The sequence below is a fragment of the Eulemur rufifrons genome, chromosome 30 (assembly GCF_041146395.1).
Source record: "Eulemur rufifrons isolate Redbay chromosome 30, OSU_ERuf_1, whole genome shotgun sequence".
Taxonomy (NCBI): domain Eukaryota; kingdom Metazoa; phylum Chordata; class Mammalia; order Primates; family Lemuridae; genus Eulemur; species Eulemur rufifrons.
In genome coordinates this window covers 88,312,959-88,457,137 of record NC_091012.1, presented here as the reverse complement: position 1 = coordinate 88,457,137, position 144,179 = coordinate 88,312,959, and the positions used below count along the sequence as shown (strand labels likewise).

General features: G+C 42.8%; 1 protein-coding gene across 1 annotated transcript; it reads left to right on the top strand.

Annotated features, from left to right (window-relative positions):
- Nucleotides 1–27,039: 27,039 nt before the first annotated feature.
- Nucleotides 27,040–136,913, top strand: SLC16A2 (solute carrier family 16 member 2). The gene is made up of 6 exons (XM_069462890.1): nt 27,040–27,588; nt 125,565–125,709; nt 128,954–129,404; nt 130,419–130,562; nt 134,338–134,566; nt 136,145–136,913. Exons 1-6 carry the CDS (start codon nt 27,177–27,179, stop codon nt 136,363–136,365), a joined length of 1,602 nt encoding a protein of 533 aa, XP_069318991.1. The 5' UTR covers nt 27,040–27,176; the 3' UTR covers nt 136,366–136,913.
- The last annotated feature ends 7,266 nt before the right edge of the window (nt 136,914–144,179 follow it).

The following is a 144,179-nucleotide window of genomic DNA, read 5'->3' as shown; positions in this document are numbered from 1 at the left end:
CTTGCCTGATTGATCTGTCTAGAACTTCCAGTACAATGTTTAATAAAAGTGATAAAAACAGACATCTATTTTTTTTCCTAATCATAGGTGGAAAGCTTTTAGTCTATTGAGTGTAGCATTAGCTCTGTTTTTTCAATAAATGTCCTTTATCATGTTGAGGAAGTTTCCTTTTATTCCTAGTTTGTTGAATGTTTTATCACAAAATGAAGTTGGACTATGTCAAATGCTTTCTCTGCATAAATTGAGATAATCATGTGTGTGTTTCCTTCAATTTTATTAATGTAGTGTATTGTGTTGATTCATTTTCATGTGTTGAGCCATCCTTGAATTACTCGAATAAATTTCACTTTCTCATAATGTATAATCCTCTTAATATGCTTTGGATTCAGTTTGCTAGTATTTTGTTGAGGATTTTTTAATCTGTATATTAAAGGATGTTGATAGTTCTCTTTTCATGTGATGTCTTTATCTGACTTTGGTTAAGGGTAATTTTGGCCTCATAGAATGAGTTAGGAAGTATTCTCTTCTCTTTTATTTTTGGAAGAATTTGAGAAGTATTGGTGTGAATTCCTCTGAAAAGCAATAAAAATGTTTGGTATAATTCAACAGTGATACCATCTTTGTTGGGAGGTTTTTGATTCAATATCGTTACTTGTTATAGGTCTATTAATATTTTCTATCTCCTATCGAGACAGTTTTGGCAGTTTGTATATTGCCAGGAATTTATCCATTTCATCTAGGTTATCTCATGTATTGGTGTATAGCTATTTATAGTATTATGTTATACATTTTATTTTATTTTATTTTATTCTTGAGACAGGGTCTTGCTCTGTTACCCAGTCTGGAGTGCAGTGGCATGATCATAGCTCACTGCAGCTTCCAACTCCTTGGCTCAAGCAGTTCTCCTGCATCCACCTCCCAAGTAGCTGGGACAACAGGTGTGAGCCACCATGCCCAATCCTATACTTTTTATTTTTGAGAGGTTGTAGGTAATGTCCCCACTTTCATAGGCAATTGTAATAATTTGATTCTTTTTTTCTTGGTCAGTCTAGCTAAAGGTTTATCAATCTTGTTGATATTTTCCAAGGAGGAGCTTTTGGTTTCTTTGATTTTCTTTATTGTTTTTCCATTCTCTATATTATTTATTTTTACTGTAGTCTTTACTATTTCCTTCCTTCTGTTAGCTTTGGGTTTAGTTTGCTCTTATTTCCTAATTCTTTAAGATTTGGAATCTTCCTTTTTTAATATAAGCATTTATAGCTATAAATTCCCCTTTTATCAGTGTTTCACAGCATCCCATAGGTTCTGGTATGTTGTGTTTTTGTTTTCATTTGTTTCAAACTATTTTAAAATTTCACTTGTAATTTCTCCTCTGACCTTTTTACTATTTAAGAATGTGTTATTTCCACATATTTGTGAATTTTCCAGTTTTCATGCTATCATTGATTTCTAGTTTTATTTCATGTATTAGGAAGAGATCATTTGTATTATTTCAATCTTTTAAAATTGTTACCTGTTTAGTGGCCTATCCTATGGTCTATCCTGGAGAATATTCTGTGTGTATGTGAGAATAATGTGTGTGCTGCTGTTTTTTTTTTTTTTTTTTTTTTTTTTTGGTAAAGTTTTCTATATATGTCTTTTAGGTGTAGTTGGTTTAGAGTGTTATTCAAGTTCTCTATTATCTTTTGATCTTCTGCCTAGTTGTTATATCCAATATTGAGAGTGGAATTTTTTTTTTTTTGAGATGGGGGTCTCATTATGTTGCCCAGGCTGGTCTTGAACTCCTGGCTTCAAGGTATCTTCCCATCTCAGCCTCCCAAGTAGCTGGGATTACAAGCATGAGCCACTGCACCCTGTGAGAGTGGAATATTGATGTCTCCAGCTATTATTGTAGAACTGTCTATTTGCTCCTTCAATTCTGTTATTTTTTGCTTCATATATTTTGGGGCTCTGTTTTTAGATGTCTTAATAATTGTTATATTGAAGAGTTTGATGGATTGAGTCTTTAAACAATATATAATGTCCATCTTTGTCTCTCATAACAATTTTTGGCTTAAATTCTATTTTGTCTGATATTAGTTTAACCATCTCATCTCTCTTTTGGTTACTATTTGCATAGAATATCTTTTTCTATCCTTTCATGTTTACTCTGTTTGTGTCTTTGAATATAAAATGAGTCTCTTGTAGACAGCATATATTTGGATGATGTTTTTTTATCCAGTTTTCCAATTCTTCCTTTTTTGTTGGAGAGTCTAAACCATTTATGTTTAAAGTAATTACGGACAAGGAAGAACTTTATTCTGCCATTTTGCTATTGGTTTACTGTCTGTCTTGTTATGGGATGAATTGTGTTCCTTCAACATTTATTTGCTGAAATCTTAACTCCCAGTACCTCAGAATATGACTATATTTGCAACAGGCCTTTCAAAGGGTAATGAAGTGAAAATGAGGCTATTAGGGTGAGTTAGAAAGGCCAGAGGAGTACGATGTTGGGTATTTCTCTCACCCCAGGCCAGTTAAGCTTTTATAAAGTCCCAGCAGGTTAGATTCTGGTAAAATAGTTTCTTTTTAAGGCAGGGCTTATTATGAAGAACATGCTGTGGGCATATTTCAAAATAGCTAATTTCTCCTTCCTATACAGGAAACACAAGTGATTTTTCTCCAATTTTCACTATGAGAACCTGGTAAGGATCCTTGAAGTAAGACTAATAAAAACTCTTTACATGCTGTACTGGAAACTGAAAATATTTTTTTCATTTTTGAAGGATAGTTTTGCTGGATATAAAGCTCTTTGTTGATAAGGTTTTTTTTTGTTTTTTTTTTTTTGTTTTTTCCTTCAGCACTTTAAATATGTAATCTTGCTGCCTTCTGGCCTCTATGATCTCTGATGAGAAATTGGCTGTTAATCTCATGGAAGATTCCTTATACATATTGATTCACTTCTCTTTCAATTTCTTTTTCTTTCACTTCTCTTTGGCTTTCTTTCTCTTTTCTTTTGGCTTTTTAACTACATAAGTAGTGCATTTTTTTTGCAGAAATTTAAAATAACAATCATAAGAAAGAAAATAAAATCTATTACTAATCCCCCTTGAGATAATCCCTGTTAAGATTTTGGTGGTTATTTTCTGAAATATTTTTCTAGACACAACATATACTCACAAATATCCATCCATCATTAAGCACTGGCAGTTTTACTTCTTAAATTTATCTTTGTACCTTATTTCTACTTCTACTATTACTACCATGATCCAAACATCATCTGTCACTTGTAAAACTGCAACAGCTTCCTAACTGAGATCCCTGTTTCCACCCTTGCCTTTCTCCAAACCATTTTCCACCCTGGGGATACTGTACTGTAGCCTGTTTGATATACAAATAAAATGAACTCCTCCCTCCACCTTAAAGCCTTCTAAAGATTCCTGTTGTTGTGAGGATAAAGACAAAACCTCTATGGTTTGTTAAAACCTCATGATCTACCCACTGTCTTCAGCCTTGTCTTCCTGTCATTCCCTACATTCCAGCCACTCTGGCCTACGGTCATTTCCTCAACCTATTTTTCATCTTGGAGCCTTTGTCCTAGAAAATTCCTAGAACACTCTTTTCTGGGCTTTTTGCATGACAGGCTTATTCTTTAGGTCTCCATTTACATGTTGATTCCTCAGAGAGGCCTTCTTGATTATTCTCTCTCTCTCTCTTTTTTTTTTAATTTTTATTTTATTTTATTTTTTTAAATAGAGACGGGGGTCTCGCTCTTGCTCAGGCTGGTCTCGAACTCCTGAGCTCAAACAATCTACCCGCCTTGGCCTCCCAGAGTGCTAGGATTACAGGTGTGAGCCACCGTGCCCGCCCCTCTCTTTTTAAATTTATTTTTTGTTTGTATATATTCATGGGGTACAAGAGCAATTTTGCTACATTGATAGATTGCATTTTGGTGAAGTCAGGGCCTTCAGTGCCTCCATCACTGGAGAAACATATACTCTACCCAGCAAGCAACCTCCCATCATCCACCCCTCCATCTCTTATCCCTCTGAGTCTCCATTGTCCATCATTCCTCACTCTGCTTCCATGTTTACACATTTAGTTCCCACTTATGAGAACATGCAGTATTTGTCTTTCTGTGTCTGACTTGTTTCACTTAAGATAATGGTTTCCAGTTCCATCCATGCTGCTGCAAAAGACATGATTTCCTTCTTTTTTATGGCTGAATAGTATTCCATTGTGTATATATACTACATTTTCTTTATCTAATCCTCCATTGATGGACACTTAGTTTGGTTCCATATCTTTGCTATTGCAAATAATGCAGTGATAAACATACGAGTGCAGGTATCTTTTTTTATATATTAATTTCTTTTCCTTTGAGTAGATACCCAGTAGTGGAATTGCTGGATCATATGGTTGTTCTATTTTTAATTCTTTGAGAAATCTCCATATTGTCTGCCATGGAGGTTGCACTAATTTACATTCCCACCAACAGTGTATAAGAGTTCCCTTTTTTCCACATCCTCACCAACATCTGTTATTTTCTGGTTTTTTTTAAATAATAGCCATCCTGATTGGTGTAAGATAACGTCTCATTGTAGTTTTGATTTGCATTTCTCTGATGATTAGTGATATTCAACATTTTTCCATACGTTTATTGGCCATTTGTTTGGCTTCTTTTGAAAAATATCTATGCATTTCCTTAGACCACTTTTTAATGGGGTTATTTGGTTTTTGTTGTGGTTGTTGTTTTAGTTTCTCCTTGTAGATTCTGGATATTAGTCCCCTGCTGGATATATAGTTTGCAAATATTTTCTCCCATTCTATAGGTTGCCTATTCACTCTATTGATTACTTATTTTGCTGTGCATAATCTTTATAGTATAATTAAGTCCCATTTGTCTATTTTTGTTTTTGTTGCCCTTGCTTTTGAGGTCTTAGTCATAAATTCTTTTCCTAGACCTGCAGTCCCAAATCCCTAGGAATGGGCCACACTGCCACCTGAGTTCGTCCCACACCCATGGTCCATGGAAAAATTGTCTTCCATGAAACTTAGGAACCAGGCTGCACAGCAGGAGGTGAGTGGTGGGCAAGTGAGCAAAGCTTCGAAGCTTCATCTGTATTTATAGCCACTTCCCATAGCTCATATCACCACCTGATCTCCACCTCCCCCCATCAGTCCATGGAAAAATTGTCTTCCATGAAACCAGTCCCTGGTGCCAAAAAGGTTGGGGACTGCTGGTCTAGTCTAATGTCTAGAAGAATTTTCCCTAGGTTTTCTTCTAGTATTTTTTATAGTATCAGGTCTTACATTCGAGTCTTTAATTCATCTTGAGTTGATTTTTGTATATGGTGAGAGATAGGAGTCCAGTTTCATTCTTCTGAATATGGCAATCCAATTTTCCCAGCACCATTTATTGAAAAGGGTGTCCTTGCCCCAGTGCACGTTCTTGTTGACTTTGTCAAAGATTATTTGGCTGTAGGTATGTGGCTATATTTTGGAGTTCTCTATTCTATTCCATTTATCTATTTGTCTATTTTTATACCAGTACCATGCTGTTTTGGTTATATAGCCTTGTAGTATTAATATAATTTGAAATCAGGCAATGGGATGCTTCCAAGTATTGTTCTTTTTAGTCAAGATTGCTTTGGCTATTCAAGCTCTTTTGTGGTTTCATATGAATTTTAGAGTTGTTTTTTCTAATTCTGTGAAAAATGACATTGGTATTTTGATAGGGATTGCATTGAACCTGTAGAATGCTTTAGGTAGTATGATCAATTAAATGATATTAATTCTACCAATCTATGAGCATGGGATGTTTTTCCATTTGTTTGTGTCATCTACAATTTATTCCGTCAGTGTTAGGTATTAAATAGTTTCCTTGTAGAGATCTTTAACTTCCTTGATTAAATATATTCCTAGGTATTTATTTTTTTGGTAGCTATTACAAATGAGATTCTCTTCTTGATTTGATTCTCAGATCATTATTGGTATATAGGAATGCTAATTATTTCTATACATTGATTTTGTATCCTGAGACTTTGCTGAATTCATTTATCAAATCTAAGAGGTTTTTGGTGGAATCTTCAGAGTTTTCTAGATATAAAATCATATCATCAGTGAACAGGGATAGTTTGACTTCCTCTTTTCCAATTTGTATGCCTTTTATTTTTTTCTGTTGCCTGATTGCCCTGATGAGGGCTTCCAGTATTACATTAAATAAAAGTGGTGAAAGTAGTCATCCGTGTCTTGTTCCCGTTTTTAGGGGGAATGCTTTCAATTTTTCCCTGTTAAGTATGATGTTAGCTGGCATTTGTTACATATGGCCTTTATTATTTTGAGGTATATTACTTTTATGCCTAGTTTGTTGAGGATTTTTATCATGAAGGGATGCTGAATTTTATCAAATACTTTTTCTGAGTCTATTGAGATAATCATATGTTTTTTGCCCTTCCTTCTATGTGCTGTATTATATTTATTGATTCACATATGTTGAAACATCCTTGCATCCCTGGTATAAAATAGACTTGATCATGGTGTATTATCTTTTTGATGTGCTGTTGGATTCAATTTGCTAGTATTTTCTTGAGGATTTTTGCATCTATGTTCACCATGGGTATTGGTCTGTAGTATTCTTTATTGTTTTTGTTGCATCCTTGTCTGGTTTTGGTATCCGGGTGATACAGGCCTTGTACAATAAGTTAGGGAGAATTCCCTCCTCTTTAATCATTTGGAACAGTTTCAGGAGGACTGGTATTAGTTATCCTTTGTATGTTTAATAAAATTCACCTGTGAATCCATCTGGTCCTAGGCTTTTTTCATTGGGACATTTTTTATTACTAATTCAATCTCACTACTCATTATTGGTCTGTTCAGGACTTCTATTTCTTCCTGGTTCAATCTCAGGAAGTTGTAAGTTTTCAGGAATTTGTCCACTTCCTCTAGGTTTTCTAGTTTGTGAGTATATAGTTGTTTATAATAGTCTCTGATGAACTTTTGTATTTCTGTGGTATGTTATAATGTCTCCTTTTTCATTTCTGGTTCTGATTATTTGGATCTTCTCTCTTCTTTTCTTGGTTAGTCTAGCTAGTGGTTTGTCCATTTTGTTTATCTTTCTGAGAACCAACTTTTTGTTACATTGATCTTTTATATTGTCTTTTTGTTCTTTATTTTATTTAGTTCCATTCTAATTTTGTTATTTCCTTTCTTCTGCTAACTTTGGGCTTGGTTTGTTTTTGTTTTTTTGGTTCCTCGAGGTGCAATGTTGTGTTGTTAATTAGCGATCTTTCTCCTTTTTGATGTAGGCATTCAATGCCATAAACTTCTCTCTTAGCACCTTTGCTTTGTCCCACAAATTTTGGTATGTTGTGTTTTCATTTTCATTTGTTTCAAATAATTTTTAAATTTCCATCTTAATTTCTTCTTTGACCCAGTGATTGTTCAGGAGCATGTTGTTTAATTTCCATGTATTTGCATAATTTCTGAAGTTTCTCTTTGTATTGATTTCTAGCTTTATTCCACTGTGACCGGAGAAGATACTTGATAGAATTTTAATTTGTTTAAGTTTCTTAAGACTTATTTTGTGGCTTAACTTGTGGTCTGTCTTGGAGAATGTTCCATGTGGTAATGAAAATAATGTATATTCTATAGCTGTTGGTTAAAATGTTCTGTAAATGTCTCTTAAGTCCATTTGGTCTAAAGTCTAATTTAAATCCAATGTTTCTTTGTTGATTTTCTGTCTCAATGATCTGTCTAATGCTGTGAGTGGGGTGTTGAGGTCCTCTACTATTATTGTATTACTGTGTATCTCTTTCTTTAAGTCTAGTAATATTTGCTTTGTAAATCTGGGTGCTCTGATGTTGGATGTTTATATATCTAAGACTGTTATATCCTCTTGCTGAATCGATCACTTTATCATCATATAATGACCTTCTTTGTATTTTCTTTTTACTGTTTTTTACTTAAAATCTTTTTTATCTGATATAAATGTAGCTACTCTTGCTTGCTTATGGTTTCTGTTTTTGAGTGGAATATATTTTCCCATCCCTTTGCATTCAGCCTATGTGTCTCTATGAGTAAGCAGCATACAGTTGGATCATGATTTTATCTTTTTCAGACAGAATCTCACTCTATTGCTGGGCTAGAGTGCCATGGCATCAGCCTAGCTCACAGCAACCTCAAACTCCTGCACTCAAGTGATCCTCTTACCTCAGCCTCCCAAGTAGCTGGGACTAAAGTCATGTGCCACCACACCCAGGTAATTTTTTTTCTATTTTAAGTTGCTCAGCTAATTTTTTTCTATTTTGTTTTAGTAGAGATGGGGTCATACTCTTGCTGAGGCTGGTCTCAAACTTCTGACCTCAAGCGATCCTCCTACATTGGCCTCCCAGAATGCTAGGATTATAGGCATGAGCCACCTTGGCCAGAGAGATCATGATTTTCTTTTATACATTCTGCTAATCTATATTTTTTAAGTGGAGCATTTAACTTATTTACATTCAAATTTAATATTGACATGTGAGGCTTTATTCCTATCATATTGTTGATTGTTTTCTAGCTGTTTTGTAAGTTCTTTGTTTCTTTCTTTTTCTCTGTCTTTGTTTTGATGAAATTCTGTCATGTTGCCATTTGATTCCTTTCTCTCCCTCATTTGTAGGATTGTCTTTATAAGACCTATGAGTTTTATATTTTCATGTGTTTTTGTGATGGTGAGTATCAACCTTTCATTTCTATGTTTGAGACACCTTTGAGATTTTCCTGTAGTGCTGATGTCATGGTGATGAATTCCCTCAGCATTTTCTTGTCTGGGAAAAACTTTATTTCTCTTTCATTTATGAAGCTTATTCTGGCAGGATATAAGATTCTTAGCTACTAGCACTCTGGGAGGCTGAGGCGGGCAGATCATTTGAACTCAGGAGTTCGAGACCAGCCTGAGCAAGAGTGAGACCCCATCTCTACTAAAAAAAATAGAAAGAAATTAGCTGGACAACTAAAAATATATAGAAAAACTTAGCCAGGCATGGTGGCGCATGCCTGTAGTCCCAGCTACTTGGGAGGCTGAAGCAGTAGGATTGCTTGAGCCCAGCAGTTTGAGGTTGCTGTGAGCTAGGCTGACGCCATGACACTCTAGCCTGGGCAACAGAATGAGACTGCGCCTTAAAAAATAATGGTAAAGATTCTTGGCTAACAGTTTTCTCTTTCAGTACCTTGAAAATGTTGTCTCATTCTCTTCTGGCCTGCAAAGTTTCTACTGAGAAATTTATAGTTAGTATGATGAGGCTTCCTTTATAGGTGACTATGCTTCTCTCCTATTAATTTTAAAAATATTCCTTTCACTTTGACTTTAGACATTCTAAACATAATATACTGTGGTGAAGTCCTTTTTTTACAGTGTATTTGCCTGGAGATTGCTGGGCCACTTGTATCTGGATGTCTAACTCTCTTGCTAGACTTGAAAAGTTTTCATTGATTATTTCCTTGAATATGTTTTCTAAAGTTTTTTTAAATTTCTCTTCCCCCTCAGGAATACCAATAATTCATAAGTTCAGTAAGTTTATGTAGTCCCAGATATCTCAAAGTCTTTGTTTATTCTTTTTTTATTCTTTTTTTCTTCTTTTTGTCTGACTGGATTATTTCAAATTCTTGTTTGTTTTTTTTTTCTTGGTCTGGTCTATTATTGGAGTTTTCTAATGTATTTTGTATTTCCTTCAGTGAATTTTTTAGTTCCAGAATTTCTGTTCTTTTTTTTTTTCTTTTTTAAGTTATCAATCTCCTTGGTAAATTTCTCATTCATGTCATGAATTGACTTTCTGATTTCTTTGTATTGGCTTTCAGATTTCTCTTGCATCTTACTGAGCTTCTTTAAAATTAATATTTTGAATTCTTTGTTTGGCATTTCAAGGAGTTCTGTTTGATTGGGATCTGTTGCTGGACAATTGTTATTGTCCTTTGGTGGTGTCATATTGCCTTGCTTTTTCATGTTTTCTGTTTCCTTCTATTGATATCTATGCATCTAGTGTTGCAGTCACTTCTTTCAACTTTTTGAAATTGCTTTTGTAGGGGAGAATTTTTTCCCTGAAAATGTACATATGTTTTTGTTTAAGGGAGACACTTTGGCTTTGGTTTTGGGTACCTGCAGTATTTTGATCTTTCTATGATTTCTTTGGCAGTACACCAAGTCAGTGGTATCTCTGATTTCCTCAGTGGCTTGGGGTACAGTTATTAGTTGAGGCCATGATGAAGTTTTGCTGGGGACTCAGATGCCAACTGAGCCAATCTTCACTCCTGGTGGTGGTGGAAGTGGGCTGAGTGTGCTGTTTTCAGATCCCAGAGCAGCTTATGCTGACACCAGTGTTAGTGGGTCCTGGAGGGCCAATTCTTGGGCCTCCAGGTGACTTGCTGAGAAGCTAGTAGTGGCAGTGGTGGGCTGGGTGTATGGGTGGGTTCCCAGGCCCCTGGGCTAATAGTATAATGTGGGTAATGGTGGTAGCAGTGGTGGAGCAACCCACTGGGACCCAAGCAGTCTCCAATGGTGTTGCTGGTAGCTCCAATGGGTTAATCAAGCTAGTCTCCAGTCCCACAGCCATCGACAGCAGTGAAATGGGTATCAACCTAAGTGTGCTTAGGAGATCTTTGTATCCCCTGTTCCTCCATGGCTAGAGGGTGGCTGCAGCTGTGTCACCTTGAACTAAGCCTGAGGATGGGTGGCTGCCCAGTGTTAAACTTTCAAAATGGTGCTGGGTGTGGGTCTGCAACCAGAGATGGTGGGGACCCTCTCAGGCAAACAGCATGGGCAAGAAGCTGTGGGGTTTATAGTCCACTTGACTCTTAGTCTCACAGTAGCCTATTGCAAGGCAGTGTGTATTGTCCTAGGTATCTGTAGGAGAAACTGGGTTTCACCCAGTTGTAGTAGCTGGGTAGCCGCTACAGCTACATCAGCCCAAATGTGGCCTGAGGGCAAGGTGCAGCCCAGTATTAAATTCTCAAAATGGCACCTTGAGCCTGTGACCAAAGAGGGCAGGGTCCCGCAGGCAAGCAGTGTGGGCAAGAAGCTGTGGGGAGTATGGTCAACTCATCTCAGTCTCAATAGCAGCCCACAGCAGGGCAATGGGGACCTTCTGAGGGTTGTATTGGAATGCCAGTCTCCCTTCTCCCTCCTCAGAGCAGCACAGTGGCAGCATGTGCATCTATAGATCTCTGGTATCTATGCTCTCAGAATGGTGCCCAGCCAAAACTGCTCTATGCTCAGATACCTGTGGGATTCTGTGTAGGTTCCCTTTCTGGAGCAGTGTCTCTGTACAATCTCTAGGCAGCTCCCTATGTCAGGCCCAAGGCCTACATGGTTTGAGGATTTGTCCCATAGCCAGGATTATAAAAGCCCATTTCGTACTGTGGAGCCCTGCGCATTTCTCTCTTACTGTTTCCCTGAATCCAGGAGCTTCTCCTGGTTCTCAGCAAGTCCCTGGCCAGGCAAGCTACCTTAAACCCTCTCCTTACTTCCTTTCGGTACTTCCTATCACTTCTCTGGTGAATCCTAGCATTCTCTCCTAGATGATCTGTTCAAAATGTATCTACTTACTATTCTGATTCCCATTTGTGAAGGAGGCACATAGTACCTGAATCTAGTTGGCCATCTTAGTCCCTCTTTCTATTTGTCCTTTAAGACTCTCTCTTGGCTGGGCGCAGTGGCTCACACCTGTAATCCTAGCACTCTGGGAGGCCGAGGCGGGAGGATAGCTCAAGGTCAGGAGTTCGAGACTAGCCTGAGCAAGAGTGAGACCCCGTCTCTACTAAAAAAATAGAAAAAAATTATATGGATAGCTAAAAATATATATAGAAAAAAATTAGCCGGGCATGGTGGCGCATGCCTGTAGTCCCAGCTACTCAGGAGGCTGAGGCAGAAGGATTGCTTAAGCCCAGGAGTTTGAGGTTGCTGTGAGCTAGGCTGACACCACAGCACTCTAGTCTGGGCAACAGAGTGAGACTCTGTTTCAAAAAATAAAAAATAATAAAAGACTCTCTCTTTGCCTTTGGCTTTTGAACATTTTATTATAATGTGTTTTAATATGGATATTTTTGAGTTTATCCTACTTGAACTTGGTTGAGATTCTTGGGTGTGTAGACTCATGTCTTTCCTCAAATATGGGAAGTTCACAGTCATTATTTCTTCAGAGAGTCTCTCTACCCCTTTCTTGCTCTTCTCTCCTTCTGGGAGATATATATATATATATATATATATATATATCACACATACACACACACACACACACACACACGTATATTTAGCCTTGATGGTATGTTACAGGTCCCTTAGGCTCTATTTATTTTTCTTCATTTTTTCTCTTTCTACTCTCAAAACTAGATAATCTCAATGGATTTATCAATTTAACTGATTCTTCTGCCTGTTCAAATCTGCTGTTTAATCTTTCCAGTAAATTTTTCATTTCAGTGAATGTATTTTTCAGATCCAAAATTTGTATTTGGTTCCTTTTTATAATTTCTCTCTCTTTATTGACATTCTCTATTTGTTGAGATATCAGTCTCCTGGTTTCCTTCAGTTCTTTGTGGTTTCTTTGATCTTTTTGAGGATATTCAGACTGTAGATCTAAAGTCTTTGTCTAGTAAGTCCAGTGCTTAGGCTTCTTCATAGACACTTTCTATTAATTTCTTTTATTCCTTGTGAATGGACCTTATTTTTTTGTTTCTTTGCATGCCTCAATTTTTTTGTAGAAAACTGGACACTTTGAGTATTATAAAGTGGCAATTCTGGAAACCAGATTCTTCCCCCTCCCCAAGATTTGTCTCTGTTGCCTATTGTAGGTTGTCATTGTTTGCTTTTCTAAACTGGTTTTGTGAAGTCTTTATTTTTTGTTGCATGTGACCCCTGAAGTCTGTGTTCTATTAGCCTAGTGTTCAACTAGTGTTTTATCAGAGTTCCCTTACGTGCCTAAAGCCAAGAAATGAAAAAAAGAAGAAAAACAGGAAAAGAAAAAATACTCTCCCAATATTTGTATATTGGCTTTGTGTTGGGGCAGGCTATTGATAACTCTACCTTAGTCACATATATAGAGACTGAAAGAAAGCCAGAGGTGAAAATTTAGAATCTTCTCAGGCCTTTTCAAGCATGTGTCTTGCCCTGGGAATGCATGTGGCTTTATTGATTTCCTGATGTACATAGGAGCTTTTAAAAATCCTTCTTCCCACACATATTTCCTATCCCAATCTCTTCTTTCCCAGGCTTCTAAGGTCTGTCTATTGTTTGTTTCAATTGTTGTCCCTCATCCCAGGCTGCTGTAGCCAATACCGATGCCTTTAACTGCTTTCAGCAGTAGCCTCCCTGGAAGCCACCTGAGCTCTGTAAACACTCTAAGTCAGGTGATACAAAGGAAAACCTTTGTGCCAGTTTTTGAGGGAGCCTCCAGGCATGTTGAAGCCCATACCACAACTCTTTGAGAGCAAGGTCTGTATTACTCCCTCTGGCACTAGCAACTTACACCAGGGGTGCCAGTTACTGTCCTCATAGCCACTGTTGATCTGGGGCATGGGCAATGGTAAGTTTTGTTGATTTAAAATACCACAGCACTCTCTTACCACAAAGCAACATCTTTCTTTACCAAGTCTTCCCCTTGTTGTTGTAAGATTTTGACTAGATTCCAGAGTTCTTCAAAAGCTTATTCTCACAGTTTTTCTACCTCATTGGTTGCTTTTCTGGGAGGAATGTAGACCTAGAGTTTTCTACTCCATTGCTTTCAGTGACTGATGTACCCTAATTTTTAAAGCACTATACTGGCCAAAACAGTTATGAGTGCTGCAAACAGCTTAAAGGCTGAAGTGGCTTCAAAATTTTTAAATAGGTGATTTTTAAAGGTGACGGGAGGACTGACTGGAAGAGGGGACTAGGAAACTATTTTTCAACCTGTGTTTGCACAGCAAATTACATAAATTTGAAGAAAACACCAACTGTCAATATCATAGATGTGTGAGTACTGATGAAAATTATGGGAAGAGGTGTTAAAACCATCCCAGGCCCCTCTTGGTGCTGCTGAAGTAGCAAGTGGTTCTTTGTTTGAGAATCTGCCTCTGAGACTATAGGTCAGGATGGGGATATGAACCTAGTGAACCACCAATAGTCCCTTCTTGAGAGGACTTGGAAGTCAAGCAAACTTGTCTAAATTTTGGGGTAGGCCCAGGACTTACTGAGCCTTTTTTTTTTTTTCATTCTGCTTTAAGGCTGAAGAAGGAATATAGCCTGATCAGGTGTAAAATCCAGAGCTACAAAAGGTTCTTAGGTTCATTCTCCTTTTCCCCACCAACTCACCAAATCCACAGACTCTGAGGTTTGTTGAGAAAAACTATGCTTTGGAACTGGCTCTCCTAATGGATGCCAGTCTAAGTTAAAAGGAACACTCTATCCGTACCCATTGATGTCTATGGCCACCAGGGGGCAGCTGGACTCTAGAGACTATAACCCATAGCGCGCGAACACACACACACACATCTCCCTAAAACTAACTTTGAATGGCGCTTCCTAATTTCTCCCTGTAACTTTGCCCTGGAGCCTGAAGTGGACTGCAGGAAAGTGGGCAATTTTTCAGATCAGCTGACTTAGATAGAGTCATCAAGTTACCCCTAAAGCCAGAAGAATACTCAAGACCGGCTATGGTGATTTAGAGTCTTAGAATGTCAGCACTGGGGGGTCCTTTGGGATTACCTGGCCCAGCGTTTTGGGAGTAATTTTTAGCCACAGATTTCTTTCTTCAAAATAAAAGTGCAACTCTTGGTTAAAAGGTAGTAGTGATGGTGGCAGTGGGAGGCTCTGGTCTCAACTCTGCTCTAAAGCAGGGTTTCAGAATTCTGAGGCAATGTTGCCCAACTGTCAGTCCTACCCAGAGCTCCCACATGATTTTTACTATATCTACCAGCCAGTGTGATCATATTTATTTAATATGTTTCTTTAAATTGACTCCCTTTTTTCTTAAATAAATTCAGCCCCATCCTCTGTAACATCACAGATTTATTGTCCTAGGTATATTTTTTCTAAATCATATTAAAAATATATACACAAATATTGAAATTTAAAATTTGTTTCTGGTAGCACTAATGTCTCATGTCCTGTATCACGCTTTGAGAAAGGATACTCTATGGCACCAAAAAGTACAGTTGGGAAAGTACTCCTCTTCGTTCATTTTATTGTCAGTTGAAGACACAAAATAAGAGACCCAGAAAGAGTAAGGGAGTCACCCGAAGTCACTCAGTCAGTGGCAGTGGCAGTGCTGGAACTTAAATTCAAGTCCAATGACTCCTAGCTTTTTGATCTTTTCACTGTATCAAATTTCAAGGGCATTAAGAAGCCTCTCCACCATCCAGACTCTCCTATAGGAAGAAAGGAAAGAAGGAAGGAAAGAAAGAAGAAAATAACTATTTGTTTACTGAATTGGCACTGGTACAAAAGCTGTAGCTCAGGAAGGCCAGGGCAGATGTGGTGTGGAATGATTTCCCATGTGTCTTTGGGCTAAAGTACGTGTGAGGACCCATCTTTCAAAGGCTGGGCTCATTTTCCCATATAGTCAACATGAATTTATAGCCCCTATCATGTGCCTGGGGACGCAGAAAGAATCTCACAATTCAGTGGGTGAAACAGCTCACCAAACAGCTGATTAGAGTGCTAAGAGAACACAGAGGAAGGATTGTCAGGGGTGGGGAGAAGGAGGAGAGTGGGGCAAAAGTACTGCCCTGTAGTGATTTGATTCAATCCTTCCAGCACAAAATCTGTTTTAGAATTAATTTGACAATATCATCCATTTGCTGAGGCCCTTAGCAAATGGACAGACCCAAAATAATGTATTGGACAGATAAAAAATAATGTATGGTATGTATTCAACAAGCATTTCATTCAGCAAATGTTTATTGATTGCCTACTATATGCGTGTCACTCTGTAAGTGTGGGGATAGTGAGTGGAGGAGGTGCACAGAATTAAACAATATGGAGTTTTGGCCCTTGAAGAGCTCCTAGCCTAGAAAAAGAGATAATTACAAAGAGATATGCCCCATGATACAAAGCTTGAGTTGCTCTAACAAATAGTCTAACCCACTAGTGGGTGAAAATAGATGCCCAGTAAGTGAAATATTATAATTGAGTGCAAAGTGCTATGAGAGTTCTGAGGAAACATTTATGTGGCCTAGAATATGGAGAAAGCTTTACTAACAAGGTGACATTTGAGCTGGACCTTGAAGGTAGAATAGATTTTTAGTAAGTAAAAAGGGAAATGAATCACCCACCAGAATGGGATGACAATTCCAAGAGGATAACTAAATGTTTGATAAACATATGAAAATGTACTAAACTTTTTAAACAGGAAAATGCACTGTCATTTGCCACCAGAATAGATAAAATGAAAAAGACAAACAATACCAAGAATTATCAAGGATGTGGAACAGCTACTAGTAAGAGTGAAATAATCACTTTAGAAAACTATTTGGCAGCTTCTACTAAAATGCAAAGATATACATGCCTATGACTTAGTAGTTCTACTCCTAAATATACAACCAACAGAAATGTCTACATATGTACAACAAACGACATGTTCATAGCAACACCATTTGTTATAATCAAACACTGAAAGCAACCCAAATGTCCACATCCATGCAGTACATTCAGTCCATGAAATAATATGCAGCAATTAAAATCCATGAACTATTGCTACACACAACATGGATGGCTGTCATAAACATAAGATTGATAGAAAGAAGCCAGACACCAAAGTACACAATGTGTGATTACATTTATATAAAGTATACAAATTGACAAAATAATCTATACTATTATGCATCAGGATGGTGGTTACTATTGCAGCAGAAGGAGAATCTGTAACTGTAAGTAGGAACAAAGGGAGCTTCTAGGATGCTGGCAATACTACATTTCTTGATATCTTTGCTGAGATATGGGGGCTGATTAAATGAGAGTGTTTCACTTGTGAAAATTTAAAGAGCTTACACATCCACTTTTTTAAATAAAAGAACTAACAATAAAAATGTAAGAAACCAAAACAATCCAATGGGGAAATTGAAGCCTTTTCAACAAGTGGTACAAGAATACTGGATATCCATATGGAAAAAATAATGAACCTCAACTCTTACCTTATACCATACACAAAAATTAATTTGAGATAGATCATAAGCCCAAACATAAAATATGAAATCATAAATCTTTTAGAGGAAAACATAGGAAAATATGACTTGGGAACAGGTGAAGCTTTCGCAAACAAGTCACAGAAAGCAATACCTGAACAACAACAAAAAGACTAAATTAGACTTCATAAAAAAAATCAAAATTTAAAATTGCTGATCGAAAGGCATTGTCAAGAAAATTACCATTGAACTTGAGAGTTCTTTATGTATTCTAGATGTGACTTTTTGTCAGATACATGGTTTGTAAATACTGTATTATTTCCCACACATATAATTTTATTCATGTATTTGCATAACCTATGTCACTTTCTGGCCTGTATTTTAATATGAAATATGTTTCTTTTTTGAAAAAAAGGAAAATCAATAGGCAAATCATAGACTGGGAGAAAATACACATGTCTGGCAAAGGACTGGTATCCAGGATATGTATAACTCAATAATAAAAAACAAACAGCCCAATTTAAAAATGCACAAAATATTTGAATAGACATTTCACAAAAGATGTATGAATGGCCAAAAAGGACATAAAAGAAATACTTAACATCGTTAGTCACCAGGGAACTGCAAGTTTAAATCAGTTTGCACCCATTAGAATGACAAAGTAAATTCATTTTTAAAAATGAAAATACCAGGCCGGGCACGGTGGCTCATGCCTGTAATCCTAGCACTCTGGGAGGCTGAGGCAGGAGGATCGTTTGAGCTCCGGAGTTTGAAACCAGCCTGAGCAAGAGCCAGATCCCGTCTCTACTAAAAAAATAGAAAGAAATTAGTTGGACAACTAAAAATATATAGAAAAAATTAACTGGGCATGGTGGTGCATGCCTGTAGTCCCAGCTACTCGGGAGGCTGAGGCAGGAGGATTGCTTGAGCCCAGGAGTTTGAGGTTGCTGTGAGCTAGGCTGACGCCATGGCACTCTAGCCCGAGCAACAGAGTGAGACTCTGTCTCAAAAAAAAAAAAAAAAAAGAAAAGAAAAGAAAAAAGAAAATACCAAGCATTCATTGGTGAGGATGTGGAGTAACTGGAACTCTTATATATTGCTTGTGGAAGTGTAAAATGGAACAACTTCTCTTTAAACAGTTCTGGCAATTTCTTATATAGTTAAACATATACCTTACCCTATGACCTGACAGTTCCAGTTTTAGGTATCTGTCCAAAAGAAATGAAAATATGTCCATGAAAAGACTTGCATATTAATGTTCTTAGCAACTTTATTCAAAATAGGCCCAAACTAAAAACAACCCAAATAGCCATCAACTGGTGAATGGATAAACAAATACAATGGAATTCTACTCAGCACAACACGGCTGAATCTCAAAAAAAAAAATTACGCCATGGAAGATGCCAGACTCGAAAGGCTACATATTGTGTGATTCCATCTATAAGAAGCTCTAGAACAGACACAATTTATTCTTGGTGGTTCTCTCTGGAGGATGAGATGGGGGTGAGTTTGACGGAGAAGGGGCATGAGGGAAGTTTCTAGGGATAATGGCAATGTTCTATATCTTGCTGTGAGATTGGGTTACACAGTTGTATGCATTTGTCAAAACTCAGCAAATGTTCAAGATTTTTGTATTTCCTTGTGTGTAAATTGTAACTCAAAAGAAAAAAAACTGCAAAAATTGAATTCTAATTAATAATATCATGCAGAAGTATTGGTGGGGGATATGCATTAATGCCTTCAATTTACTTTGAAATGCATAAAAATAAGATGGATTGATGGAATGATGGAGAGTTGGCTAGGTGGATAGGTATGTGATAAAGAAAATATGGGAAAATGTTAATGGTAGAATCCAGTAGTGGGTATATGGGTGCTCACTATAAAATTCTTTCAATCTGTTGGTGAGTGGGGAAAGTTGAGAAAAAGGAGATAAGGGCATTTTGGGGCAGTGATGTGGAAGAGAGCTCTGTGAGGATTGGGCTTAAATATCATTGTGGGAAGTGGTCCAGGAACCAATTGGAGAGTTTAACAGGGTCAGAATAATGATGGGCCCAAGGTAGCATGCTCAGGAGTTTGGACTTTATTAGTCAGTGAGGAATCATCTCAGATTTGAAGCCATCAAATGGCATAACAGAAGGTAATATGGCATGGAGGAATGTCTGTAGCTAGGAGCTAAGAGACAAGAGTCCTGGTCTCATTCACAGTATGACCTTCAGCAAGTCAATTAACATCTCCAGGTCTCAGAAAGTTTCAACAAAATGAACTCCTTTTCCTTTGTCCCCTCCTCCATCCAAAAAGAGGCCCTGGGAAAACTGAGTTTAATCAGGCACAGAAGGAACTCTGTAAATATGTACTGAAGGAGAAAAATACACTGCCTCCTCCTTGTCTTTACCCTCCACCCAATTCCCTTGCCCCTGCCCCTTGCACCTTTGCCTCTGCTCCATTTGAATGATTTTTCCTGCCCTTTAACTGGCTTTCTTCATCTGCAGGGTCAGCAAGTTGGACTTGAAATTTGGCCCTTGGGCCAGAGCATACTAGTTACTCTCCTCCAGCTCAGCTGCCGATACCTGATCCTGGCCCAAAGGCTCACCACTGTTTCATCCTTCTATCTCTTGCTCTCTAGAAACTTCCTGTGCAAGGGCCTCGGGGTTTCTAAGGCCCTAGGTCTGTGGCTATCTTGGAGTCTGAGAAGTCACCCTCAAAGAGGTAAACCAGGCAATGTCTGAGAACGCAGGCACACCAAGTCCACTTCCGCCTTCCCTTGGCTACCCTGAGCCCCACTCTGCCCCACCGCCAGGTTTCCCTCATCTTGCCCACCTATGGCCTCTTCAGCAGTTGGTGTCTGTCCCAATGACCTAGTGCCAGGGGAGTTATCTTTCTGGATGTATATATGATTGATCTTTTTATCTAGACTGTGAATTCTTAAAGAGCCAAAAGAGAGGAGAACAGGCAAAAGGATATTGTAAGGCCAGAACACTTCCCTAAATTGAACAAAACAAAATAAAACAAAAACCCTACCAAATGCAATACCCCAAAGTCTTTACTAAAAGAATTCTCTCCAGATGGTGAGGAACTCCCAGATCTTATCATGTCTTGGACACTTCACTTTTCCTGCAAAGTTTCTTGCTGATTATTCTCCTTTAACAGCCTGACCCAAGCATGGCCACAGAACCTTATGCCCCATAGAATAGATGAGACTAAGCTAAAATGTTCAACAAGACATTATTAAAGGGAAGGAGATAACAAAAGGAAAATGAGCACCAACAGCACCACAGAGCTAGATATTCCGGCTTCAAGTCTGCTCTTTAGGGCTAGCAAGTCTTGGTATATGATAGTTGCTCAATAAATATTTGTTAAATAAATAAATATCTATCCACGGTGGAAGTCAGACACTATTCCTGCCCTCAAGGAGCTTAAGTTCTAGTGGGGAGACATGTTAAATGGGTCATTTTAATATAATTTCATCAGAGCTGTGATAGAGAAGTGTAGTGGTTAAAATCACAGACTCTGGACTGCCATAGTGTAAATCACAGGTCTTTGGGCAAATTATTTAATCTTTCTCTGTGTCAATTCCCCCATTTGTAAAATGATGTCCCTACCCCATATTATGTATATCATATCACCTTCCACAATGATTTGAGGTAATTAAGAAGAAAAACTTAGATAATTTAAATGTTGCCTTAAGTAAGTCCTTTTCCCTCTTTAGGTTTCAATTTTCCCATTTGTAAAATGAGGAGATTGGATTTTGTGAGAGGTCCCTTCCAGCTCTGACACTCTGTTCTACATTTCAGAATTGAACCAGTGCCACAAAACATAACAGGTTGTCTTTTATTCTTTTTCCAATCAAAGCAATCTTCAAACCATCTTAGCGCTAACATTTATTGAGCACCTACTACATGCCAGGTGCTATGCTAGGTGCCTTCCCTACTTTATTTCCAATCCTTACAACAAACCTGAAAGATGGGCCTTATCTTTATTCTTTATAGATGAAAAAGCCAAGGCTTTGTTACATCAAGTAGCTAAATTTACTAATTTATTAATATTTATCAATTTATTGAGCACCTTCTTTGTATAAGACATTGTGTTAAATGCTAAGAACACAAAAACAAATAATGTTGACCCTGTGCCCAAGGTCAGCCTACAAGAAGAGACTAAGATGTAACAAGGGCAAAGCCCATCCTTATACTATATTATAACCATGTACCTGAGACACCTCTGTTCCAGTCCCACAAGGCTTCTACTTTCAGGATGGGGGACTCCTTAGCCAGGGTCTAGCACAATATTTAGCACATAGTAGACTTTCAATAAACATCTCATAAATGAATAAAAAAATCAATTAATAAAAGACTAAAATAAAACTCATTCCATTTCTCCCTTGGATAGGATCAAGAAACCAATCCATTTCACCCTTTCTCCCACTTCAAGCTTTGCTATTCTATGCCAACCCTGACAGGGTTAAATATTTCCTATCTCTTTCTTTTCCATAATGCTACTGCTGCCTCTGTCATCTTTCCCCTCTCCATACCTGCTCTAATAATAGACTAACTATTGAGCAAACTGGTTCCTTGGCATTCAGGAAGCAGGCTCCATGCATAGGGCCAATTGATTTGTTTTTAATGCACCAATTATTATGAATAGCCCTCTGGCTCAAGCTGAAATCAGGCAATATCCAATATCTTCCCTTCCTTGTTTCCACTTTGGCCATCAGAAGGTGTCAACATTCAAATCCATTTCCCAGTAATGTGGGCTCCCATAAGCACTCTTCTTGATTATGGACAATGAAACAAAAGTCTTCTCTGCCTTTGGACTTCTTTTGCCACTACTAGAGCACCCTGGCTCGTTTTCACAATCAATCCCACTTAGCTCTCAGATCCAAGGTGATGCTGTGTCATTGGAACTCTTATTCTCATAAAGATAAATAAAGAAAAGTGAGTGAAAGAGGGAAAGACTATGCACTCACTTTCTTGAGAACGCTCTCAATACATCATCCATTCCCAGGTAGTTGGGATGATTTTGGCACAGGGCAGAGGAATGATGCAAATGACCTAGTGAATTTAATTCTAACCAGAAAATTGTATTGGAGAATAGGAGAGGTCCACAGCAAAGGTGTGCCTTTGGCCTAAAATAGAGAACTTCAGGGATAGAAGAGGCTTTCAAATGTCATCCAGTCCAGGGAATCCCAAGAAATAATTTGCATATCTGTGTCAGTCTATGACATTTTCATCAGTCTGTTGACACATGAGAAAAATTTTTGCCAACTGACATCTCTTGAGAAAGACTTTCCTTAGTTAAAGACTATGTTCTTTCTACATTTTCTAGAATTTGGTGTTGAAATATCATTTCATTAATGACGCGATAGTGATAACACATGTCTTCATATGACAGCATTAAAAGTTGACATCCTCATGTTGGTCTTCAAAGTTTTAGAAAGGTTTTATAGAAATTTTACTAGTCTTTGAGATTCAAATCTTGGAGAATTATTGTTTGGGTCTAGTGGTTTCCAAGCCTAGAAATGCATTAATATTATTAGTGGCTTTGTTAAAACTATGTATTCATGAGTCCCACTCCCAGATATTCTGATTCAGCAAGTGTGGAGTGGGACCAAGGAGTCAACACTTTTAGAAAATTCTCTAGGGGATTTTGATGTGCAACCAGGTGAGGGAACCACTGCTCTGATTAAATGAATAATCAAGGGCATAAGTAATTGGAATGACTCCACTGTGGGGTCCTTTCTATTAGGGGCAGAAGGAAAGCAGATTCTCTTACTTGTAGTATAAACCAGAGACCTCCACTGGGGTTTTTCCAAGGTCCACAGTCAGATAAGTAAAATAATTTAAAGAGTTACAGGGGCCACACCTCACTTACTTGTTGTGAGCATGAGCTGAATCCACACCTAGTAGGTGGTCTCTACAGATCTGCTGTTGTGGATGATGTTTGTTGATCTCCGAATTTAGAGATTTGTAGAGGAAACTATGCATCTCAAAACCCTAGCCCTATTTCTACCATCTTACTCTCACCCTTGTCTCATGTTTTAACATCCTTCCCTTCTCTTCTATCTCAAAGTGCCTTCACCCAATCTACTGGAGTCAGATTCAATAAATGGTAGTTATAATTATTAATATTTTCCACTAGAATGCAAACTCCATGAGGACAAGGACCATTGTATGTCCATCCCCAGTGCCTAATATAGAAAATGATATACAATAGTTGCTTGATAACTGAGAAACCAGCAAGTGCCCATAAGTCATGAATAGTGAGTAATCCCAGGTGTTTAGAGCCTGGTGTGAATGGGAGAAAAACTGGAGAGAAAATGACAGAGAGTAGTGCTAGAGAGGTTCAATATCAGCGCCTCAGAAACAGGCACCAGGTCTTTTATTTTTGTGTCCTTTATATGTAGTACAGAACCTGGCACATAGAGGCTCTCAGTAAATGTTTGATGAATGAATGAATGAATGAACAGACAAATAAGGCTGGTCCCAAACCATAAAGGACCTTTTATGCCTGGCTGAGGAATTTAAACTTGAGAGTCAAATGAAGAATTGTTGAAGATTCTTAAAGCAGAGGAGTGTCATGATTAAAATAGTATTTCAGAGCTTTAATTGACAGGATTTTTTGGTGGGAGAAGAAACAGGAAATGGCAGGCACCTCAGACCTGATTCAGCTCCTAATTCCTAATCTCCATTAACACTATTACTGTCTTTTCCTTCACTCAAGCAAGAAATGTCTGCTTCTTCCCTTTCCCTCACTACCCAAAACTGTTCTATCAACTCTACCATAACAATGGTTCACAGAGCCATGCCTCTGTCTCCATCCTGATGGTCAGTATCCTATTTCAGATCATCAGCATTGTTTGGTCCATTGCTTGGTTTCCTTACCTCTTACCTTTCCAAACCATTCTCCACATTGTCACCACAGTTTTCTTTCTAAGATGCAGCTCTGATGTTACTCTTCTACTCAAAAATCTTTAGTGGCAATCTTGCATGTCCAAAATAAAACCCATACCTCTCAGCATGGCATTTATTAACTCTGGTAAGTAGGCATTGATTCTGTTTTGCAGATAAATGAACTGAGGCTCAGAAAGGGAAAACTAATTGCTTCAGATCATACAGGCATGCAACAGTAGAACCAAGGTTAGAACCCAGGTCTCCTGATGCCAGTGCTCTGGCCATTATAAAGTACCTTCTAACAAGGGGAGAAATGATAGCTACTGCACACATTGCTAGAATGGTGGGATGGCAGTTACATAATCCTATCCTCTGGGTGGGGCATATACTTTGAAATTCACACAGATGAGCAAAGATCCCTGTTCTCTTACTGGCTTTGTAGGCTTAAACAAATGACAACCTCTTGGAGCCTCTGCTTCCTCATTAATAAAATGGGGAAAATCACCTCAACCTTATAGTGTTGTTATGAAGATTATATGAGATCTTGTCCGTAAAGGGCCTAGCATAGTGCTAGGTTCACAGGAGATTCTCAATGAGTGTCATCACCTGCCCATACCCCCATTCCAGTGATCTAAAAACCCATTTAAACAATAAAGGAAGTAGAATTTAGATAGTAGAGATCTAGATGGGGTGCAAGATTCCAGGGTTTATTTCTAGTTCTAGGGTTGGAAATAATCCTTTTTAGGGTCTCAATCGTGTTCCCTGCAAGTGAATACCAAGCTAGTGCTCCCCTGTGGCAACAGTTGGTCCTGTCTATGGTGAGACCCCTGACTAAAAAGCAAATCTTAAGCCCCAGTGCCCATAGTGTCCGTGGCTGTGTGGCTGAAGCATTATAGATTTTTATTAAAATGCAAACGTTTCCTGGGAGATGCAGCATACATATTAACTTTTTGGCCTGATTAGCTTTCCCTTCCCTTTTTCTATGAGTAGAGTCCTTCTATTTGAGCTCAGGGCATGTTCTGAGGCAGGGGGCCACCCTCCCTAACCCCTAGCCTGTTAAAATCCTACTCAACATTCAAGGCCCATGTTGGACACCACCTCCTCCAGAAACCTACTGTGATAGCTCAGCCAGATCCTGCCTTCCTCCTTGTCCCCCTCCCTGGGGAGCACTAAATCCTAGACTCCTGTTGTGAAGCATCAGAAGAATGAGAGGTTGCTGTATGGAGACCTGCCTTGAATTCTAGCTTGCCCTTGACTTTCCCCATGGCCTTAGGCTAATAAATGCCTTGACCCCATTGAGCCTTAGCTTTCATGCCTGCAAAAAAGCAGGTGATAATACTTAACCTTAGGGCAGTAAGAGACTAGCTCTTTTCGCTTGCACAATGCCTTCCCTGCTGACGGGCACGCCTCGTGATTTGTGAATTTGGCTGGTTCTTCTTATGGCGCCGCAAGCCCATCAGAACGCCTCTATCGTCCCCCTATCCTCCCACCCAGCTCGGCCCGCCCTCGGGTGCTTAATGTCTGTTCGTTGGCATCCAGCACAGCCAGGCAGCCTGGAGTTGCATTTCCACTGGCCCTACAGTCTTTCACCTAGCAGGAGGTTGAGATGCTGGGTAAAAAGGTCCTCGCACTTGCCCGCCGGTTGGTAAGGAACCGAGTAGCTTAGTAACAGTGCCGCGACCTCATGATTAGGGCACTAGACGCAGACCTTTAGTAAGGGAGGCAGAGCTTCCTGGGAACGCCGGCTCGCCCCGAGGGCTGAGGCTGGGCACCGCCGTGCACCCCGGCCTCCCACAGGACAGATCCTCTCTTTCCCTCACCCGGGACCTGCGCGATCCGTGGGGAACAAACTCTCCCTTACCCTCACCAGGGCGGGGGCCTGAGTCTGGGGCATTCAGTGGGTCTCCCACGTCTGCATGACAGAGGTGGGCGGAAGGGGGCGGTGGGTGCTGGGAAGAAGACATCCCTCCGCTTGCGGCTCTTCTGAGTCCAGAGCAACCAAAAACCTGTGGCCAAAGCCCAAGCGACCAGCCCAGCCGGGATGTCGGAGGCGGGGCAGCCCATGCCAAAACCGGCGGTTTGACCCGCCGGACTCCTAGCTCCCCAACCCCGGACCGAGAGCCGGAGGAGCTTGAACTGAGCTCCGACTCCCGCCCCGGCCTGGGCCCAGCCCCCTTTAGTGTCACTGCACCTCCCTCCCTTCCTGGCCCGGCCCCCGGCCCGGCCCCGGCCCAGACTCGGCCCGGCCAGGCCCAGACCCGGCCCTCTGCGGCTCCTCTGGGCTCCAGGTTGGCGCAAACAAAGCCCTGATTGACTGCCCGGAGAGGCGGGCCTCGCAGCTGAGCCGCCTCCTCCCCTCTCAGGCCCGCCAGGGATTTGCCGGGAAGGGCGGGGGCAGGGGGAGAGTGGGGGGGGGGGTGCGCAAGATTGTGGGGGCCCGAGTCCTGGGTCTCGAGAAGATTGCACCCACCCTGTGTCCAAAGCCCAAGCTGTCCCCTCCAGGCCACCCCCCCTCAAGCCCAAGGTGGTGGTGGGGGACATACGGACTCCCGAGGGCAGGGTGGGGGTCCCTCACGGGTCAGCTCTTATCTTGGGGTTCCCCGGGCCATCCCAGTAGCAAGCTGCTTGTGAGGAAGAAGGGAATGGGAGAGAAGAACAGGCGGGGTCTTCTCTGGAGACTTGGGGTTGATCAATGCCGGTTCTGGAGCCTGCCGGGAGGAGAGGGCAGAGGAACAGGATAGTTTGTGCTCTCTCTTTTTTTTCCATTTTAACTCTCCCTGGACTGGACATCTGGACAAGGACAGGATTCAGTAGTTTGGAAAGGGAGTTGGGGGAGGCAGCGGTGGCTAGAGTAGGTAAGCGAATAAGAGGAGGAGGAAGGGCTGGGGAGAAAAGCGAGGCTGTAGCGGCTGCCTGTTGAGGGAGGAAGAGGTGGGAGGGAGGAGGAGGGGGAGGAGAGAGAGATGACATGGGGAGAGGAGGAGGGGGGTTGGACGAGGGAGGAGGAGGAGAGGGCTCGAGGGACCGTCTGTTGCGGGACGGGTTAGCCAGCTGGGGCGCGGAGCCTGGAGGAGGAGGCAGCAGCAGCAGCAGCCCTTGGAGCAGCAGCAGCAGCAGCAGCAGAAACAAGTACCAGCCACACAGCGGCTTCTCCGGCCGAGCAGCCACAGTCCCCCGGCCGCGATGGCGCTGCAAAGCCCGGCGAGCGAGGAAGCCAAGGGGCCCTGTGAGGAGGCAGACCAGGAACAGCAGGAGCCAGTGGGTAGCCCAGAGCCAGAGCTTGAGCCGGAGCCCGTGCCAGTGCCCCCGCCCGAGCCCCAACGGGAGCCCCAGCCCCTACTGGACCCCGCACCCCTGCCGGAGCTGGAGTTTGAGCCCGAGCCGGTGAACGAACCGGAGCCCACGCCCACGGTGGAGACCCGCGGCACCGCGCGCGGCTTCCAGCCTCCGGAAGGTGGCTTTGGCTGGGTGGTGGTGTTCGCCGCCACCTGGTGCAACGGCTCCATCTTCGGCATCCATAACTCTGTCGGGATCCTCTACTCCATGCTGCTAGAGGAGGAAAAAGAGAAAAATCGCCAGGTGGAGTTCCAAGCAGGTGAGTTGCCCCGCGCGCCCCACCTGGCATTCTGGGCAAGGGTGTACGCTCCCCGCTGCCGCCGACCCCATACCTCCTGGTCCGAGGCACCCTTTCAGTGCGCTGCTCCGACTCCTCCCCTTTCCCCTAGCCCATGGCCCTGCTAGGGTGCGGGTTGCGGGGCTCTGAGCGGGCTCGGCTGTGGAGACCAGGCGCAAGACGTGCCGGGGGTGGGAACTGGGACATTCATTGATCTCTGGCAAGCAATGAACTTTTTTGCCCCAGGACAAATCCAGACGCACCTTTCGGATTTGTTTCAAGTACTTTGCCCGTGTGTGCTCGGCGAAAATATTTGCAGAATTGTTTTTTGGCGGAGGTGGGGGAGTCATGAAGAGAGGAGAGAGTTGGGAGGCGGGGCAGGCTCTGAGAGAAGCACGATACCGCCGATCTCTGCAGCAGCCCCGGTTCCTTTGGGGGAGCAGAGGTGTTTTCTGTCAAAAACAGTTTAGGAATCCTGGGGACTCTGAGCGAGGAGTCAAACACATGGCAGGCGTGTGTGTCTGCAGGAGAGAAAGGGAGGAAGGGAGTTCGTGTGGGGGTGTGCGCGCGTCTCTGCCCGCGGTGGTTACGGCCCAGCCGGGCCTGGCCGTCCTCTGCCGCCCTAGGGGAGCGAATGGATCTCTGTGCCCTCTGAGCCGAGCCCCAAAGCAGGCAGGGAGGCGGTCTCCGCCGTCTCCTGCCTGAGCGGCTTGAGGCGGCAGGCAGGTAGGGCCCTGTAGCTAAGTCTGCGCCGCCTCCAACCTCGGCCCGGCCCTCCCTAGCACCCCGCGCCTCTCCGTTATCCGCGGGGTGCCTAGTTCGGCCTTAAGCCGGAATGCCGGCGCCGCCACTCCCGCTTTCGCTTGAGGCTGACTTGGTCTCCTCCCCTAAGACAAACAGGGCTGGTGGCACAGCCTTTGCTCTCCAGGCTGGTGGCCACAAGACCCCAGGCGTGCGCGCTTCTCGCAGCGAGGCCGCCTGTGAGCTCAGAGAAGTCAGAGGAGCCGTCCCGCTTTTCTAGAAAAGCCGGTGGCGAAGCCCCTCAGCATTTCTGGTGAGGGGTCTCGGGAGGGAGCTAGGCAATTGAGATGCCCCCTCCCGCAAGGCTTGCTCCCTCTCGTGGCTTCTCAGGACAGTTCGACTCATGTCACCCGCCCCAAGTTCGCTACTCAGAATATGTGGCTTTTTGCAGTGTTGTCCTAGGAATGAGGGGTTCCCTCCTCTCGCCAACCTCAAACACGTATGCTGCCATCTGTGGGGACGTGGGGATTATTAAATGAACACAGAAACCTCGAATTCTGGGGTGTCCACCTGTGGATTCTCTGGGCCCTTGGAGAGCCTCTCCCATCAATTTCAACCAAGGATTGGGGGTTTTAGTTCGTAGCTTCGCTGGGCTGCCCCGGCAGAAGAGGCTTTGGGGCTCTTGGTGCCTCAGACCTTGTGACCCATTGGTGCAGCCGCTGTGTGCAGGCCCCACTTGAAAAAAACTCAAGTGTGCCTCACTGGTTGTCAAGGGCAGTCTCACGACTACCCAGGCCACCTGATGCTGGAGTGGAGGGGTCCCTGGACTGTGTGGAACAACTTCTGGGGGAAGGTGGCTGCCACCCTCACCTCTGGGACCACCTTTTTCCTGCTTTGATGCAGTTCAGGGGCTCATGGGAAGGCAGCCAGGTTAAGGCCTCAAGCTATTGCCTAGGTTACCTCAAAGAGCACCTGCTGAGCATTGCCCTGTGGTTGAAGGCAGGCTGTTGGCCTTTGGGCTCAGTGAGTGGCAAAGTCTGGGTGAAAGTTAATGGAAAGCAGTGGTGGCTAGGCTGAAGCTAGGCCCCGGCATTTATGTGGTATGAGCAGGCCTAGAGCTGGGGCCTTAAGAGTGTGTAATAAAACTTGGAAAAACCACTATTTTACCAGGAAGAGACTCACTGCTGAGGAACAGACTTCAAAGTAGGTGATCATAGGGGACTCAGGGGGAGGGCTGGCTGGGACTTTCCGGTCAAGACCTCACAGTGCAGCTGAGGGGTGGGGGCGGTGCTGCAGTGGGCTGTGCCAAGGTGGGGCTGGTGTGTACTCTGACATAGACCAGGTCCGCTGAGGGGCTGAGGTTACTGGTTTAAATTATGGTAAGTATAGGTCAGGAAGCGACAGAAAGGAATTTGGTATGTCCCCAGAGTCTCAGAATACTTTGGCTTGGGTTCTTGATGTGGCATATCTTTAACTTACTAAAATGTTTGGTACTGGAGGCTCTCAGGAACACCTCAGTTTTTATTTTGGAAAAGTCGGGAACACCCGACCACATTCTGGAGTGCCTAGAAAATGTCAGCCTCAGCACTACCTTTCTTGAGCCCCTCAGCTTTCCCAAGCAACCATTCATATCCTGAGATTCCAAATGTGTCTGTACCTGCATATGCTTTCTGTAGTTTACTCAAAATTTTCTGGCCACCTGTGTCCCAGCCCTGGTGTCTCAAAGGGACAGAATCTAGTAAAGGTTTACTCTCATCTTTATCAGCCAGCATTTGCCCAATAGCCATTCTGGGAGGCAGGGAACATATACCCCCAAACTCAAGGAGGTTGGTACATTGTCCATTTCTATTATTGTGGTGATTTGTCCATTTCTGTTAATGTCTGACATGACTTGCATCTCTAAAAGCCTATGAATTTAGTATTTGGAGGTACCCTGCAACCCAAATTCTCTTTGGCTAGGCCTAGTATCTTCAGCCCTGAAGCTGTTCTGATTGGCTTAATGGGTTAAATGTTCTTCAGATGATTGGGATTGTTGTGAGGAAGCCCCAGAGGAAGGTAGTTTTGATGTTTGGGAGGGGGGGGGGTAGCTTCACATCAGGGGGCCTCTAGGCATGGGGAAAAGCCACAGGAGGTAGAAGAGAAGTGGAATTCAGGTCATACCAGAGCATACAGTCTTTGTGGACTCTGTGATATGTACAGTTCTGTGGTGTCACCAGCAGTATATCTTGTCCCTTCTCTTCACCTGTTTTGGAGGGAAGCCAACTTTCCTTGGGTCCTAGGCCTGGGGGAACTTGCAGGCAAAAGGTTTCTGAGAGGGAAGCAAGTGACCAAGGTCTGGTTCAGTGAAAAAAGGGAAAAAAATCAGGGGAGAAATTAGCTAAACTTTTTGCAGGTATTGTGAGAAATTTGGGAGTTTCCCAGCCCAGACCAAGCAGCAGACAAGACAGGAGGCAACCAGACAATTCTGTGGAAAGTATAGGCCTAGCATGGTTTCCTGGGATGAGAGGGGAACCTTTTGGAGGAAATAAGGGAATGAGGAGCAAGGTGGCATTGGCTACAGGCTCCAGATCACTATTGGAACCCTAAGTGAGTTGGACCTAGGGTGGGGTTAGGGTTGAGGGATCAGGGGTCAAGACAAAAAAAGCCAGAGTTGCTAACATCAGCTCGAAGCTTAAGTCTTTTTCAAAGTGCTCCAGAGTAAACTTATCACCCCACACTTTCCACCTTGACTGCCAGTATTGCACTGAGACATAAAATATGATGAGAGGCATTTTTACTGGGCAGTTTATAAGCATGGCCTGTGTTGTTTTTTTTTTAATTTCGAAGTATTACAGGTGGTACAAATGTTTCTGGATACATGTATTGTTTTAGTAATGCTTGAGTTGGGGTTTAAAGTGTGCTCATCGCTCAGATAGTGTTCATTGTACCTGTTAGGTAGGTTTTTGCCCATCACCTCCTCCCCCTCCCCTTTGCTTGATTTCCATTGAGTTTTACTTCCCTCTGTGCACATATGTGCTCATGGGTTAGTTCCAATTTAATAGTGAGTGCATGTGGTGTTTGTTTTTCCATTCTTTACATACTTCATTGAGGATAATGGTCTCCAGTTCCATCCAAATTGTTGCAAAAGGCATTAAGTCATCCTTCTTCATGGCCGGGTAGTATGCCATGGTATACATATACCACATTTTGTTAATCTACTCATGAATTGATGGGCATTTGGGTTGATTCCCCATCTTTGCAGTTGTGAATTGTGCTGCAATAAACATTCTAGTGGAAGTGTCTTTTTGATAAAATGACTTCTTTTCCTTTGGGTAAGTACCCAGTAGTGGGATTGCTGGATCAAATAGTATGTTGACTTTTAGTTCTTTGAGGAATCTCCGTACTATTTTCCATAGGGGTTGTAGTACTTTGCAGTCCCAGCAACAGTGATAAGCATTCTTTTCTCTCTGCATCCATACCAGCATCTGTTGTTTTTGGAAGCAAGGCCCTTGCGAGCTCCTGGGGGTGGTGGTGGCTGGAACTCTCACGATCAGGGAAAGAGACAATGGTCAGGAAGTTTCACTACTGTATTTGAGATAGTTCAGGCTGATGGGCCACTCTGGCGGAGACAGAATTTTCTAGGCATGGGGAAGAATGGTACACTTTGCCTTTGAGTGAAACAAGAGTCCCAAGGATGAGTGGGGTCAGGGCAGGGTGGGCTGTCTTTCTCCTCTCCATTTTATGGGCTTTCAATGCCGTGGTTCAGTGTCTCACTGGACTATAACACTAAATTGCTGATTTGGGGAGCAAGGTGTCTTTTGAGCAAATCTGCCAACCTCTTGACTTTGGCTGAAGGCTTTTGCCTACTGTCCAGTAGAGCTAGATCAGGTTGGCTCAGAACCTGTTGTGGAGCTTCAGGCCACAGAGCCATTGGCCTGGCACCTTTCAAGTCATTCCCCTGCCTCCTCTCCAACCAAACTGGATCCCAAACTGTGATGATGATTCATACTGAAAGGGACGAGAATGAGAGGTTGGGGCATTTGGAGGCCACCCAGGGGGGTGCTGGTTTGAGCTGGGGTAGCTAGTTGAGGCTAGATTCCTGGCTCATTGTTCATTGGCCTCATGTCCCCATTCTAAGTCTGAAAAAGCAAGACCCAGGGACACATCTGGACTCCCAAAAGCTGGTGATCTCAGTGATACCAGGTAGGCAGTAACTATGAGGTAGACAGCGTGTGCCCCTAACTTGCTCTGAGGCTTTGAGTAGGCACTTCACCTCCCTATACCTCAGTTTATCTACCTGTAAAATGATATGGTTTGACTACATGAACTTTCTAGCTCTGCCATTCTATCCTTCTAGAATTATGTGCTATCTTATTCTTTACTATTCACTTAGCATAAATTTTAACTCATCCAGGCAAATAAAAATTTGTTAAGCTCTCTGAATCATGGGGTGAGGACAGATTGGGAGGAGATTGAGAAAGCAAAGAAAAGCCATGTAGACATCATTTTCCTAAGTCATTTGTATTTAAAGACTATGGGGCTGCCCATGGGTACAGATGTGGTTAAAAAGACCCACTCCTTTTGACCTAGTATATAAGGACAACTCTGGCTGTACAGCTGCTTCCCTGTGAATGCCCTGCTTGGCATAAAGCTGGGCCTTCCAGAGAACTCCCTGGACTTGGCCTGCTGCAAAGGGTCTATATGCTACTGTTTCCCAGCATTTGTGCCTGTTCCTCAAAAGCATTAAACTATAAGCATTTTCTTAAGCCTCAGTTTGGACCCCTCTCCTGAAATTTAATTTCCCACAGCTCACTTTCATTTCTCAGAAATGCATGGTCAGTGTGACCTTGGTTTGCTGTTACTTCAGGCTAGAAGAGGAAACCAATTCCTAAATGTGATACAGAGGTTCCTTTCAGGGGGCTTCAGACAGGGCATCTTTATAGCTGGCTCAGGGCTGCTGCCCAGATCTCACTGTGCTAGGGTTGGGGAGGGCTGCTGATTGTGATCTTGGGGAGGGCCCTGTTGTGTGTCCACAATCCCTGGCCAACTTCAGCTTCACTCAGGGCTTAGCTGAGAGTGTGCCCAGTGAAGCAGCAGGCACAGAGCTCTCTCTCCTTTTCCTTGGATTTATACTTTCTTGTTTTGGGCAACACTTCCTCCAGTCCCATGAAGAATAGACAAACAGCTAGACTGTCAACATTAGCAGAAATATGTAAAGGATGCCATCTCAACCTTTTGAGCAGGCCAGTTTCCCAGGAGGATGCGCTGCTTTTCCTGCCAGCATCTTTTTTTGTTTGTTTGTTTTGTTACATTTTGAAATGAAAAAAAATCATTTACTCCTTTCAGATTGTGTGAATGATGGAGTGGGATTTTCTTTTCTTTTCTTTTCTTTTTTTTTGAGACAGAGTCTCACTCTGTTGCCCAGACTAGAGTGCCGTGGCATCAGCCCAGCTCACAGCAACCTCAAACTCCTGGGTTCAAGCGATCCTCCTGCCTCAGCCTCCTGGGTAGCGGGGACTACAGGCATGCTCCACCATGCCCGGCTAATTTTTTCTATATATATTTTAAGTTGTCCAACTAATTTCTTTCTATTTTTTTAGTAGAGACAGTGGTCTCTCTCTTGTTCAGGCTGGGTGGAGTGGGATTTTCTGTCTTGAAAGGAACTGTTTCACCTGAGATTGAATGAATAAACCCTAGAGAAAAGCTTCATTCTTAAAACACACACACACACCCCTCCCATCTACATACCAAGTCAGGGATTATGAATATTGCATCTGAAAGAAGTCTTTTCCCGGCTGTCTATGGAATCAGGTTGAATGTACCAGAGGCTGCTGTAGGGGTTATGAGGGACTAGTACAAAGAACCCAGATTGGGAAATTTGCTAAGTGAGGATGATAGAATATGACCAGCCTGGGTTGTACCTCTTGACCTGGACACAATTGCAACTCCTCAACAGTGGGGCTGGGAAACATTACCACAGGTTTTTTTCTGCCTTCATCCTCCTGCATCCCTCCCAGTATTCAAACGTTACTGGAAAGAGAGTTTAGGCCACTTCAGCCCTCTCTGGCTTCAGGGGTGACCAGAGGACTAAGCCTAGGGATATTTAATCACCTGCTATGGGTGGGTGCTATGGTTGCTAATGTAATATCACTTGGCACCTCCTTGTGGGTAGGAAATGTGGCCTGTTTGAGTGGCTTGAGGAAGCGCAGCCTCTTCACCCTGGCAGTCTTTCCCTCTTCTGTCCTCTACTTTGCTCCAGTTTCCTGGGTTGTTAGAAGAGGAAGGGATGAAATTGGCTGTCTCAGCCACATATTTTCTCAGTTCCTCCTATTTTCATGGTGCATTTTTATCACAGTTGCTAGTTGTGCCATCCATTTTCCTCACAGTATTGTTCTTTCTCTTCTCTTTCTCTTTGTTGCTCAGTTAAAGAAGCAACTGGGGCTTAGGAGGTTGTACAGGCCCAACTCCAGCCAGGGTCTCAGGCCCATTCCTACACGTGCCACAGAGGCCTCCCTTCCCACTTTACCTTTCTCTCCTCTCTTATTCTCCGCTTTCTGGGTGAAGGGTGACCTTCCATGGAGCACTCAAGAGTGTGGAAGCCATCACCTCTGGATTTTTTGCAATAAGATAGCTGCTATGAAACTCTTTTTTGTCATTTCCACACCTCCCCTTTTCACAGCCCTAGGGTACTAGCCCAGAAGATAATATTATAACAAGGTCTTAATAGTATTCAACAAATATCCTGGTCACTTGCACCCCTTTCTCTTCAAATCCTCACCATCATTGTTCCCCATCTCCTGGGCTAGCTGAACCTCCAGAGATTTCAGATTGGTTTTTGGTAACTTCAGGGGTTCTGATTCATTCTATTTTGAGCCTCCTAGCATCTTTCTTCTTGCCAGAAATGCTGTACAATTGGTTGTAGAGGGGTCAGAGAAGGGAGAAGACAAGCACTCAACTCCTAACTGGCATTAAAAGTGCCTTTTAGGGAGTGTAGAGTGGGGAGTGAAGCTCCCAGGTTAGTTGCTCTCCTGCTTCTATGTGGCTGAAGGAAAAAAAAGAAGGGAAATGTTGCTAAACAAGCAGTCCCCATGTAGTCTCTTTGCCCGACTTATCCGGTGAATCTGTCCCCCACCCTCTTACCCAGGCTGGAAGGGTATGCACATGCACCCATGTGTCCAGACTTGTGTGTACATGTATGTAGCTGGGTGTGTGATGTCGGTCCAAGCCAATTGGCACAGTTGCTTAGAACATGGTGCCTATGAGACTGAGGTCACAGGTTCAGTCACTTGTTCAGGCCACTGAGCTTCTCACAAAGAAAAGAACTCTTCCTCTGTTCGTGGCCCTTGCCCCTCGTGTGGGGTTGTCACTGATGCCAAGGGGGACTGGGTAGAAAAATGGAGATGACTCCCTATAAGACCTCCCTGCTACTGGGGAAAAAATGTGAAGTGCGCACTAGTGATGGCTGCTCCAGCTGCATTCCACAGTGGGATTCCTTTGACATTTAGCGCCTTACTTTTGCCAAGCACCCCAATAATCGTAGTAGTAGTAATTGCCAACATTTATTTTACATTTAGCAGTTAACTCTGTGCAAGGTACTATACTAAGCACTTTATATGTACCAACTCATTTTAATTCTCAACAACCCTATGAGGTAGGTACCATTATTTTCTCCATTTCACAGATAAAGAGAGCCACAGAAGTTAAGTAACTTGCTCAAGCTCATATAGCAAATAATAACTGAGCCAGGATTTGGACCCAGACAGTCTGAGTCCAGAACTCCTGATTTTAGACATCACCTAATACATAGTACAGATGTGGGGGCAGCTAGCAAGGGAGACTGCCGAGGTTTTTCATTTCTGTAGCCTTTGGGCATCCTTATGACTAAGGGATAAAAAGAGATGACCGAGAAGGAGTTTAGTAAACAAAAGATCAACAGTCTTGTGATATTCTTCTAACTACCTATCTCAGTCTATCCAGAGTCCGTATGCAAAGGGTAATAATGCTTTGAGTCCAAAAAGGGCCATAGAAACTGTCTCTTCTTTAGTTGTTGGGCCCTAAATAAGTCACATAACCTTTCCGGGCTTTAGTATTGTCATCTACAAAATGAAAGCAGTATCTACTTTTATAAGACTATGAAGGATCAAATTAGATTGTGTGTATGTGAAAGATCTTTGTAATTTGTGAAATGGTTGTTGTTATTAGTATTATTAATATTATCCTTTTCTAGCCCCTAGAAATGGAGTCACTATGCCTTTCTGTAAATGTTTCTTTAAATGTTTCCTCCCCACCACCCCACTCCATCTCTTCCCCATCTCCCCTCTGTGTTCTTCTGCAATTTGACCCGGGTGTCCTGTAGCTAAAGACTGGCTGTATTTTCTTTGTTCCTCAGTTCTCTGAGAGCCCAGGGAGAGGAGGGGCCAGATCCCAGGTCATATACATTCAAGGAAACAAGGCATGTTGAAATATTTACAGCCTTGGCAAGAGCTCACAAACCTCCCTACGAGTCAAGGTCTGAGTTTTTTTAGTAAAAGTTGCTAGGGGTGGGGGGCGGATGGTGGGGTGGAGTTAGGGTGTCACTTCCTCCCGAGGGTCTCTCACAGAGCTTCTGTTCTCCTGCAGGTAGTGAGGAAGAAGGAAAGGGATATTTAGGGTCAGAAGGTCTGGGCCAGGGGACATTAAGCATAGAAGGAGACTTGCTCCTTTGTACTCAGCTTTGGAGTGGGTCAGTTTCCTTGTGTTCTAAACAGGATAGCCCCAGAGAACAGAGGCCACAGAATGATTGTGGCCTTCACAAAGGAGGATTGCAATAGCAGTTTTGAGCAAGCATTTCAATGGCCACTTAGGGAGTCTTCATTAAGACCAGCTAGTAGGCAAATAAGAATGGAAATGTTTCTTTTATGTTGTTGTTGCAAAAACAAAACAAAATCCCCAAGCCCTTCTTTGAGATTAAGATTTCAATTATACTAGGACTCACCATCTTGATTTTCAGTTAAATGAGCTAGAAGGCATTTTAGAGATCACCTAATCCTACTCCCTCTGGTTCCCATCTTACTGGTAGAGAACTGAGATTTGAAAAGATGTGACCCTAATCATCATTGCCAGTAGATACTTATAGTGAAGGTTGGTTTGTAAGAGAGTTGGGTATTGGGTACAGAGGTAGGCTTATGGCATGCTAGGTATTCCGCAGCCCAATCACTGGCATACTGCCCTCTTCCTCTCTCCCTGAACTTTTCCAAAGTCAATTTCTAGGTCCTAATTTATAAAAAGAGATGGAAATAAAATTTAAAAGGTATGATGGGGAAAAGTCTCTCTCCCGCTCCTGTCTCCCAGCCACCCCTTTTTCCTCCTTAGAGGCCAACAGTATTATCTGGTGTATGCTTCCGGAGATATTCTGTATATGTATAAACAATTTGTGTGTGTGTGTGGTATACCCTACTTTTAAAGTATAAATGGTAGCCTATCATCCACATTATCTTTCACCTTACCTTTTATACTTCAAAATATATCTTGGTTATTGTTACCTATTAAGTCCTTAAAGTCCTCATTCTTTTTTATAACTATACTATATTCTGTTATATGGGCATATCATAATTTATTTAATCAACACCTTACTGATGGACATTCAAGCTGTTACCAATCTTTGACTATGGGCTTTAGAGTCAAACAGTGCTAGATTCAGATTACTTACCGTATGGCTCCCCTTGACAAGATTTCTAAACTTCTTAGAGTCTGAGTTTTCTCATAGGTAAAATAGGGATAATAATAGCACCTATTATTACTGGTGTGGAAATTAAATGAGATAAGGCATGTAAAACATCTAGCATGCAACCTGGCACATACTAAGTGTTCATTAAGTGTTAGTTCTCTCCCTGCTCACAAGCCCTTATCATACCTTCCACCTCCAATTCAATTAATCTTGGTTCAATTCAAGTCAATAGGTCTTTGTTATGTGCTAGCCTGGACCTTGGATGAGCCAGAGAAGGAAAAGGGTCCCTCAAGAAGTTTATAATTTCTTTGAGAAGATATAAGATACAGATCACTGCTAAGTAGTAAAAAAAAGTGTGAGTATATTAAAGGAATGCAATTTTTGTGCAGTGATGTGGAAAGGGAGAGATGAGCATGAAGGCCAGAGGAATCAAGGAAGGTTTGCTGGGAGAGTAGGAACTTGAAATGGGTTTAGCTAAGTAGAGAATTGGGCAGTGGCGGGGTGGGGGTTGAGAATTGGACAGTTCAGTTGTTGCTCAGATTCTGGATCTTTGCCCTCTGGGAGCCCAGTGAGTCACTGTTCCCCATTAGGCCTTTCCCAGCAGGTGGGGTGGGGTGGAGGGGTTGGCGGAGAGGAAAATACTGAAGACATTTGGAGAGAAGGGCACGGGGAGGGGGGATGTCTGGGCATCAGGCCAAAGAATGAGGTGCCTACAAATGGCTGTGGCCCAGCCCGCCCAGCCCACACCACCTGCTCTTCCATGTCAGCTGCTCAGGCACTTTTTCTAAGAGGTCTGAGGGGAAGAAGAGCATTAGTAGCAGCAGCTCTCAGTCCCTCACCCTAGGTCCTAACCAGGCCTCCAGATTCTGTGAGCCGTAGGAGAGGGAAGGCTATTAAGTGATAATAATCCCTTCTGTGTATGGTGCACTGTAGTTTACATCTTAGTTTATGTTGATCCTTGCAACAGAGGTAGTTGTGAAATAAAATACCCAGTTTAATCTCAACATGTGCCAACATCTTTGGTAACATTAAGTGCCATGTTGGGGGGCTCTAGAAAATAAAAAACCAACATGGTTTGTATTAGGGAAAAGTTCACTACTGGGAAGGACTGCATAGAGATTCATACTCCTATTTTACACTTGCAGAAAATGAGCAGCAGATTGAGGGCAAGTGAGTGGCCTGAGGTCACACATTAATATTTAGCAGAGCTGGGACTGGAACACAGGCCTCCCAATTCCACATTCCATGGGGAAAGAAATGTAGGAGCTCCCTGAAAGCTGGAATAGAATTTTTCCTAAACTTAGTAGCAGCCTGAAGCTTAAATGTGTGGGTAAGAAGCAGTATAGTATAATGAAACAAAGAAGTGGGAGTCAAAAAGTATAGGGGCATGGAAATGGGGGTCATAGAAGGAAGTATCTGGGCATAGCTAAGGTCTGCTGGCTGGGATCAAGAAAGAGCACTGGACTGGGAGTCAGGAGGCCTGGGTTCTGGTTCTGGCTCTGTTACTAGCTGTCTTTGTAACCCTGCCAAGTCCCTTCCCCTTTCTGGACCTCAAATTTCTCCAGTTATGCAATGAGAAATTTGGGCCTCCCAGGGACTTAGTAGTGTTTAGAACCAATGGTTTCTACAAACCAAAGAGGCCTAGGGAACTTCCTGGCCAAGGGGATGAGGGTGATGGGGAGTGATGAGGTGGTGAAAATGGAAAATAGATCCTCCCAAATTTGAGCAAAGATGAGTTTTGGAAAGGATAATTATCCTATAGTTTCTATGCAATCTCCTTGGAGAATTCCATGTGAGAGAGGCAAAAAGAAAGTGTATATATGCAAGTGAGCAAGCACCTCAATGCAAAGCTAAGATTTGGTGGGACAGATTGTGGTATGCTGAGTCAACATCCCTGGAAGTCTCTCTTCAATAATCTCCACCTTAATATCACCTTTCTAAGACCTTGGTTTTATTTTTAAAAAGTGCTTTGTGTCTTATGGTTGGGGTACTATTGAGAATCCTCCTCTCATAGAGCCCACTTGAGTGAGCACTGACCCTGGAGTCAAACTCACTGGATAAATCCTGGCTCCATCATTCACTATCTGTGTGTCCTTGGGCAAAGCACTTAACCTCTCTGTGCCTGTATTCCCTCATTTGTAAAAGGGGGATATTAAGAGTACTTACCACATAAAGTTGTTAAATGGGTAGATGTCTATATCTGTATATCTATTAATATCTCTAGCTAGCTAGCTAGGTTAGAACAGTGTCTGGCACATGGTAAGTACTGTGTAAATGTTTCCTGTTTTTATTATTTACTTAATAGACTATAGCTCATGAGTCTATATAGCTGGGCCTCAGAGAGCAAGTGTAACCCCAAGTGAGCCCTAGGGAGTTCAGCATTACTCAATCAGGAATTCAGAGGAGTAGAGGTGCTTTATCAAGGCACCATCTGTACTATTCTGATGTTGGCCATGCCCAGGACCAGATTAAGAACTTTAGAAGTTCTAAGCACTGTTTTTCCGACTGCCAACTTCTAAAAAAATTCATTAAATCTGTATTTTTCTCATTTTGGGGTGGCCTTGCTTCACTGGTGACCCAAGCTCATGCTTAGTCCACCTGTTGGGTAATCCTGCAATGACCACACCAGCCTGTAAGCTCCTTCCTAAGCTCTGGAGGGAACCAGTGACTGTGAGTGGTCTATATATCCACAAAGAATGGTTTTGAACCCAAGCAGCTCTATCCACAGCAGGGTGCTCTGTGTCCTAGCTCCTGAGAGCTTTCCCTGCCAAGCCCCATGACCTCCTTGCCAGTTGGGACCTCCCATCCTGTTACTTGGAAGGATGGTTTATCTTCTGGGGCCAGGGGAAGGGGAGGACAAATGCCTGGAAGTCCCAATAAAGCCCCCTGAAGGAAGCTGTAAACATTAGCAAGTTAAAGTTCTGGTGACAAGTTGAGATGACTGAACATTGTCATGATAGAGAAGGGGAATGGTGAGGATCTAACGCTTCCAGATGACTAGGAGACCAAGCTCCTTCCTTGATCCCTGACTCCCCTATGGAATTCAAATTAGTGATTCTGGAAAACCTAGAGTGACTATCAGTATCTCCATTACTCTTGCAGCTTGACCAGGTTCTAACCATTTAAAAGATGAACAACAGGATAACTGTATGTTCCAAGAGCCAAAGTGTTCTTTGCCTTAACCAAGATTTTGCCTATGGAAAGACTACTGAAAACCAAGTTTTTCTTAGATCCACTTGCCAAACAGCTGAAGAGACCTGGTGACCTGCGTCAGGAAGGTCAGCAGCACCCCAGATATGTTTATTTGCTGCCTTGCCCAGGGTTGACACCACTCACATTCAGGCCTAGCCATGCCTGTGCTACCTGTCCTCCTCACCAAATATCTCAGACATGGAAGGCTCAGGGGGAACTGGTCAGACCAGATGTTGGGAGCCCGTGGCTTTTCGGAAGTGTAAGATAGATCAACAGACAGCCAGAGGAGAGAATAGGGAGGAAACAAACCTATTGTTCCAGATTCTAACCCCAGGAAACACCCCCAAGGGTTCCAGAGTATCACCTACTCAGTGAGGCAGTGGCTCATCTGTGTCCCATAAGTGGACCTGGCTATTATCTCCAGGCAGGACCAGGAACCTGAAAGCTACTTTCTAGATCATGGCTCAACAGAGACTAGCGCTGGCCTTGAAGCCCTCTTCCTTTTATGGAATTTGTTTTAGGACTAATAGAAAAGATGGCCTTGGAATGGGAGGTCATAAAGAAGACCCCAAAGTTCAGCTCTCCTTTGCCTTACTTCTCCATGTGTTGTGTGGTATATGGTAAGGCACAGGGTCTCACATCAGATAGACCAGTGTTAGAGTCCTAGCTTTGCCATTTACCTTATCTGCAATCTTGGCCAAGTCGGAGCTCACTTTTCCTATCTGTAAAAAAGTGGCAGTGGGAAGGTCATAAACCCTATCTCACAGTCTTGTGATGAGAAGAAGGTTGTGACAGTCCTTTGAAAGTAGCTTTGAGCCTTCCATATGAATTATCATCATGGTTGCCACATACATAAGTTTATCTGAAGTGTGAACTAAAATAAAATCTTAAGGCTCACCCCCCACCTGCTTACTAAATGGACCCCCTTGTAGCCAAAGGAATATCCTAAAACTAAGTTGCCTGCCAAGAGGAGGGAGGTCAGACATGCTTCATCGTGTCCCCTTTTCTTCTTGGGGACATCCTTTGTAGCTCACTAACAGGCCTAAGGGTATGCAAGACAAACCTACAGGTCCTCAATTTACACAACAAATATATATCAGGTGACTTATCTCTGATAAACAACCCCCTGTGTTAAAACATTCCAAGTCTTTAGACAAAACTTCATGTCTTTAACCAATTACAAGTCAAAGAATATTTAAACCCACCTATATCCTGTAAGCCCCCACTTCAAAATGGCCCACTTTTTCAGGTGAAACCAATGTATGCCTCCCATGTATTGATTTATGACTTTACCTATAACCCCTATCTCCCTAAAATGTATAAAACCAAACCATCACCCAACCACAGCAAGTCCACTTGCTCAAGGCTTCTTGAGCGTGGCTCCTGGTCGTGATCCTCATATTTGGCTCAGAGTAAATCTCTTTAAAATTATTTTACAGAGTTTGGTCTTTTTTCTCCATTAACAGAAGACTGCACATGTGTTCATGCATGTATAGCTGGATTGAGACATCACTCATGATGCACACATGCATAAGCAACCACTTGAAATGTACAAAATTCTACACATACATCTGTCCTTAATTGTGCACACCCATACACATTTCTACACATTTCTCTTTCTCTCATACACATACCCACACACAAACAGATGTATATGTATCTATGTGTGTATGTATATGCACATGTGTATATATGTACAGCCTAATAGCTGCACAAAGGAGCATACTATACCCTTCATCTTCTCCCCAGACTATCCAGTTTTCTAAGGGGTATGAGAAGAGGCCCTGTTTGTAAAGGCCCCCACTTCATACTGATAATACCCCTTTTGCCCTGGCTGGGGCTTCTTCCCTGCCTACATCTTGTTTGCAGATTAGCACAGCTGTTGCCAGAATTCAAGCTGCAGTGTGTGTTATCCACATGTCTGGAGAACATAGATCCTTGTCCAGTTGCTCTGTGAATAGCACTACGACTCTATCCTGCACAATATATTTATAGCCACGTTTGTAAAGAGCTGACAGCATTTTCAGATTTTTTTTCAAAACATAATTAATCCAGTCACAAAAATAGTCATTGAGGCCCACATGCCCTGAAGCTAAATAAAATTAGGCAGCAGGCCTAATGAAAATTAGTTACAGAGCCTAAATGAAGTTGAAGTTGAATCTCCCCCCCTCCATCCTTCCTCCCTTTGCCACTCCCTTTTATTACAAGGATCTCTGAGCCTAGGTTGTGGGGCATGGTACCATGGAGTGTGTTTGCTTCAGAGAGAGCCAGGGTCATCAGAGCCTAATGTTTTGGGAGAGAGAGAGGAAGACGAGGAAAAGGAAGAGAAAAGTGAGGGTATTTAGGATTATAAGCAGGAGGAGCATAGCTGGGGAATTAAATGGGGTGAGACCAAAAGGAGGAGGGTTGATGCCCACTTTGAGGCCAACTAGAATTTTGGTGGCTGGATAACTTTTCAAACCAAATGGCAGAGTTCCCTAGCCTCCCCTCAATCACTGGTATGTGGGTAAATTGTTTTGCTTATTTGCAAAAAGAATCCCTAGTAATAGAATAAATAAAAAGAATCCCTGATAATAGAATAAATAAAAAGAATCCCTAGTAATAGAGTTGAAGAGTTGAGCATGGTTAGAGAGCAAGATGGTTTCCTAGGAAGGGAGAAGGCCTGGGCCTAATGTAATGGCCCCATCCTAGGCAGCCTAGCCATGGCCCAGGGTGAGGAGGAGTTTAGGTAGGGGGTAGGGTTGTCACATTTATTATTCAAACTGGGATACTTTTGAGGGTGAAAGGGGGCACTATTAATATAATGCTGAGATAACAGGCATAAACTAGGATTGTCCCAGGCAAACCAAGATATGTGTTCATTCTAGGTTTAGGACATACTGCTCCAGCTTGCTGGAAAAGGGCAAACTGTAAGGGCTCCTCACAAGATGCTTTGAAAAAATGTGTGTGTGTGTGTGTGTGTGTGTGTGTGTCTGTGTTGTGGTTGGGCAGTACAGGGAACATTCAGCCTTTCAGCCTTGGGACTGGAGATTGTTTACTCTGAATATGAATTCATTTTCTTGTTGCTGTCCATAAATATATAATGGAGCCCCTTCCCAAGTGTGTTTATTTCCTGATCAGCTTCAGAAGAGAAGAGATTCTGTGTGTGTATGCATGTGTGTGTAAGTGTGGCTTTGTACATTGTGTGTATGTTTATGTCAAAGTCATGAAAGTGTGTATGACTGTGAATGGGAATGTGAGTATATCCAATTGTGTATAACTATGGGCATGTATGTGTATATATGGATGTGTGTAGGGGAAGTGTGTGTGTGTGTGTGTGTGTGTGTGCATACGTGCTCATGCACACATATGAGCACATGCAGGGTAGAGCCAGGCCTGACCCCTGGTTCATTGAGTTATGAACTACTTAACTTCCAGAGAGCAATCACGTAGACCACCACCTCATTTTACATGTGAGAAAATTGAGGTATGTTTAATGAGACCTACACACTTCTACAATTTGCTTAGCAATGGCTGAGTGTAGACTAGCAACAGTCAAAGGAACCAGCTGCCAATCCATGCATTGGAGTATAAACTCAGCTGTCTTTAAGGTTTCTGCAAACAATGGGTACTTGGCAAGGGTGGGAAGAAGCTGCCTAAGAGTAAGTTTGAGGTGTGGAGGTGTCTGTAAGGCCTAGACTTGAGCGCAAGGGGAAGATTTGACAGACGGCCATTCCCATAGGCCTGTCTGCCTGGAGGCTGTGCCAAGCAGTGGAAACTTTCCAGGGCTTTGAATATCATTCAGCCCCCTTATCCCCACCCCACAACCTACAGATATGGTTTGCCTTGGAGACAAACCTCTTTAGAGATCCACTAGATCTCTAAACCTCTCTCCGTTAGAGATCCACTAGAGGCCTTCACAGGATACAGGCCAGACGTAAGCTGAAAGTGTCTCCAGACTGGGCAATAAGGCACAGGAAGGCCTCCTCCTCACCCCCAAGTCCCTGCTCTTCCTGACACTGCCCTCATCACTTTGGGATCTGGACAAGTGAAATGGCTAGAGATGCCCAAGAAGTGTTAGGGTTGGCTGTTGAAAATGGAATTTGTGCCCCCAGGAGGAGGGTGGATGGCTATCTCATTAGCCTTGGCCTATTTTATCTGAGGCTGAGGAATTGGTTATGCAAGTTAGGATATCCCAGTGCTAATGAAGCCAAAACTCCAAACCATGGCTCAATCCTCATCTGAACAAATACAGATTGTTTGAGCCTCTGTTTAGGCTGTTCCCGTTTGTCTGACCAGTCACACAAAGGATGAGGCAAAAGAGTGTGGGGTGTTGCAGCATAGCTCTGACAAAGCAGTCCAGGTCTCATGATCCTAGTGATATGCCAGTTCAGATTCAGCCAGTATTTATTGAGAATTTACTATGTGCCTAACATCATGCTAGACTTTTACATGTATTAATTATATCATTGAATCTTCACAAGACCTCTGTGAAATAGGATTAGTCCCATTAAGATACTTGAAGAGGTAAAATGGCCTGCTCAATGTAAAACAGCTAGGCTGGGCGCGGTGGCTCACGCCTGTAATCCTAGCACTCTGGGAGGCCGAGGCGGGAGGATCGCTCGAGGTCAGGAGTTTGAGACCAGCCTGAGCAAGAGCGAGACCCTGTCTCTACTAAAAATAGAAAGAAATGATCTGGACAACTAAAAATATATAGAAAAAATTAGCTGGGCATTGTGGGGCATGCCTGTAGTCCCAGCTATTTGAGAGGCTGAGGCAGGAGGATTGCTTGAGCCCAGGAGTTTGAGGTTGCTGCGAGCTAGGCTGACGCCATGGCACTCTAGCCTGGGCAACAGAGTGAGACTCTGTCTCAAAAAAAAAAAAAAAAAAAAAAAAAAAAGAGGTAAAACAGCTAGTAATGGGGGAGTGAGCATTCAGCCACAATTCTGCTTGACTAAAAGAAATTATTGAGAGCCTACTGTATGCCAGGCACTACTGTGCTAGAAGTTTTCCATGGATTCCATTTAATCCTCAAAATAACTCTATGAAAGGATACTCCTCCCCCCCCTTTTTTAAATCACATAATGATATTGAGGAACAGAAATGTTAGGTAACTTATCCAAGGTCAAGTGCCAGCACTCACAATAGATCCAGGATTCAAATACAGGCCTGTGATTCCCAAGTCTAGGCTGGTCTCTTCCCTGCTCCTCTGTGGATATGTGATTCTATATCTAGATGATTCATAAGACCCCTTCCAGGTTTGAAATTCTAGAGGTCAGCAACTCTGTGACAATCCTTTCTCATGTACTCAAGCAGCCTTGGGTCATTTGGCTGAGATCCCCTGTCATTCTCTCCTCCCCGCTAGAGTCTCTCCATGTGTGGTACAGAAGAAGAGTGGGCAAGTAGTCCCCAGTCAGCTCAGGCTGAGTTGGCCTGGGGCTCTGACTCAGCTCCCCCACTCCTGGCCCCCAGGTCCCAGGTGAGGTGCTTTCTGTAACTTCCAGAAACTTCTGTAACATCCAGAAACTTCTCCAGGCTCTAGGCCTGGGCCCTGTAACTCTTTCCCACTGTGAAAAACAGGAACTATCTCCTTAAATTGGCAACAAGAAAGACCTACAAAAGGGGCCTGGGGAAACTGCCTTCATGCCTTGTGTGATTGTACCCATGTCTGTGCTTCTCTGGGTGCTTGGTACAGCCAGGAGGAGTTGCAAACAGAGGTCAACCTTTATTCTGCATTGTCCACAGCCCTCCTTGGTGGGCTCAGATGAATATTTCTTTCCCTGTCAACTCCATCAGACCTTTTCTTCTTGGAAGCTGCTGATGGATTTTCCATCCCTTTCTGTACCTCAAACAAAAGAGGAAGATAGTTTGGCTCACAGAGCAATATTGGTGAGAGTCCGGTACCCAGTGTGTGTGTGTGTGTGTGTGTGTGTGTGTGTGTGTTTGGGGGCAGGGGGAGGTGGTGGTGTTAGTCAGTCCCAGCAGAGTTCTACCCAAGATCTGGAATGAGCCAAGATACTTGTGGAAGTAACATCTGAGGGAGAGGAGTTTGCCTGGGAGAACCCTGAGCAGCAACTGGAAAATTGCTACAGGGAGAGGGGCTGTGGTTCAGATAGTCCCCCTCCCACTCCTCCTTCACCTTCTCTTGTCCTCATGCCCTCTGTCTTTCCCCTCCATACTGCCTCCCTCTTCAATCTTTGTTGTCTTGGCACCATACCCTGACTCTGGCTCCTCCACCCTTGTTACTTTATACAAGAGAGGGAACATGCCACAGAGAATCAGACAACATGGGTTCTACCACTATCTGCAAATTTCACCACTATCTCCCTGTGTGACTCTGGGCAAGGTGCTTTACTGCCCTGAACCTCAGTTCCCTCATTTGTAAAAAAAAAAACAGCTTGTTTTTAAAGGTTTGACACAGGGTTTAAATGAAAAAAATATATATACAAAAACATCTAGGAGATTTCTGTTGCTTGTTTTGAGGATCAAATGAGAGAATGAATTAGAAATAACTTGTTGAGGCCTAAAATACTGTTTACATAGGAGCAGTTGCTATTGTTAATATTCTCTGCTCCCTGACTGCCCTTTCATAGATATAAGAATTCAAATTTACCCAGCTTGGCTGATGTCCTGTCCCCCTTCACTGTTTGGTCATCTGCTTCTGCAACCTCTGTGTCTATGGCAGAGAATCACAGGATTCCCATTGAGTCCTCTTTCCTCTCCGATGGACAAACTTAGCTGGGCTTTTCTGCACAGAAAGGCCTTCTCATCTCACTCACAGGAGCGGTGACAACTTCTAGTCAATGGAAACCAGTAGGAGAGATTTATTTGGAAAGGTGCGACTTGTCTCAGAAGTTATTATTAGCCCATTATTACAGATGAGGAAACCAAAGCTCAGAGAAGTGAAGTAAAGGACACATAGATAATAAATGGCAGATTCTAAGTTGTCTGTGTGTGCGTGTGTGCATGTGTGCATGTTGAGGTGGGTAGGAAGTTTATCTGGAAGCATATGAGAGGTGAGGAATCTGGATTCGCTATTAAGATAAGCATCAGTCTCCAGGAATCAAATAAAACCAGGCAGCAAGCCTAATAAAAATTAGGCAGTGGACCAAAAAGATACTAACCGTGCACTACTTTTCTGTTTCCTTCTCTATTTGGCTTGGGTTCCTGCAGGAAGACTCATTTTGACTCACTATGTATAGCACATTTTGCTAGGTGCTATGATGGGGGAGGGTCAAGGGGAGAGAGAGAACTAAGTTTCATGTCTGTATGTCCCATGTCTGTATGAACAGACATACACACACCGTGCTCGAATCAAGGGAGACCATGACAGATAACAGTAAGAGCTAACAACTGAGTATAATGCTTTATAAGGAGACATATAGTGATTCCAACACCTAACACAACGCACTGTTTGTAGTTAAGTACCCAATAAATGTGTATTGAAATTAAATGAGTGCAAGGGGTGGGAGAACATGGACATATTTGGGGAAAGGCATTGAGGACAAGAAGGGCAGCAGAAGAAAATTAAGCCAGCAGGAAGAACTTTTCAATTTAGATTCTAAGACACCGTGACAGATACAGTTCTCCCCAAGCCTTTGGGCTCAGCCTCCTGCCTCTAGTCATGCTAGAGAGATGAAGGTCTCTGTCTATTTTCTTACTGTCGGAAGTTCAGATTTTGGCCTAAGGCCTGGGTGAAGATGAGGATGACAGAATGACAGAGTTACCTAACTGTTTGCAACAGAGAATGCATTCTTCCCCACCCTGTCCTGCCTCAACATGTAATTGAATACCTCTCCCTTTGCCACCCCTCAATAGGCTTTTGCCCTTGTCCTCCTACATAAGAGTATTAAGTTAGTGACTGACTTACTCAAATAAAAGGTTGTCCAATATTCAAGGAACCTTAGGTATGTCCTTTGGGTCTGAACACGTGGTCAATTTCAATCTTTGTGAGTTTTCAGAGAGGTCCGCTAACTCCCTATGTGAAAGAAATGCCCAGACCTAAGTCATATGAAGGTAGTTACATGATAAAAAGCTTTTTGAATGGTGACATTGATAACCATGATAAAGTACTTGGTCCAAACTTGCCTTAGATTTATAGAAGATCAGAGCTAGAAAGTCCTCAATGGTCATTCAGTCCAGTGGTTCCCAACCCTGGCTATCAAAAATCATCCAGGGAGTGTGTTAAAAATACAGCTTCTCTGGGACTCATGATAAACCTACTGAATCAGACCCCAAAGTCTGTATTTTAAATAATCTAATCAGGTGATTCTGACAATAGGACAGGTTTGAGAACCATTTGTCTAATTGAATCCTTTGATTTTTTTCAGACGACAAAACTGAGGTTCAGAGAGGCAGGGGGAGCCTACATCAAAGCGGCTAGACAGGAAAATAAGGGCAGAGCACCTCTGCCTTACTTCTCACCATCCCCTCTTTGCATAGAACACCCATATTATATTCCCTCATCCTGCTTGATCAATTACTTGTCCTTTCATTTCTCCAGAACTGTGAGTACTATGATGGTGGGACCATGTCAGATCCATCTCTGAGGACTCCAAGTCCTTGAACTTGATCCTTGAAACCACGCTCCGAACTTGTTGGGCAGGTGCACATTCTTAGACCCTATGTCTCTGTTTTTCCAGGGCCAGGGCAGGAGCCATAGTGCCTTCCTTCCTTCAAAAAGCAGGGCAGGCTGCAAAGTTTCAAGTGTATATGCTGGCAGAGATCTGTCCAGAGCCGTGTGGGAGCTGGGAGGCTAGTTCTCGTGCTGAGGGAGCCAGAATGTCTAGTGGTGGCAGGTTACCTGAAGCTTGGGTTGGGGCTGACTGTCTGTTTGTTTATCTCGAAGAATTTTGGACTCATTCCCATCACACTATCACTGGCGGCAGCCTGAAGTGCAGGATAATGACATGCTTTGAAAACTGCCCCAAACGTCAATTACACAGCATTGAGACAACCCCTGGGAGTTGTTCCTTCATGTCTACATCGTTAGCTGGCTTATCACTCTTATAGCACTGTGTTTCACCCTGCCTAAGTCTGTAGGGCTGCCCAGAGCCTCAGCCTGCTGTTCTTGGGGCCAGGATAGGAAGTAGAATAAAAAGATGGCTATTGGAGGCAAGGCAGTGCTGACTGTTTGGTAGTTTGCATTTTTGTACATTCAGATGATCTCAGTGCCAAGCTGGGGAGGGGAGTATGGAAGAAGCACTGACTGTCTACCTAGAACCCTGGGTTCTAACCTCACCACTGCCATGTTAATTTGCTGTGTGACTGTGGACTAGGCTCTTACCTCTCTAAGCCTTAGTTTCCCCACCTGTGCCATGAATAGGTTAGACTCAAAGTCTTTCAGTTCTGGTTGAGGGATACTAATGCAAGAGCCAAGCTGTAGAGTCAGGGGTGGGCATCTAATGGGTGATACTTATTCCCTGCCTTCGTGGTGCCCTATTCATCCTGTATCTTGAGACCACTCCCCAAAGGCTCAAGATATGACTTCCAAAGCAATTTGCATAATATGTTTGCACTCTCCCGTGCTGGCTTAGTACTGGCAATGTCTCAGTGCACCCTGGCTCCCCTGCACTCCAGCTATTTCAGCTTTTCAAAGGCAACCAGATCCAACTGAAGACTACTTTTCCACTGGATGTGGGTGCCTGAAAATGTAGCTAACTCTGCTTTTTAGGATCCCCTCCGTGGTCCTCTCTTGCCTTGCTCTGCAACATCTGTGGGGCTTTTCAGCACATTGACTCCCTTAGCCACACACCCCTCTAACTAGGTCACCTGCTGGCACTGACTCAGTGCCAGCAGCCTGTGGTTTCTCTGACTGGAAAGGCCTTGATTCATCCTGTTGTGAGGAACTCTTAAATTTGGCAGCTGTTTTGCTCTGGGGATTTCTCCCCTGCCTTCTCCTCCCAATAACCCTCCTTCCGTTCTCTTCCCCACCCTCCCCCCACCCTATCCCCTAAGGAAAATGGGATGGTCTTTGTCTTGAAACAGGGCACTATAGACTACCAGGAAGGTCCACCCTTCCTCCACCACTACTGATAGCAACAAAGGCTATCTTGGGGAACCTTAGCATCCCCCAAAGCCATGACTAAGAAATAGATAATCTAGCAAAATCATGCATTTGCTATGCCAGCAGACATCAAGACAAATCCTCTGGTCACCTCCTTCCAACCAAATTGCTTTCCCTTAGCCTTTCCTATTGAGAAACTGTGAACCTTCCCCCCTACTCCCATTATATGCCCCAGGGCCTAGCACAAGGCCTGGCTGGTATATAATAGATACTCAATAAATATTTGTTGAATGAATAATGACTGAACAAGTGAAGACTAAACAGACCTAAAAGCCAAAGGAAATAATGCTAGCTGAGTCAGGAGACCTGGATCAGCCCCTAACCCATCTTGTAACCTTGATCATGTTACTTCCTCTCACTGGGTCTAAGCCTCTCTCTCTGTAGAATTTTGTGCTGAACTCGGTGATCCCTTGGGGATCTTCTATGCCTGGTAGTTCATAACTCTGTAATCTCTACTCCTGTACCAAATACCACTCTGTCACCCTCCTCCCCTCCATGAAGTAAAAGAAACCTCCATCTAGTCATCGGATAGTATTGGGACATGCTGATGGAAAAAAAACAAACATAACTCTGGGTTTTGGACCAAGCCAATTTCAGAGAAGTCATTGTCCCCCACCATGCCAGGAGGGATTGCTGATTGGATTTCACCTTCATGACTCAAATGCACAACATTCAAGGTTCCCTGATCCTTGCCTCCTCTGCCCTGTCTTTGGTGTCCCTTGAGAAGTGTGTTGAGCAAACTGTTTCCTGGGGTCTGGTAGTGGTTGGAGTCAGTAGGCTCCTGGAGATCTGGAAGTCCTGGTCACGACAAAACAAAATCCTTTTCTGCAATTATAAGCACATAGATCTTAATTTCGAAAGTCTCATCCAGCCATAAAAATATACATGGGCAAACCTGCCTGGAATTAAAGGGAACCAGGCAGAAAACCAGAAAAGGTAGAATGTCTCTTAATTGACATTCTTGTCTCTTGGGATTGAGATTCTATGGGGCTCTGTGGGTGAAGCACATGAACTTGAAGTGTTTTTTTTAATTTAAAATGACCTTTAAGAGACCTTCCAATCCTGGAAATCTATTAATATGATTCTCTGATTCCAAATATGTAACCAGTAGAAAGGTGGTTTGTCTTCTGTGTGTTCTTTTAGTGTGAGTAAGGCTGGAGCTGGGATTGGGAAGTGAGTATAAGCATGTGTAGTGACTTTCAGAGGGGAGGTAGAGGCTGCTGTTTCAGGAAAGGCAAAGCATATTTATTTATTTATTTATTTTTATTTATTTATTTTTTTGAGACAGTCTCGCTTTGTTGCCCGAGCTAGAGTAAGTGCCGTGGCATCAGCCTAGCTCACAGAAACCTCAAACCCCTGGGCTCAAGCAATCCTTCTGCCTCAGCCTCCCGAAGTAGCTGGGACTACAGGCATGTGCCACCATGCCCGGCTAATTTTTCTCTCTATATATTTTTAGTTGGCCAGATAATTTCTTTCTATTTTTTCAGTAGAGACGGGGTCTCGCTCTTGCTCAGGCTGGTCTCGAACTCCTGACCTCGAGCGATCCACCCGCCTCGGCCTCCCAGAGTGCTAGGATTACAGATGTGAGCCACCTCGCCCGGCCGGCAAAGCATATTTATGAGACGAAGAATGTACGCAGCCTAAAATATATACTCAATAAATTGAAAATCTGGTCTCCTATACCTCCCTCCCTCACACAAACCATTAGACTCCATGATCAAACATCAGATTTGAGCTAGATAATCTTTGAGGTTTGTTCCAGTTCTGATGTTTTTTCTCTGACTCTATGAGATTATTCAGACTTGTAACGCACTTTTCCAATGACTCCCCTGTGGTTACTTTCAATGTTTTATTCCAGGCAAGGAAAAAATGACTGTAAAGTGGCTAAACGTTGGTAGCCTTGGCTGTAAAGTGACATGGAAGGTTGACAGTGATGATGCATGAATTATGAAGTAGGGAGAACCATTTGGATTCTCTGAGCCCCATAGATCAAGAATGGATCATGAAGAAATGTATAGAAGTATATGAGGGGTACTTGCTTATAGTGATGTGCCTATTGGCATTGAAATGTCATACCATGGGACCCCCCACCTTTCATGGGACAAATGTCTCATAGGAGAATGTGACAGTAAAAGTGCTACACTGATCAAATGCCTTTGGTGTATTTGAGCCTTCCTGGTGTTATAAATAGGAGGGAATGAGCCTAGATTCAAATGTGTCATGCTGTCAGAAAGAGAAGGGATGTGTTACCATTTCTAAGGAGCTTGGAGGATCCCATAGTTGGGAAAAGGGCCAAAGGAGGCCCTCTATTTCAAGAAGAGAAAAGTTTGATGTCCCTTTCCACTGTCAGAGTATAATTTGAGCTAAATGACTATTAACAGGTTGCTCCTTGTCCCCCTTGGATAATGGTGAAATGACCGGAATAGAGTTGGCAAGTCCCTCAGCCACCCTCCAGACTGGACAGGCATGGAGGCTGGGCCAGCCCACCACCATTCCAACTGCCAGTGTGCTCTCTTCCCTGGAGCAATACCACCCATTCTCAGCAGGGTGGATTTGGGAACTGGCCTGGAGGGTGGCAGGCTTTCCCTCTTGTCCTGCTGGGGCCAGTCTTATCAGCTCCCATTCTAGGAAAGAGGAGTACAGACATGCCTGTAGCTCAGGTACCATTTTGAAGCAGGGAGCGAGCAATGAGCAACACAGAAAGGTGAAGGCCTAGAGCATGTGAGAAGCTCAAAGGTTGTCTAGTGCAATGTTTTTCCAAGTGTGCATTGTAACCCATGAAATTAATTTAGAAGGTTACAGTCTGCATTTAAAAAATAAAATGATTAGAAAATGTCAGTCATGTAGAGATCATTATTATTTTGTGAAATTTGTTTGAATTATATATCACACATATATATATCACACATATGGTTTTAAATATATCAGTTATATATACATTTTATATTATATTATGGCACATATGTGATAAATCCATATATATTATTACATACATAAAATATATAGATATATAAATATACACAGGTCTTCCTTTACTAATGCTCACGTGACATGGTTTCAAGTGTCCTCCGCTTACAGTCCACTCTCCTCTGGATACCCTCAAGTTGGTTCTAAAGTGTGGGGCCCCAGAACCACAGCAGTCCCCCAGGTGTAGTCTGCCCAGAGTAGAGGAAAACACAACTGTCTCCTTTGTTCTGACCAGTATATTTTGGACAACTCAGTTTCGAAACCCTATTTCCAATAGGGGAGCACTTCACAACTTGATATCTATTGAACTTACAGTTGCCTAAAACTCCTAGGTATCTCTCATACATGTCTCTGCTAAAGCCTGGCTCCCTTATCCTACTGCTGTGCAGGTTGCTTTTTAATTCTACTATAGAAACTGTCATTTGTCTCTGTTACAGTTTACCTTTCATCTTGACTTACCTTTTTTTAATCCACTTACACATCCCATCTATGACTACCTCATTCACATTTAAATCTGGTTTCATTGGCTCACATAGCCCTTGCTCAGCAGGTCATATTTATTTTTTTCCAGATCATTCCTTTTTTTTTAAAAAAAAACTATTTGTTTATTCATTCATTCATTCATTTAGAGATGGGGTCTCACTTTGTTGCCCAGGCTGGAGTGCAGTGATTATTCACAGGCATGATCATAATGTACTATATCCTCGAACTCTGGTGCTCAAGTGATCCCACCTCAGTCTCCCCAGTAGGTGGGACTACAGGTATGTGCCACTGTGCCCAGCTTTTAACTAATATTTTGCAATTGATACAGAATAATTATACATATTTATGGGGTGCATGTGATATTTTGATACATGCATACAATGTATAATGATCAAATCAGGATAATTAGGATATCCATCATCTCAAATTTTTATCATTTCTTTGTGTTGGGGACAGACCATTCCTTTTATTGCTCATCTATTCTTCCTCTGTCTGACTACCATTATGCTCCCATTCCAGCCAAGCTGATGTCCTCACTATTTTTCTCCCTGTACCCCAAATGTACTTCTGCATCTGGGCTTTTGACTACACTAAGCCCTCACTAATGCTACCCTCCTTGCCATAATCCATATTTCATGGCCCAGTTCAAGTCATTACACCTTCCATGATGCTTTATTCAGCAGCTCTACATCATATTAATCTATCCTCTGAATTTCTAAATTTCTATTGCATTTCTTGTATTTTGCTTCATAATTTTATATGTCTCATTATCTGTATCAGAGGTGGATGGCTGAGTCATACAAGTGGGCACTCCAAAGCTAGACTATCTGGTTTCAAATCCAACTCTACAATTCTATAATTTACTAGTTGTATATCCTTGTGCAAATTACTTAATCTCTCTGCATGTCTTAGTTTCCTCAAAATCAGGATAATAACAGTATGTATTGCATAGCATTGCTTGGTGGTTTAAGTGAATTTATATATATGATGTACTTAACAGTACCTGGCACATATAAGCATTCAATGAATATTAACTTTCGTTATGATTATATACTGTATACTTTCATATATTTCATTTTATTTGATCTGGGAGTCCCTGTTTTATAGATGAGCAGCTACAGCTTAAGAGGTTAAGCAACTTGTCGGCCGGGCGCGGTGGCTCACGCCTGTAATCCTAGCACTCTGGGAGGCCGAGGTGGGCGGATCGTTTGAGCTCAGGAGTTCGAGACCAGCCTGAGCAAGAGCGAGACCCCATCTCTACTAAAAATAGAAAGAAATTATATGGACAGCTAAAAATATATATAGAAAAAAAATTAGCCGGGCATGGTGGTGCATGCCTGTAGTCCCAGCTACTCAGGAGGCTGAGGCAGGAGGATCCCTTGAGCTCAGGAGTTTGAGGTTGCTGTGAGCTAGGCTGACGCCACGGCACTCACTCTAGCCTGGGCAACAGAGTGAGACTCTGTCTCAAAAAAAAAAAAAAAAAAAAAGAGGTTAAGCAACTTGTCATACAATATATATCATATAACAAGTGGGCTGTCTGAGGGTTATTGGAAGATTAACTATAAAGTAGAGTAGAAAATGCCAAGGGCCATGAGAGGGGGAAGCAAAACATCCCTAGGAATTTAAAAGCTCTTCTGGCTGGGGAGAGTAGGGGAAGCTTGCTGATGGTAAGAGGAAGCAATGAGGAAGGGGTAAAATAGGATTGGCCTTGACAAGTGTCTGTCTGGCCATTCCAGGCAGAGGGGTCCAAGTGGGTGAGGGGTGGTGGAAGAGGTGGGGTGTGGCTCCTCCTACATTTTACTTCTGGTATAGAGGACATGGTCAGAAGCAAGAGGAGAAGGGACCTGAAGAGGAGACACCAGGGCATAGCAGCCATGCGGGGAGCAGTCAGAGGTAGTTCTGCAGCATGGGCAGGAGTATAGTATGTATGTGAGAGAGGGAGGAGAAGAGCCTGCAGTGGCAAGACAAGGCTTTGACTTGTGTTCCAAAATACCTACTCACAAAATCCATGAATATTTCACTACTGCATTGGGCTCTTACAATCCTTGATTGATTAGCCCTGGCAGCATTATCAGATAAGCCAGCTGACCTCTTTGGAAAGCACACATTGTCTGCTCAGTTCTGTGTTAGGCTGTGGGGAACTGAAGAGAAGGAAGAAGCAAGGTATCTTCCCCAAGGACCTTCCAATCTATGTAATTTACTATAACTGATTACGTGTCAGTTGTGGTTGTTGCATGGTGAAGTTGTTATTTAATAGATTGTGTCCTGTAATTCATAAGTAGGGCTGTGGGGGAGAGGCAAGAAGTGGATGAAGAAACTGCCAGGTGGTGGGAGGGCAATGGCTGGGGAAGAAAGTGCAGAGAAGGGAGATTAGGAGTTAGATTGGAGGTGAAATAAGGTACTTTTTTTCCTTCCCAACTGGGCAGCAGGCCAGCCTTAGACTTCAGTGTGTGGGCCAAGATTCTTGGCCAGGCCTGAGTTTGGAAGGTGGTGAATTGAAATGTAGTTACCATGTACACTTCTACCTCAGCTCCCTGGGCCTTCATCTGCCCAGGAGGAGAAATAGGAATGAAAGAAAGAGTAGTTGAGATGATTTAAGCTACTTGGGATGCTGCCACAGACACACTTGGATGTCAAATTAAGATAGTTCTCACTGTACTACCACTACCACTACTAAGAAGAAGAAGAAGAAAAAGAACAAGAAAGACGTGTGGTGCTACCAATGCTACCAGCATTCTAAAAAGCCTACAGTTGGGCACTGCCCTTGCCTAGTGGGCTCACAATTGAGGAGAAACTAAAGACTGTTTCCATGCCTTCCAATCTGGGCTGTGGGTAGATAATACCCTGGAGCCGCACCTTCCCAGCGGGCTGGGTTAGCAGTGCTCTTTTGCACTCTCCTGCAGGCCAAACCTTTTCCATGAAATGGCAGCAAAGCCACTGACTCCCTTCTGCCTGGTAAATTTCTAAAATGTTGAAGAATTTGGAAGGACCCTTAGGGACCATCAAGTCTGACTCCTTCATTGTACTGGTAGAAGCATAGGGGCTCAGAGAGAAACAGGGACTTGACCAGAATCACACAGTAAAGCAGTGGCAGAAATGGTCCTAACCCAGGTCTCCTGGCTCATAAGCCAGTGTGCACTTCCCACAGCATCCATCTCTCCCTACTTCCTATCCCTCTACCTCCACCAACTTCCAATCACTTGACCAAGCTGGCATCAGACTGAGCTTATGGACTTCCTCTAGAGCAGTAGTTCTCAACCCCAGCAGCCTATCAAAATACCCTGGGGAGCTTTAAAAAAATACTAATGTCCTGGCCCTACCCTAAAGTAATTGAATCATCATCATCTATAAGGGATGGAGTGATATTTTACAAAGTTCCCTAGGTGATTCTTTTTTTTTTCTTTTTAAATCTTCTATAAAATTTTTTTCTTCTCTTTTTCTTATTCTTTTTTCTTCTTTCCCCTGCTACTATGTGAAGGCATAGGTGATTCTTTTATATATATATTTTTTATTTCTGAATATTATGTGGGGACAAATGTTTAGGTTACATACGTTGCCTTTGCCCCATCCAAGTCAGAGCTATAAGTGTGCCCATCCCCCAGACAGTGCGCATCGCACCCATTAGGTGTGAATATATCCATCCCCCCCTCCTACCTGTCCGAGAATGTACACTTAATATCAAAAATCACTGCTCTGTGGAAAACAAGTCTCCTCTGTGAGGAGACCTGAAGGGCCAAATCCCAATGAAGCAGACTTCCCATCCACTGCTCCACTGACTGTAGGCCACCCTCCACCTCAGCAAGTCCCCCAACCCTGTTATGTGGAAGGCCTAGGAGTCAAAGGGCCTAGGAGTCAAATTATGAGTTTCAGGATCACTGTTATTGTTGTGAGCCACATTGACCCTCTTGTCATTGCCTTTTCCCTCATCCCAGCTCAGTGGTATTTGATTTCCAGGCTTCTTACTCTTTACTTATCACAAAGGCCTCTAAGGAGACCGCCTGCCTCCAGTGGGAATCGATAAACACTTTGCCTCAGTTTCTGATTTTTCTTAGAGGCCTGAACCAAGGCATGTCTATTCTCTGGCTCCTTCCAAGGGGGCTGAGTATCTAGAACCACCTATCAGCTTTCTTCCCATCGGCTTGCCATTCCCACAGAACTTGCTTCCTAAGCACCATAATTTTAGGGAAAGCCAAAACAGAGCAGGGAGAAGGGAGACACAGGGCACTGGGACCCCCAGTACCCATTTAGCTCTTTGCCTGTTGTCTTGCTGGTTCTAGGCCCGTAGTTATGTATAAGCTTGAATCGCCCAAGGATAAGTAAGTAGAGATGTATTTCTTTTTCTACACCACCAAGTGGTCTTTCTTTTTTCAGAAAATAAGATTTATTGAAATATTCAACAAAATTAAACATTAGTAATACTAAATAAAACATCCTTTTTTTTTTGTGGGGAAGAATTTTTATTAAATATAGTGGAGCCAGACATTTAAAAGAAAGGGACTCTGGCCGGGTGCGGTGGCTCACGCCTGTAATCCTAACACTCTGGGAGGCCGAGGTGGGCGGATCGTTTGAGCTCAGGAGTTCGAGACCAGCCTGAGCAAGAGCGAGACCCCATCTCTACTAAAAATAGAAAGAAATTATATGGACAGCTAAAAATATACATAGAAAAAATTAGCCGGGCATGGTGGCGCATGCCTGTAGTCCCACCTACTCGGGAGGCTGAGACAGGAGGATCCCTTGAGCTCAGGAGTTTGAGGTTGCTGTGAGCTAGGCTGACGCCACGGCACTCACTCTAGCCTGGGCAACAAAGTGAGACTCTGTCTCAAAAAAAATAAAATAAAAATAAAAGAAAGGGACTCATAGAATACAGAAAATTAGTGACATACATTGCTTGGCTTACAACATGGCAATTACAATTTGGTAATACAAATTGTAGTATATGGAACATCCTTTTCAACACATTACATAAACCTATCCTCATAATCAGACTGGAAGGGATTATCAGTAATGTTTGGGAACATATAGTCAATTTGTTTTTTTAAGTGGTCTTCTCCCCTCCAGCTTTATTGGGGCCTAATTGACAAATAAAAATTGTATATATTTAAGATGTACAACATGGGTGATTTCATGTATGTATACATTGTAAAATTTACCACAATCAAGTTAATTAACATATCCATTACCTCACGTAGTTACTATGTATTTGCGTGGTGAGAACACTTAAGATCTATACTCCTAGCAAATTTCAAATATAAATTAATAATATAGTATTAACTGTAGTCACCATGCTGTACATTAGATCTGCAGAGTTTATTTCTCTTATAACTGAAAGTTTGTACCCTTTGACCAGTACCTCCCCATTCCCCATAACCCCCAGCCTCCGGTAACCACCATTCTACTCTCTGCTTCTGAGTTCAACTCTTTTAGATTTCACATATAAGTGAGATCGTACAGTATTTGTCTTTCCCTGTCTCACTTATTTCACTTAGCGTAATGTCCTTCAGGTTCATATATGTTGTCACAAATGGTAGGATTTCCTTTGATTTTTAAGGCTGAATAATATTCCATTGTGTGTGTGTGTGTGTGTATCACATTTCCTTATCCATTCATCCAACAGACACTTAGGTTGTTTCCATATCATGGCTATTGTCTGTTTTTTTTTTTTCTCACCACTATACTAATGAGGTCATATGATGGCTATTGTGAATAATGGTTCAATGAACATGGAAGTGCAGATATCTCTCTCTCTTTTTTTTTTTTTTTTTTTTTGAGACAGAGTCTCGCTCTGTTGCCCGGGCTAGAGTGAGTGCCATGGCGTCAGCCTAGCTCACAGCAACCTCAAACTCCTGGGCTTAAGCGATCCCACTGCCTCAGCCTCCTGAGTAGCTGGGACTACAGGCATGTGCCACCATGCCCGGCTAATTTTTTCTATATATATTTTTAGTTGGCCAGATAATTTCTTTCTATTTTTGGTAGAGACGGGGGTCTCACTCTTGCTCAGGCTGGTCTCGAACTCCTGACCTCGAGCGATCCACCCGCCTCGGCCTCCCAGAGTGCTAAGATTACAGGTGTGAGCCACCGCGCCCGGCCCGGCAGATATCTCTTTGAGATACAGATTTCAATTCCTTTGGGTATATACTCAGAAGTGGAATTACTGGATTATATGGTAGTTCTATTATTTTTAATTTTTTGAGGAAGCTCCATATTGTTTTTCATAAAGGCTGTACTAATTTACATTCCCCCCAACAGTGTACAAGGGTTCCCACTTCTCCACAACCTCGCCAATACTTATTATCTCTTGTCTTTTTGATGATAGCCATCTTAACAGGTATGAGGTGATATCTCATTGTGGTTTTAATTTGCATTTCCCTGATGATTAGTGATGTTAAACACCTTTTCATATACCCATTGGCCATTTGTATGTCCTCTTTGGAAATATGTCTATTAAGTTCCTTTGCCCATTTTTTAATTGGGTTATCTGAGGTTTTTTTTTTTTTTTTTTTACTATTAAGTTGTAGGGGTTCCTTATATATTTTGAATATTAACCCTTTCCAGATAAATGGTTTTCAAATATTTTCTCCTACTCCATAGGTTGCCTTATGATTTTGTTGATTGTTTCCTTTGCTGTGCAGAAGCTTTTCAATTTTATGTAGTCTTAAAACTACATGTTTTGGGTAATTGTTTATTTTAGCTTTTGCTGCCTGTGCTTTTGGTGTTATATCCAAAACTCATTGCAAAGACCAATGTCAAGGAGTTTTTTCCCCTATGGTTTCTTCTAGGAGTTTTATGGTTTCAGGTCTTACATTTAAGTCTTTAATCCATTACAAGTTAACTTTTGTGTATGGTGTAAGATAAGGGTCCAATTTCATTGTATTTCATGTGTACATCCAGCTTTTCCAACACCATTTATTGAAGAGAACATCCTTTCCCCATTGTATATTCTTGGCACCCGTGTCAAAGATTAGTTGACCATATATGCTTGGGTTTATTTCTGGGCTCTTTATTCTGCTCTATTGGTCTAAGTGTCTATTTTCATACCAGTGCCATACTGTTTTGAATGCCATACCAATATAATATAATTTAAAATCAGGAAATGTGATGTCTTCAGTTTTGGTCTTTCTCAATAGTGCTTTGGCTATTCGGTCTTTTGTGGTCACATACAAATTTTAGGATTTTTTTCTATTTCTGTGACAAACACCATTGGAATTTTGATAGGGATTGCATTGAATCTGTAGAACACTTTGGGTAGTATGGACATTTTAACAATATTAATTCTTCTGATCCATGAACATGGGGTATCTTTCTATTTATTTGTATCTTCTTCAGTTTCTTTCATCAATGTCTTATAGTTTTCAATGTACAGATCTCTCACCTCCTTGGCTGAATTTATTCCTAAGTATTTTTTTATTTTTGATGCTATTGCAATTTTAGTCTTTTTATGCCCTCCCTTGGTTAGATTTCTGCTCCTTCCTCTACCTCCCTCCACCTATGACTCAGTACCCAGGAATTTGCTTGTTAAATCTCCTGGACTGGTGTTGTGTGGGCTTTTTAAATGTAAAATCAAAGCTAGAGAAATAAAGAAATCTCTTTGGGCCAGTGTTGTGGGAGAATTGCTTATTCTGTTCAGTGCCATTGGTGATGGGTGGACTGGAGTGCCCAGAAAGCTCAGCTGGCTCACCAGAGCCCTGCCTGGGTCTCTTCAAGCCAGTTATAAAATCCTGCTCCGGCTTCTACCTGTAACTAAGCCCTGACCTGGTCTTTTTCTTTTTTATTTCAGCATATTACAGGAGTATAAATGTTTAGGTTACGTATATTGCCCTTGCCCTACCCGAGTCAGAGCTTCAAGAAAGACCATCCTCCAGATGGTGCGCACCACACCCATTAGATGTGTGTATGACCTGGTCTTCATCCAAAGTTTTTCCTGCCTCCTATCAAGGCGAGAATCTCAGAGGTATCCTGGGAAGGAGAGGCTGAGGCAGTGGCCCTGTGGGGCCTGGAGCTGGGTTGAAAGTCATGGAAGTCAGCAGACAGAAATGCTGACTAGTGGTGGCCTCTAGTGGAAACAACTTGCAGAGAGGGCTGCACCCTCTCCAGTCCCTGGGGTTTTGCAAGAGGAAACACTCACTGAAGGGCAAAGTTTGAGTCCCCACCACCACTGGGGCTCTAGGGCATTGTGAATTTTGGGGTTCTGCCACTTAGAGCTGTGTGACTGTGGGCAAGTGGCTTACATGCATTCTCAGTTTTCTCATCTATGAAGCAGGTACACTAAAATATTTGCAAACCATTTATCTGGAAAGGGTTAATATTCAAAATATATAAGGAACCCCTACAACTTAATAGCAAAAAATACCCCTCAAGTAACCCAATTAAAAATGGGCAAAAGAACTTGATAGACATATTTCCAAAGAGGGCATACAAATGGCCAACAGGTATCATTGCAGTTGTGTGGAGTAAAGCAAGTTAAGTATATAAAAGGCGGGGGGAGGTAAAAAAAAAAATGTTAGTTTCCTAACCTTTCCCTATCCTGGTCCCAATAGTCATACCCCTTGTTGGAAGAAAACGATTGTATCTAACACTATCTTTAATTCCCACCCCACCTCCTTGGCCATTCTATGTTTTGTTCTGTGTTCTCCAACTCAGGTGATTAGGAAGATAGGACGGATAAGGAGTGTCTGGAACAGATAAGGGTCTATACATTCAAGGTACCTGGAAGAGCAATTGGAGTTGAATGGCTTTGATTGCAACTAGTGTGGGTGGTATGAGCACATTAGCACACAGCAGAGCAAGCACTGAGATGACAGGGCCATGAAAGGAAAGAGCCAAGACTTCAGAGAGAAGCTTGGTGGTGCCTGTCCTTTTCTGTTTTTTCTCTCTAAAGACTCAGAGCCCCAGCTGGGCCTGTGGGTATGGGGAAAACAGTGGCAGCTGGGCAAAGAAGAGGCATAGTAGGTGGAGTTCTGTGGCACCCATGAGAATGCACCTTGCAGACCTCCAACTATAGGGAGCATAACTGACCAAAGGCCTTGGCTGCTGCACTCTGAAATCTGTCCCAGCATTTGCACCAAGTTGACTCCTGCTACACAGCAGAGATACTAAGATAGGCCCATTCTTGGGAGGCATGGAACTCCTCTTACTGCTGACTGACCTGGGCTTCATGAATCTCTGATGGCCTTGACAAGCCTTCCTTAGAGTGCAGGGCAGACTAGGAAGCTTCCACCCAACCTTCCTCCCTTTCTCCCCCACTCAGAGTCAGATTTACATCACAGTTTCATAGCTCTCCTAACCTTCCCAGATTCCCCCACCACCTGCTCTCATTTCCATTAATAAATCCTTGCACATTTAATCCCATTTTATTGTCAGCTTCTCTGAGGTCCCAGACTAACACAAATTATGACCATTGTGAAATCAAATGTATTGGCCTGGAGTCTGGACCTGTACCCAGGGTCCTGTGTAATAAGAAGCCTCAGGCCACCTTTAGAAAATAGTAAGCAGATTTCTAAACATTGGAGAAGTATCCCGAAGGTTTGGAGAGACTTTATGAATTATCCAAATTTATTGCCCTGCTTTACTCCAAGTCAATATCTCAGACAGATAAGTTTCTTTATTTTTAATATTCCAACTTAGTGTCTTATGTGCCTTTTCATGGAAGGTGATCTTTCCTCAGTCTAATTATACTGTAGTATTGCCTAAGAAGCATTCATTTCCTCCTATTCTCCATTTTGGAACTGAAAGTCAGAGAAATCTAGCTCCAGATTTGCCACTGACAAAGAGAACAAACTATTAGACAAATCCCAATACTCTATATGACCTTCCCTTTCTGAGCCTTAGCTCTTATATTTTGTGACTGTAACTTTTCTCTGTTTTTTTCAGTTCCATTACTCAGAACTTGTAGTGTTCAAGTTCTTCTAAAAGACAATAATGTGTTAGAGAAGGAGTGTGTGTGTGTGTGTGTGTGTGTGCACATGCCTGTTTATGATAAAAAGTGGGAGGAGAGAGGAGAAGTGGGAGAGAGAGATAGAAGGAGAGGGAGAGAGAGCGTGAAAGTGAGACATCTCCGTGTAGCTTGTTTCCAGCTTTGCTTGGCGGTTCCCTCACACGCAGTGCTAGGCAACACACATGGTGACCTACTTTTGCAAGAAGCCTCTTTTGGAGTTACAGTCTTCTTTACCTTGCTTCTTTTCCTGGGATGGGCCTGCTACTAAACAACAGATGCAGAGGAACAGAGGATCTGTGGCTCTGATATCATTACCAAATTAAAGAAATTGTAAGGTTGCAAGGGCATTCCAGCTCTTAGCTTTGTGTTGACAGAAACCACCCCCCGAGATTTGAAACTTAATCACTTATAGTACCTCCTAGGAGGGATTCAGGCTTAATCCCATCTCCAGCCCCATCTGGAGAGGCCAGGATGCTTTGTCTCAAACCCCTGACTCCCCTAAAGCTAACCCTGTCCCCTGCAGTGGCCTCCACTCTCTCCTACTTCAGTGGAATGACTCCTCCTGAGGCTTTCAGCCCAGGCCAGGCCAGCTCCTTTAAAAGCTACCCCTCCCCCCCAACTACCTCTTCCTGCCTTCTCTTCCGTCTAGTGGCAGAAACCCCACCTCGGTTGACCCAGTGTCTTTAAAGAGGGTCCTGAGATGCCCCTCTGGGTTCAGGTGGAGCCCTTGCAGGCATCCAGAGAATGACTGGGAATCAAGCTGTTTGTGCTTTCTCGTTCCCCAGCTCCTTTGGAGGCTTGAGGTTCTCTTCATTTGAAGTAGGTCTTAGGTATTTGCTTCCTTGGTAGCCTCCTGACTGCTAGTGTTTTACCCAGAGTTTTTAGTTCTGTTTTGGTGTTCTTGTCCCACCACCTCACAACTTCTCTGCTGAGCCTGCTATAAATCCGTGGAGAATGAGCTTCTCCAGAAGGAAGGGAAAAGGTTTACAGGCCTGGAAGACCATGACCAAAGAGAAAAAGGACTGAGCAGGGGACAGAGAAGTAGTTGTGCTTAGGACTAGTGTAGCAGGAATTCATTAGGGGCTCAAGACATCTGTGAGGAAACTGAAGCAAAAATCCCATCAAAATAAAAGCCTTTCAAAAACACCACCCACAAGCTCAACAGGATCTGGTCTGGGATGCTCAAAACGCTTGGGCCACCAACTTCTGCTTATGTCTTGTGAGACCACATGCAGGTCCCTTCAACTCTTTGCAACTCAGTTTACCCACCTATAAAATGAGAGATTGGAACTTTTAGGTCCCACCTTTTAGGATATGAGATTCATCTCATGTCTTCTTTCCAGGCCTCCCCAAGGAAATGGCCATACTTTTATTTCACTCTTATTTTATATTTCATTAATAAAATTTAAAATGGTCCCATGGGGCTATCTAGAAACCAAGGGTGACTCTTAGACCATGAGGAGAGTATAACTTGAAGAGATTTTGTCACAGTATGGAAAGGGGCAGCCTGGAATGGGAAATCCAAGCACAAAAACTTTGCCCTGGACTCTGAAGTCCCCGTACATGTCCTTGAGAATGAACTACTGCAGAGAAAGGCAAGAGTAGAACCCTTTGGAAAGCCTTGGCCCCATCAGCTGCTGCAATCCCACATGTTCTTGCTGCCCTTGCCCACCCTTCACACTCTTCCCCTAGGCCTCGAGCCCGGCTTGAACAATATTTTACTTTTCTGGGCTGCCACGAAGGCTGGGGGTGGTGCTCAGCCCATTTTGCAGGTTGGAGACAGCATTTGTGAACATGGGCAATCCCCACTGGAAGGCAGGAAAGGGCTGGAGAGAGTTGGAGGGAGGCCCAGTGAGAAGCACACTGTACTTTTCTTCCCCAGCAACCCTCGTATTGGGGGGATAATTCCAGGGAAGTGGGATGCATTGTTCTTTGCTTACCGCTAGTCTCTAGACAATGAACAAAGTAGTTGAATGGCCATGTGAGGGAGCAGGATAAAGATGGGGAGGGGACAGAGGGAGGAGGTGGTGGAGGATATGGGGACCAGGAGTCCCTGGGGCTCCCAGGCGCTGACTGGTCTGCTCACAAACATCAGAACTTCCCCTCTCTGGCCCTCCCAGCCCCAGGGGAATGTGAACTGTTTTGCTCTCCTAGATCAGGAAGAACAAGATGTCCTTATCTGGTGGAGGAGGGCTGGTGAATACCACCTCCAAGGAGAGAAGAGAAGGGAACCAAGAGAACTGCAAACTCAGCAGGCAGCACCATTCTTGGGGAAAGCCTAGGAATAAGGGGGAATGTTCCATCCAAGGCCCCCCAGGGTTTCAGGAGTCCGGATGGGTGGTGGATTCAGACTCTATACTCTCCCACCAATGCTTCAAAGCCCTGGTTCTTGTGTCTGCTATGAATTTTTTTTTACTGGTATTGTCTTTACAAGCTTTTTCTAGACCTGGCTTCTAAAAAGCTTTGAAAGCCAAGCATCTGATCAGACCACAGCATTCTCCACCCCCTTTCTGGCTCCCTACTCGCTATTCCTCTCACCTGGATGTACATCCATCCCTCTGTATCTGTGGGAAATTAGTTCCAGGACCCCCGTAGATACCGAAATCCACAGATGCTCAATCCCTTATATAAAATGGTGTAGTATTTCCATATAAACTATGTACATCCTCCCATATACTTTAAATCATCTCTAGATTACTTATCGTACCTAATGAATGTGAATGCTATGCAAATAGTTGTTATACTGTATTGTTTAGGGAGTAATGACAAGAAAAACATCGGTACACATTCAGTACAGATGGAACTATCCATTTTTCCCCCAAAACTTTCGTCTGAAGTTGGTTGAATCTACAGATGCAAAACCCACAGATAGGGAAGACCAACAGTATTTTGTCTGGAGTTGGCTGCAAACCCATGCTTCTTTGAGGGATCTCATTCTCAGTGCCTCTCCTTGCCACAGAGCAGTTACCTTCTTGTATGTAGTAAAAATGAGTTGCCCTTCCCTAAATTTATTTACCAAGCTTCACCCCAGCCACAGCTACTCTGAGTACCATTTCAGTAACATTAGGGGCACAATAAAACACTTACCTGGTAAGAGGGATCTGGGAGCTCTGGAACCTGTGGTTTGGGTTGAGACCATGAAGCTGTCCTAATCTAAGGTAGGGTTGCTATGGGTTTAGCATGGTCTGGAAACCCATGACTTTGTCATAATACTCAATACTTAGTGACATGCCCTGGGGAGATTTTAGTCACTTAAGCCCAGGTTCTGTTCTGCCAACTCATATCACTTTATAACTAGGGAACCAGTAGAGCCGGACACTTTCCTGGCAAAACTGGTGAGTTTTGTTCAATTCAATGAACTTTTCCAGAGTCAGGGAACAGGCAGTCCTGGAGTCGAATGGAGTAGAGGAAAAAGGGTTCTGGCTGGTGGTTAAGGGACCTGGGCTTCAGGTCTGATGGGACTACTCCCCATGTGATATCAGACAAGTTACTTCTCCTTCTTGGGTTCAGTTTCCTCATAAGTATTAATAAGATGAAATGTTTGGGTCCCATCAGAAGTTCTCAAATGTTTCACCCTTCAAAATATTTCCCCTTCTGAGCCATGTGTTTTGCAGGATTTTGTTTACTAATAAATACATTGATTGTATGATAATTCATTTCCTCACCTTACTAGCCAAAGGCATAACTGCCAGTCAGAACTTCTGGTTAGTAAAAGATAATATAGCCAAACAGAAACTTTTGCAATTTAGTAAACTTGTGCCACCTTGACCCACCTTATTCTGGGTCAACCTAGAATTTCTTTGAGGGTTTTGGATTCACTCAAAGACTTCTCTCCTTTCCTCTGCTCCCGCTTTACTACATGATACTCCTCTTAGAAGTTGCTAAAGTAGATGGCCATTATGCTACCATCAGCCCTATGGGTGCCCCAGGAAATCCCTCCTCCCTTGGCCAGCTCCACCTCACTTGCTGCCTCAAACCTGGCTTCCCAGTTTCTTTGGCACTGCCATACCTGCCTTTCCAGCCATGGCTCCTTTGTGGAAGTGGTAGGGCTTCTTTTCTGGGTCATTTCTCTCCAGTAGTAGGGCCTCTGTGAAGTATGGATGGGAACCCAAAACTCCCTTAAAGACAGATGAAAAGGACCAAGGCAAGGATCTTCGCTATAGTTCAGTCAAGCCCAAGCTCCAACACCCTTTTGGTCTTCCTGCCATTTTCCAGTAGACTATTCAGGGTGTTAATGAAGGACATGCTTCCTATGGGTTCCTATCTTACTCAAAATGATATGCTCTCCTGGGAAATAATATGCTTTCCTGAGATTTGGGGACACAGAAAACATTGGGAAATATGAAGTGCATTTTGGATTTGAAAGTGGAAATTCCCAGGGTCAGATGCCAGGTTAAGGTGAGCATGTTTGGCTTGGGTACACCCCCTACCTTTCCCAGGCTGAACTAGGTCACCATATACCCAGATAGCTCTCAGCCAGAGAGAGAGGTATAAAGTCCTTTAGGGCCTGCCCCTCTCCTCCATATTCCTTCCTTTCTCCATCTTTCTGCCCCTCCACTGACCACTAAGGCTTAGCTCCATCTAGAGAAAGGTAATCTGGAAAGTGGTAAGGGACCTTAGAGATAATCTTTTCAGAATTCCTCATGATATAGACAAAGAAACCAAGACCCAGAAGAGTAAAAATCTTGACCTAGACCACACAGTGGATTAGTGGTAGAGCTGGGAATTGGGGTCTAGGGCTAAGGATGAACGGGGAGTTTTCAAAACAAAGAGAATATCCTAAGTTAATGTGTGTGTGTGTGTGTGTGTGTGGGAGGGCGAGAGACATGCAGAAAGCACATCAAGATCCATGACCTGGACTTTGTGGCTACATCTAGAGTTGGTCTGAACATTATCTGGTCGGCTCCTGGCACTTGCATTCAAAGTATGTCTCAGAAACAGAAATGCTACCTCTAGGTAATTGTTTTGGAGCTTGAAGGGTATACACATTTAATTTTCCAAAAATAAAATCCTAGTATAGGCAATGCCCTGTGGGAACTAGGCTCAGAACAGGCCCTGAGGGAGGCAACTCAGAAAAGACAATTAAGAAAGCCCCCAGGGACAGCCTTTGTAGACTACATAGTACATGAAAGTCTACCAGTTTACAAAAGGTATTCTTGCTTCCTTCCATATAGTCTACAGACTGATTGTTGTCAAGCATGCTCCATGGAAATCTGACTTTCTCAGTCCCCAGCCCAGAAACCACTCATGAATCCCTGTAGACTCGGTGAGATTACATCCAAACTCCTGAGCATGCCATTCAAGTTCCTAGGTGACTTTCCCAGCTTCTCCTTCTTCCACCCAACCCCCAGATAAACCACTCACACATACTTTCTTCATTCACACCATATCATTCACATTTCAAGACTCCAAACCATTGTTCATGCTGGTCCATCAGCTTGGAATACCTTTCTCTACTTCTTGATCATTTGATTTTCCTTCAGGGCTCAATTCAAAGATCACCTTCTATTCTATTAAGCTTTTTTTTAAATAACAGCCTTATTGAGACAAAATTCATCTGTCATACAATTGATCCATTTAAACTGTACAATTCAATGGTTTTTAGTAAATTCATGGAATTGTGCAACCATCACCACAATCAATTTTAGAACATTGTCATCCCCCAAAATAAACCCATACCCTTTAGCCACCACCACCCCAATCTCCCCATAAGCCCACTCCCAGACCTTAGCAAATTCTAATCTACTTTCTGTCTCTATAAATGTGCATATTCTGGACATTTAATACAAATGGAATCATGCAATATATGGTCTTTATTGACTGGCTTCTTTCACTTAGCAAAATGTTTTCAAGGTTCTTCTATGTCATAGCATGTATTAGTAATTAATTCCTTTTTATGGCTGAATAATGCCCATTATATGGATATACCATACCACATTTTGTTCATCCATTAATCAATTCATGGACATTTGGTTTGTTTCCACTTTTTGGAAAATAATGCTGCTAAACATTCATGTACAAGTTTTTTAATAGATATATATTTTTATTTGTCTTGGGTATATACCTAGGAGTAGAATTGTTGGGTTATATGGTAATTCTATGTTTAGCATTTTAAGGAACTACCAAAATGTTTTCCAAAGTGGCTGAACCATTTTACATTCCTACCAGCAACATATGAGGATTTCAATTTCTGTACCTCCTCACCAACACTTGTTATTTTTTTGTATTTTTTAAATAGCTATTCTAGTGGGGTGTTAAGTGGTATCTCATTTTGGTTTTGATTTGCAGTTCCTTAATGACTAAAGATGTTAGGCATCTTCCCATGTGCTCTTTGGCCATTTGTACATATTCTTTGGAAAAATGTCTATTCAAATCCTTGGCCTATTTTTTTTTGTTTGTTTTTAAAGACTATTTTTGGCCAGGCATGGAGGCTCATGCCTGTAATCCCAGCACTTTGGAAGACTGAGGCAGGAGGATTGCTTGAAGCCAGGAGTTTGAGACCAACCTGGGCAACATAACAAGACTCCCCATCTCTATAAAAATTTTTTTACAAAGACTACTTTTTAGGGCAGTTTTAGGTTCACAGAAAAGTTGAGCAGAAGGTACAGACATCTTCCATATACCCCCTACCCCATGCATACCCATGCCTCACTGTTAACATCCTGCACCAGAGTGGTACATTTGTTACAATTGATAAACCTACATTGACACATCATTATCACCCAAAGTCCATAGTTTACACTGGCGTTCACTCTTGGCATTGTATATTCTATAAATTGTGGCAAATGTATAATGACATGTGTCCACCATTATAGTATCACACAGAATAGTTTCACTGCCCTAAAAATCCCCTGTGCTCTACCTATTCATTTCTACCTCCCCCTGAACCCCTGGCAACCACTTATCGTTTTACTGCCTCTATACTTTTACCTTTTCCAGAATGTTGTATAGTTGGAATCATAGAGTATGTAGCCTTTTCAGATTGATTTCTTTCACTTAGTAATATGCACTTAAGATTCTTCCATGTCTCTTCATGGCCTGATAGCTCATTTCTTTTCAGTGCTGAATAATAATGCATTGTCTGGATGTACTATAATTTATTTATCCATTTGCCTATTGAAGGACATTTTGGTTGTTTCCAAGTTTTGGCAATTATGAATAAAGCAGCTATAAACAATCATGTGCAGGTTTTTGTGTGGACATAGGTTTTCGACTCACTTGGGTAAATACCAAGGAGCATAATTGCTGGATCGTATAGTAATAGTATGTTTAGTTTTTTAAGAAAGTGCCAAACTGTCTTCCAAAGTGGCTGTACCATTTTGCATTCACACCAGCAATGAATGAGAGTTACTGTTGCTTCATATCCCCACCAGCATTTGGTGTTACCAGTGTTTTGGATTTTGGCCATCCTAACAGGTGTGTAGTGGTATCTCTTTGTTTTCATTTGGAATTTTCTAATGACATATGATGTCAAGAATCTTTTCATATGCTTATTTGCCATCTGTATATGTTCTTTGGTGAAGTATTTGTTCAGATATTTTGCCTTTTTAAAAATCCAGTTGTTTCTTTTCTTTTTTCTTGAGTATTAAGAGTTCTTTGCATATTTTAGTTAACAGACCTTTATCAGATATGTCATTTGCAAATATTTTCTCTAAGTCTGTGTCTTCTTTTCTCATTCACTTGATAGTGTTTTTCACAGAGCAAAAGTCCTCAATATTAATGAAGTCCGGTTTACCAATTTTTTTTTTTTATGGATTGTGCCTTTGGTGTTGTATATAAATAGTCATCACACAAGGTCATCTGGATTTTCCCCTATATTATCTTCTAGGAGTTTGAGTTTTATGTTTTACATTGAGGTCTATGATTAATTTTGAGTGAATTTTTGTGAAGGATATAAAGTCTGTGTATAGATTCATTTTTTATTTGCATGTGGATGTCCGGTTGTTCCAGCATCATTTATTGAAAAGACTATCTTTGCTCCATTGTATTGCCTTTGCTTCTTTGTCAAAGATCAGTTGACTATATTTATGTGGGTCTAACTTGGGGCTCTCTATTCTGTTCCATTGATCTATTCTGTTCCATTCAACTATCTGTTTATTCTTTCAACAATACCATACTGTCTTGATTACTATAGCTTAATAGGAAGTCTTAAAGTCAAGTAGTGTCAGTCTTTTAACTTTGTTCTTCTCCTTCGATATCGTGTTGTCTATTATGTGTCTTTTCCATCTCCATATAAACTTTAGAATTAGTTTATCAATATCCACAAAATAACTTCCCGGGACTTTAACTGGGATTGCATTGACGAAGTTAGGAAGAACTGACACCTTGACAACATTGAGTCTTCTTATCTATGAACTTGGAACATCTCTCTATTTATTTAGTTCTTTGATTCTTTCATCAGAGTTTTGTAGTTTTCCTCATAGATCTTGTATATATTTTGATATATTTGCCTAAGTATTTTAGTTTTGGGGGTGTGAATGTAAATGATATTATGTTTTTAATTTTGAATTCCACTTGTTCATTGCCAGTATATAGGAAAACGATTGACTTTTATATATTAACTTTGTATCCTGTAACCTTGCTATAATTGCTTATTAGTTCCAGGAGGGGCTTTTTTTTTTTGGTGTATTCTTTCAGGTATTCTACATAGATAATGCTATCATCTGTGGGAAAAAAGTGACAATTTTGTTTCTTTGTTCTCAATCAGTATACCTTTTATTTTATTTTCTTGCCCTATAGTATTAGTTAGGATTTCCAGAACAATATTAAAAGTGGTGAGAGGGGACATTCTTCCCTTATTCTTGATCTTAGTGAGAAAGCATCTAGTTTTTACCATTAAGTATGATGTTGCTACAGGTTTTCTGGTAGATGTTCTTTATCAAGTAGAGGAAGTTACCTCCTATTCCTAGTTTGCTCACAGTTTTTATCAGGACCGTGGTGTTGAATTTTGTCAAATGCTTGTTCTGTATCTATTGATATATTCATGTCATGTGTTTTTTCTTCTTTAGCCTGTTAATGTAATGGATTACATTAATTGATGTTTGAATGTTGAACCAGCTTCATATACCTGGGATAAACTCCACTTGGTCATGGCATATAATTCTTTTTATGCAATGTTGGATTCAATTTGCCAACATTTTATTGAGGATTTTTGCATGTATGTTAATGAGAGATATTGGACTGTAGTTTTCTTTTCTTCTTATATCCTTGTCTGGTTTTGATATTAGGGTAATGCTGGCCTCATAGAATCAGTTAGGAAGTATTCCCTCTGCTTCCACCTTCTTGAAAAGAGTGTAGAGAACTGGTTTAATTTTTTCCTTAAATGTTTGGTAGGAGGCCAGGTGCAGTGGCTCACGCCTGTAATCCTAGCACTCTGGGAGGCCGAGGCAGGAGGATCACTTGAGGTCAGGAGTTTGAGACCAGCTTGAGCAAAAGTGAGACCCTGTCTCTACCAAAAATAGCAAAAATTAGCTGAGCATGGTGGTGTGTACCTGTAGGCCCAGCTACTCGGGAGGCTGAGGCAGGATCGCTTGAGCCCAGGAGTGTGAGGTTGCTGTGAGCTAGGCTGATGCCCCAGCATTCTAGCCCGGGCAACAGAGTGAGACTCTGTTTTAAAAACAAAAATGTTTGGTAGCATTCACCAGTGAACCCAACTGAGCCAGATGCTGTTTGTTTTAGGTTATTAAGTATTGATTCAATCTCTAATAGATATAAGTCTATCCAGATTATCTATTTCTTCTTGCACGACTTTTGACAGATTGTGTCTTTCAAGGAATTTGTCCATTTCATCTAGGATATTAAATTTATGGGCATTGAGTTCATATTTTTTATTCCTTTTAATGTCCATGGGAGCTGTAGTGATGTCTTCCCTTTCAGTTCTTTTTTTTTTTTTTTTTTTTTTTTTTTTTTTTTTTTTTTTTTTTTTTTACAGAGTCTCACTCTGTTGCCCGGGCTAGAGTGCCGTGGCATCAGCCTAGCTCACAGCAACCTCAAACTCCTGGGCTCAAGAAATCCTACTGCCTCAGCCTCCTGAGTAGCTGGGACTACAGGCATGCACCACCATGCCCAGCTAATTTTTTCTATATATTTTTAGTTGTCTCATTAATTTCTTTCTATTTTTTGGTAGAGACGGGGTCTCGCTCTTGCTCAGGCTGGTCTCAAACTCCTGATCTCAAGTGATCCTCCCACCTTGGCCTCCCAGAGTGCTAGGATTACAGGCGTGAGCCACTGCGCCCAGCCTCCCTTTCAGTTCTAATATTAGTCGTTTGTGTCTTCTCTCTTTTTTTTATAGTTAGCCTCACTAGAGGCTTATTGAATTTATGGATCTTTTCAAAGAACCAGGTTTTGGTTTTGTTGATCTTCTCTATTTCCTGTTTTTAATTTCATTGATTTCTACTCTAATTTTTGTTATTTCTTTTCTTATATTTTCTTTCAATTTAATTTTCACATCTTCTTTCTTATAATTTCTTAAAGTGGAAGCTTAGATTATTGATTTAGATCTTTCTTCTTTTCTAATATATTCAGTCAATGCTTTAAGTTTCTCTGTGTACACTGCTTTCACTGCATTCCACAAATTTTGATAAGCTGTATTTTCATTTTCATTTACTTAAAAATATTTTTACATTTATCTTGAGATTTCTTGTTTGATCCATGTGTGATTTACCAGTGTGTTGTTTAATATCCAAGTATTTTGGGATTTTTCCATCTTTCTGTTGTTGATTTTTAATTTAATTCCATTGTAGTCACAGAGCAGACATTGTATGATTCCTATTTTTAAAAATTTGTTAAGGTGGTACAGAATGTGGTCTATCTATCTTGGTGAATGTCCCATGTGAGCTTGAGAAGAATATTTTTACTGATTTTCTGCCTCCTGGATCTGTCCATTTTTGATAGAAAGGTATTGAAGTCCCCAACTATTACAGTAGATTCATCTATTCCTTCTTGCACTTCTATCAGTTTTTTTCTCATGTATTTTGACACTTTCTCATTAGGTACATACACATTAAAAATTATTATGGCTTCTTGATAAATTGATCCCTTTATCATTATGTAATGCCCCTCTTTAATAACTTCCTTTCCTCCGAAGGCTGCTCTATCTGAAATTAATGTAGTTACTCCAACTGTCTTTTGATTAGTGTTAGTTTGGTATATGTTTTTCATCCCTTTGCTTTTAATCTACACATGCTTTTGTTAAAAGTGAATTTCTTGTAGACAACATATAGTTTAGTCTCGTTTCTTGATCCATGTTGACAATATTTGTCTTTTAATTGGTGTATTTAGATGATTGGTATTTAAAGTGATTATTGGATGTCATTGGACATCTAACATACTTGTTATTATTTTCTATTCATTGTCTTTGTTCTTTGTTTCAATTTTTGTCTTTCATTCTTTTTCTGCTTTTTGTGGTTTTAATTTGGCATTTTATATGATCCCATTTTCTCTCTTTTTGTAGCATATGAATTATATATATTTTTTTACCTTTTTAGTGGCTGCCCTAGAGTTTGCAATATTCATTTACAACTAATCCAGATCCACTTCAAATAATATCATATCATTTCAAGTGCAGTGCAAGTACCTTATATTAATAACAAAATAATCCTAAATCCTTCTCCTGTCCCTTGTATCATTGTCTTTCATTTCATTTCTACATAAGCATATATCAAATACATTGCTGATGTTATCATTTGGACAAATTGTTATCTGTTGGAAAAATTAAGAACAAGAAAAATAAAAGTTTTTATTTTACTTTCTCTTATTCCTTCTCCAATGCTGTTCCCTTATATAGAGCAGAAGTTTTTGGCCTATATCATTTTCCTTCTCTCTGAAGAGCTTTTTTGTGAAGACGTTTTAACATTTCTTTCATGGCAGTTCTACTGGAAACAAATTCCTTCAATTTTTTTTTTTTGCCTGAGAAAGTCTATTTCTCTTTCACTTTTGAAGGATAATTTTGCAGGGTACAGAATTCTAGATTGGTGTTATTTCTCTCAACACTTTGAATATTTCACCCTACTCTCTTCTTGTTTGCATGGCTTCTGAAGAGAAGTCAGGTATAATTATCTTTGTTCCTCTGTAGGTAAGGTGGTTTTTCCTATGGCTTCTTTTTAAAAAATTTTTTTTATTGATACATAATAATTGTACATATTCAAGGAGTACATGTTACATCTTAATACAAGCACACAACATACAATGATCAAATCAGGGTAACTGGGGCATGATTCACCTGAAACATTCATCATTGCTTTATGTTGGGAGCTTTTGAAAACTTCTAGCTGTTCTGAAATACAATAAACTATTGTCAACTATAGTTGTCCCATTGTACCACTGAACATCAGAACTTCTTCCTTCCATTTAACCGAATTACCCCTTCACCAACATCTCTTCATTACCCCATCCCACCACCCTTACCAATCTCTAGTAGCCACCATTCGATTCACTACTTCCTTGAGATCAATTTTTTTTTAGGTCCCATATATGAGTGTGAAAATGAAATATTTGTCTTTCTGTGCCTGGTTTATTTCACTTAAAATAATGTCCTCCAGATCTATCCATGTTTCTGCAAATGACAAAATTTCCTTCTTTTTCATGGCTAAATAATATTCCATCGAGTACATACACCACATCTTTTTTATCCGTTCGTCTCTTGATAAACCCTTAAGATGATTCTATATTTTAGCCATTGTGAATAATGCTGCAATAAACACTGAAGTGCAAATATCTTCTGGTTACATTTTATGTCTTTGCCTCACCCAAGTGAGGTTTAGAGGCATGCCCTTCCCCTCTATAATGCTCATTGTGTCTGTGACCCTTAGTTGTGAGTTTGTCCCCCCCAACCCCCTAATCCCTGGAGAATATTACTACCATGTGAGCACCATAGTGTTGATCAGTTAGTACCAATTTGACGGTGAGTATATGTGTAGATTATTCCTCCGATCTTGTGATACCTCACTGTGGATAATGGGCTCAAGCTCAATCCAGGAAAATATAAGAGGTGCTAGATCACTGTCATTTGTTATAATTGAGTAATATTCCATTGTATACATATACCAAATTTTAGTAATCCACTCATGAATTGATGGGCACTTGGATTGTTTCCACATCCTTGCAATAGTGAATTGTGCTGCCATAAACATTCGGGTGCAGATGTCTTTATTATAGATTGTCTTTTGCTCTTTTGGGTAGATGCCCAACAGTGCTATTGCTGGATCGAATGGTATTTCCACTTCCAGCTGTTTGAGTTATCTCCAGATTCTTTTCCACAGAGGTTGCACCAATCTGCAGTTCCACCAGCAGTGTAAGAGTGTTCCCATCTCTCCACATCCTCGCCAGAATTTGTTGTTTTGGGATTTTTTTTGATAGAGGCCAATCTCACTGGGGTTAGGTGATATCTCATTGTGGTTTTGATTTGCATTTCTCTAATGATTAGAGATGTTGAGCATTTTTTTATATGTTTGCTGGCCATTATTCTGTCTTGTTTTGAAAAGTTTCTGTTCATTTCCTTTGCCCATTTATTGATGGGGTTGTTTGAGTTTTTTCTTGTGGATTGTTTTAAGTTCTAGATAGATTCTTTTTATCAGCCCTTTATCTGATGTGTAGAGAGCAAATATTTTCTCCCATTATGTAGGCTGTCTATTCACTCTAAGGATAGTTTCTTTGGCTGTGCAAAAGCTTTTCAATTTGATCAGATCCCATTTATTTATTTATTTTTGTTGCTGCTGTGATTGCTTTGGGGATCTTCTTCAAAAATTCTTTGCCTAGGCTGATGTCAGAAAGGGTCTTCCCAACATCTTCTTCTAGAATTCTTAAGGTTTCATGCCTTAGGTTTAAGTCTATTATCCATCTTGTATTGATTTTTTTGAGAGGCGAGAGGTGGGGATCCAGTTTCAATCTTCTGCATGTAGCTATCAAGTTTTCCCAGAACCATTTATTGAAAAGAGATTCTTTTCCCTAGTGTATATTTTTGTCTGCTTTGTCAAATATTAGATTACCATATGTGGATGGTTTCATCTCCAGATTCTCAGTCCTGTTCCAAAGGTCTATGTCTCTATTCTTATGCCAATACCATGCTGTTTTAGTTACTATGGCCTTGTAGTACAACTTGAAGTCTCTTTTAAGATTTTTTTTCTTTATCTTTGATTTTCTACAGTTTGTATATATGCCTAAATGTATTTTTTTTGGCATTTTTTTCTGCTTCATGTTCTCTGAGCTTCCTGGATATATGATTTGTTTTTTGACATTAATTTGGGGAAATTCTCAGTTATCATTGCTTCAAATATTTCTTCTGATTCTTTCTCTTTTTCCTTTCCTTCTGCTATTCCCATTACTTGTATGTTACACAATTGGTAGTTGTCCCACTGTGTTTGGATATTCTGCTCCATTTTTTCCTCTTTGCTTTTCCATTTTGGAAGTTTTCATTAACATATCCTCAAGCTCAAATATTCTTTCCTCAGCCATATCTAGTCTACTAATAAACCCATCAAAGGTATTCTTCATTTCTATTACTGTGTTTTTGCCCTTTAGCATTTCTTTTCTAATCTTTCTTAGAATTTCCATCTGTCTGCTTACTTTGCCCATTTGTTTTTGCATGTTATCTATTTTGTCCATTGGTGTCCTTAGCATATTAATCATAGTTGTTTTAAATTCTTGGTATGATATTTCCAACATCTCAGTCATATATGAATGTGGTTCTGATGTTTGCTCTCTCTCTTCAAACTGTGGGGATTTTGTCTTTTAGTATGCCATACAATTTTTTTTGTTGAAAGCTGGACATGATATACTGGGTAAAATGAATTCCAGTATATACTCCTTTAGTGGTGTGGTAGTAGGGGGAGGATGAAAAGCATTCATAGTCTATGATTAGGTCTCAGTCTTTAGTGAGTCTATGTTTCTAGTCTGTGAACCTCACAAGTGCTTCTCAGTCCCTTTTCCTCCACCCCCCATAAGTGGGAAAGGATGGTAAGAGTGGGCTGGAGTTAGGTATTTCTATTCCCTCAGGTTAGTTATGTTCTGATAAAACCCCAATAGTTTAGTTCTGATAAAATAATTTCTCATGAGGGCAGGCCTTGTTGAGAAGAACAGAATGCTCTAATATATTTCAAAATGGTTACTTTCCCCCTTTTCTGCTGGAACAATGAGGGGATTTTCCTTCAATCTTCACTCTAAGAATCTGGTAGGGCTCCTGGAGGTAAAACTCACAAAGGTGTGGAAGCCCCTCTATGACTAGGTGCCCCTGGAGTTTTTAACTCTCTGACTTGTGTACACTAAGCTTCCAGAAATTTTTCAGTTACAGTTTAGATTTTCCTACCCTAGGGGTGGTTCCCATAGAGGTTTCAGCTTGTGGTTTTCTGCTCTGGTAAACTGTGATCCTCTATATTTGCCCGTCTGTCTTTAATTTTTTGGTGCAGTGGTTTGTCCTGTGACCTTATTTCTCTGATGGAACTAATAAGAAGTGTTGATTTTTTTGGCTTGTTTAGCTTTTTGTTTGTTGTTAAAACAGAATGATGGCTTTCAAGCTCCTCACATGCCAGATCAGAAAACTTCTGCCTATTTTTAAATGTTGTTATTTGTCTTTTTATTATTGAATTATAAGAGTTGTTTATATATTCTGTGTACTGAACCTTTATCAGATAAATGATTTGCAAATATTTTCTTCCATTCTATGGATTATCTTTTCATTTTCTTGCTGATGTCCTTTGAAACAGAAGTTTTTCATTGTTTTATTGTGGTAAAATATATATAACATAAAATGTACGGTTTTAACCATTTCAAGGGTACCTTTCAGTGGCATTAAATGCATTCACATTGTTGTACAACCATTACCACCATCCATTTCCAGAACTTTTTAATCTTCCCAAACTGAAACTCTGTATCCATTAAACAATAACTCTCCATTTTTTTCTCTCCTCAACCCCTGGTAACCATCATTCTACTTTCCATCTCTATTAATTTGACTACTCTAGGTACCTCATATAAGTGAAATCATACAATATTTGTCCTTTTTGTGCTTTTTTTTTACTAAGAATAATATCTTCAAGGTTCATCTGTGTTGTAGCATGTGTCAGAATTTCCTTCCTTTTTAAGGCTGAATAATATTTCATCGTATGTATATACCACATTTTTTTTTTTTTTTGAGACAGAGTCTCGCTCTGGTGCCTGGGCTAGAGTGCCGTGGCATCAAGCTCACAGCAACCTCAAACTCCTGGGCTTAAGCAATCCTCTGCCTCAGCCTCCCGAGTAGCTGGGACTACAGGCATGTGCCACCATGCCCAGCTAATTTTTTTCTATATATATTTTTAGCTGTCCAGCTAATTTCTTTCTATTTTTAGTAGAGACGGGGTCTCACTCTTGCTCAGGCTGGTCTCGAACTTCTGACCTGGAGCAATCGTCCCGCCTCGGCCTCCCAGAGTGCTAGGATTACAGGCGTGAGCCACGACACCCGGCCAATGCCACATTTTTTTAATCCATTCATCCATCAATGGACATTTGAGTTGCTTCCATCTTTTGGCTATTGCTGCTCTGAACATAAGTGTACAAATATCTGTTTGAGTCCCTGATTTCAATTCTTTTACGTATATGCCCAAAAAAACATTTTAATTTTTATGAGCTCATGTTGTTTTCTTTTGTTACTTGTGCTTTTGTAATCATATCTAAGAAACCATTGCCTAATCTAAGATTTACTTTTATGCTTTTTTCTAAGAATTCTATGATTTTAATTCTTACACTTAGGTCTATGCTTCATTTTGAGCTAAATTTTGCATATGATATCATGTAGGGGTCCAACTTCATTCTTTTGCATGTGAATATCCAGATGGTCCATTACCATTTGCTGAATAGACTATTTTTCCCACATTGAATTATCTTGGCACAGTGGCTAACAATCAATTCACAGTAAATGTAAAGGGATTTTTTTCATGGACTCTCAATTTGATTCCACTAAGCCATACATCTATTCTTATGCAAATACCACACTATCTTAATGACTGGACCTTTGTAGTAGATTTGAAATCAGGAAGTGTGAGTCTTCCAGCTTTGTTGGGTTTTTTTCAAGATTGTTTTAACTATTCTAGTTCTCTTCCATTTTCATACAAATTTTAGGATCAATGTGTCATTTTCTGAAAAGCAAATGCAGCTAGGATTTTGATAGTGATAATGTTGAATCTGTAAGTAAATTTAGAGAGATTCCATCTTAACAATATTAAGTCTTCCGATCCATGAAGATGATATGTGTTTCCATTTATTTAGATTTTCTTTAATTTCTTTCAATAGTATGTTATAGTTTTCAGAGTATAAGTTTTATATTCTTTTGTGAAATTTATTCCTTAGTAGTTTATACTTTTTGATGCTATTATACTATAAATGGAATTGTTTTCTTAATTTTATCTTCAGATTGTTTATTGCTAGTGTATAGAAATACAATTAATCTTTGCATATTGATCTTGCATCTTGCAACCACACTGAACTAAGTTATTAGTTCTAATAGGTTTTGTTCTTGGAATTTTCTATATGCAATATTATGTCATCTGCAAGTAGAGGTAGTTTTATTTTTTCCTTTCCAATCTAGACGCCTGTTATTTTCTTTCCTTGCCTAATTGGCGTGGCTGGAACATTAAGTACAATGTTGAATAGATATGATGCCAGAAGATATCCTTGTCTTTTTGCTGATCTTAGGGAGAAAGCAGTCTTTCACCAATAATTATGATATTAGCCTTGTGCTTTTCATAGTTGGTCTTTATCACGTTGAAGAAATTCCCTTCTATTCCTAGTTTGTTGAATGTTTTTATCATGAAAGAATGTTATGTTTTGTCAAATGCTCTTTCTGCATTTCTTAAAATGATGATGGGGTTTTTATCTTTTATTTTATTGATATGGTATATTACATTAGTTGATTATCAGATGTTAAGTCAACTTTGCATTCCTGGGATAAATCTCCCTTGGTCATAGTGTATAATCTTTTGTATATGTGACTGGGTTTGATTTACTAGATTTGTTGAAGATTTTTACATCAATTTTCTTTTAAAAAATTTTTTAGAGACAGGGTCTTGCTCTGTTGCCCAGGCTGGAATGCAGTGGTGTGATCATAGCTCACTGCAACTTCAAACTCCTAGGCTCAAGTAATACTCCTGCCTCAGCCTCCTGCGTAGCTGGGACTACAGGTGCATGCCACCATGCCCAGCTAGTTTTTGTTATTACTTTTTGTAGAGACAGGGTCTCGTTATATTGTCTAGGGTAATTTTCTTAAGAGATATTGGTCTGTAGTTTTCTTTTCCTGTAATATCTTTGTCTGGTTTTGGTATCAGGGTAACACTAGTTTCACAGAAATGAGTTGGGAAATGTTCCCTCTTGTTCTGGCAGAGTTTGTGAAAAATTGGTATTAACTCTTTTTTAAATGTTTGGTACAACTCACCAGTGAAGGCATTTGAGTTGGGTAGGGGTGGGGCATAGTGTGTTAATTACTGATTCTATCTTTTTATTGGTTATAATTCTATCCAGGTTTTCTTTTTCTTGTATAAATTTTGGTAGTTTGTGGCTTTATAGAAATTTTTCCTTTTCATCTAAGTAATCTAATTTAGTGGCTTAAAATTGTTCATAGTATTCCCTTATGTTCCTTTTATTTCTGCAAGGTCAGTACTGATGGAATATGTATACCATGGAGTATTACTCACCCATAAAAAAGGTGAACTAATACTTTTTGTAACAACCTGGATGGAACTGGAGACTATCCTCCTAAGTGAAGTATTGCAAGAATAGAAAAACAAACGCTACATGTAATCACTATTAAATTGGAACTAAATGATCAACAGTAATGTGTACATATGGTAGTAAAATTCAATGGAAATCAAACAGGTGAGAGGGGGAGGAGGGAATGGGTAAATTCTTAATTTTACTAATTTGAGTCTTTATTCTTAATTTTACTAATTTGAGTCTTCTCTCTATTTTTCTTGATTCTTGAATAGTTATAGGGTTTTACCCTGAGGGATGCCTATTAAGCCTCTTTACATAATCCCATATTTCTCAAAGATTTTGTTCATTACTCTTGTTTCTCAGTTTTTTCTATTTGACTGACTTGTTTAACTCAAAGGTGTTGTCTTCAAGCTCTGAGATTCTTTCTTCTACCTGAACTAGCCTATTCTTATGGTTTTTCACTGTGTTTTATATTTCCTTGAATGAACTTTTCATTTCCAGAAGTTCTGTTTGATTTTTTTAATAATTCGATTTCCTTATTAAATTTTTCTTTCATTGCCTGCATTGTTTTTGTGGTTTCTTTGTGTTGGGTTTCTGTTTTCTCTTGTGTTTCATTGAGCTTCCTTACAATCCATGTTTGAAATTCTTTATCTGTCATTTCAATCTTTTCATTTTGGCTCATATCTATTGGTAAGGAGTTATTGTGTTCTTTTGGGGGTATCCTTTTGCTCTGATTTTTCATGTTTCTGGATTTCTTTCACTGATTCCTTCTCTCTTGTTTGATACCTGGGGTGCTAGGCCTGGCTTACGGGCCTGTCTCCAAGTCCCTGAAGATCGATCTCTGAGTGTGCCAGGGAGAGAAATGCTGGTCCTGAATTGCCTATGTGGTGTTCTAGCAGATTTGGTGTACCTCTCAGGTTACCTCTGACCCCCTGTCTTCATCTCTTCCGAACAGCCTGTAGTGAGTTAATCCCCCAGCTTACTCTTGGTGATGGTAGGTGGTACTTGTGAGTATGAATCAGCCATATCCTGTTTGCTTGAGTTGGAAGATGCTATGATGAGTTATATGGTTGTCTTCCCTGTCATTGATTGATGTTTGTGTGGTAGAGCCAGCTGCCACAATGTTCTTCTGTGTCCTTGGTAGACTCTGGTCCCCCAGGTAGAGTACTTGAGTGCCCCAAGTTTTAGGAGGGACCCTGTAGCTCCCAGGGGGTTTCTTGATCTCCACCACCACTGAGGTTAGGGGAGGAGCAAGGCAGTTCATGGCTAGATTGTGGGAGCTGAAAGGCTTTGCAAAACCTCAGTGGGGCTCAGAATTTGCTTTTCTGGCCACTAGGGGTTGCCGCTGGCAGAAGGGTCAGGACAGGGTCTCTAAACCAGGGGGCTGGTCTCAGAGGAAAGGGCTAAATGCTTTTATGCTAAGGTCCTGGGCTGGGTTCTTTCCACCATTATCCAGTAGCACAGTTTTTCTGTGGGGAGGGGTAGGTGCTCCCCCACATGGCCACTCCTTGGACCCCAATACACTGTAAAATTGAGTCAGTAAATGCTGTAAAGGGCATGCAAATTGACCTCCCTGTCAGTAGGTGGTGCCTGTTGGAAGGAACAAGCTTTAATGTTATTTGGGGTCCTGTGTCCAGCTATAGTCCCTCAGGAGAAGTATTTGAATGCCCCAGGTGGTGGATGGGGCCCTGGAACTTCCAGGTGAGTCCTTATTTTCTGCTACAGCAGAGGCAGGTTGGGGAGTATGGCTTGTCAGGGCTGGGTTGGGTTAGCTTGCCCTAAGGCTCCACAAAAACTGGCAAGGTAGCTATTTTGGTTGGGGTCAAAGGTCTGTTCCCAGCTTCTGGGCAGAGCTGCCAGGGAGGGGCTGAAGCGGCCCCACCCAACCAGAAAGTCTGCTGTGGAGGCAGGTCCATCTGAGATTCACAAACTGGCAGTCTGGAGTGGGCCCCACTCCTCTCCCACCTCCTCTGCTCCACAGTCTCCCTCCAGCATCTGCCAGCAGGCAGGAGCCCAAGCCAGCCTTGCTCCCCCATGACTGTGCTGTGGGCTGGGAGCTTCCCACCCAGGATCCCGGCCTGAGCTGAGACTGCAGCCTTTCTGTGGGGGAGGGGGTACCCCACAAGCACACCACAGCTAGGACCCACGCTGCACTCTCCCCTCCAGATCTTCCCACATGGGCTCTCTTGCCTCCTGAGACTAAGAAGATCAATTTCTGACCATGCCAGGGAGAAGCATGCTGATCCCAAGTCACCCACAGGGTGCCCGAGCAGGACCAATGTCCCTCCACCTCAGGGCATGCCCTGCTCTGATGGAGCCACTGGGCAAGTAGCACCAGGAAGGGCCAATAAGCAGGGAGCTCACAGTCTGAGCACCCCTAAGTCCACTGAAGGACCCCAAGAGAAAAGGCCTGAGTGCCACTCTCTGTGGAAGTCTCAGTGTGGTAGCTCAATTGTCTCTAATGGCAGTTGTGGGTGGGGAAGAGGAGGAATGGAATATGGATGGAGGAATGCTAGCACTCTGGAGAGGCAGTCTACCCAAAATGTCTAGGCTCTGGAGTCACACATATCACCCAGGACCCACTGGACCCCTGTGGCTCCTGCAGTCTGGGCCAGTGTTGGGAAATGTCTGTGTGAGAATGAGCAGGATGAAACCTGAGGAGTTGAAGCCCCCTGGGGAGGACAAAAGTACACTGTGGGTGGAGAAGCAATATGGTGCCTGCTGTCCCAGCTTGGGTCTGTAGGGGTGGGAAGCATCCCAGGTGGGCTGGGAGGCTGGTGCCTTGTCCCCAGCTCACTGGCAGCAGCAGCCTCTAGGATCATGTGGGCAGAAAGTCTCTCCGGCAGCTGAGGAAACCACTGACTGTCAGAGATGCAAGGGAGGGAGAATCAAACCACTCTACCTAAGCTTCTCACTGGACTCTAACCCTCTCGGGGGTTGATCTTTGCCAATACCTTGCTCCTTCTTGTTCTGCAGCACAACTTCTTCTCCTGGAATCTCCTGAGAGCTCTGGCACCCTTCCTTCAGACCCACATCCAATCTATGTCTGTCTGTTCATTTATTCTCTTTCATCTAAAACTTCTTCTTACTGAGACATTCTGGCAGCTGATGTCTCTGGTCACCTATATTGCCAAGTTGTGGAGGCTGGGAAATCCAAGATTGAAAGTCTGTATCTGGTGAGGGCCCTCTTGCTGCATCATAACATGGTGGAAGGCATCACATGGCCAGAGTATCCGACTTTCAACATTTTGACTGTGGTGTGTGTGCAGTGTCTCTCCTTGTGTTCATTCTACATGTTATTTATAGAGCTTCTTAGATGTATAGTTTAATGTTTTTCTTCAAATTTGGGGAGTTTTAATTATTTTTGAATGTTTTCTTCTGTCCCTTTCTCTCTCCTCTCTCTTTCTGAAATCCCATTGCATGTCTATTGGTGTGCTTAATGGTGTGTCACATTTCTATGAGGCTGTGTTCATTTTTTTCATTCAGTGTTCTCAGTCAGCTTCAATTTGCATAATATGCATTGATCTATCTTCAAGTTTCCTGATTTTTTTCTGCCACCCCAAATCTACTATTAAGCCCTTCTATCAAATTTTCATTTCAGTTATTGTGTTTTTCAACACCAGAATTTCAATTTGGTTCTTTTTTTATAATTTCTATCTCTTTGTTGATATTCTCTATTTGATGAAACATTGTCATCATGCATTCTTTTAGTTCTTTAAGCATAATTTCCTTGAGTTCTTTGAACATATTCATAATAGCTACTTTGTCTTCTAAGTCCAACATCTGGCCTCCTCAAGGCAATTTCTATTGCCCACTTTTTTTTCCTGTTAATGGTCCACACTTTCATGTTTCTTTGCATGTCTCATAATTTGTTGAAAACTGCACATTTTAGGTAATATAGTGAATCTAAATACTGTTACTGACTTAGCTGGACTAGTTAAATAAAGTCTATTTCCCTGCAGTATTCAGCTTCCATGTTGCTCTTCAGAGGTCACAGCCTTGGACATGTACACAATATCTATAACCAATGATTACTGTAGTTTTAGTGGGGTTCTTTGTCTCTTTCCCTAAGATCCCTTTTTAGCTTCTGAATGATCTATCTTTAGTGATATCACACCCAGCTATTAACCTCCACTAATTGCTTCTTAATTATGCTATTGTTTTTTAACAATGCCCTGGAGTATAAATTATTCCACAATCTGATCCAATTAAAGTTGGGCCCTTTGCAGGGGCAGGGTGTTTCCAGTCTTTGAGGCTTGCTCAGACTCTAAAAGGGTTCTTCTTAGTTTCTTCCCTGTTTCTCTCTGTTAAATTTCTAGCAGGTCTACCATTCTGCAGTTGCTACTAGAATCATAGAGTTCCCAGTCCCCTCTTCATTACATACCACCAAGAATGTCATTGTTTCTGACAATACCCTTTAGGCAAAAATTTCTCCACTCTCTTTTACAAATAAAGGCAGTCCCCTTAGGGGGAGCCAAGGATCTCTCCACTCTCAAACTTGTCTCTCCTCTTGGGAATAATCTCTGCTCTACTACACTGGTAGTGAGAGCAGCCTGTTTCTTCCAGAGTGACACTCCTGCTCTATGAGCAGGGTGCTGGGCAGGAACAGTAGCCACTGCTTTTCTCCACTTGTCTTTCTTAGCATGGAACCTTCACCCTATGAGTGAGCTGGGGCAGAGGTTATCGGACATACAATATTATTGGCCTATCATGCCTGAAGTAGAGAATACCCTACCAATGGGAGCTGAGTTGGGGAAGGGTTCCCCAATCCTCTTGGCCCAAACTGAGAGGAATAAGGCTTCTGATACATGGAGCTTGGGGAAAAGGATGAGAGCTTTCAGCAGACTACCCCTCCTGAGGTCAAACTGTTGCCCTGTACTAGGAGCTGGAGGAAGAGAGAGCTGCATGTTATTGGCCACACCAACCATAATAGAGCTTTCATCACACTAAGCTGGGGATTAGAGATGGGAGCAGGTCATGGCTGAAATGCCATAGACTCTTGTTATTCTTACCAAGATTTACCATAATTTCTTAAATAAATGTTGCTCTATTTGCTGTGGGCAATTAGGACAATTTATAGAGACCTTAAATGGTTAATTTTAAAATAAATTTTACCACTTATGGTTGTTTGTCTAGGGTCCACAGGGATCCTAACGCCCTATTATGGAACTAGAACCCTCTCTGTTAAGCTTGTGAACTCCTCCCATATAGACTTCTTCTCTCCCTCTAGCCCAAAGACCCTGCTCTGGGCCAGGAGGTCCTCACCTGAGCAGCACAGTAGGAGAAGCTTGGAATCTGGGGCAGGAATTTGTTCTTAGACCCTCTTGACAAATTTGCCTACCCAAGTGACCCATCCTTTAAGAAGATTAATGAAAGGTAGGAGGTGGGGGATCATAGGGGAGCAAATGAGGTCACCTCCCCATGTTCCCTACCCCAAGTCTGTCCCCTAAAAGGTGACTAGAGGTGGGAAGTGGAACTCACAGAAGAGAGAAGCTCTACAGCAAAGTAAATTGGAGTAGCTCCCTAGGCCCCTGTGGGAAGGAGCTATAGGGATACTGACTTGGGTTTCACAGAACAAAGTACTATCTAAGGGTAAAGTACAGAAAGGTCTGCCTCAGGAAGAAGGGAGCTCCCTGTCATCACTGGGGTTATTATCTAAGCAAAGGGAAGAGGATTCTGTCATTCTTCTACTGTCCCCATTGACCCTAAAATTCTCTGATCCTCTGTCTTTGGAGGACAAACTTTGCCCAGTCCCTGTCTGGCCCAGTCAGGTGGCTCAAAACATCCCAGAAACTGCAGGCCTTTCTTGGGATTTCACAAAGAAACAGCATTACCATTCATTACTACTCTAATCAGCATTTTAATTGCCAGTCTTACTCCAGGACTTTATACTCAGTGCCTGGTGCATATTCACCCTCCACCCACATGTACCAGCTAAGCTTCCAGGAAGGGATGAGCTTCCCCAGAGCATCTGCATTCTACCTGCTCTCCCTCCCCCTTCCAGTGAACTCAGGAAATTGGTTTTAATCCACCAGGCTCCCGTTGCTTAGCAACAGAAGCACCTGCTCCTAGCAACGAGGAGCCATAAAGATGCTGCAGAAAGAGGGGACTGTCTGGGCCCTGCTCTTGCTCAGCTACTGACTATTGGCCTCCCCAATGCCTTTCTCATCAAGCACAGACACCTTGTCTCAGAGGTCGGGTTTCGAGAACATGATCTCTGGGACAGTTGTCTGACCTCACCCCCATCCTGCCTGCCTAGAGCCCTTCTGAATCCCACCTCCCAGGCCAGTGGGAAGCAGCTCCCAACAACAGCAGGATAGCCTGAGGAAGTGCCCTCTCTGAAGAGGTGCAGAGGTCACTGGCTGTGTTGGTTCCTCCAGTTTGGCCTGGTGGGTGGGAGTGGAGTGGGCCAGGCTCCTTTCACCCTGGGTGAGAGTAATTCCTGCCCAGGGTGGAGGGTGGAAGGGTGCATTGTAATCCAGCCCATTGGAGCCTGAAGGGGGGCGAGGGACCATATAAGGTAACTCGCTCCTGGAGATCAGGAAACCAAGAGTCAGGACAGGCTCAGGCCCACACAGACTTTTAGTGACAGCTGGGTCTGAGGCAACACCAGAACCTATGGCTGCCCAACACACTCAGCACCCATGAGACTATCAGGCCACTGTGCAGTGCCAGAGGCTTCTGCCTCCCCTCCCCAAACAACGGTGAGGACATGTGTCTCCATCCCCCACACCCCACCCCCACCAAGAAGCCGCCTGCCCTCTTGCCTCCTGAGATAGTCCCAGCTCAGGCTGATCACCAGTGCAGATTTTCCATTTGACGAGCTGCTTTCCTAGAATTTTTTTTTTTGACATAATAAGAGTTCATTAGGCCTGTCCAGGATTCTTACTCTGTGGACAGGTACTAACTGGTATCTTCCTTAATCACAGATCGCCCTGGCCTTCACAGGAGGTGCAGGTCCATGCATTCCCCCACCCCCTCTCTGAGGCTTCAAGCTCTGACAACGGGGCTGCTCCCCAGGAGTAAACCACGGAAAGTGGGGGCCAAGAGAACCGGCATCAACAAGGGACCCCCACCCCCATCTCTCCCCTTCGCCCAGGCTCTGAGGCAGGGACAAGCTTTCCCCTGTGAGCTCTTTCTTGCTTCTCCCCTCCCCTCCCCCTTGCTCCCTCCCAAGAAAAGGGCTTCTGGCCTCTGCTTTCCATTGCCTGGCAACCAATCCAGCAGCCATAGGCTGAGAGGAGCAGCACAGATGCTGCTGCCTAATGAGGGGCTGAATTGAGGGGGCACAATTGCTGTCTCCAGTCACCAGCCACCTCCAGCAAAGCCGCTGGTGCTCACAAATCAGATACAAAGCTTTCCTTACATTTGCCAGTGTTGTCTCTATATGAAAAGTCTTCCAAAGGCAGACAGCTATGCCACATTTGAGTAAACACTTTCGTGTTCCACCCTTCTCTGTTTCATATTTAAAACTTGTTGTTATGGAAAATTCCAAGGCTATACACCAGTGGAAAAGCATAGTGAGCCCTCCTGTACACGTCACCCAGCTTCAACAATGATCAGCTCGTGACCAGACATCACATTGTTGCATCCAGAAGTATTTCAGTATGTAGCTCTGAAAGAGAAGAACCCTTTTAAAGCATAACTACGGTGTCACTGTAACACCTAAAATAATTAACAATCGTTCCATAATGTCATCAAATACCAAGTCAGTGTCCAAACTTCAAATGTCTCATGTCTCATCAATGTCATGGAGGGTTTTTGTTTCTGTGTGTTTTCTATTTTATTGCATTCAGGATCTAACTAAAGCCCACACATTAATCTATGGGTGCCCCCTCCTGTATATACTGAAATTACAAGGAACTAGGGTTGTCCTGGAAACCACTGGCCAGCAGGTTCTTCCTGAGATCTCTCTGACCATGGCCTTGAGTGACAGAAGACATTACTAGTTCTCAAATTTTGAGATGAGACAGATTCGAAGCAGTGAAATGAAGAGCTCAACGTCACACAGCTACTGAGGGACTGGGCCAGGTGGTTAACTCATATCAGGAGTCCTAACTGTGTGTGCCCTGTCGACCACACTCTGACACCCCTACCTGCCTTGCCTCCAGAAAGGTGAGGGAAGCCTTTAGGAAGAGGGCCGGGAAGGCTTCCACCACTCCTACTCCCACCTCTGTGCTAGTCTGGGTCCTACCCAGCATCTGTCCAGACCAATGCAATCCCATCTCTTCTGACTGCCCTGGCCCAGTTATCTCCTCCCATGTGACTGCCCTTGGGGGCCAGCTGACTCTTTGCCTGAGTGAGGGTCCTTCTAGTGGGGGAAAGAGAGGGTGCTGGAAGCACAGGCCGGTCTTTGGGGAGAGTTCCTGGACCCCAGGCAGGAGCCAGCCATCGGACACTCCAGAGTGACAGTGGTACCTCTTGTCCTCAAGAGGAGGCAAGGGAGTGTCCAGGGAACAGCCTGGGCCTGGGCATCCTGAGGACAGGGGGCTTTGGCCTCACCCCTCCCTCCCAGAGGCCATTTACCCTCTGGGGGCCACAGGAAGTCCTCATGTGTACCTGGAAAACACTCCAGAGAAGCAGCTGGGCTGTCCTGTGGTTGAAGGAGGCCTCTCAGCTTAGAGTAATGGAAAACGCTCTGGCCGGAGAGTCCTAGCAGCACGTCTTGGTCTCTGCTCTTACATTACGCAGCTCTGTGACCCTGGGCGGGCAACTTCCTCTCTGTGGGTCTCCGTGTCTCCGTTTCCTTATGTAATCAATGAAGGGGCTAGATCAGATGCTCTCTAGGGGCCCATTAGTGTCCAAGTTTCTATACCCTCCAGGAAAAGGAGACCCACACATTCTTTGGTAAATGGCTCCTGGTCTTAATTATCTTTACTGTCAGGAAAGTCTTCCTGCCTGTTTCCTTCTGTCTCTGAGCCTTGTTTCCCCTGGCTGAGGCCCATGCGTAGATAAGCATATTGATTGTCCCAGAAGTGCCTGGGTGGGCAACAGGCATTTCCATCATCACAACTCTAGTGACACTGGTGGGAGAGTGGTAGCAAGACCCCCCAAGTCCCTGCTCCTGATCCCCAGGGTGTCCGGGAGGCAGCAGTGTTCAGGCAACATGCAGACGAGTGGCCGTGGAACAGACTGACTCCTTGCCCTTCAACTAGCCCGACTCCCCCATCTTCCAGACAAGGAAACAGGAACTTGCCCAAGGTGAAACAGAGCTAGGACAGGGAGCAACCTGGGCCGGGAAACAGCTGGGGATCATCCTCAGGAGGGACATTTCCTGGGCAGGGCGGGGATGGTGAAAGGGAAAGGTCCTACCGAGAACTGACTACTAAGTCACCTAAGGAGCAGAGTTGGGGCATGAACTAAAACCACTTTATGAAACTCATCCTCAGGGAGCTCCTGGGTCCTCCTGGAGGAACACAATGGGCACAGACACATCTCACAGAGAGGAGGTCACAAGCATATGTGACTACCAGGTGCCTGAGCTGGAACTCTTAACTTGACCACCCCACCCAGGGGCCACTGAGTCTCCTGGCAGCCTCCTTATGTAACAGATAGAGACTGAGTTACTGGGTTTCAAACAGTGAACAAGAGGGACATGGTCCGAACCCTCTCGGGAGCTTGCAGCCTAGCTAGGGAGGCAGATGCTCAAGACGAGATTCCAACCTGGGGGTACCCCACCCCCCAGCAGCTAAAGTAAGCCAGGGGACCGTGGGAACCCAGAAGAGCCCATCTCGGGGGCTCAGCGATCATCCTGTGCTGCAGGCATTGTCCTGGCTATGCTTATTTCTGGAGTAGTCAGTTCTGCTTGATCACGGAAGGTAGCCTTGGAGAGCAATTGGTCTCCTCTCTTAAGGGCAGACAAGGTGGAGGGTGTGGATGACCTTCAGGCACTCTCTTTCATCTCAGTGAGAATTGGGCAGCTCCTGGGGCTTGGAGGAGAGGTGAGGCTCCCCCCACTTCTTTAGACCAAGGGGTCTTGAAGTAGTAGGTTGGGACCCCCCAGCTCACTGCTGAGGTTTCAGTGGCTTTTCCAAGCAGAAGTTGCACATGAACTGGGTGCCCTCTCTCTTGCCGGCTGTGGGACGTGAAGTGTGGGCTATGGAGCCTCAAAAATTGGCACAAGTTCTGCTGTTCTGAAAAAAGTTTTCTTCTTTCTCCTGCTGATGCAGAGGTCCAACATGTTTCCTTCCTCAAACCTGTGCCTGTGATTTATGTTCCAGTGACCTTGATAATTAACATATAGGTCCCTGAGCAAGGCTGCCCCTTTTGTACATCCCTGCTGCTCTTCTCCTATGTATGGGGGCGAGGTGATGACACTGGGAGCAAGGGCGTAAAGCATGGGAAATGTCCTGTGGATTCTATATTTTCTGAGCCTTCTTGTTTCCCAGACTGGTTTGTAAATCCTGAGCTACTGAGGAGTTGTATGTTTTCTTGGAAGAGAAGGGGATGGGGGCCGGGCGTGGTGGCTCACGCCTGTAATCCTAGCACTCTGGGAGGCCGAGGCGGGTGGATCGCTCAAGGTCAGGAGTTCGAGACCAGCCTGAGCAAGAGCGAGACCCCGTCTCTACTAAAAATAGAAAGCAATTAATTATATGGACAACTAAAAATATATATAGAAAAATTAGCCGGGCATAGTGGCGCATGCCTGTAGTCCCAGCTACTCGGGAGGCTGAGGCAGTAGGATCGCTTAAGCCCAGGAGTTTGAGGTTGCTGTGAGCTAGGCTGACGCCACGGCACTCACTCTAGCCCGGGCAACAAAGTGAGACTCTGTCTCAAAAAAAAAAAAAAAAAAAAAAAAGAAGGGGATGGGCCCTCTGGTCCCTAGCATGACCCACCTCCCCCACCGACTCTCCATCCATCTGAGGGTGCTCTTTCTTGGCTACTTGCCCTGGTGAGGGGCCTATGCCCATGGAAAATAGTGATACAGTAGGTCTCCAGCCTTTGGGGCCGAGGGTTTCACCTCCCTTCTTTCCCCTAAGCCAAGCTCCACTCAAGCTTCAGACTTTTAATGAGAGAGAAAGCACAGTCCTGGTGGCATCCAGCCCCTTATTCTCAGAGCTGGGAATTGAAGACTAGAAAACACAGGGCCCTTTCCCTTGTTCCAGGGTCCAGAAAGCTGGAAACCCCTATTTTCTGTTATTAGTAATTTAAAACAGTGGGTATTGCAGGGTTATATGCTGGAATAATATGCATAATTCCTGATGAATCTCTGAGACAATTATCAACCTCAATGCAATTCTATATCCCCTGTCACACCTTATTTACTTTGTTTCATAGATGGACAAATTGATTCTAGAGAACAGAGGACATTTGTACATAATTCCAACAACATTCAGTTGCATAGCTCAAACTCAGGTTTCTTAATAATGTGTGTCCTTCATAAATAGTATGACAAGATGTTTCAGTTTATGAACATTGTCCCAAACTAATTATTAAAATTAAAATTCCCTCTCAAAACTGGCATGGTTTAGGTGATGAATTATGTGTTCCCTCTATTTATGTGCCATTCATTTTTCTTCACTTATATTATTTTATATAGTCTTTACAATAACCCTATAATATGTCTATTTCCCCCATTTTACAGAGTAGGAAAATAAGTTTGAAGGAGTTAAGTTACTTGCCTGAAGGAATATAGAAAGTAAATGGTGAAGCTAGGCTTCTGATTTAGGTTGTACGCTGCTAGAACTGGGACTTAATTGCCATACTGTTGTTCAGTGTCTCCAGACCAAACTCTCACCAGAGGGGCCCGGGCTGTGCTTAGAACAGCTTGCTTGGTTTCTACTTGTACCCTGTTGGACATGATATTTACCTGGGATTGGCAGACAGTGCAAAGCAAACAGCCTTGGGTGGGAGGAGGGTAGAGAGCTACCATTCCCAGGCCTGGTGGTAAAAAGCCTCTTTAGTGGCAGCTAATGACAAGCATAAGCCAGTTGAGTGGGGAGGTTGTAGAGGGTGCAACTGTAGCCCTTGTGCAGGTAGGGCAAGGGGCAAGAACCTGATGCTGCTACTGCCATCTCTGGTGAGCCCCACCTCTGTTCCAGCTCCCTTTGGTTTCAGCCTCCAGGAAATCCAATATTGTAAAATGGTCTACCCCTAACCAGAGGGCTACTGGGGGTACTGGGGATGCCCATTTTTCACCTTGCTGTCTCATCCACCTCTGCATTTGTTTCCTGATGCAGCCTGGCACTGCAGGCTGCAAAAAATTCATCCTGAATAGAGCCATATTCTCTCCTACTAAACCTCGAACCCAAACCTGTAGTCTTTTATGTGAAATATTTATTTCTGAAGGAGTTTGTCTTGGCATGGAGACCACCCCTTCCGAAGAGCACGTGTCTCAACAAACAGCTTCTGCTCCTCTTCTCCTTGAGGCTTGCTAGCTTGTGCACCCTCGCCCCCACCCAGGCCCCTGGGGAATGCTATCCACACAGAAGAATGGATCAGGCTGCGGTGGGAGCTGGAGAGTCTGGCTTTTACTAATACTTGCTGCTCCACCAAAACCTACCAGGTGGGCACGCTTAGCCAGAGCCTGGACCAGCCCCTAGCCCACTACATGGAAAAGACTCCTGGGGTATTCTAAGCACTCAAGCCTCAGGCCTGAGGGTAGGGCCTCAGTGACTCTTCAAAGTGTTCCCCCAAATCCTGTCCACTTTCCATAGGTTCAGGAGGGTCCAAGGAACATTTTTGAGGTCCTGTGTTCAAGCACTTTCTGGGATGCAGGTACAGGCTTGAAACTTTGGAGCCCTTTTCAGCTTTCTCCTCCCTGCTCTCCAGAGGACTCTCTCTCTTTATAATCTTGTCTTTATGTGGTAGAAAAGTATAATGTGTTACTTTAGGCTCTGGCACAAACATATTGGTGACTTTGGGTGATACATTAATCTCCCAGGGCCTCAGTTTCTCCATATATGGAATGAGGTTGGTCTAGATGACCACTGAGTGTTGTCATTTCAAACACTTGTGTACGTGATTCAGTCTTATATCTGCTTCCATTGACAGGTCCCCAGACCAGTCTCCCTCCTATCCTCCCTAAAAAACTCTCACACTAGCCTCATGAGTGGCAGCTTCCAATCCTGCCTCCACACCCTTATAGACACAATGACCACAGTCATTTTTTTAACATTCCACTTGGACCTTGTGTGGGCTCTTTAGTACCTAAAGATTCTAGTCCATTTCCTGACCCAGTCTTTCAAAGCTCTCCACACTCAAGACTTGGAAGAAAGCTTAGGACACATCCATTTTGTGAGGCTCTCTGGATACTTTCAAATAAAGAAATGCCAAAATCTGGCCTCAAAAATTGTGGTGCTTTTGAAATACCTTTAACAACTACACATTGTAACACATATCACACAAATACAATGCAATAGATGCCATTCACAATATAATTACAGGATAAATAAGGTCTACACTGGAGACCTTTTCTAAATGAAGGTTCTAGCCAAATGGTCCTTCTGATCTCCTCCTCTGCTCTCCCCATTCCCCACAATGGACCCTGACAATGGGCAATACTAGTTGATCCAATCCAGTGCTTCCCAAATCTGGCAGTGCCCTCAAATTACCCAGGTGGTACAGATGCAGACAGCCAAGCATGGTCCACAGGCTGGCATTTGGGATCGCTGAACAAGCTTCCTTTACATGTGTGTTAGCCTTCTGCTTGGACTGGCCAGACCTTTGGCTTGCATTGCTCCATAGCCATTGCAGCCCCTAGCACCAGGCCAAAATCCTGGCAGGTTCTTGGTGTTGGTTTTATGGCTGAGGGCCAGGGTGGAAATGTGTTTACAACTCTGCCTGCGCTCCTGCCCTCTCCCCACACCCTCCAGGGACATCACAGAGCCTCTCCAAGAAGACACTCCAAGCCTTTAAGACCCTGACATTACCTTCCCTCTATCTCTACCCAAATTATATGATTGTTCAAATTTCTCTTGTCCTATTCCTATGCCTGACCTACTCTTCAGCCACCTCACTTCTGTGTTCCTGCCAGGAGGCTTCCACAGTTAAAATGGAGACAAGGAATAGACTGGGTTTCCTTTGTCTGATTTTCTTTTGACCCACACTGCTTTCTTTGCTGCCCTGTGGGCACATACGTAGGTATTCCAGTGAAACAAGCCCAGACTTAGAGTTAAGAACTTCGAGGAATTTCTCTGCTCCTGGTACAGCAGGAGCCTGGGGTAAGCTGTTTGCCTTCTATGCACCTTGGTTACCTCATCTACAGAGCAGGTACCATAAATAATGAAAGATTAAACTCTGACCTTGCTGGAAGATGGCATGCTTACCTGATCCCTGGCATTCCAAGCTCATGGTGACCACAGGGCTCTTGGAACGTAGTACCAATGGATAGGAAGGCATGCCATAGATAATGCAGTTGGGAATGAGAAAAAGAACATTAGACAAAGGGTCAGAAGAATTAAAGTTAGGCCTACTTCTGGTACTAGCTTGCATTATGTCCTTGGGCAAGCCACTCAAACTCTTTGGCTTCAATATCTTCCTTTGCAAAATAGGGCACATACAGCATAGTAGCTAAGATCAAAGACTTTAAAGGCAGACATACCTGGATTGGAGTCCCACCTCTCCCACTTACTAGCTGTGTGACCTAGTGTACTCACCAAATCTTTCTTGGTCTGTTTATTTACTTGAGGGTAAGAAAATGAAACACTAATATTATCTACCTTATGAGGTTGTTATGACAATTAAATATTAATAAGATAACATATGTAAAGAATTTGACATACTGCCTGTCACATAGTAAGTGCTATATAAGTGTTAACTATTACTGCTACTACTACTACTACTACTACTTCTGCTACTTTGAGGAAAAGGAAGATGTATGGAAGAATATTTGCTGGCCAATTTATCTTAGACAATTGCTATGAGGATCTAATGAGATAAATGCTGGAAAAGGGTTTTGGAAGATAAAAGAACTCTTCAAAGGTGAGGTGGGATTGACATTAAATGACAAACATGTTGGGACCTTCCCCTCACTGCCAAGAGGTGGATCTTCAGTCTATGGACTCTGGTTTGTTCAGTGTTGGAATGAGTGGTCACTGCCTTCTCCCACCCACCTATCTTGCTATCATGATGATTTGCTCCTCCTGGCAGATTGAATTGAAGGAAGGGAATAGAAACTTTGACTTCCAACCTTCTGCCAACTCTGTCACTCCCACCTCTACTGCAGAGGCACCTCTCAGATAAGTAGCCAGTGCCCAGCCCAGAATCAGATTTCACTTTGCATTTGCCTTAGTAAGGGCCTTGCTCCTAGCTCCAGTGGTCAGGCTTTCTGCTGCTGCATTTCAGGTTTGGGGGTGTGCTGGAGCCCATGCTGTACTGTGAGAACGAGGACCCACTGTTCCAGGCAATCATTAACTTCTGTACACAAAGACACACTGTTGCATAACAGCCTTCCACATAACAGGGCCAGCTAAAAGAGAGGTATACGTGTGGGGGAAAAGAGTTCCCTTCAGAAGCAGCCTGAGAGCAATGACTGTCTTCATCTGCTCACCACAGGGCAATATTTAATTCCTACATGCCAGGTTTCTTATATTACCTCACTTAATCTTCACAAAACAGACATTTAGTTGGTACTTTTATAAGGTCCATTTTCCAGGCAAGGAAACTGAGGCTTAGAGATATGAAGTAAGTTGCTCAAGGTCAAACAGCAAGTAAGAAGGTCTTATTCTTAAACCCATGTCTGTCTGACTCCAGAGGCTGTATCCTTAACATTACAGAAACATTATAGAAAAAGAAATCCACCCTAGAACCTTTATGTAATGGTACAGGTTCCAGCCTGGTTTCAGGATGGCCAAGCTGAGGCTTAAGGAAATTTCTCAGCTGGAAAGCAGGTTGCCAACCACTGTAATATCCTCTGGTCTGAAGGGACTTTTGATTTCCCTCCTGTGCTCTTTCCTTCATTTTCTCATCTCTCAGAAAATACAACATAAAGAGGCACTATCCCTCGAAAAGGCATTTTAGATTGAAAAAATGAGCTCTGCTCATATTTTCTCAGTCCCTCTGCCCTCTTTCCCCTGTGCTCTGACAAGGAATCCAAGGATGCTAGGGATTGTCAGCAGATTCCTGCTCAGAGACAGGAACATGGCCTAAGTGGCCTCTTGAGATTTCCTCTGGACTTTGATGCTTCGTGAAGTTGTAGCAGCAGGACCCTAACTGTAGAGTCAACATTAGTTATTAACACAGCTCTGAGAATCAAAGCCATATTGATCCTGGCAGCCAGTCTTCTTTGGATTGATTACCTTGTCATCTACCCCAGGAAGATCATTCCAGGTTTCCTTCCTAATGCTGAACTACAGTGTAGAGAGAGCTGCTTCTGGAGACAGAATGATTACCTGTCCCTTGGGGTGCCTGCTGGAAACAGTTGCCCAAACTGGTTGCCTCCTTAGCTCAAAAGTGTCCTCAAAGCTGCAGGCAGGGCCTTATCCAGTTTCAGTCTCAAGGTAGAAAGTGGTTCATCATTTTGGCATCTGTTTTTTGTTTTGGCTCTACAAAGGCATGGATGCTTCCTGAAAGCAGAGCTAAGAAGATTGGCCATGTGACTCCTGCTGCTGCTTCTCTGGTTTTGGACAGATCATTGGAGCAGCCACATGTTTCCAAGGAGGGTGTGGAGATTTGTTAACCTAATAAGGAGCATCTGGTGAGCTCCAGACACCATTGCCCAGTCCTAATGCCCATTCACTCTTTCTGGTCCCTTGGCTCAAGGTTCCTTTTCCAACTTTGCAGGGCCCTGGTCAGTATAAGGCCTCTGGCCACCGCCCAGAGGTTGCAAGGCAGAGATGCTAAAATGGCAGGGAGCCAGACAGGGGAATGGACAGAGCACAGTGATGGAGGAGACCTGAGGTTTTGTCCCTACTCTGCCATGAACAAAGTCTGTGGGCTTCATGTCTTCATCTGTAAAACAACAGGAGGATCATTGATCAGCTTTTGATTAATGCTTCTCAGTGCCTAGTGATATGGGGCAGGCAGCTTGGGAGTAGGATTGTAGAGACTTTGAGGTGGATCCAGGATGGGAGGCACTGACCTACAGTCCAGGAGTGCCAAGTCCATAGAGCCATTGCCTAACTGAGCACTGGTAGGGCACCCCAGAGGCAGGCAAGCTTGGCTAAGAGGCAACTTGGGATTTGGTTAATGTCTAAAGAGATTGAGAGAGGTCAAAGTAAATGGCTCAGTGGGCAGAGAGAGAAAAGCACATCTGGGGGAGGGGAAGGGGAATCTCAGAGACTTTCCTATGGAGCCCCAGGGGAGAGAGACTCAGAAGGATGAGGGCAATGGGAGAGGAGATATGAGGAGAGCAGTCTTACCAGAGGTCTGTCAGGCATCATGGTGCTGTGGAAGGGGCACTAGATTAGGAATCCCAAAATGGGGGTTTTACTCCTGGCTCAGCAATGGACTTGCTGCATGTCATCTCTGAACCTCAATTTCTTCATTTGTGATTTTTTTTGTTTTTTTCCCAAAGCTTTATTGAGGAACAATTCACATCCAGTAAACCACATATAATTGAAATGTATATGACATATTTTGACATATGTACACACTCAGAAAACCATCACCACAATCAAGGTAATGGATATATATACATCACCTCCAAAAGTTTCCTTGTGTCTCTTTGTAATTCCTCCCTCCCACCTGACTCCCTGCTCTTCCCTACCCCCAGAAAACCACTGATATGTTTTCTGGCACTATAGATTAGTCTGTATTTCCCAGAGTTTTACATATGGAATCGTGCAGTATGTATTTTTTGGCAGGGTCCAATTTCTTTCACTCAACACGATTATTTTGATATTCATCCATGTTGTTGCATATATCAATACTTTCCTTCCTTCCTTCCTTCCTCTCTTCCTTCCTTTCTTCCATTCTTTCTTTGGGGAAGGTGGTGTTGAATTTTATTAACATGGAAAGGTCTCTAAAACATGGGTAAAATTTAAAAGCAGATTATTAATATAAGTGGTGTGTACCATATATACTGTCTTTGACAAAACTATAAAGATATATATATATGTATAGAAAAATCTGGAAGGTTTCTTTAAGGGGGATCTGGGAAGGAAAAAAAAAGAGAAGAAAAATCTGGAAGAATACATACCAAGGTAAACATATTTGTCTCCAAGTGATTGAAATTGTGGATTTTTTTTTTTTGCCTTGCTTCTCTGTGTTTCCTAATTTTTTCAATTGTGAAAATTTATAGCTCTTTTAATAAGTACGAAAATGTTACTATATTTTAAAAACAGTTTTATTGAGATATAATTGACATACAGTAAATGGCCCATATTTTTAAAGTACAGAATATGATAAATTTTGATATATGTATATATCGTGAAGCCATCATGATAATGTTCAGAACAATGAGCATATCAATCACCCCCCCCCAAAAAAAGTCCTCTCCCCATCCACAGGCAACCACTACCCTTCTTTCTGTCACTACAGATTAGTTTGTATTTTCTAGAATTTTGTATAAATTGAATACAAAGGAGCTACTTTTTTTAGTCTGGCTTCTTTCACTCACAATAATGGTTTTGAGATTCATCCAAGTTGTTGCGTATATCAATAGTTCTTTCTTTTTTGTTGCTGAATAGCATTTCTTGGCACGGATGTACCACAATTTTTTATCCATTTACATGTTGATGGACATTTGAGTTGTTTCTAATTTTTGACTATTATAGCTGCTATAAACATTTATGTGCAAGTCTTGATATGGACATATGCTTTCATTTTGAGGGGGTTACTGGATCATGGTAACTCTATATTTAACCACCTGAGAAACTTCCAAGTTGTTTTCCAAAGTAGCTGCATTATTTTATATTCCCAGCAGCCATGAAACTGGATCTGAAAGTTCTAGTTGCTCCAAATCCTCTCAACAATTGGTATGGTTGTTTTTTTTAAATTTTAGATGTTCTAATTGGTGTGTAGTGACATCCTACTGGACTTTAACTTGCATTTCACTAATGACTAACGATATTGAACATATTTTCTTGTACTTGTTTACCATGTATACATATCTTCTTTGGTGAAGCGTCAGTTCAAATCTTATGTCCATTTTTAATTGTGTTCTTTCTTTTCTTATTTTTGAGTTTTGAGAGTACAAATGCATACATGCACACACATATGATTTGTCCTTTATCAAATACGTAATTGGCAAATATTTTCTCCCAGTCTGTGCCTTGTGTTTTAATTCTCTTAAAAGCATATTTGAAGAGTAAATTTAAAAATTTTGATAAAGTCAATTTTAGGTATTTTTTGTATTTTATGCTCTTTGCGTCCTCTTTAAGAAATATTTGCCTAACCCAAGGTCACCATGAGATTCTCCTATGCTTCTTTAAATAGGCTTTATTTTTGGAACAGTTTTAGGTTTATAGAAAAATTGTGCAGAAAATATAGAGAGTACCCATCCCCTTCCAACAGCTTCCTTTATTATTTTTTCTTGATAAATAATGTTTGTCCATATTTATGGGGTATATGTGGTATTTTGATACATGTATAGGATGTGTAATGATCAAATCAGGGTATTTAGGATATCCATTCCCCCGAGCATTTATCATTTCTTTGTGCTGAGAACATTTCATATCTTCTCTTCTACCTATTTTGAAATACACAATATATTGTTGTTAACTATAGTTACCCTACTGTGCTATTAAACACTAGAACTTGAAGATGGTGGACGAGAAAAACCGCCAGCCAGAGTGTCTCTGCAAGACAAACAGATTTTAGAAAAAAGTAAAAAAAAAAACAAGCAGACAAATATAGAGTGGATGGGATTGGAAGGAAGGGTGCCTGAAAATACAGGAGACTCCATGGGAAGAAGTTGCAGAGGAGAACTGGAAGGAGAAAGGCCCCCCAGAGGCTTGGAGATCAGCGACAAGGGTAGGTGGAGTGGTTAAATTTCCACTCCCTTGCATCTCGGATTGCTGGTGGGCTCCTGAGCGTTTGGAGAGACCTGACAACACCAGCCCAGAGACGGCCACTGCTAGTGAGTGGTGAGCCTCTTGCGGACAGGGGACCAGGCTCCCAGCTCCCTCAGGGCACCTCCCGGCCGGCAGACCCGAACCAATGGGCAGGCGACATATCGTTCATTCTCACCTTCCCCTTCCCTACCCGCAGCTGCCAAGAGAGACAATTTAGCCACCACCCGGAGGCATCTGCCAGGAACGGGACCTTTCTTTTTGGGGCCCTACAGTGGACTGAGGGGTACCCAGACTGTGAGCTACCTACCTGCCAGCCCTCCCAGGTGCCGGTTGCCTGGTGACTCCAGGAGAGCAGGGCAAATTCCAAGGTGGAGAGACATCAATCCAATTTGGGCATCCTATGGGTGACTTAAGGCCAGCACTCCTCTCCCTGTCCGGGTCAGGGATTGATCTCCAGGGCCCAGGGGACAGGCCTGCAGACCAGATCCTGTACACCCAGGTCTCCATCACATTGCCCCAGGGCATAGAAGGGATATTTGTGAATGAGCCTACTGAGGTGTGTGTGCCTTCAGGGGCAGATCAGCATGCTTGAGGGGCAACCCTTCCTCCATGGGAGGGCTCTGCACCCAGCTCAGGCTGCTATCCTGGGCAGGGACCCTCCCAGCTGGCCTGCATCACAGCCAGGGGAGATCCACTGGCTTGAGGTCCTGCCTGCTGGCAGAAACCCAGGAGAAACCATGGAATAGCAGAAGGTGGAAAGGAGCGAGGCCTGCTCCACACTACAGGTCTCAAACAATTCCATCCCCACACGCAGACTTTTCAGCTGAGTGGGGCCATTTCAGCCCCTCTCTGGCAGCTTTGTCCAAAAGCAGAGAACAGAACTTTGACCCCTGCTAAGATCATTTATGGTGCTTGAGGGCAGGCTCACCCAACCCAGCTCCAGCCAGACTCACTCCCCCACCTACCCCTACTGAGGTGGAGAATAAGGACATACCTGAAAGTCCCAGGACCCCACCCACCCCCTGAGGCACTAGAGTGCCTCTCCAGAGGAACAAGAGCTGGTTACAGGACCCCCCCCCCAAAAAAAAAACCCCAGAAAAACACTGCAGCCTGCTCCTCCCAGCAAGCACCACCTACTGACAGGGAGGTCATTCTGCACATGCTTTATTTATTTATTTTTTTTTTAATTTCATCTTGTTATGGGGGATACAGAATTGCAGGTTACATACGTTGCTCCTGTACCACCTTTCCCCCCAAGTCAGAGCTCCAGGCGTGTCTGTTCCCCAGGTCGTGCGCCTTGCACCCATCGTGTAGGTATATATCCCTCCCTTCCCCACCCCCCCTTCCTGAGTCAGCACCTTCAAGTGTTACCACTCCCCAAACGGTGCACAATGCACTCGTTGTGTAGGCATACCCCCATCCCCTCCCCCACCCCCCACCTCAGTCTGATAGCCAATTGGTGTCGTTCCCAGATTTGTATTTAGGTGATGATCAGGGAAACCAATTTTCTGGTGAGTACATGTGATGCTTGTTTTTCCATTCTTGGGATACTTCACTTAATATAATGGGTTCCAACTCTCTCCAGGAGAACCATAGAGATGTCGTATCTTCATCATTCCTTATAGCTGAGTAATATTCCATGGTATACATATACCACAGCTTACTAATCCAATCATGTATTGATGGGCACTTGGGTTGTTTCCACATCTTTGCTATTGTGAATTGTGCTGCTATAAACATTCGGGTACATGTATGTGTCTTTGTTACAGAATGACCTTTTTTCCTTTGGGTATATGCCCAGTAATGGGATTGCTGGGTCAAATGGCAGGTCTACTTGAATCTGTTTAAGATACCTCCATAATGCTTTCCACAGGGGTTGCACTAGTTTGCAGTCCCACCAGCAGTGTATTAGTGTTCCTGTCTCTCCACACCCACGCCAACATGTGTTGTTTTGGGTTTTTTTGATAAAGGCCATTCTCATTGGAGTTAAGTGATATCTCATTGTGGTTTTGATTTGCATTTCTCTGATGATTAGGGATGTTGAGCATTTTTTCATATGTTTGTTAGCCATTCTTATATCTTCTTTCGAGAAGTTTCTATTCATGTCATTTGCCCACTTTTTGATAGGGTTGCTTGATTTTTTCTTGCTGATTTTCCTGAGTTCTAAATAGATTCTTGTTATCAGTCCTTTATCTGATGCTGCACATGCTTTAAGTACATCTACTGACTCATCATACAGAGCAGAACTAAATGAAATTGATAACAAAAAACTATACAGAAGATTAATAAAACAAAAAAGTTGGTTCCTTGAAAAAATAAACAAAATTGAGATGCCTCTAGCTAGATTAATGAGAAGCAGAAAGGAAAGAACTCTAATAAGCTCCATCAGTAATGAAAAAGGAGATATTACAACTGATGCCACAGAAATACAAAATATCATCTGTGAATGCTATAAAAACCTATATGCACATAAATTGGAAAATGTGGAGAAAAGGGACAAATTCTTAGAAACACACAGCCTCCCTAGGCTCAATCAGGAAGAAATAGAATTCCTAAACAGACCAATATCAAGTACGGAAATTGAAACAGCAATAAAAAACCTTCCTAAAAAGAAAAGTCCTGGACTAGACAGTTTCACACCCAAATTTTACCAGACCTACAAAGAAGAACTGGTACCTATCCTACAGAAATTATTCCACAACATCAGGAAGGAAGGAATCCTCCTTAGCACATTTTATGAAGCCAACATCACCCTGATACTAAAACCAGGAAAGGACACAACAAAAAAAGAAAACTACAGACCAATATCCCTTATGAATATAGATGCAAAAATTCTCAACAAAATCCTAACAAACAGAATTCAGGTGCTTATCAAAAAAATAATACATCATGACCAAGTGGGCTTCATCCCAGAGATGCAGGGATCATTCTACGTATGAAAATCTATAAATATAATTCACCACAGATATAGAAGCAAAAACAAAGACCATATGATCCTCTCAATAGATGAAGAAAAAGCACTCAACAAAATTCAACACCCTTTTATGATAAGAACGTTCTAACAAAATAGGCATAGACGGGACTTACCTAAAAATGATACAAGCCATATATGACAAACTCACAGCCAACGTCATACTGAATGGGGAAAAACTGAGAGCATTCCCACTTAGAACTGGAACCAGAAAAGGTTGCCCTTTATCACCACTTCTATTCAACATAGTGCTGGAGGTCCTAGTCAGAGCAATTAGACAAGAGAAAGAAATCAAGGGCATCCAAATGGGGGCAGAAGAGGTCAAACTATCACCCTTTGCTGATGATATGGTCTTATATCTACAAAACCCCAAATATTCTGCCATGAGACTACTGGAATGGATAAACAAATTCATCAAAGTCTCAGGTTACAAAATCAATGTACAGAAATCAGTATCATTCATATATGCCAACAGCAGTCAAACTGTGGACCAAATCAAAGACTCAGTAGCCTTCATAATAGCAACAAAGAAAGTAAAATACCTAGGAATATATTTAAATAAGGAAGTAAAAGACCTCTACAGGGAGAACTATGAAACACTGAGGAAGGAAATAGCAGAGGATGTAAACAGGTGGAAAACCATACCATGCTCATGGGTCGGCAGAATCAACATTGTTAAAATGTCTATACTACCCACTGTGACCTACAGATTCAATGCAATCCCTACTAAAATACCAGCATCATTTTTCATAGATCTGGAAAAAATAATTCTAAGCTTCAAATGGAACCAGAGAAGACCCCATATAGCAAAAGCAATCTTAAGCAAAAAGAACAAATTGGGAGGCATCACTTTAGCAGACTTCAAGCTATACTACAAGGCTATAGTAACTAAAACAGCATGGTCCTGGCACAAGAACAGAGACATAAACCAATGGAAAAGAACTGAGAACCCAAATATAAAACCATCCTCATATAGCCATCTAATCTTTGACAAAGCAGACAAAACCATACACTGGGGAAAAGAGTCCTTATTCAATAAATGGTGCTGGAAAAACTGGATAGCCAATGTAGAAGACTGAAACAAGATCTGCACCTTTCACCTCTCACAAAAATCAACTCACAGTGGATAACAGACTTAAACCTAAGCTGTGAAACTATAAGAATTCTAGAAGAAAATGTTCAAAAAACTCTTATAGACATCGGCCTATACAAAGAATTCATGAAGAAGACCCCAAAGGCAATCACAGCAACAACAAAAATAAATAAATGGGACCTGATCAAATTAAAAAGCTTCTGCACAGTCAAGGAAAGTATCATGAGAGCAAACAGATGACCTACAGAATGGGAGAAAATGTTCACATGTTACACATCCGATAAAGGGCTGATAACTAGAATCTACATAGAACTCAGGAAAACCAGCAAGAAAAAATCAAACAACCCTATCAATAAGTGGGCAAAGGACATGAACAGAAACTCTTCAAAAGAAGATAGACTAATGGCTAACAAACATATGAAAAAATGCTGAACATCTCTAATCATCAGGGAAATGCAAATCAAAACCACAAATGAGATATCACTTATCCCCGGTGACAATGGCCCTTATCAAAAAGTCCCAAAACAATAAATGTTAGCATGGCTGTGGAGAGATAGTAACAGTCACACACTGTTGGTGACACTGCAAACTAGTTCAACCTCTGTGGAAAGCAATATGGAGATACCTCAAAGGGATACAAGTAGAACTACCATTTGATCCAGCAATCACATTACTGGGCATCTACCCAAAAGAACAAAAGACATTCTATAAAAAAGACACCTGCACTAGAATGTTTATAGCAGCACAATTCACAATTGCAAAGATCTGGATACAACCCAAGAGCCCATGAATACATAAGTGGATTAATAAAGTGTGGTATATGTATACCATGGAGTTCTATTCAGCCACAAAAACCAATGGTGATATAGCACCTCTTGTATTATCCTGGATAGAGCTGTAGCCTATTCTATTAAGTGAAATCACAAGAATGGAAAAACAAGCACCACATGTACTCACCATGAAATTGGTATTAACTGATCAACACTTAAGTGCACATATAGTAATAACATTCATCTGGTGTTGGACAGATGGGAGGGGGGAGAGGGGATAGGTATATACACACCTAATGGGTGTGGCACACTGTTGGGGGGTTGGACATGCTTGAAACTCTGACTTGGATGAGACAAGGGCAATATATGTAACCTAAATATTTGTACCCCTGTATTATGCTGAATTTAAAAAAATTAAAAATAAACACTAGAACTTATTCCTTCTATCTAAGTGTATGTTTGTACCAATTAACCAATCTCTCTTCACCCCCTCCACACTTTTCTCAGCCTGTGGTATCTATCATTCTACTCTCTATCCCCAGGAGATGAAAATTTTTAGCTCCCACATATGAATAAGAACATGCAATATTTGTCTTTCTGTGCCTGGCTTATTTCACTTAATATAATGACCTCCAGTTCCATCCATGCTGCTGCAAATAACAGAATTTCATTTTTATGGCTAAATAGTATTCCACTGTGTATATTTTTTAATTCATTCATCTATTGATGGACACTTATTGTGAATAGTGCTGCAATAAATATGAGAGTGTAGGTATTCCTTTGATATACTGATTTCCTTCCCTTTGGATAAATACCCAGTAGTGGGATTGCTGGGTCATATTGTAGCTCCATTTTTAGAACTACCATATTTTTTGAGAAACCTCCATACTGTTTTCCCTAGTGGCTATACTAATTTACTTTCCCACCAACAGTGTATGAGTTCTCTTTTCTCCACATCCTTACCAGCATTTGTCTCCTCTATTTTCTAGAAGTGTTATAGTTTTAAGCTCTTACATTTAGGTCTATGAACCATTTTAAGTTTATTTTAGAATATGGTGTGAAGTAGAGATTCAACTTCATTCTTTTCCATGTGGATATCCAGTTGACCCAGCACCCATTGTTGAAAAAGTCTATTCTTTTTTTTTAATTGCCTTAGCACTTTTGTCAAAAATCAACTAGCCATGTATGTATGGGCCCATTTCTGGACTCTGGGTTCTGTTTCATTGGTCTATAGGTCTGTCTTTATGCCAATACCACACTGCCTTGATTGCTGTAACTTCAAAGTATGTCTTGAAATCAGGTAATATAAGTATTCCATCTTTGTTCCTTGCCAAGATTATTGTCTCAATTCTATATTCTTTTCATTTACACATAAATTTGAGAATTAGCTTGCCAAATTCTATAAAAAATATCCTTGCTCTGATTTTAATTAGGGTTACATTGCATCTATAGAACAACTTGGAGAGAATTGACATCTGATCCATGAACAAGGTGTATCTTTCCATTTATTTAAGTCTTCTTTAATTTCTCTCAGCAACATTTTGTAATTTTCACTGTAGAGGTCTGACATTTTATTTATTTTTCTTTTTTTTTCTTTCTTTCTTTTTCTTTCTTTCTTTTTTTTTTTTTTTGAGACAGTCTCACTCTGTTGCCCAGCCTAGAGTGCCATGGCATCAGCCTCGCTCACAGCAACCTCAAACTCCTGGGCTCAAGCAATCCTCCTGCCTCAGCCTTCCGAGTAGCTGGGACTACAGGCATGCACCACCATGCCTGACTAATTTTTTCTATATATATTTTTAGTTGTCCATATAATTTCTTTCTATTTTTAGTAGAGACGGGGTCTCACTCTTGCTCAGGCTAGTCTTGAACTCCTGAGCTCAAACGATCCACCCGCCTCGGTCTCCCAGAGTGCTAGGATTACAGGCATGAGCCACCGTGCCCGGCCAGGTCTGACATTTTAAAATCTAATTTATCCGTAAGTATTTCAAATTTTGATGACATTGCAAATGGTATTCTTTTCAGATGCAAATGGTATTTTTATTTCTATTTTTAATTTTTAATTGCTGGTATATATAAACACAATTTGTTGTGTATGTTGACTTTGTGTCCTGGGATCTTGCTTAGCTCACTTATTAGTTCTAGTAGCTTTTTTGTAGAGTCTTTTGAATTTTCTAGGTAGGTGATCATGTGGTCTGTGAATAGAGACAGTTTTACTTCTTCGTTTACAATCTGTATGTCTTCTATTTCCTCTTATTGTCCTGTTGCACTAGCTAAAAATGGAAGCTAGAATGCAAAATAGAAATGTGAGAACAGATATCCTTGCCTTTTTCCTGAACTTAGTGTGGAAGTGTTCAGTCTTTCATGATTAAGTATGATTTTAGCTATGGATTTTTCATAGGTACCTTTTATCAGGTTGTGAAAGTCCCCTTCTATTTCTGGTTTGCTGAGAGTTTTTTTAAAAAATCTTGAATGGATATTGAATTTTGTCAAATGCTTTTTCTGTATCTATTGAGATTATTATATATATATATATTTAAAATTTAATTTGTTATAATTGCATACTGCATTGATTGATTTTTAGATGTTGAATTCACCTTGCATTTCTGGGATAAATCCTACTTGGTCATGATATCTTATTCTTTTTATGTATTGTTGGATTCAATTTGCTAAAATGTTGTTAAAAGTTTTGAAACTGGGTTTATGAGGAATGTTCATTAGTAGTTTTCTTTCCTTGTAATGTCTTTGTCTTGTTTTGGTACCAGGGTAATACAGGCTTCATAGAATGAGTTGGAAAGTGGTTTTCTCTCCTAGTTTTGGAAGAGTTTGTATAGAATTGGTATTCACTCTTCCTTAAATGTTTGGAATTCAGCAGTGAAGCCATATTGGTCAGCCCCTCAATGATTCTTAAGGGCCCTTTCATCTTCAATATTCTGCAGTTCTAATAAGGCCCTTGTCATCAATCTTTCTGTTTTAGATATGTGCGTCTCTCCTAATTCTTTATTTATTGTCTGTCACTGCCTCATACTTCTTTCCCATACCCTCTATCAGGTGAATATCTGAGTATGTAAGTACTGGGCCAGCCCCCTCAGAGAAAGATGAGGACACTGTTTCAATTCACTGTCTCCCAGCACTTGTGGGTTTTGGTCAAAGAACCACCTGTAATCTGCCTCAGCTACTAGAGTAGATAATGGAACATTGTCCAAAACCAGTGACGCCAAATCAGTGGGCCATAGGCCATTGAGTACAGCCCAGTTATCCCTGAAGGACTGGGGCAAGAGTTAAAACGCCTGCATTTTCATACTTGGCATGGGCACTCTTAAGTGTGGGTCTCTCTGGGCCTCAGTCTGACTATCCGTAAAATTCAGACCTCTAGATTTTCTGACTCTAACAGTGGAAGTAAATAAACAATAGCAGCAGAGGGAAAGAATCCAAATTACCTAATATGGGAGTAATAAGATGATTTATATTTTCAGTGACTATTTGGCTTTTAAAGTTTTGAAACTCAAAAGTAGGTAGCCAATCAAAATTGGCATGTGTTGAGACAGTGTGGAAAGTTAAAAATGGGGTTTGTTTAGATGTTAAATACTTGGAAAAAAATGTTTTCCGGTATTGCTGTGCCACTTCAGAAAAACACCACCACATTCTAATGAAGAAAAAAAAATTAAAACACTGGGAGGACCAAATGCCAGGACAAATATGAAAGTACTTTTTGGATTTTTTTAACTTTCTATTTAATACAAGTCTGGAATAGAGTTCTAAACACAACTAGATTTAGACTCTTTACCAGGTTATGGGAACTCTGGAGAGGTGTGGAGATGGGGCAGAAGCAGAGGAATGGTTTTGGCAACACAGACTCTAATTCATGGTGACATTCTCTCCACTTAACGTTAGGTATAGCAGTTGGATAGCTAAGCCTTAGAACACGACCTTTTAATCCTATTTGCTATTCTTTCATTGTACTGTGCATCTTGTCAGGAAGCAGGGGCTCTTGAATAGAGCCATCACTGCCTCTATGTCACCCTCCCCCATTACCTCTCTCTCTCCCATCTACCCCTTACCCAGCTTTGGCCCTTTGGATTTGCTCCATCATTCCCTCATTTGAGCTTTTGTTAGTTTCCCACAATAACAGGAATTTGTGAAAGCCTGTAATTTATTTGGAGAGTTTGGCTCTTGGAGTACCTTCTCTCCTTTCAACTCAGAGGGAGAGCTCAGAGAGCTTGGATTTTGGCAGCCAAGGAATGAGGAATCTGGTCTCACATTTGAGTTCTTTTCTGAGCAGTCTCCCTGTACTTCAAAGACTGAGTGCCTGGGTAAGAAGCCAAGGCAATAATTGAGTATTTGAGTGAAAAGACATTGAGGATGAGGAATCTTGAGAGCCAATAGGTCCAGAATAGAGCTGGAAAAGCCAGGGTTCTGACCTTGTACTGCCCAGGCCCAACAGAAGCCCAGCTGTCTGTGGGTGCTTAAAGGAGAAAAGGAAGAGGTGCATGCTAAATACAGACATGTCTTCACTTCAGGTACAAGACTTTTGGGGCCCACTCTCACTCACCTGGAGGTAGTGGTTGATGTTGAAAAGAACTCTGTTAACCACTGGATGAAAGGTGTGGATGGTTAGTTTATATAAAGTTTATCCTCAAAGTCCAGGGGTTTGTTGGACAGAAAATTTATTAGTCATGAATTAAGTACTTGCTTAGCACTTAGTGTAGCTGTAGGTTGAAAATAATGCTTTTTGCCTAATGGAAAGTTACAGGATTCCACCTCTGATTTTTCCAAGTCTGTTTAGAAAGATGTCTCTCTGTACATTTCCTGTTGAAATGTACATTTTACCCTTCCCAAATCTCCCACATTTTAGTTGCTTCACTGAAATATCTTTTTCTTCCTCATATGAGAATGGGGGTAATTATGGAGAACAACAGAAACTTCCTGGCTTTGAGTCCAAGTATTGTTAGAGTTATAGAAAACCTCTACCCCCTCCTTGTATTTTCCAAAACAGGAAACTGAGTGCAAGAAAGGTAATGGAAAACCAATAACACTCATTTATTATCAATATGGTTATAATTATCATCATTGTTATTATGACTATTGGTACTTCTTTTTTCATATAGTCATAGCTTGATTATTTTTCTCTTGCTAAATTTTCTTTGATAATCTACCCTGCTAACAATCCCTTAAGTCCTTTCTCTTATATCGTGCTATTTTTCACTAATTAGTCTAGTTATTAGAATACCTTTCTCTCCCTTAATATGGCAAATTTTCTTTCACTTGGAGTGTCTGACTTCTCTGAAAATCTTTAAATAGAAAATTTTATTCTGGTCATGAACTATGGGATTCATAAATTTTATTGCCCTGTTTAACAAAAGTATTTTCCCTACTCTACTGTGAGATCTTTGAAGTCAAGTACCATATGTCACTCACTTAGCATCCTCAGTGTGGGATAGCCACGTGTTTGGGCCAGAGAGAATGTTAGATAACTGTTGAATAAATTGATATCATATATGGATGGCTTCATTTTTAAATATATATTTATTATTAAAAAATATATCAAGGCACTTTTCCCTATTCCTCCCATGAAGTACAGCTAAAAATGCTGGACATTATATATAACACAAATATAAGAAGACTGAAAGGTGGAGAGAAAAAGGCACATAAGCTAGGGGCATTGGGACCCAGGGAACAGCATGGCAGAAAACCTGAGTTATCTTTTTGCTTCATATATCTTGGACCTGGAGCTGAAGAAGCTGGCAACACAGATGCCAGCGGGAGCAGACAAAATGCCCCAAGAAAAGCCTGATTTGTCCAGCCAAAGGACCAAAAAAAAGGGGCAGCCTAGCAAGACAGAATACCTTCAGACAATAACCCCTCTACTCCAGCCAAACACCATGGGAAAAAAATGCCCCCCACTCAGCCTTTACTAGCAAAGGCCTAGTGGGGAGCCTAAACTTTTACACTCACCCAACTGTAACAAAGTGCCCCAACCTGCCCCCCTCCCATGCTGAGGTGGTGTCAGAGGAACCTGAGTATGGAGCCAGGAATATCTTTCCCTCTCAGTGGTAACAAGACCTACCCCCACCCATGGTGTCAGTGGAGATCATGTAGGGAGCCTGGACTTTCACCGTTGCCAGACTATATCCTCCAACCACCCCTCCCACCCCTGGAGAGATGCCAAGGTGGTATCAGTGAAGGCCAAGCAGAAAACTGGGACTCTCACCATCATTCAACTGTAGTGTCAGTTGAGGTCACATGGGAAACAGTAACAACGGACCCTTACCCCTCCCAACCAAGAAGGTATCATAAGAAGCCTGGTGAAAATTTTGAACACCCACCAGCCCAGCAATAATAAGACAACCTTCCTCCCACAGGGTGTCAAGGAAAACTGAGCAGGGAACCTGGACTTCTGGCCCCATCTGGCAGTAATGAGGTGGTGCCTCACTGACACAGTGTCAGAAGAGGCCTACTAAAACACAAGATTTAAATAAGATCCAGAGTCGCATAACATAATATCCAAAATGTCCAGGATACAATAGAGAATCACTTGTCATACCAAGGACCAGGAAAATCTTGACTTCAATGAGAAAAGACCATCAACAGATGCCAACACCGAGATGACACAGAAGTCAGAATTATTTGGCAAGGATTTTAAAGCAGCCATCATTAAAATGCTTCAATAAGCCATCACAGTCATACTTGAAACAAATGAAAAAATACTAAGTCTCACCAAATAAATAGAAGATACAAAACAAATAGAAATTTTTAGAACTGAAAAATATAACCAAAATAAAATAAGCCTTACTGGATGGGCCCCACAGCAGAATAGAGAGAGAAGAAAGAATTAGTGAAATTGAAGGCAGAACAATAAAAATTATCCAATCTGAACAACAGAGAGAAAATATTGAAAAAATGAACAGAGCCTCAGGGGCCTGTGAGGCTATAACAAAATATTTAACATTCCTGTCATCAGAGGAGTCCTAAAAGAAGAGAAAAGGTGGGGATGAAAAGGTACTCAAAAATATTTGCTGAAAACTTCCCAAATCTGGCAAAAGACATTACTCTATAGTTTCTTGAAGCTGAGTGAATCCCAAAGAAGATGAACTCAAAGAAATCTATGCCAAGACACGTCATGGTCAAACTTCTGAAAACTAAACACACATACACACACACACACAATATTGAAAACAATGAGAAAGAAATGACACCTTAACTCGGGAGTACTACTCAGCTATAAGAAACAATGGGGATATAGAATCTCTTATGTTCTCCTGGATAGAGTTGGAACTCATTCTACTAAGTGAAGTATCCCAAGAATGGAAAAATAAGCACCACATGTACTCACCATCAAATTGGTTTCACTGATCATCACCTGAGAGCACATTCAGGAATAACATTAATTGGGTGTCGGGCAGATGTGGGGTGGGGGAGGGGATGGGTGTATACATACATAATGAGCATGATGCGCACTGTCTAGGGGATGGACACGTTTGAAGCTCTGACTCAGGTGGGGGGGCAAGGGCAACATACGTAACCTAAACTTTTGTACCCCCACAATATGCTGAAATTAAAAAAAAAAAAACTCCAGGAGAAAAACAATACGAATGATAGCAATTTCTCATCAGAAACCATGGAGGGCAAAAGGAAAAAGTGGTACAAGATTTTTCAAGTGCTGAAATAAAAGATCTGTAGACCCAGAATTGTATATCCAGTGAAAATATCCTTCAGGAATGAAGGAGAAAATCAAAGCATTCTCAGATGAAGGAAAACTAAGAGAATTTGTCACCAACAGACCTACCCTAAAAGAATGGCTCAAGGAATTTCTTTAACCAGACCAAAAAAAACAAAACAAACAAACAAAAAAACAATAAAAGGAAGAATCTTGGAACACTAGGAAAAAAAGAAACATCAGTGGAAAGAGCAAAATTATGGATAAATATAATAGATACTAGAATATAACAAATTTATTAGAATAGAATAGATTTCTCCTCCTTTTGTGTTTTCTAAATTATGCTTAATAGTTGAAGAAAAATTATAATGATGCCTGATGTAGTTATCAATGTATATAGAGGAAATATTTAAGACAATTTTATTACAAGTTGGGGAGTGTTAAGAGACATAAAGGAGGTTAGGTTTCTACATTTCAGTCAAACTAGTAAAATGTCAACATCAGTGAACTGTCATGTTATTTACATATAATATGATACCATTATATACATACAATATGATTTCTTTGAGTATTTTTTTAGTGTCCACTAAAAGAGATATGCAAAGGGATATACTCAAAAGCACTAAAAATAAATTAAAATGGAATTCTAAAAATTTTTAAAATAACTCACAGGCAGGCAGGAAAAAGAAAGCAAAGAAAGGAAAAACAGAACAAATAGGAAACAAAAATAAAATGGCCCTAATATGTCAATGATTACGTCAAATGTAAATGGTCTAAAAACATGAATTAAAGAGATTGGCAGAGTGGGTAGAAAAAAATCATGCCCAACAATATTCTCTCTATAAGAAGCTCATTTCAAATGTGTATTTCCAGGGAATTATGCTGAGTTTAAATAAAAGCCAATTTCAAAAGGTCACACACTGTCTGGCTCCATTTATATGACTGTACAAAACATACCTTACAAGCCTAATCACCAGTTTTCATTGTATTGTAGATATTCAGAAAGGCCAAGTATTGGTGAGTTCTAGTTTGCCAGTAAAATGATTTACTGAATTTAAGTATTTTTTCTCTTTGACAATACAACTGAGCTTTTTTTTTTATTATTTCAATAGATTTAGGGGTACAAGTTGTTTTTTGTTACATGGATGAATTGTATGGTGGTAAAGTCAGGGCTTCTAGTGTACCAATCACCCAAATAGTATACATTGTGCCCAATAGGTAGTTTTTGATCCCTCACCCTCCTCCCCTACACCCCCTTTCTGAGTCTCCAAAGTCCCTTATACCACTCTGTGTGACCACATATACCTATGGTTCAACTCCCACTTATAAGTGAGTACATGCAGTATTAGTGTTTCCATTCCTGAGATACTTAGGTTTATGGCTTCCAATTCCATCCAAGTTTCTGTGAAAGATATTATTACATTCCTTTTTAAGGCTGAGTACTGTTCAGGGGGAGGGGGCGTGTGTATGTGTTTGTGTGTGTGTGTATATATATATCACATTTTCTTTATCCACTCATCAGTTGGTGGGCACTTAGCTTGATTACATATCTTTGTAATTTAAAATTGTGCTATGATAAACATATGAGTGCATATGTCTTTTTGATATAATGACTTTTTTCCTGAGGGTAGAACTCAGTAGTGGGATTGCTAGATTGAATGATAGGTCTCTTTTTAGTTCTCACTGTTTCTCCACACTGTTTTCCACAGAGGTCATACTAATTTACATTCCCACCAACAGCAAATAAGTGTTCCCTTTTCACCACACCTGCACCAATATCTATTGTTTTTTGACTTTTTAATGGCCATTCTGACAGGTGTAAGGTGGTATCTCACTGTGGTTTTAATTTGCATTTCCCTGATGATTAGTGATGTTGAGCATTTTTTCATATGTTTGGTGGCTATTTGTATCTCTTCTTTTGAAAAATGTCTGTTTATGTCTTTTGCCCATTTTTAATGGGGTTACTTGTTTTTTCTCTCTCTCTTTCTCTCTCTCTTCCTTCCTTCCTTTCTTTTTTTCTTTCTTTTTTTTTATTTCAGAATATTACAGAGGTACAAATGTTTTGGTTACATGGATTGCTTTTGTACTGCTTGAGTCAACGTTGTAAGTGTGCCCATCACCCAAATAGTGTACGTTGTGCCTGTTAGGTATGATTTCACCCATCCCCTCCTCACCCCTCCCACCCGCATGATTTCCATTGAGTTTTACATCCATCGTGCACATGAGTGCTGATCAGTTAGTTCCAATTTAAGTGAAATATTGCAAGAATGGAAAAACAAACACCACATGTACTCACTATTAAACTGGTTTTTTCTTGCTGATTTGTTTGAGTTCCTTATAGATTCTGGATATTAGTCCTTTGGTGGATGTATACTTTGTGAATATTTCCTTCCATTCCCTAGGACCTAAAGCCCTAGAGTCCAGGTTGTCTATTTGCTCTTTTAGGTATTTCTTTTGCTGTGCAGAAACTTTTTAGTTTAAGTTCCACTTATTTATTTTTGTTTTTGTTTTATTTGCTTTTAGGGTCTTAGTCATAAATTCTCTGCCCAGGCCAATGTCAAGAAAACTTTTCCATAAGTTTTCTGCTAGAACTTTTATGGTGTCAGGTCTCACATTTACCTCTTTAATCCATCTTGAGTTAATTTATGTGTATGTTGACAGGGATCCAGTTTTATTCTTCTACATGTGGCTCTATAATTTTCCCAGCACCATTTGTTGAGTAGTGTGTCCTTTCCCCAATGTATATTTTTGTCTTCTTTGTCAAAGATCAGTTGGTTGTAGGTGGATGGTTTTATTTCTGGGTTCTCTATTCTGTCCCATTGAACTATGTGTCTATTTTTATACCAGTACCATGCTGTTTTAGTTACTATAGACTTGTAGTATAATTTGAAATCAGGTAATGTGATGCCTCCAGGTTTGTTCTTTTTACTTAGGATTGCTTTGGCTATTTGTGCTCTTTCTGATTCCGTATGAAATTTAGGATTATTTTTCCTAATTCTGTGAAAAATGATGTTGGTATTTTGATAGAAATTGCATTGAATCTGTAAATCACTTTGGGCAGCATGGACATTGTAACAATATTGATTCTTCTCATCTGTGAGCATGGGATACTTTTCCATTTGTTCGTATCGTCAACAATTTCTTTCATCAGTGTTTTGTAGTTCTCCTTGTAGAGATGTTTCTACTCCTTGGTTAAGTATATTCCTAGGCATTTTATTTTATTTGCAGCTATTGTAAATGAGATTGAGTTCTTGATTTGATTCTCAGCTTGGCTGTTATTAGTATATAGGAATGCTACTTATTTCTGTACATTAATTTTATAGCCTGAGACTTTACTGAATTTATCAATTTTAGGAGTCTCTTTGAGGAGTCTTTAGGATTTTCTAGATATAAGATCATATCATCAGCAAATAGGGATAGTTTGACCTCTTCCAATTTGGATATTTCATTCTCTTGCCTGATTGCTCTGGCTAGGACTTCCAGTACCATGTCAAATAGAAGTGGTGAAAGCAGGCATACGTGTCTTGTTCCAGTTATTAGGAGTAATGCTTTCAATTTTACCCCATTCATTATGATGTTGGCTGTCAGGTTGTCATACATGGCTTTTATTATTTTGAGGTATGATCCTTCTGTGCTTAGTTTGTTAAGGGTTTTTTATTATGAAGGGGTGCTGGATTTTATCAAATGCTTTTTCTGCATCTATTGAGATGATCATATGGTTTTATGTGGTGAATCACATTTATTGACTTGCTTATGTTGAACCATCCTCGCATCCCTGGGATGAAATATACTTGATCATGGTGAATTATATTTTTGATGTGTTGTTAGATTCAGTTTGATAGTATTTTGTTGAGGATTTTTACATCTATGTTCATCAGGAATATTGGTCTATAGTTTTCTTGGTTGTTGTTGTTGTATCCTTTCCTGGCTTTGGTATCAGGGTTTTATAAAATGAGTTAAGGAGGATTCCCTCTTTCTCAATGTTATGCAATACTTTCAGAAGGATAGGTCCCAGTTCTTCTTTGTAGGTCTGGTAGAATTCAGCTGTGACTATATCTGGTCTGGGGATTTTTTTCATTGGGAATTTTTTATTACTGATTCAATATCACTATTTGATATTGGTCTGTGCAGGATTTCTATTTCATTCTGATTCAAGGTTGGGAGGTTGTATGTTTCCAAGAATTCATCCATTTCCTCTAGATTTTCTAGTTGTATGTATAGCGGTGTTTGTGATAGCCTTGGATGATTTTTTGTATTTCTATGATGTCAGTTGGGATGTCTCCTTTTTCATTTCTGATTGAGCTTATTTGAATCCTGTCTCTTCTTTTCTTGGTTAATCTACCTAGTGATCTGTTGATTGTGTTTATCTTTTCAGAGAATCAACTTATTGCTTCACTGATCCTTTGTATATATTTTTGTTTCAATTTTCTTTAGTTCTGGTCTGATCTTTGTTATAGCTTGTCTTCTTCTAGCTTTGGGTTTGGTTTGTTGCTATTTTTCTAATTCCCTGAGCTATAACATTAGGTTGTTAATTTTTAATCTTTTCTGTCTTTTTGATATAGGCATTTAGTGCTATGAACTTCCCTCTTAGCACTGCTTTTGTTCTACCCCAGAGATTTTGGTAGCTTGTGTCACCATTTTTGTTCAGTTACAAATTTTTTTTGATTTCCATCTTGATTTTGTCATTAACCCAAAGATCATTCAGCAGCAGGTTGTTTCATTTCCATGTATTTGTATAGTTTTGAGAATTCCTCTTGGAATTGATTTATAGTTACTTGTTTTGTGCCCTAAAATATGGTCTATCTTTGAAAATGTTTCATGTGCTGATGAGCAGAACGTATATTCATTCTGAAGTTTGGGGTAGAATGTTCTGTAAACGTTTGTTAGGTCTTTTTGTGCAAGATTCCCATTTAAATTCAGTGTTTCTTTGTTGATTTTCTTCCTTGATGATCTGTCTAGTTCTGTCAGTGGAGTGTGAAAGTCCTATACTATTATTATGTTGTTGTTTATTTCATTTCTTAGGTCTAGTAGTATTTGTTTTATAAATCTGGGAGCCCTGGTGTTAGGTGCATATATCTTTAGTATTGTTATATCTTTTTGTTGAATTGATCCCTTTATCATTATATAATGACCATCTTTTTCTTTTTCACTGTTGTTGAGTTAAAGTCTGTTTTATTTGATATAAGAATATCTACTCCTGCTCACTTTTGGTTTCCATATGCATGGAATATTTTTTTCCACCCCTTTACCTTGAGTCTATGAGACTCTTTACAAGTCAAATGGGTTTCTTAGAGACAGCAGATATTTCAGTTTTTTTAAAAATTGATTCCATCAATCTATATCTTTTAAGTGGGGGAATTTAGAACATTTACATCCAATGTTAATATTGATAGGTGAGACCTGTTCCAGTCATCATATTTATTGTTACCTAGTTGCTTTGTATTCTCCCTTGTGTACTGTTTTATAAGAGCTGTGAGTTTTTACTTTTGAGTATTTTACACTGGTGAGTACTGATCATTCTTTTTGGTGTTTAGAGCACTTTTGAGCATTTCCTGTAGGGCAGGTATAATGGTGACAAATTTCCTTAGTGTTTGCTTTTCTGGGAAAGAGTTTATTTATCCTTCATTTATGAAACAATTTTTCAGGATACAAAGTTCTTGGCTGACAGTTATTCTGTTTAAGGATACTAAAGATGGGACCCCAGTCCCTTCTGGCTTGTAAAGTTTCTGCTGAGAAGTCTGCTGTTAGTCCCATGGGGTTTTTTTGGGTAAGTTACTTGATGCTTTCATCTCACAGCTTGTAGGATTTTCTCCTTCACTTTGACTTTGGTCAGACTAATAACTCGTGCCTTGGTGATGTCCTATTTGCAATAAATATTTGAGGAGTTCAATGACTTTCTTGTATCTGGATGTCTAAATCTCTAGCAAGACCAGGGAAGTTGTCTTCCATTATTACCTCAAATAGGTTTTCCATGCTTTTTGCTTTTTCTTCTTCTCCCTTGGGGATACCTATGATTCCCGTGTTTGAGTGTTTTATATAATCCTATATTTCTCAGAGACAGTCCTCATTTTTCTTGATTCTTTTTTCTTTATTTTTGACTGGGTTAATTCAAAACCCTTGTCATTAAGCTCTGAAATTCTTTCTTTTGTTTGGTCTGGTCTGTTGTTAAAACTTTCCACTGTATTTTGAAATTCTCTAAATGACTCCTTCATTTCCAGAAGTTTTATTTTGATTTTTTAAAGTATCTATCTCTTTAGTGAATTTTTCATTCGTGTCCTTAATTATTTTTTAGGTTTTCAACTTTCCCGTCAATCCCATTAAGCTTACTTGTGATCCATATTTTGAATTCCATATCTAACATTTCAAAAATTTCTTTTTGGTTGGATCCCATTGCTGGAGAGCTAATGTGATCCTTTGGTGCTATTAAAACAACCTTATTTTTAATCTTGCCAGATTCTTATGCTGGTTCTTTCTCATCTGGAGCCTCTTCCCTTAGCTCAAAACAGATAGCTTTGTTGTTCATCTCTTCTCCTCTGCCAGGAGATCTGCCGTTCAGCGTAGAGAGGGAGAGGTTGCCTTTGGGCTCATGCAGGTTGGTACTCACTGTGGTGTTGCTGGCAGTTTAGGTCAGTTGGACTTCAGATCCCTGAGAGAGTGTTCAGGTGCCAGTGGCGATGGACTAGGTTAGGTAATCCCCAGTTTCCAGGCCCCTGGATGTTGTGCTTGAGTCATGGGTTGGGGGAGACAGAGACCAAGCTGTCAAACTTGCTCTCAAGCCTCTCTGGGTTTAGGCACTGGCTGTGATAGTGAGGGGTGGGATACTCTCCTGCTCCAGGAGAATGCTCAGGCAGGAGAAGAGCAGTTGCACTGTGAGCCTGCAACAGGAGAGGTGGGCCCCCTTTGATGAGATTAGCAAAGATGGGCAGCTGTGGGATACATAAGCCACTCACACCTCCTTAAGCTATTTTTTAAAAATCTGGCCAAAATAAAAACATATACATCAAAAAATGAGTTCTTGAACTGGCACTTTCAGCTTTCCTACCTTCTCCCCCCTTTTTAAATAACATCAGATTTATTGACCTATACTTACATATGGTAATATTCACCCTTTTTATATGCTCAGTTCTATTAATGTTGACAAAACAATACCACCATCACAGTCAAGATATGTAACATTCCATCACTCCAAAAAGTTCCCTCATGTCCCTCTGCGGTCAATCTTCTCCTCCATCTCTCCCTTGGCACCCAGTGATTTGTTTTTCTGTCCCCATAGTTTTGCCTTTTCCAGAATTTCCTATAAGTGGAAGTAATCATTTGAGTCTGTCTTCTTTCACTTAGCATAATGCCTTTGAGAAACATCCAAGTTGTTGCCTGTATCAATTTCACTCTTGTTTATTGCTCAGTTGTATTCCATTGTATTAATATATACACATTTATTTATCCATTCACCAGCTGAAGTACATTTGAGTTGTTGACAGATTTTTGGCAATTATGAAAAAAGCTGGTATAACAATCTAGGTATAGGTTTTTGTATGAACATGTTATCTTTTATCTTGAGTTAATACCTAGGAGTGGGGTTTCAGAATCATATGGTAAGTGTATGATTAACTTCACAAGAAACTGCCAAACTGTTTTCCAAAGTGGCTGTACCATTTTGCATTCCCACCAGCAGTGTATGAGATTTCCAGTTCCTCCACATCCTCCCCAGTACTAGATATTGTCATTTTTTAAAAGTCTTTTTAGTGGGTGTGTAGGGGATATCTTACTGTGATTTTAATATACATTTATCAAATGATTAATGACATTGAGCATCTTTTCACATGCTTAATTGTCATTCATATTATGTATGTGTAATCTTTGTTCAAGACTTTTGTCCATATTTTAAGTTAGATTGTTTGCTTTCTTCTTACTGAGTTGTAAGGGTCAATCATACTTGTATGATGGATACCAGTCTCTTGTCAGATATGTGTGTTGCAAATATTTTTCCAAGTCTATAGTTTCCCTTTTAATTTTCATAACTATTTTTGAAGAACAAAAGTTTTAATTTTTTTCTTTTATGGATCATACTTTGTGTGAATATCTAGGAAATCTTTGTCTAACCAAAGGCCAGGAAGATTTTTCTCCTATACTTTCTTCTAGAAGTTTTATAGTTTTAAGTTTTACATTTAAGTCTATGATCCATTTTGCATTGATTTTTGTATATGATATGACTATTGATTGATATTTACAAAAATCTCTTATACATATAATTATATCTGATTATCATTAAAAAACTCCATGAAAGGCACAACGGGAATTTTAATCCCCATTTTACAGATGATAAAATTGAGGATTAGGGAAGTGCTGTGTTACTTCTCATGGTCTCACAGATGATAAGAGATGAAATTGCAAGGTAAGAGGTGAAATTGTGATAAAATTCCAGGTCTCTGGCTGGGCGCGGTGGCTCACGCCTATAATCCTAGCACTCTGGGAGGCTGAGGTGGGTGGAAAGTTTGAGCTCAGGAGTTCGAGAGCAGCCTGAGCAAGAGCAAGACCCTGTCTCTACTAAAAATAAAAAGAAATTATATGGACAACTAAAATATATATATAGAAAAACTTAGCCGGGCATGGTGGCACATGCCTGTAGTCCCAGCTACTCAGGAGGCTGAGGCAGAAAGATCACTTGAGCCCAGGAGTTTGAGGTTGCTGTGAGCGAGGCTGATGCCACGGCACTCTAGCCTGGGCAACAGAGTGAGACTCTGTCTCAAAAAAAAAAAAAAAAATTCCAGGTCTCCTGCTATCCTAGGCTAGTATTTTTAGAGCCAGGCAGTAAGGGCTCAGAATCAGGCCCCAGCAAAATGAAGATTACCAATGTGGATCTGAGCAACCTATTTGGTCCTTAAGATAAGGGACACAGTAAGTAGACTAGCCCTGACCTCACTCAGACTCAGAGTGCTCAGGGCTCACTTGGGGCTCCACAATTGAAGAGAGACAAAAGCTGGCCCATCACCCTGCTCAGGTGACACTCAATGAATGCTTTTTGATGGTGATGATGAAGAGTTGGAATGTGTTCAGAGGAGAGTTCTGAAAGTAATTAGAGTTAGCAATTAATGCTAAGAGAAAAAGTTAGGGGAACCAAGATTATTTATCCTAGAAAAGATAGTCTCAAGATGAAACTTGATAACAGCTTTTAAACAAAAAAAGCTTGGACTTTTCTTCTGAGAGCTGAGCAAGGGGAAATGGGCTAGAAGAATCTAAGTAAAAGGGTAAATTTCTTCCTCCCTAGTGAAGATTGTTACAGACACTTAAGAGCCTTTAAAAACAGAATAAACTCTTCCTGAGTTTGGAATCAGGAATTTGCCAAACATGGGCTCTGATGAAGGATGTCAGTATGAGGGCCACATGACCCTCTTGCACAGTGTCCCTATAAGTTTTTGAGTGGCCCCTGAACCTGCCCTGTATCCTAGTACAATTCCAGAAGGCTGTAGCCTTCCCTGTTCCTTAGTCTTAGCATCTTCACAGGGTTGTTCCAATGACTGAGACAAGCCTGACCTCAGCTCCTGAAACCTTAGCTCCCATGCTCCTTGCCCCTGAAATCAAGTGGCCAAGTTCCTAAGGCTATAGATGAGGCTTAGTGTTCATGGAAGGGCCTGAAATGTTGGTTAGTCTGAATCTGACTCCAATGCTGGAATCCCCTATTTTACTAATATATCTAGCCTCTGCTTGCATATCTCTCTAACCATCACAGACCAGAAAGCTGGCAGTGCAGACCAATGCAATGCACACTTTGAAAGGCCAGAGAGAACTGAGATTCCAGCAACACCACCGGGTATGACATAAAGCTAAAATGTCTTTGTGCTTCTTTTCTCTATAGCATGGGTAGGAGCCCTTGCGATGGGTATGATCTTCTTCTGTTCTCCCATTGTAAGTATATTCACTGACCGTTTGGGCTGCCGAATCACAGCAACTGCTGGGGCTGCTGTTGCTTTCATCGGCCTCCATACCAGCTCCTTCACCAGGTAAGGCTAGGGGTTGCTGGCCTTTTCCCCAAAGCTGAGGGTTGGCTTCTTTCTGGGCTTCAGCTAGGGATACTCTTCTCATTGTAGAATCCCTGTGGCCATGGCCATGTAAGGCCTTCAAAGACTCTGCTGCCAGGATTCGTAATTCAATGGTACTTATCTAGGTAGGGTTCCCAAAATGCATTGGTAAGGGAATATCTTCAAAGAGAATCTAAGAGTTCCAGAGTGGTGGGAGGAGCCTAAGCCTGATAGTTCATAAAGCTGGGCCCAAGTCCAATTTTTGTGACTGAATGGCTATGGAACAATTGATGAGTACCATTTCCCTCTCTGGGCCTCAATTTCTGTTTCTATAACATGAAGGGATTAGATAAGATGGTCATTTTAGGTCTCTTCCAGCTCTGCTATTCTAGTCCCCTTCAATGTGCCACACATCTCATGACCTCTCTCTCCCTCCCAAGAATGAGCTTCTTGAGTGAGCACATGTGAACACCTAGCCTTCTAGAATTCCCAAAGGAATCTTATGCTGAAAGAGAGGTCAACTGAGCCAAAGGATGTTTAGCATTTCTGGCTCTTTTCCAGGTGTCTCTGGCTGCTGACACCTATGGGATGATTTGGGACAGACAGATTCATGTCTTAGGCATGAGAAGGATGTTTAGCAGCTTCTCTCACTGAGGTACAGACCCAGAAGCCAGCTACCCAGCTAGACCTAGACTAAACTCAAACCTTAGTCCCACTGATCCCACTGGCATAACTTGGTAGTGTCAGGCAAGGAGCAGCTACAGGTTCATTTTCTGCTTTCTCTTCTGCCAGCCCTGCAGAAGCATGTGTGTAGAGACGAGGGAATAAAGACCCTATGCTACAGCCTGAGGAATATGTAATTCCTAAAGAACTCTAATGACTTTCTGTTAAAGACACTTTGGAAGTTATGGTACCTCCTACTTCCAATCTGTCTGGGCTGATGTAGGATAATGCCAGCATAGAAATACAGAAATGGCCCCAGAAACATGTCTGGAATGAGGAGAGAACTAATGTGTCAGAGCCTTGCTTTCTGAGTGTGGCTTTCCAGAGAAGGGCTATGGCTCTCTAGGCCTAAGGTTCCATTCACAGTGGAGAATGATAATTGTGTTCCACCTCAACTGGGACCTGTGAGGGTGAGCCAGCTTTCTTTATGACTTTAGCATTTCTGGCTGCCCAGCACACCCTCCAGCAGAGCTTGGATTTGGCCTGCAGTGGTTTCTTGGCTTTATCCAATCCAACTGGGACAGAAAAGGGAAAACCAATGTCCTGCCTGGAACCTGCTCAGCCCTCCCAGTGCAGCAGCTCTAAACCTTTTCAGGATCTGTCTGGTGGTCGGCCTCATTTGCCACCAGCAAGCTGGTGCCTGCCTCCTCGTTAGGGGGAGCTAGGCCTCAGAAGCAGCTCCAGTCTCAGCATTACACAGCAGAGGTCTATTTTATAAGGCCAAGCAGAGCAAAGTGTAAACAAATTAGCAACATACGGATCCCATTTCCCTTCCAATCCACATGGGCTCAGTTACAGGAGGGGAAGGAGCTCAGATGTGGTGTTTTCTTCTGGCATGCTTCTTTAGGCACATTGGAGTAGGCGTTCTGTTCTCCAGCCACTAAACTCCTCCTCTACCCCTTTTGCTCTTTCTGTAAGAACGTCTTTAGAGCCAAGAAAGTTTCTGCATGGCTTCAAATCCAGGGGAAAAATGGTTCTGCTTGTGGCTACAGCTTTAAGTCATCCTTCCTGTTGTCTCAATCAGGGCTCTAAGTTCCTCTGGATGATGTGAAATGGGGCAAAGTGCAGGCAGGGATGGTGAGGCTTTGGAAAGCTCAATTCAAGGGCTTTCTGTCCTGGGGACCTAGCTAGAAACATATCCACTACAGAGCACCCTGAGCTGAATCCCATGTTTTGCCTCCACCTGCCCCCTCCCTGAAGGTCCAACTCCTCTATCTTAGACAATGCCCCCAGCTAAGGACAATCCCATAGAGTACCTAGAATCTAATGGGAGCAGACCCCAAGGAACTTAACAGAAGAGGAGCAGTTGGCTTAACTATGTGTTCCAAGTAGAGATAATTATTTTGAAACTAAAGCCCTTGATCACATTTAGTGAATACAAGTAAATGGAAAGCAACGGTGATGATAGCTATCTTGGAACCATTGGTGCTAGCACTGCATTGTCACTGCAGCATAGGCCCACACCTTTAGTATGAGGACTGGGTCTATCTCGTGGGAAAAACTGCTTGACCAAGAAGAATGTTAGGTAATTAAGTAGCCAGATAAGAACTGTTGCAAAATATATGGAAGCATCAAATAGAAAAACAAAATTCTTCACTAGGTTATGCCAATATTGTCTGGGGCATATGGCTGACCAAACTGACCTTCCTATGGCCTTTCCCCTTCTGACACTTTATCTTCTGTGACAGAGGCTTATGGCCACAGCAGGGCCTAAGAGTTTTAAGCCAGGATCTGTCTTACTTGACCAGACCCACAACTTCTTTGAGGGTCTACTTCCTGTCAAGGAGCCAGGCTAGTTTGGGAAAAAAATCCATACCATATCCAGCAACAGAGGCAGGACTCTGGAAGTTAAAGGGACTCCTTACTTCAGGATTCCCATGGAGATTGTCCATGGTCTAGTGTAAAGGGCCTTGGGATATCCAGACCTTGGGCAGGATTGGGGAGAAGGTGTCTGTCAGGAGATCCTCACCCATTCTCTGAAATATTAAGGGCCCTGAGCATGGAGAAAGACACTGAGGAGTCCTATGGAGGGTCTCAACCTTCCAGGATCTTGGCTCCTTGCAGATGTTTATTGTTACCTGGGATAAAGCTTTGGCCCCCAGCCTATCCATGGTGTCTAGGTAAGCAGTAAGGTGAAACTGTTCTCTCTAAGGCACTGTCTTACTCCGTGTAGCCCCTCGCCCAGCCTTTGCATAGGATGGTTCTGGCTTTCTTTTGGACAGTCCTCTTTGATAGGGTGCTATGATTCATGCTAGAGTCACACAGACCTGGATTTAAGTCCAAGCCATGTTACCTTGGGCATTTTACTTTACCTCTGAGGTTCTGCTTCCCCATCCGCAACATGGGGATGAGAAGACCTTGTTCCTCCTCTGTTCTGAGGATCAGTGGCAAGTGGGGCTGTGCATTAAGGGTGGAGGAATGGAGGACTCGGGAGGCTGATTGGGGAGGGCAGATAGATTGCTAGTCAGGCTGCTGAGGACAGCTCTCTCTGTTTTTCCCACAGCTCCCTAAGCCTGCGCTACTTCACCTACGGGATTCTCTTTGGTTGTGGCTGTTCCTTCGCCTTTCAGCCATCTCTCGTCATCTTGGGCCACTACTTCCAACGCCGCCTGGGTTTGGCCAATGGTGTGGTGTCCGCTGGGAGTAGCATCTTCTCCATGTCCTTCCCCTTCCTCATCAAAATGCTGGGGGATAAGATCAAGCTGGCCCAAACCTTCCAGGTGCTAAGTACCTTCATGTTTATCCTTATGCTGCTTTCACTCACCTACCGGCCCCTCCTGCCCAGCTCTCAGGATACCCCAAGCAAGAGAGGTGTCCGTACCCTGCACCAGCGCTTTCTGGCTCAGCTTAGGAAGTACTTCAACATGCGAGTGTTCCGCCAACGCACCTACCGCATCTGGGCCTTCGGGATTGCTGCTGCTGCCCTTGGCTACTTTGTTCCCTATGTACACCTGGTGAGGAATACCAGGGTGGGCCCACCCCACCTGGCCCCAGGAAGCTACCCTCAACCTGCCTAGAGTCCAGAGGGTGGGGGTGGAGGACACTGAAAGAATAGAGCTGGGACCTTTAGAAAAAGAAAGAAATAGTGGTTCAAAAGACCAAGCAGAGCAAAGAGAGGGGAAAAGCACAGGTTGAGGGAAGACCTCAGTGGAAAATGGGAGAAGTTCTTTGGGAGAAATCTCATGGACCTTGGCTTCCCCCACAATAAAAATTTAGAGAGATTTTGAGGAGGAAACAAGCATTGCTGAGATGTAGGAGACTGGCCCAGGTGACCCAATGCAGGGTTTCCTAAAACTGTCTTCTGTGGAATGCTGGTCATTATGGTCAAATTACTTTATTTAGGAAATAACATATGCTGGATCACTTTGAGCTTCATAATGTGTAATAATCTCTTAAAGGTACTAAAACTTCCTGCAGGAAACAAATCCATTCAGCTTTGTTTAACCCAGCATCCACCAAACTTATACAGCTACAGAACTGGTGGTTATAGTCCAGCTGTAATCCTCCAAAGACCTCATGCTTCTGAAAACTTGCTTTGGAAGAGTTGCCTAGAAGTTGGTGGATCATCCTCACCTAGTAACCTGATGTTGCCCCAGGCTATCAGTTTGGGGTCAGGAAATGAGGAGATTATAGAGGAACCCTTGGATTTTTCTCAGCTTTTTTAGGCCATTTCTGTCCTGCTAGGGCTTAGAAGAGGCTTGGAGACATCTACCCCCCTTGGCTGTTGCTCAGAAGTCCAGAATCCAGAAAGCCAAGGGATAAGCAGCCTCTTAGGCTGCTAAAAGCAGCCAAAGAGCTTGTCCTAGAGCTAGGGCTACAGGGGAGAGGGCTACAGGAGAGGAGGTTCTTTATCCTGATCCAGAGAAATAAGTAGGAGAGGGTCCTGGATATTCCAACAGTTAACCAGTCAGCTCCTCTTCCTCCTCTTCCTCCTCCTGTTCTGGCGGCCCTGGTGCTATTCTTTTCAGATGAAATATGTGGAAGAGGAGTTCTTGGAAATCAAGGAGACCTGGGTGCTCTTGGTGTGTATTGGGGCTACCTCAGGCCTTGGGCGTCTCGTGTCAGGCCACATCAGTGACTCTATTCCTGGACTTAAGAAGATCTACTTACAGGTGAGTGTGACCACCTGAAAACTGTGGGGAGGAAGAGCCTACCATAGATGCTAGGTTATCTCCAGCCTTTGGGATAGAATGGTAGGGTGTGCCACTGCAGTGCCCTGAGCCACAGCTCTGACACAAGCTTGAAGCTTGTTGCGCAACATGGGAAAGTCACCTAAATTCTCTGAGCTCTGTTTTCTCCGCATTCAAACAAAGGCCATCATCCTTGTTCTGCCTACTTTACCAAGTTGTAATGAGGATCCAGTGAGAGCAGTGTATATGGAACCTATTAGAACACTTATAAAGGAAGTTTTTTTTTTATTAATAATGGCTCTCCATCTGAAAGGGGGAAACTGAGGCCAGGAGTTAGATGTTTCCCCCAGTAAGGACTGATCTAATTGCTACCCTACACACTCTTGTAGAGTCTTGAGCATCTGTAGCATTCTGTGGCCCAGTGTCTCTCCTCTAGGCCCAGGCCCAGGTCCATCACCTCTTATACTTCCAGAGCTACTTGGCATCAAGCACTGGTTCTCAAATGGCATCCTATCAATGACAAAAAAAGTGCCAGAAAAGGCCAGACCTCACTTTTCCTCTCTAGGCCTCACTTTCTTCATTTGTGCAATTAGAATAATTCTTGCCTTTCCTATCTTACCTCATAGGTGAGGATCAAAAGAAATATAGGTATGACCAGGCTTGGCAAGTAAAAAATGTCATGGCCATGCAAGGTTTTAATCCTTCAGACAGTGACACAGATGTCCTCATATTGTGGACAGTACCAAGAAGGATACTCCAGGGGCCACTTTCTGTGTGAACTGGGCTCTGGTCTGAGTTCAGGTTACTGCTCAAGTTGTCAGTCTTTGCCTACCTGGCAGCAATATTGCCTTTCTGACCTGGCTCATGCTTTTTGCTCCTGCAGCTGGGCTTATGGAGAGGTGCCCAAGTGTGGAACCCAGTGGAAGGGCAGAGGCAGCTCCAGAAAACAAGTAGTTGCAAATAATCCATCAGGAAGGTGGTTGAGTTCTGACTCATTTATCTCCTGGGAAAACCTTAAAAGCACTTCCAGGGGACCCTCAACTACATTCACCGCAGGGATTTCTGTCTCTGATAGCCCTGAGTGCTTTCCTAAATACCCTCAGATGTCTTGGATGAGAATATGATTAACTTTCCCTGTTGTGTTTAACTCTGTATTACCTTGCAAGAGCTAGTGAATCTGCTTTGTCAGAGCTAGGCTTGCCATTATGGTCCATCCAGTCCAACCTCTCATTACACTGATGGAGAAACTGAGGGAAAGGCTCACACAGACAGTAGCAGCAGGAACTGAACTCCTATGCAGCACTCTTCTTATATTCCACCTTGCCCTAAGTGATGGATGGCAGAGCCAAGTCTCAGAGATAAGTGACTGGACCGAAGTCAAACCAAGGGATTATCTTGTGATTGAGATAAACCAATTATGGAATTTTGAATTCCTGTGCAAATATCAGGAAATGCTTTATATGGGTGACTTTTTGCATAGGCGTATGTGTGGCTTTCCCAGCCTCTCCTACATGCCACCCCTGTGGGTCTTCCCTGCCAGTATTAGCAGCTCCAAGGTGCCAAAGGGTTCTAGAAATCAGGGTAATCTGACACTGGGCCAAGACTTTATCTTGAGGAGAGGCAGTAGCCCCTGCCTAGCCATATAGCTCATGTGATCGTCACCACAGTCCCTAGGAAAGAGGTAAGTCCCAAGCAACTTTTGCTTTCTGTTATGCAGCAGGAGTTCCAGGGAGGGGAGGCATTAGCCAGCTAAAGGTCGAGATGGGTTTAGGACCCAGGGCTTCTGCTGACCAATTCCCCCACCCATCACTCCTGCGCCTTTTCCTTACTCTCATTTGGCCTAGTTTTATCACCTCAAATAATACAAAATAATCTTAGAACATAATAGATGAAACATATCTTTATCAACTTATAGTCCAACTCCCTCAATTTACAAATTGCATGTCTCAAACTGAGAGCATAAGACAATGTGTGAACTTCTCCTTTCTCTTGAGTTTCTCAAGATATTCCATCACAGGAATTTGCCTCCTTTTCTCCCTGGATCAGATGCAGGAATACAAGCCTGGGGGAGCGGAAGGAGTGTACACAGCTTCAGGTTCTAAAGAGCCATCCTCTAGACCCTGTGGGTCCTACTATTGGTGAAGACAGGCCTATGTGTCTGGTATCAAGCCCCTGGACAATCTGTTGGTGACAATATGCAGGACAGCCTCACTTTGGGCTAATTCTTGAGGTCTGCGTCCCAATTCCAAGAGGGATTTTTAATTTCCAAACCTTGGCAAGGCCTCATGGAAGATGTTAAGAGATAGCTAGATACAAAAGGTAGTAATTAGAGCTTATTAAAATCAGTTAATAGGCTCCTATGTGTTGTATGATGGCATTTATTCTTAATTGCGATAATGGGCTTGGTTGATAGGTGGATCTGTTTTATCTCATAATTGTGTATCAATCTCCTAGAGGAGAAGCTGGAGTGCCTGGGTTTTTATTCCTAGCTTCTGCCTAGCTACCTCAGAGTAGCCTGGGCAAAGTTCAAAGGTACTCCAACAAAGAGTTGTCCTCAGATGGCATTATCCTCTCCTGAAATCAACCAATCAACCCAACAAACCCACTGCCAGCCACAACACAGAAAATCTTTAGGGCATGAAACAGCCTTCACCCCCACTCCTTCCATGTGTTCCTGGGTAAGTTGGCCTGCCTGTGTGAATTATTGGAAAACCCTTGGGCTTGTTACGGCCTTGGTAAACAGATCAGGTTTTAGCCCTGGCCCTGGGATGACCTGGCTCTGACCTGGCTCTGCTGGCTGCAGGGGGTTGGCAGTGGTGGGAATGGGGTCCTTTCTCTGCCTGCAGCCCAGGTCTTCAGTCTGGCTCACTGACACAGGTTGCAAATGATCTTAATCAAAAGACCAGCTGTGCTTACAGTGGCCCTTGTCTCTGTGGAGAGGGGAAAACCAACCCCTGGAAAGGCAGTTACTTTGTTTCGGAGTTATTTTGCCTATCCCAAAGAAAGCCCAGTGGCTAGTCAGTGCTCCTGGGCTGGCTTCAGGCTCCCTACACACCCTCCCAGTGGCTTAGTTCCTCTGAAAGGCCTCTTTATTGCCTTTTCAGGGTGCCCAAGCCAAGCCCAGAGGCCCCCAGAACTGTGTGTCTGAGATATCTGAGATGGGTAGTGTGGCCCATGTCCTAAAGCATAAGGAACCTGGGTGAAACTCCCAATGGTCTCCTTCATGCCAAGGTATTTTCTAAAATCAGCCCCAGCCCCCCCAATGGAAAACAGCTCCTTCCCCATTTCAGGAAGCTGTGCCTTCCATTCCAGTCCCATAGTCATGTAACCCATCCTCACTTCCTCCCTTCTCTCTTCCCATACTTTACTTAGATCTGAGAACATCAACATGACCTGATCCCAGACCCTAATCCCTGGGGCAGCCAAACAAGCTCAGAAAGCAGAAACGACAATTCCCTTTATCTCAGGGTCCAGTGCAAAGACAAACTTCTTGAGGCCAGAGACCAAGTCCTACCCCCTTTTTATTTTTATCCTGACAGAATCACAGTTAAGTAGGGGCTCTCTTAAAGATTTTGAATCTCTCTATGCAGGACTTAGAAGGGTCCTAAGTAACTATTTAGTCCAACTGCTCTCCCTGTTGACACTCTCCCCCCCACCCCATTTTATAGATGGTAGAAATGAAGAGGACATGTGATTTTCTATGTGGTCTTGGCTGGTCAACACAACATGACTACCTCAGGCCCTTGCTCCCCTCTAGGTACTCTCCTTCCTGCTCCTGGGCCTGATGTCCATGATGATTCCTTTGTGTCGAGACTTCGCAGGCCTCATTGTTGTCTGCCTCTTCCTGGGCCTTTGTGATGGCTTCTTCATCACCATCATGGCCCCCATCGCATTTGAGCTGGTGGGACCAATGCAGGCCTCACAAGCCATTGGCTACCTACTGGGCATGATGGCCCTGCCGATGATTGCTGGGCCCCCCATTGCAGGTAAGGCTGATGTTCTAGGGAGGGCATGAATCAGGGAGTCCCATTTTCTCTGGGCACTAGCTCTCCTGAGCACCTCTGTTGAGGCCCCTTTTCCTCTTATTTTGTTTAAGCAGCCTTGTCAGAGTACATGATACCCCTTGTCACTCACTACTGGTAAAAGAAATTAAACACAGTACATATGCATGCGTACATTTTGAGGGGTTTTCCATGGCTGTATATCTGTTTCAGTGAGGTTTTATTGTAGACAGTATGGCTCCTTCCAGGAGAATGAAGATAAAAATGAGTTTGGCCTTCTTGACCATTCGATTGATCCAATATCCTCTCTCTCTCCACAGACAAGCAATTATTTGCAAGGTAGTTGGGTAGTAAGAGAAGAGAAAGTGGGCCCTGGTTTTATTAAAAGCTAGAGACACCCTTCTCCTCCTCTGCTGGCTTCTGAACTAAGCCTGTAGAAGATATTTGATTAAGGTAACACCCAAGGATTGAACCAATAAGGCTCCCCTTCAGCAAGTAGCAGGCAAAAGTGTTGACTTGCCATCTTTCAGCACTCCTAGTTTCTCCTTCCACTCTCCCAGAAGGGGATTGTTGGTACCCCAGGGAACATAAAACGAATGAAAAGAGACCTTCATTTCCTTTCTATAGGATTTATTGCAAACATTGACTCATGGGTTAGCCTCTCCTAAGCTAGTCAGATGGGCTATTTCAACAAATTCTCTTTGAAAACCAATTATGTGCAAGGCATTGTGAGGGTACCATGTGATGGGGCAAAAGCTTTCATTCAGGCTTTTGTGCAACAGCCACACTGCCCACTGGGGAAGGGGAACCTCTACCCAGCCCCTGATCCTTAGAGTGCCCCAGAATTCACATCTCTTTCCATTATGCTTAACTTCTGAGTAATTATAGGGCCAAGGGCCTTCTTGCCTTTCCTGAATATTGTTTCTGGGCTCTGACATATTAATACTATGAGGTACCTCACATTAGCTTTTGGAGGTGAACAGGGGAGGCCTTGCATCCCATGCTAAACATATTCATAGTATTGGCAGCTCAGAGGAACCCAGAGGGGCTATCCATATCTATAATGGAAAGGAAGATATACACATACAGATTACTCCTAGGGCAAATCAAACTTTCAAGAAAGGACACTTCAGAGAAAAGGCAAATAGGAACTCAGGTGAATTGTTCCACAAGAACAATTTGGGGGCAGGTAGGGGGATGGGGAATATTATTGTGAACCAAGGCAAGCAAGGCTTGGCCATCTTCTGCAGAGTTCTTCTAGACTAGGTTTCTTCCTAACTCCATACAGCTAGTTAGCTGTAGCTTGATGAAAGTCACAAATGTAGATACTTTAAAAGAAGCTTCATTAGCTTCTTTCATAATGAGCATTCACCTCAAGGGCCTGCAACCCCAGTACCTCAGGGAGGAGCTGCCTGCCCTTGAAGTTGAGGGAGCTCCTAAGTTAAGGCAATACAGGCCAAGATTCTCTGGATAGGCACTGTGTTAGCCCTTTAGAAGAGGCAGAGAGCACCTTTGGGCGATAGGGCAAAGCTGAGCTTGACTTATCTCTCTTGACTATTTCAGGCCTCCTCCGCAACTGTTTTGGGGATTACCATGTGGCCTTCTACTTTGCCGGTGTGCCCCCTGTCATCGGGGCTATAATCCTCTTCTTCGTCCCTCTGATGCATCAAAGGATGTTCAAGAAAGAGCAGAGGGATTCCAGCAAGGATAAGATGTTGGCCCCTGACCCGGACCCCAATGGGGAGCTACTGCCGGGCTCCCCCACCCCTGAGGAACCAATCTAATGCCTTTTCTTGCCATTGTGTGCTCCTCCCCAGCCCTTCCCCTTCATCCCACCCTGCTCAGCATTTACATGTTTGCCACCAGCACACTTGTTCCCAAACCTGTGCACACAGCATTTCAGCCACCTGACAATCCCCTTGGAGCTAAAGCTCCAGGTGTTCCAAACTCATTAACCAAATTCTCCCCATGAATGCCTTTAAACTTGCCAGGGCCCTTCTCCTCTCAGGGATCTGGGAAGGTGTAGGATCATCTCCTGGCCTTTGGAACCTCTCCATATACTTTTTAACCCCTGGGAGAGGAGGAGGATACGATCTCCTGGCCCCAGCTTGTTAGTCACCCACTAAAATCAACTGCCAAAGGTGCTACTGTGTCCCCAGGAGCCTAGTGGGGGATACCCAAGCCTCTGTTTGCTGAGGAGTTCATTGCCATCCATTTTTGGGAGCCATTGGGGGGAGCAGAGAGGCAAAATGAGACAAGGAGCTTTGTTTAGCCTTAGAGTTTCCAAAGGCTCTGGCTTCCCAAGAGCTATGTACAGGCAGTATCCCCAAAATACAGTTGGTTAACAGTCTGCTCCCCTCTTCCCTTCCTTTTTTGCTCTACTGTCTTCTCTTCCCCTCTATTTCTTTTTATGACTGTCAAAACACATGGGTGCTGGGAGAAAGGAGGGACCCACCCTGAGCTTGGGCCAATCAGCCTCACCTTGGCCCAGTCCACCCCTAACACTAGCATAATCCCACTCATCTCAGGCTGAGCCACATCTCACTTTTTGGCTCAAGCTGATATAATCCTATACTGGAAGAATAGAATACCATATAAGGAAGGGACCTTAAATACTACAGAGTTCCATATTCCACCCACTGATTTTTACAGATTTCCCAGTCCAATGCATTTATCTGGAGACCCTCCCAGCTCCCCATCCTTATATCATCTACCTGTCAAAATGTGAAGAAACTCCTTTCATCTCAGCAGGCAGAGGAGGACAGACGACATTGAGCTGGCATGGTGGGAGTAGCAGCAGTGGTTATTGACATGGTGAAGGACCAACTCTTCCATCTCTCAGTTTTCATAATAGGTCCATATTTTCACCTGGGCCAGGCCAGAAAAGGGCTGTTTTAGGAAAAAACCCATTCCTAACCTGGACCCCAAAAAGGTACAGGCAGCAGCTGCACATAGGGTTGGACAACTTCATTTAGGAAGGGGAAGCCATCCTGGCCTTTACCACCCAATCTGTCCCCCATGCTGGGCATCCTAGGCCACTGTGCTTAGTGGGCATTAAAGGTGCCGTGAAAGGTAGACTCTGGACCACCTTCATCTCTCTGAAGTAGGTGCCAGATGTTCCCTATGCTCAGGCTCTGGGCAACATTTTTACTGAAGAGAATTCCCAGTGCCCTTGGCTTGGAGCAGAGGGCACTGCCAGGCTGTGTCCAGCTAGCACAGCTCACCTCATTAGCAGCTCAGCCTTTCTCCTCACTCTGCTTCTTTGTGTCTCTTTTTCCACTATCTGGGCCTTTGTCTATTGTGTTCCTGTCACCCACCCTTTCATCATCTTTTTGCCAGGCATTCCTGGCTGTCACTTGGAGCCAACAATAACTTGCCACCCCAAGCCAGGGTCACCCCAGGGCCAGGAGGATGAGGTTGCCCTGAGGGGCTCCAAAGAAGACAATGGTCCCCATCCATAAGTTTTCCGTTATAAACAGGCAGCTGGGGCATGGTTGGCCTCTGATGGTTTCTTTCAAGGCCAAAGTCCTGAGCCCCCTCCGCTGGTCCCATTCCAGCTCTTACCAACTCCCCAAAGGAAAACCCACTGGTTCTTGGCTCTTCGGGTAGAAGGGGGCCAAGTTACTATCCTGTCAGTTGGAACAGCAGTGGAACAGGAGAAGCTGGGCCCCAGGAGCCCTGTAACTCCCAGGAGAGACCACTGAAAATACTGGAGCAACAATGCCCCTGCTTCCATTCCTCTCTACCCCACCCCCACTGAGTCAGCGGAGGGAGATTCTGCAGGGCCTTCTTTGTTGCTCATGGCCGGGTAGCTCTTAAGAATCAGGCTGCCACCTACTTCTCTCCAGATGAAGGGAAGACATTCACAGGTCCCAAATCTGCCCATTCAGGTGTCACATAACATTGTGGGGTGTCCATTTACTTCTTCCACACATGTGGACGTGCATGCATGAGCTTGTGTGCTTTTTGGAGAGAATGTTTGTTGGCAAAAGCAGCACAGTATTAATATTTAGAGTAGGATGTAGCCTCTTATGCACCACTATTAAATCTAGGAGAACGAACAAAATGTCAGAGCTTGAGACATGGGACATTTAAATCCTCAAGGGGTTTGGAACAAAATAAACAGATCTAAAAATTTGGTTTTGGTATGTATGTTGCCTGGTTAACAGTAGGAAGTTTGGGTTCAGAACTGACATCTCATTTCAAATCGAAGCTCTGCCAGGGTCTGTGCTCTCTGCGAGTGTAGAAGTTAGAAAAGGAGCTATATACAGATGTGGAGTTGGGTGGACTGTTTGAGCTTGATTTTGAAGGGAGCTCTGAAGTGGAAAAGTGGTTACTTTACAAAATGAGAACATGATTACTGGCTGAGTTGGAGTGGAGGCCCCACCAAGACCACCACCTTGCTACAAACATGCCATGTTGAATATTAGCAAAAACCTTAGCAGTAATCCGATCCAACCTTTCTTCCCTCTCTTTTATGTTATTGGTGAGGAACCTGAAGGGATTGGTATAGCTGCGTGACACAGACCAGCAGTGACAGAGCCTGGAATTGAGGGTGATGCAGGGGAGAGACCTGTAAGAATGACAAAGCTGGGAGTAAACTTAGAGTCCCCCTTGTCCATACTCTGCGTTAAATTTAAGTGGGGAAACTGAAGCCTAGAGGTAGGAAGGGACTACCGCAGGTTCACACAGGGGAAAGTGACTTGCCCTTTCATTCAACAATTATGTAGCAAGCCCATTCCAAAACAGTGTCAGCAAGACTAGCTCTGAGCAAAAATGACAAAGTCTGACTTAGCATACCCCGTCTCTTTACCATTACCCTCACCCACAACCAACATACTTTTGGTGCTCTATCTCCCAGGCAGTCTAGAGACCTTCGTGAAGCCTTGGCCTTGGAGGCCTAGTTTCATCTACTGCCCCTCCACCCCCAGAAACCCAAGAGGTACAAATGGAGTCCACCTCCTTATGGCCATATACTGGACAGGGCAGGGACAAAGAGAAGGGATTGGTTTACTTTGGGAGAGGGTGGTTTACCATCAAGCTCTTGGCTGCTCAGTGCAGACACCCTGGGGCTACAGGTTCCTCACCTCCTCCCACTGAAGCTAATTACTCTGTCCTGCTGCCAGGCCCCAGGCTTTCCCACCCAAGGTCTGCTGCCCCCTCAATTCCTCCCTCAACAGCCCCAAGGCTCAGTCTGTGTTTGATCACTCAGGATCATTAGATTTCAAAGCTATGGAATCCCATAATTGTTATGAGCAGATGCTCTCCTCCAGGGCCTTTTCATGTCTGAAAAGGTAGCTAGCAGTTTCCTGCCACTTCTCCATGGTAGCAGAGCAGGCCAGCTGACAGAGATTACAAATCCCCAGTGTCTCACAGCTGGCACCTGATAGGGTGGGTGACAGGCAGAACAATAGCCCTTGAAGCAAGTTTGGAAATTTGAATAAACTGAAATGAAACAGAGACAGCAGAGGCACAGGGAAAGGGATTAGGTACTCAACTCCTGAAGGGGTTGAAGAGGCAGTGCTTTAAAAGGGCCCTTTGATTCCTGCCTTTCAGCTCTCTCTAGTGGTCACCAGAAGGAGAGCTCCATGCCTGGTTTTCCAGTCATTTCAGCAATATGTTCTAGAGACCTGCTGTGTGTCAGGCACTCTGCTAGAACCCAGGGACTTCAGGAATGAAAAGAAACAGACGTAGAGAAGACAAAGAACAACGCAAGAAGTTATTTGTACTATCTTCTTTTCAAATTACCTTTTTCTTCTCTGGGCTCCACTGCTCGCAGCGTACCCGAACTCCGTGCCAAAACTGTCCTCTCTGGGGCAGGACCGGGGCCACCACAGCCACCAGCAGAACAGAGGCGGCAGCGTTCCCCACCCCACCCCCTTCCTCTCCTCGAGACTGGCCCGGAAGAGCTACTTGCGCCTCAGCATTGGTTTCCTGCTGAGCCCCAGCAGGATAAAATTAGCCCATTGCTCACACTAACAAGTGTCAGAGCCTGTGTCCAGCGTGGGGGAAGGGGAGGGCAGAGCTGAGCCGGGCCGCTGTCCCTCCGGGGCCAGTCGGACCAGTGGACTTGACGGCACCTGTCGCGGGCCTCCTCGCTCCCCACCCTGCTATCCCGCTCCTACCAGAGCCTGCGAGCTAGAGACCAGCAGGGCGATCGCTACTCTTTCCCACCACACACGCACCCTACACTGCCCTCGCAACGACCGGGCCCTGGGATCCTGGACTGGGGGTGCTAATCGGTACCATTTCCCGCAAGACCCCCATGTCCACCCCACATTCCGGGACTGCCCTGGGGATGGACATGGGTGAGCCCCGGGCCCCAGCTGTTTCTCCTGGTCCTGCTGTTGGCCTCGGGCCACCTTGGGCGGGAGGGGGCGGGGCGAGGGGGTCCCTGCCCCTCCGTGGGCCTCCATCCATTTCCCCATCTGGGAGGAGTAATAAGCCGGGAGCCGCGCCACGGAAATGCATCTGCCCCTGCTACTCAGACGGGAATCCGCCTGCCCAGGACAACCACCCTTCCCGCCCAGGGGAAGGGGACGGGAAAGAAGGCGGGAGGACGCAGCCTCGGGCCCTGCCAACTGTCTGGCGAGCCAGACCGAGAGACAGCAGCTGCCATGAATCCAGGCTCCGCTCCTCCTCGATCCGCCGCCCCCCACCGCCCTGCCTAGGGGCTGCAGCGGCGACCCTGACCCCCTCCGCCCCGCCCCGCCCCGCCGCGCTCGGTCGCGTCCGGAGCCCTGGAGGTGATCCCTGCTGGGTCGGTCGACAACCCCTTCCAACCCGCGCCGCCTCTTCTCCTTCCCCCACCAGCCGCGTCCCCAACGTCCCAAGGACGGGATGCGGCCACTGCTAGCGAGGGACCTAAAGGAATCCAGGCTCCAGGCCCTCCAGGATGGGGAGGGCAGGAACGGCCTCCAGGAAGCACTCCCGCCCGGAGCAACCATCCTGCTCCGCCCTCCTCTGCAACCTCCAACCCTGGGCCTGCCCTGCGGGCCGCTTTCTCCAAGCAGGTCGGCCCAGCGGGGCTGCTTCTGACAGCGACTTGGCCCACCCCTCAACCCCCACCTCCCCCGGCCCCAGTCTCCATAAAAACTGCTCCAGAACTCTGAGGGTCAACCACGCTGGCGGGAGCTCCCAGCTCAGGTCTGGCCCCCATCACACAGTTCCCGGTATCCCAGCTGGGGACAAGGTGAGCCCCCGCCAGCTGCCCTACATCACCCAGGTGAACAAGCGGGATTTCCTAGGCTTGAGAACCCTCCTCCAAACCTGGATGGAGCCTCAAGACTGGTAGGAAGGACCAGATTAACTCCAAGAGCTGCCCTCCGCAGTTTGCTCCTCTCCCCACACGCCTCCACCCTACTCTCCACGGACCTGCTGCCTTCAGCGCTTGCCTAGTGCGGGTGAAGGAGGGGCGGGGCAACCACCTCCTCTCCCCCCACCACAGAGTCCCATGCATCCTCCCCCCTCCTAGGTGGAGTGGGGTCGGGGGTCGGGGGTGGGGGCAGGCTCACAGATCCTTCTGCCTTAGGGCCTTGCAAAGGCCAGAGTTTCCTACTGTCAGTCAGTACAGGATCTTCCTGCTGCCTGTCTCCTCATTTGCCACCTCCTCCCCAGCCCCATACACACGCACGGAAACTCCCTCCAGCCTTGCCCCCAGCATATCTGGACATAGAGGCCCCCTCAAAATCCTTCAGAAACCCCCTTCAAAAACCTGTGAGTGGGCAAATTACAGTTCACAGGTGCTTCCATACCCCTCATCATGCTTGACCCTCCTCCAACCCTGGGAGGTGGCTGCTCTTCTGCTGGTTTTACCAATGGGGAATTGAAGCCCCTAGAGAGGAACCGAATGCCCAATTTGGGTTTTTCTGTTTTGGTTTTGTTTTGTTTTTGGCTTTATTGTGGTTTTTTTTTTTTTTTTTTTTTTATTTCAGCATATTGCAGGGGTACAAACGCTTAGGTCACATATATTTCCTTTTCCCCACCGGAGTCAGAGCTTCAAGCGTGTCCATCCCCCAGACGGTGCACACTACACCCATTAAGTGTGTATATACCTATCCCCTCCTCCCCCTCCCACCTGTCCAACATCCGACGAATGTTATTACTACTATATGTGCACTTTTGAGACAGGGTCTCACTCTGTTGTCTGGGCTAGAGAGAAGTGACATCTTCATAGCTCACTACAGCCTCAGACTCCCAGGCTCAAGTAATTCTCCTGCCTCAGCCTCCTGAGTAGCTGGGACTACAGGGCATGCCACCACACCAGGCTAATTTTTCTATTTTTTGTAGAGACTGGATCTCGCTCTTACTCAGGCTGGTCTTGAACTCTTGGCCTCAAGCAATTCTCCTGCCTTAGCCTCACAGAGTGCTAGGATTTCAAGCGTGAGCCACCATGCACAGCCTGAATGCCCAGTTTTGAACCCCTTCTCAAAGCCCCTTTCCATAAGTAGGGAAGTGAGCAAAATCTCTCTTTTCCCTTGACTTTCAGAAAGGCTGCTTGCTGCTCCTGGAGTCAGCAACTGCTCTCCTCATGCGCACTCTGTCCCTAAGTGAAGGTTCTGGCTAGGAAGTGGCACTGTAGCTCCAAGATGGAGGCATGGAGGGCAGAAGAGTCCTTGTGTACTCCCAGTCTCCCCCATGGAGGGAGTGGGGAAGAGGAAGTAGAAGTCTCTGATCTGCCTTTCCTTGAGTGTACAGGTCATTGTCTTCTGGATTCCTCTCTCCCTCAAAATGGAGATAAAACTCCAAAATGAGCTTTCCTGTGCCTTGCTCCCTCAGTCCTTCTTTCATTATTCAATAAAATTATCATCGTTGAAGGCTAATTTTCAGGGCCCTGCTTGATGCCCATAGATCTCGGAAGTGTGCTTTTTCTGATATGATTATTTTTTGGGGGAGGGGGAGGATGAAGAACAGCTCCTGGGAGGCCCTGTATTCATGGGAAAGGATCTGTGTATCTAAGAGGCCAACACAACTATCTCAGGGGGTCCCTTTTTTCTAGACTTCCAGTACTGCATCAAGATCCAGAGAAAGATGGTAAAGAACAGCAAATATTATGCAATTAAGCATAAGGGAGTTCCCAAGGTAGCACCTGGGGAAGGGCAAAGGAGAGGACATGCCTAAACCTCTGCCCACATACCTCAGTGAGATGGACTTGTCCTGTATATGCCTCCCAGCAACTGTGTCCATTACCTTTCTTCTCAACTTCCCTGGCTCTAGCTGAGAGATTCTTTATAACCACAGGGGAGTTTGGTGTTGTCTAGCTGCCCTCACCCCTCAATACCACATTTTTGGTGGGCTTTAAATTCCCAGATCCCAATAAGTCCTAGCCTAAACCTTTACTTCAGGGTGAATAGCTTCAAGCATCCAAGCCCAGTCCCTCCAAGGTTAAGACTCACTTGTCAACCGCAATGGCTGGGCCTGGAAAGCAGGGAGAGCCAAGTTTCAGGGAAAGTCAAGTTCCATGCAAAGCTAGGTCCAGTTCAGTAGTTCTGTAAATACTTGTAACTAGTGAACTCCAGAAGCACTTTAACATTATGTTGACAAAGCACAGGAGCCTCAAACAAACATAATTATCTTTTTCTATCCAACTGAGTTCTTC

Excerpts from the sequence above, each read along its gene's own strand:
- SLC16A2 (XM_069462890.1), top strand. The coding sequence starts at position 27,177 with ATGGCGCTGCAAAGCCCGGCGAGCGAGGAAGCCAAGGGGCCCTGTGAG. Across the intron at positions 130,563-134,337 it reads TTAAGAAGATCTACTTACAG|GTACTCTCCTTCCTGCTCCT; the intron begins GTGAGTGTGACC and ends GCTCCCCTCTAG. Across the intron at positions 134,567-136,144 it reads TGCTGGGCCCCCCATTGCAG|GCCTCCTCCGCAACTGTTTT; the intron begins GTAAGGCTGATG and ends TGACTATTTCAG.